Source organism: Alosa pseudoharengus, unplaced genomic scaffold (assembly GCF_046254945.1).
Source record: "Alosa pseudoharengus isolate Yale_2024_CS ecotype anadromous, Long Island Sound unplaced genomic scaffold, YU_APseudo_1.1 YU_APseudo_1.1_scf_22, whole genome shotgun sequence".
In the NCBI taxonomy this organism is placed as follows: Eukaryota; Metazoa; Chordata; class Actinopteri; order Clupeiformes; family Clupeidae; genus Alosa; species Alosa pseudoharengus.
Window position 1 is genome coordinate 27,328,873 of NW_027468680.1, and position 144,179 is coordinate 27,473,051.

The 144,179-nt window shown below is 45.2% G+C and overlaps 2 protein-coding genes across 11 annotated transcripts in view; one reads left to right on the top strand and one right to left on the bottom strand.

The window, feature by feature from the left end:
* The window catches only part of meis2a (Meis homeobox 2a), an 89,558-nt gene extending 85,870 nt beyond the window's left edge, over nucleotides 1-3,688 (top strand). For 5 of the 9 annotated variants that reach the window (XM_076299540.1, XM_076299543.1, XM_076299541.1 and 2 more), the window contains exon 12: nucleotides 1,725-3,688. In XM_076299540.1, coding sequence (XP_076155655.1) covers nucleotides 1,725-2,056 — 332 coding nt within the window. In that variant the 3' untranslated portion in view covers nucleotides 2,057-3,688. The remainder of the gene's footprint in view (nucleotides 1-1,724) is intronic. The other 4 variants (XM_076299545.1, XM_076299547.1, XM_076299546.1 and 1 more) reach the window with 1 other exon arrangement.
* A 13,170-nt stretch (nucleotides 3,689-16,858) lies between these two features.
* On the bottom strand, nucleotides 16,859-76,938 carry cdin1 (CDAN1 interacting nuclease 1). Of its 2 annotated transcripts, XM_076300014.1 has the most exons (12): nucleotides 76,851-76,938; nucleotides 76,302-76,439; nucleotides 64,471-64,516; nucleotides 63,253-63,317; nucleotides 62,373-62,433; nucleotides 57,948-58,020; nucleotides 49,259-49,338; nucleotides 48,756-48,805; nucleotides 46,148-46,215; nucleotides 44,148-44,213; nucleotides 43,574-43,679; nucleotides 16,859-18,037 (listed from the first exon to the last, which is right to left on the bottom strand). In XM_076300014.1, exons 2-12 carry the CDS (start codon nucleotides 76,400-76,402, stop codon nucleotides 17,902-17,904), a joined length of 852 nt encoding a protein of 283 aa, XP_076156129.1. In that variant the 5' UTR covers nucleotides 76,403-76,439; nucleotides 76,851-76,938; the 3' UTR covers nucleotides 16,859-17,901. The 2 variants fall into 2 exon arrangements, with proteins under 2 accessions (XP_076156129.1, XP_076156130.1); XM_076300015.1 differs by lacking the exons at nucleotides 64,471-64,516; nucleotides 76,851-76,938 and having other exon boundaries at nucleotides 76,302-76,392.
* Between the last annotated feature and the right edge of the window lie 67,241 nt (nucleotides 76,939-144,179).

Consider the following 144,179-nt stretch of genomic DNA (forward strand, 5'->3'; position numbering starts at 1 on the left):
ACGCACTCACACTCACCCCTCAGCCGGATTGATTTACCTTTTTTTATGACCCCGATAGTGGGCTTTTAAAAGACCGCTTTAACAAACATGTGCATTCGCAATGAACCTGCGTGGAGGAGCGGGTATTAGAAAATGGCGCGGCTTTCAGCCAATGAGATTGGCCATTAATCTCCACCTTCGCCTGTCCTATTTTTTTCCTTCTCTCTCTCTCCTCTCTCACTCCCTCTTTCTTTCGCTCTCTCCCCTCCTTCTGGGCCCTCCTGTGTAATTTCTTAATTGCGGCGTACCAAGGTAGAGGAATGTCGAGAGTTAGCATGCCTGGTGACCTTGGTGCGACCCCTCTCTCCCCCCATCCCTCCCCACCACCCCCTGTACTGTTGCTAATCCCCAGGGGTTCACATTACAAAGCAGTGAAGCCCAGGCCTCTGCCCTGCTCCTTACCTAGACCTGCAGGAGCCCAGCACAACCTAACCTAGCCTAGCCTAGCCTAGCTTAGCTTAGCCTATAGCCCCAGGCTCATCTGGCCTTGCCCCACTCCCCTTCAGCCTCTCCAGGCTTCACTGTTCACTTCTAGGCCAGGTTGTTCCCTCCATCCCCAGGTCCATCTCACCCACCCACCACCACCCTCCAGTCACCCTCCCTTACCTGCCTGGGTCTGTTTACTGCAAATACAACTCTGAATAACTAAACAGTGACACTACAGAGCAGCCTCTGTCCCCACGGCCGCCACTCACAGCACGGCTCACGCCAGCCTGCCCAGGCCTCCACACATGAAGGAGTCTCAATGCTCTAATCCCAAGGAATCAGCAATCAGCATTTTCCCCTGCCTATCACTGACACCAACCACATACAAACCAACCACACACACACACACACAAACACACACACAGACACACACACACACACACACACACACAGTCTTTGCATCTCTCTCCATTTCCTTGCTGAAGATGCAGTCTTCCTTCCTGACCAACAAGTAGAATTACCATTCGGACCATATCTTTTTTGTTGTTGCTGGACAAACAAGAAGCTTTGCTAATATATTCTTAGAACTAGTGTATTGTTACAGTTAACTGGCTTCCTAAATTATTAAAGAAAACTTATTTGAGAGGGTTTCAAATCAAATATGCTCACTGCAGCCCGTACCTCGTGAGAGATGCTCTGCTTTCCCTGTTACTTAATTCAGCTGGGTAGCAGACGTCTCTCATCTCCCAGCAGTGTGCAATCACATATCACTGCTGAGAACATCAATACAGCTCTTTGCTTCCTTCCCATCCTGCCAGACGTCAGTGTCAGTGGATGCACGCTGGATCGTTTTACAACCTGAACTGACCAGGAATGTATCAGACACTGTATAGCCCACCCTGTCCCTGAAATAGTGCAACGCTTTGTGTGCGTTTGCTAAGTGCTCCTCTGCTAAATTGTGCAGTGCATGCGTTTTGGTGGGGGCTGTGGGGCGTGGGGAGGTGTTATGGGAAGTGGGAAAGGGGAGGTGGGGCAAGATTTGGAGGAAGGGAAGCCGTCCAAAAAGTACCCAGCCAGCAGATGTTTCTGTTTGCTAATGAACAAGTCATTCATGTTGCCTGGCGGTCAGGGCGGACAATTATGTGTGTATCAGGGAGTGTTAGCAGTGGGAGTGCACTGTGTGTGAAACTGACTTCCCCTATCAGTTGGCACTGCCACTAACCAATCTCTCTCTCTCCCTCTCTCTCTCTTTTCCACAGGGGAGTATGTACCTCAGACTGGCCCAGTGGGTATGAGCATGGCCCCACCTGGTTTTGCCCCTCCCCAGATGTCCCCGCACCCCTCCCAGCTCCGACACGCCCCAGCCCTGCACCCGTACCTGCCCGGACACCCGCACCACCCCCACCACCACCACCCGCACCACCACCCACACCACCACCACCCTCACCATGCCCAGCCCCACCCGGCCATGCTGATGCACGGAGGCCCACCTCCTCACCCAGGAATGACCATGTCCGCACAGAGCCCCCCCCTCATCACCCCCCTCGACCACAGCACTGCTGGACAAGACCTGGACATCCACGTTCAATAGGGCAAGGGAACCCGCCTACATGAGCAAGCGACGATAAAAACACAGCTAAGAAAACAATAACCGCAACATCCCCACCCCTCCCTGGCAAAACGTCATTTTGAGACTATTTTTTAAGGAAAAAAGGAAAATCATTTTGACCACAATTAGAGAAACAGAGAAAGAAAGAAAAACAGAGATGGAATTCCATTACGAGCTGTGAGAAGTTTTTTTAAATCTTGTCAATTTTGTTACTTTCACCAACGGAGGACCAAGCTGACAAGAACACTTTGTAAAGTCTTGGGCTTTTGTTAAAGATCAACAGAAGATGTTTCAATTTACAACATGACTCCAAATGCACACTCTCACATACAAACACACACACACACACACACACACACACATGTACACACAGACACATTTTCACACACACTAACCTATACACTTTTAAAAACACTCCTTGAGTGACTGACACCTTAAAACAATTTTAAAGAAAATCACTCTGGAAGGGTTAAAAGAGGAAAAAAACAACACAAAAACAGACTCCAAGAGTTATAACTACTGTAGTATAAAAACGTATAGAAACTAAGTTAAAACTTGTGCATTTTTTTTCGTTGGATCACACAATTTATGTTTCCTGAGCTTAGTTCTAGAGTATGAAAAAAAAGGTTAACCCCCCCTTGCTTTTCACACTGTGTGTGCTGTTCCCTGAAGGAGAGACTGTCTTGTTGCAGCAATAAATAAGGAAAACATCTCAACCAATCTCGGCCCCCTTACAAACACAAACTCTGAAGCTTGCAAGGGCTGCAGCTCTGTGTGTTCCACACCAGGAAAAGAAATCGCACGATGAGAAAGAGAGAAAGAGAGAAAGAGAGAGAGGCTGCCAACCGACTCCCTGTTCTCTCTGGAAGATACAGTTTGAACAGTTTTTTTTTAATCAACTCCCAACTTTTTTTTTTTTTTTTTTTTGGTTCATGAATGAATGTTGCCCCATAGGTAAAGTCCTTAGTTTTGAATTGCCCAAGCACTGGATTGTGTTGGTTTTATACATTTTTATTTTATTATTTTTATTGTTTTTTTTGTTTGTTTGTTTTTTTTTGTATCTGGGACTCTTTGAGAAAGAGCCTATGGAAGGAAACTGACCGGTGGGAAGACCAGCATCCTGCAGTAGTTTTCTTCGCCTCGGGATCGACATAACTTGCCATATGGACAATGCTGACACAATGTTGGATTCTTTGGCACTGAGAAGCTATTGATGGTCGATGCACCAAAAAAACCTAAAGCGTACAAAAAAGAAGACAAAAAAAGAACTTAAATTATGAACTCAAAGCTTGGAGAAAAAAGCTAAGAGAATATTGTAACAAACTTCGTACAGAGTTCAGTCTATTAATTGTTTCATGTTAGATATTCTATGTGTTTACCTCAATTGAAAAAGAATGTTTTTTGCTAGTTTCAGATCTGCTGTGGCATTGATATTGTATGTCCATGAATTCCTTCCTTTTTCAGCACGTGTTCCTCACTAGATGAAAAAAAAATGCTGTCTCCCTTAAGCTTTGTCAAAATACATTAAATACTTGTATGAGGACTGTGACGTAATGTTTAAAAGGTGTTCAGTCACAAATGCTGTAATAAATATTTCATTTTTTGATTTTGTTAGATTTTGTGTTAAGTGTGTGTTGCCAAAAAAAAAATCATGCAAGACAGTGTAAACCATTCCCCATCAAAGGCTGCAGTTATTGAGAAAGTAAGCGTCATTGCTTATGTCAGACGCAGTGAGTAGGCCTAGTGAATAGAGTTCTGTGACATATTCAGGGCCAACAAGTAACTATCTTAGATGACAGGCCATGACCTAAGTCATATTTGATGCAGTGCATATTCTTACTAAGAGCGTCCCTGAAAGTGTATTTACGTTTTAGTGTGAGTTAAGAATGACTAATCGATTATCATAAAACAGTCGCTCTGTTTTAATCACACGCTACTGCATTAGGCTCAAACAATGGATTAAGCAGTCGGCCTCTACCGTTCAAACGCAAAAGGCTCAGAGCGGAAATTTGTCTTGCTCTGACGCGACCCCTGCTGGTGAAATCCGAAAGGCCCTTGGGCAGCCCGTCACTCTTCTCATATATGCGTTGCTGGTATTTTCCCGCGGCCATCGACACACAGCCTTAAAACAGAAATGACAATCTACTGTCACCCTAATTGAAATCTCGTCTCTCCTGTCAAAAGGAACCCAGACAGTAATATGATGTAACGCCAGGCTTATCAGAGGTCGTATCATCGCCACTCTAAAACAAAGCTTGTTTTTAAAGCAGGCTTACAAATAAATGCCGATATAGCCTACATGGTAACAAGATAGATGACTATTTTGTAGGTAAAAAATATGCCTGCTGTATCATTGGATGTTGATCGCCTGCATGAATAGTCTATGGGGTGCATAGGCCTAGGCCTACTATAAATAGGCGTCAACACTTCAGCCTATAGACGGCAACATTAAACCTACAATTCTTAGGGTAGGTTTGTAGCCTACACATGCGCCTAAAATGTAACATATTACCTGCAACCTGTGTTTAACTTAACATATTTAACTGCAATATATTAACTTATTAAATTAAATTGCATTTAATTATATCACTTAAAATAGCCCACAACATTATTTAAAAAATAGTGTAAATGTGGCTTAATTGTTTCACTTTTAATGCAACAGCCTAGGTTAATATCTACTGTGGTAGTTTGTGTAGACAAGCATAAAGGCAGATTTATTTTAGTCGGGTTACGACCAGCCTTGCCCCAAGGATTCTACAAGAGTCTTGATAATATAGGCTATCTCTGAATTTACTAATACTGCATTTACTGTTTAATGTCGTGAAATCATTAGATAAGAAATTGGCATGATGGTTGGATAGTTTTCTGCTCACCTCGAAAGACAAATCGAAAATCACGACAAATGATGCAGGGTCGATAAAGAAAATAATATAGACCTATGTAGGCTACTAGCATGCAGCCTATATTTTTAATTCCGGTATACTTCTCGGTGGTAGGTCAACTAAAATCACACACAAATCCAGTGATAAGTCTTGAAAAAATGAAGAGAGGGTTACAATAATTTTACCAAGAATGGAAGCAATTACAACCCACCACTATAGTGACAAAATGAAAGTTGCCTGTGGCATGCCTTTCCGTCTTTAATCCATAAATAGATAAAATATTCTAACACATGCACGTACAATTTTACTCAGTAATCAAGAGATCAGGAATGAATAAAATATGTATTATTTGATTTTGGAAGGTTATACCGTTGCCTGCAATAGTCCTCATGCAAGCAATTCGCAATGATGTAGTAGCCTATCCTCAGAATTGGATATGTTAAGTTTTATCAATCTTGGAGATACTGAAAACAGAACGAAGAACTGTGTGAGAAGGGATTATCAGGAGAGAGATTCCTGCATTATTGTGAAGGAGGGAGACTCTAATATTAATAGTTTTTCATCCTTCGTCTCTTTCTCTCTTTTCTCTCCTCTCTCTTTTTTTGAAGAGACAGAAGGTAGATTGCCTTTGCTGCTTCTCTTTCCCGATTCGGGGTGACAGGGATGATGGATGATCCAGCCGAGCTAAACAACCCCTCCCCTTCATCTCCTCTCTGTCAAAGCTACTTCGGGTACCGCTGCAGGAATAAAATACGGAACATTCCCGCTGCACAATACCCGAGCCAAAGCCTTTCCCTGCTCCTGCATGCGTCGTTCGCATCCAACGATATTAAATGTCCACAATAAACATGCGCAAAACCATGAGCACTCTTGCGCACAAAGGCAACATGTTAATAAACCCTTAACCCGTTGATAATATCTGATCCTTACCAAAGGTCCTCACAATATTTGGTTCCGCAGTGCCCACTCAATGTTGAGATTTAATAATTGCTTTACATTTTGAATAAAGAATACAACATGCACTAATATTAAGCGGAATATGGGGATTCAAGAAAATGTGCAGCCTTATATGCGTCAAATGCAGTCACACTCACTATCCCCCTTAATAAGTTTCAGCAACTATCATTTTTTAAAACATAACAGGCAACTGATGTTGTATTTTATTTTATCTATGTGTATGTACATTTAGCCTATCTCTGTATTATCTTTTATTTTGTTATTATTCCCCTGCTGCTATTAATTTCGGAGCCGAGGGAACTAGATAATCTAGCCTACTTGCACGTCAGATGGAGAATTGTTTGTATTTCTCATTTTTAAACTCAGCCTTTGTTAGCTTTCTTTTTGTAGCGGTTTCCATTTTGGGTTGCCCTCTTCTTTTACATTTCAGCAGTTTTCCCCTTCTTTTGCCATAAGGTGTTTCTATGACTACGTTATATATGTGAGAGGGTCAGAAGCGGGGGTTCCTGGGAGAAAAGGGCCGCATTTCGGTGATCATTTATCACTGTCAGCCGCATAATGATTCTCCCTGCAGTCCTCTATTGATGAGGATAATTACATTAGCTCAGAGTGACTGATCAATAAAGCACAGGGAAAATGTTTTATTATAGCTAACCAAAAGGGTTTCTGGAGGGAATGCTTGTGTTTTTATATACTCATATATAGGCTAACTGGTTTCAGATTCAAACCGTTCCACAAAAAGTTCTACTGTTTCGTGTTTGGAAATTGGAAAAACCGACGTGATTTGTTTATAGCAAAAAAAAAAAAAAAAAAAAAAAACAGCTCGATGGATTTGCGTTCCTTCATGCAGATAGCTGTTGCTGTCCGGTCTCATCTCGTTTCATTTCATTAGAACAACAAGGCCATTTAAGATGGATCCTCTGCATGATCTCCATTGCCTCATTACAAGACAAGAAACGCACACAGCTTATATTGTTGTTTATCAAGTTCAGAATGTAGTAGCCTAACTACAAGGTGGCATTAAGACATATCTGGTTTGTGTGCCATTAAAAAAATACAGGACAGTGCAACTGCATTAATGCATATGCCTGTTGAAGATTTTAAAGTTAAACTTCTCGACCAATGCTTACACAGTTATTTCAATTACAGGTTGACACCGACACTTCTGTCTTTATGCTTTGGTTTGTTGTCAGGGTAAAGGCCGTCGAGAGAGAGAGAGAGAGAGAGAGAGAGAGAGAGAGAGAGAGAGAGAGAGAATGTGTGTATGTGTGTGTGTGTGTGTGTGTGTGTGTGTGTGTGCTAATTGTCAACAACTTATTCCCTGCAGGAATGTTGCTAACTCCTTCGCCCAATCCTCTGTAGTGCTAGATGCCAACTTGCATTTACTCTTCATGAACGTGCCTCCGGGAGACAGTCAATAACTTATTATGTAGGCCTATATCCTATTTTTTTATTTTATATAATCTAACTGTAATATATTCTATTGTAATAACCTACTTAAAATGTTAATATTATACGCTCATTTATAATTATTAGTATTATTATTATTATGTTAGTAGTAGGCTAGTAGCCTAGTAGCCTACTAGTAGGTCTAGTCTAGAAGTAGTAACCTATGAATTATATGACAAAATTGTTCCTTTATAGCAGTGCCATATTCATACGGCTAATAAGAATGAGATAAACATCAAATGCAAAATAAAACACAAAAGGGTTTCTCTGTTTTTTCCCCCACCAAATTGTTGAAATAGTTGCCACTTAAACACATCTTAACAAGGGGAAGAATAAGAGGTGTCTTATGAAAAGAGATAAACCCGAAAGCAGTCTCTGTTCTGAAAGGAAGATCACATTAATAACTGGCAGGGTAATGTTGAGGACTTTTCTCGCATGGTCGCTTTTTTGAATTAGAGCCGATTTCTTCACACTCCACGGGTGCTTGTCTTCTTAAAAATGAGTGACAGATTTTGCTCTCCCTCCTCCCCCTCTCCTTTAAACTCGATGATGTAAAATTTCTAATTAGTTAAATCGCATTGCTAAAGGGTGCAGAATTGGCAATAGAAAATTGAAATGGTCAGTCGGAGGTTAGAAAAATAAGAAAGGACATATGACTGAAAAATAAGTGAAGTGCAATAGAATAAAATAGCTTAGAGTTTAGTCAAGCCTAAGGACCCAGAGCCTTTATTTTTCAATCAGTTAAGATTTAATTAGCGACCCTGGGGCTGGACGATCTGATATTTTCTCATTAGATTCCCTTTGCTAATGTTGGGTGTTAGATTGGCTTAAAGGTTGTCAACATTTGACCGGTCTTCGACTGAAATAATCACGGTTCATAGCTTGAGGACTAGATTCTGCAAATAAATACCATCTTGATCGGCGGAACTAACAGGCGCAAAAATGTTAATGATTTATCGCGTTTCCTAACTTGCATTAGTGCATACATTTTTCGGCTATTTGAACAAAAAAAAGGTTAGAAATGTCTTGCGGGAAGCCCAGGGCAGCAAAGTGAGACATTTCACGAGAACTGTAAATAACAGAAAACGTTGGCCATTGGCTCAGGAGGAGAGTAAACAGTAAGAATGGAGACAGGGCTAGGGGGAGAGAGAGCTTCTCCCCCGCCCAAACGCACCCCTGGGCACAATGCTACAACGTCATGGCGACCCCTTCTGGATGATAAAATAAAAGTAATCTATGTGCATAACACATTGTCCATACTTAGTTATTTCTAAAACTTAAGGAAGAGAAAACCAACTTTTCAACGGTTCGCTACAATTTTTGCTTCCGTATCAATTAATATTTCATTGATGATGAGTGAGTTTTTGGTCAGGGTTCATCAACATGTGCGCAGCAGCTTAGCCCTTACAGTCAGCGAGGTGTAGCCTATATAATGACAGTGATAGGCTTGTCCATATTCAGAGTCTAATGAAATCTGACTGCTTAGGCCATTTTCTGTTTGATCATAGGCTGCAGTAATCATTAAAATTACTTGTTGAATTTTCGGGTTTGCATATCATTGCAATCGCAACGCTGAAGTCGGATACATTATTATATGTAGGCTATCTGTGGCATTATGTTTCTATTTCAGCCACGATCATGCATAGGCCACTTGGTTTCGGGTAAAGTAGCCTAGGTAATTGAATAGCGATCATGCTTGCCTAGGCTATATCAGGGACCTGTTGCAAAGCTACCTGGTGTTTAAAATAGCTTTTCATAGTTTTCATGTCATCTCACTTATTCAGTTACACTAACGTCAGTGCAGGGCAAGATGTTGATGGGTAAAATCATAGGCATGAACTAACACACCCAGGATAAAGACGCCCGAACCATTAGTCTTGAACCACTTGAAGATTATGACTGAGAGTGGCATCACTAACCATTATCGTCTCGGGTGGCAGTTAGAAACACTCCTTATTTTTCACAACAAAGTAATGGTGTGTCTGAACAGTAGAGAGAGAAAGAAGAGACGGGAAAGGAACGTCGGTGTCACTCACCATAGCCCCTGCTTGCTGATGGCGACTCACAAACATTGCTTAGTGGGGTAAGATTCATTGAGACGTCGAGGGAGCATGAACGTGAATTCGATACATTTTTATCACAGGCCTACACATTTTTAACAACGAAAATATTTTTTACATAATATTTTCACAATTAATAACCAGTTTTATTGTTGCTATACTGACACGCATTCGTCTGCTAGGCTATCTAATATGATAGGCCTACTTGGCTGATGGGTAGACAAATCTTATTTCTGAGGAACGATAGGGTAGGCTACTAAAATTAGTCTTTTGAAATATAAAACTTAGGTGAGAATCATGCTTTATTCTAATTACCACCAAAGTTCAAACGGTAAACAGTGTAAACGCAGATTACAGAAGATTAGCTTTGAGGGTCTTTGATGTGTCTGGTTTTCCAGCTGCTCAGTGAGAAGGAAAAACGGTTAAAGAGCCAGAAAATGTAAGCTCCGCGGCTTTACAGGCCGATAACGAGATTTAGTCCACATTTTGGAGACAAATCTGGTGATATTAGGAATGGCCACTTAGTTAACAACCTCGCTCAATCCCTATCCCAGTGAAACGAGTTAAGAGGATAATGCTTAAATAATCAAACGTCAAAGAAGAAAGCTTCTAACACAGAACCTCTGTGGTGAAATAATAGAAGGTAGCCTACTGTAGCACATTGCACTTGTTTTGACATAGCCTAGGAAATATGATTAATTGCAATCTGATACAGAAGTAACATTTAGACTTTCTTTGAGATAATTGTTGCAGTAGACTAAATAATTACTGCATTCTGATCTAAATAAAGTAGCCCATTGGTTGCACACCAGCGTTGGTTATGACGGTATTGTTATTATTGGTGCGTCTGTGACCCAGTTAAAGTAAGCTACACTGCGATAGTTCAGTGCAGTGTAGCCTATAGTTCATGGCAAAGCATTTAATTATTTAAGTGTCATGAAGCTTATTTAAAACATGTTGCGGATTTGCCCTTATACAGGTTACATTTTAGTAGCCTATATATAAACAACTAACTGAAAGATTTAAACATCAGTGTAAATACACTGCAAAGATGTTTCCAATTGCATATCTGCAACGTGCAGCATTTAGAGTGACACATGATTTTCCTTCCCCTCTTCACCAGGCAGCAGTGGGATCTGTGGGAAGAGCTGCAGATCCACTACATATGCGTTGCTGGGAATTACATTAAGGTGGTGATGAACACGCACACCTCAGGCCTGACAGGCACCACAGAACCTGGTGGAAGACACTGGGAGAGCACACATGTCCTCCTAGTGTGTGTGTGTGTGAGAGAGAGTGTATCAGTCTGAAGGAGGGGATAGATAGCAGGGGCCCTGTTAGCAGTCGGAAGCTCTGGTGCTGAAAAGCAATAGCTAGTGTCAAGAGCTTTTTTAGTCCATCACTACAGCGGGTGGCAATAAATAGCATCAGGGGATGTCCAAACTATGACATAAGCCAATTTGGGGCTCAGGCCACTGGCATGACAACTTGTTGGAGCTGACCAGACTCTGAGGGGCAAGCGAGACCCAGAGACAAATTAAGCTTGTGGTTTCCCAACAAATGTCAATAGTCAGTGAGGCACCTTCATTCCTGTATCTTAGCGGCTCGTATCTTATCTGGCCATACCCGTAGGCAGGGCAATACTCAGGGGAATAGCCAGTTATAATCAGCCATTCGGGCCAATGGCAAGTCGCTGGAGTTAAAACTGATGACTCATCTGGAGACAGGAAGTCTTCTGACACTGAAGAAGTTCATGGCTTGGCCAAATTGCCCAGTTAGTCTAATCAGTTAAAAGACCCCACGTGTACACACCAACTGTTGATAGGTCATTACTTGTGTCGGACTTAGAATTAATTTCAACAGTGTGTGTGCAGACAGAAAGACATGGTAGGAACATAGTAGTTAATATTACCAAATAGGTCAATGACAAGCAGAATAAAGGTATTCATTTTACAAAAATCTTTGATTATTACAGCAGGCTAAATGTTCAACCATTATGGATTAAGTCTACCATAATATTTCTGAGAAAGTAATTAAATACATAAAGTGTAAAAGCTGGGACATTGAGTTATTTCACCCAGGCCTACTGGTCTATTCATTTTACAACATTACATTATGCTGGGATACTAATCAACAACATTTGAAGGAAGCCTGTATCTTACATTTAGACCTTTTAAAATTCAGTCGTGATTGTTAAGCAGCTATATATTTGCATATGCTCCGCATCCAGCAGAATATTCAATGCACATCTAAACAAATATGTTTGTCAAAGTTAACTATATATTGAAAGAAGCATAGCAACAGCCAAGGCGGGCGGATAAGGATGTGCCCCTACATTTGAGTGTCGGTGCAAATGTGTTGTTAAAGTGACAAAGTGCTTGTGTTTACGCGTTAGGAGAAGACAGGAACGCTTGCAGCAAAACAGTTAATTGCTCACCGCAGCGAGACCCAACAAAATGCTCATATAGCTTGGGTGAAAAATAACCCCCCCTCCCCCTCAGGCCTCCGGCATGCTCAGCCTCCACGGTTCCCCTCGTACACAAAAATATTATGTTGCCAGTGGCAACAATTTAATAAAATAACCAATCACATCTGCCTTTTCAAACACTTCCTAAATGAAGCCAGGGACCGTCAATAACGGGGAAAGCCGTCTCGTCTCGGTGTGAGGCGCTCTCTCAGCAGGATTTATTGCGCCGTGATAGATGATCATTGGCGCTGTTTTGGCAAAAGCGAGGGAGGCTTGTGAATGGGCGTCCGAGAGAGCGTGCGAGGGCCCGCGGTGCAGCGCCGGGTCCTATCAGCGGGATGGGTAGCTTTGATTTTGTTTAGAGCGCGCCCGTCACCGTTTGAGTTCGAAGGCCGTGAACCCTCCGCAGATATTTTGTGTACACATGTGCATGTGTGGGTTTACACACACACACACACACACACACACATTTCCCTCACACTGACACCACCCCCTTCCACGCAAGAACATTTATTTCATAATAACAAGCCAGTGACAGCTCTCATCAGGATATCTCGCTCACAATTGTGAACTTGTGGGAGGGTGCGCCAGGGTTTGTTTTTCCTGTATCAAATTTTCCCCCAGCAACCCCCCTCCAGCAGTAGAACCACATTTTCCTAAGTCATATTTTTAATCACATGTCTCTCAGAATGTCATGCCTGCAGCCCCTCCCATTGACTGGTCGCTGCCACCCCCCCCCCCACCCCCCACGCTGGGCGGGCTCTGTGGAGGACGAGTTGAGCCCACCTCTCTGAACCAGCGGTGACACTGAATCTGGGTCATCTCTGTCAGGGCCCAAATGCCAGTCAGGACCCTGACCTTTACAAGAAGACCATGGCTGCAACCTACGCTCGAGATAGAGCAGACAGTTTAGCTCTTTCTCTGCCTCTCTCCGAGTATGATCAAAAACCTTTCTTTACTCTTTCCTATGTCTATGACTGTTACCATGGAGGGGACTAATCAAAACAGGCAAGCAAATATAACGACTGTTCAAAATGACTGACATTAGGCATATCAGCCTGCCATAGCTCCAAGCCAACGCAATGACACAAAGCACATGAAGACACAACGTCTCAAGTCTCACTCGAAGGAACTCAAAATATGCTCTATGGATTTTTTTTTCTGCCTATGTCTGCTGCCGTGACATCAACTGTTTTTACCAATGTGTGGTGGGGCACAGCAAATGTACATTTAATCCTTCACTTAGCAAGAAGCCCAGTCAACACCTTTCAGCACCACTCACACAAGAGTCATCCAGGATATATGGGTTTCCACAAACTGGCAATCGTTTTTTAAGAAAGGGGCTTGAGTTACAGGCAAGTGTTTGATGACAGTATCATGCATCAAATAGGGGCTGGTTTAATTACTGCGTGTAGATAAATGTGAACTATCAATTTATGAGTTGTCAGAACATGTTATACAATTTTATAAAATTATTTATGTTCTGTTCATTTGGTTCTGCAGACAACTAATGGCAAAAATGAACTGATATGAAATTAAGAGGCAAGCCAAAATAATTGTTAGTCTTATGCCTACTGTGTATTTTGGTGGTTAAAAAATGTAAAAAAAAGAAAAATTACTGAGTAACCAACATGAAATATATATAAAAAATTCATAATTCAACAACTGAATCTCAGATGAACTGAGGGTTCATCAAAGTAGCAGACAGTAGAGAAAGTTTTCTTGTGTTAGCTTTCTATGTCTGCTTTTACTAACTTTCAGAAAGCTGTGTTAATAATTATAACTAACTAAAAGATATCTTTGTAGTGTTTTGCAGAGCAACTACAGAAAGAAATGCTGTTCCCAGACATGGACCTACTGTCTCAATTTAAACACATCTGTATTTTTTTTCATATTCCGATTGACATGTTACTTGGCTGCAGCATTTATGTTGTCTCTGTTGTCAGTTTTACATGTTCACAGTCTGCAGAGAAATGATGGCTTTGCCAAACATTTGCTCAATTGAAATATCCATCCCAGTAGTGGAAGAACATTTCAGAAAGTATAAGCTTCTACTTTCTCTTCATCGACTCCCTTTCAGACCATTCATCACAACACTAAAAACGTTCTTCCAATATCATCTGGCAAGCCAATCTGAAGGCCTCTCCAGAAAAGCGCATATATTTTAATTCAGAAGTCCCCCGGCACTAGGGGGAGGCCAACATAGGCTCCAGTGCAGCGGGTCCGACCGAGACAGGACATCCCTTGACCATAAATAACCAGGAATCTCAAAGCTGGGAGTGCATGAGGTGGTCTGCTGCAGGGAGCCCCAGGCACTTTGTGTTGCTCTCCCTGGGTCTTGGTGGTTTGGGTTGGCCGCTCAGGCTTGCTGGGGGATGAGACAGTTGGGGGGGGGGGGGGGGGCTCAACACGGAGATGCTACTCTGTGGAAAGCGCGAGCGACCTATGGGGATCACGACGACGACGGGAGCAGGCGGAGCATTCTGTGGCCGGCTGCGTCGGAAAACCAAACTGACCTATGGGGGCCTCAAAATATGTCCTTCAAAGAGGCCCACACAGAGACCAGCTTCTGCAGTGGTTTGACCTCCTAAACAACCAACTATATTTCATAGCACATAAGTTGCATTCCGGCCCAGCTGATATGACACAATACAATAGGATGACTTTAAATTTCATGCCTCATGCTCTCCTCTCCCAACCCACCAATGGAACTCTACGGAAACGATTTAACACTATTGAAACTATTGAAACTGTTTCAGTGACCAAACATCCCAAAATATTTGAGTGAATCCTGTCTGCCTGCCTGCGCGTAGCAACACTGCAACCCATCTGAGAGTGTGAGTGAGGCACTTAGTCAGTCAGTCAGTCGCTGGAGGAGGGTGTGAGCTTGGACCCCTGCACCATGTGGGGTCTAGTTCAGTCCTCTCACACCAGATCGCATTGCAGCTGAGCACAAGGAGTGCCGCACTCAGGAAGCACGCACTCCACGTCTGCCTTATTTGGAGAGTAGTCCCAGACTGTTGTCGAGACACGAACAATGAATCTAAAATGGGACAACCGAGGGTGGCTGGTAATTCAACAACGAAAAAATTAAATAAATGTAAGTTGACAGAGAAAACTATAATTGAAGGGATTTTTTTTTTGGAAAGGGTACTTTTTTGTTGGGAAGGGTACTTTTTTTTCTTGCCATGTCATTCTCACATCTGAACCTCTGCCTTTGAAGTGGTGTTAAAAACAGAAGACGGCGAAGGGGGAAAACTGTATTTGGATTGCATTGTGTGCAGAAACTAATTTATTGGGGTTGACCCCAGCTTCTCTTTTGTGACGCGGCCATCTTGGGAAACAATGGCAGGAAGGCTCGAAACCAGAGAGGAACTGAATCTGCTGTTTACAGTTTTTTTTTCTACTCCCTTATTCAATCACTCCATTTAAAAAACTGGTTAGAAAGAAAAAAAACCTGGGAGTCCATGAGGGGCTATAAAGAGTTGTCTGAGCATTCCATGCCAGAGAAATAAGCCCCCTATTTACAGGGCACAGGGGGATAGTTGTTTTATACCACTTGGGATAGAGAGGGGTGCCTGTGCCTGTGTGTTGGGGAGTTTATGTTAGTGTGTGTGTGTGTGTGTGTGTGTTTTAGAGGTGGGGTGGGAGGGGGGTTCTGACTGAGGAAATCACAGACGACCCGCGGCCTCTGTGTGACCCTCGCCTCCTCACGGTGGGATCAAGGCCCTGGATGGAGGGGCTGCTTTCAGGGTTGGAGAGTGTGTGTGTGTGTGTGTGGGTGAGGGGGGACGGGGGTGGGGGGGGTTAGAGGTTTAAGGGCAACAAATCATGCAACACTTTACTGGGATTTAAAAAAGCAGTGCAGTGGCCGTGCACATGAAGGCTACGGAGTGCTCTATGGGAGCAGGGGATGAGAGAGAGAGAGAGAGAGAGAGAGAGAGAGAGAGAGAGGAATGGGTAGACTGGATGAAGTGGAGGGGTCAGGCCTAGGTAAAAAGCTCCTTTACGGTACAAAAAAAATGCCCCAAGGAGAGGGTCAGAGTAGGCCTGGGGCTGATTAGGAGGGTAGAGAGAAGGGCTGGGGGGGTTGGAAAAGAGGAGAGCAGGGGCAGGGGGGAGCGAGGGGAGAAGCGGCTCTTGATCTCGCTCATATCTCACCATGGCTCTCCAACTCCGAGGGCTTGTTCTCGTCTTTCATCGAGACAGGACGCAGGAGGAGTCTTAGGGAATGTCAACCCCTGTGCCCCGCATGCATTCTGGGGGATTACGCACGGCACACTGTGTCTCCCAACCCGCCGGCCCTGAGCTGGTATATAATCTGGCATGCTTAGCCACTTTTCCATATGTTCTGTGGCATGCACACCCAAACTAAAAACATGTCCACTAAAAAATGAACGACAAAATGAGATCTTGATATATTTGATCACATATTGGATACGTTTGATCACGTTCGATTGAAAACTGAGAGTTGTATTGATAGTGTGGATAGTGTGGATTTGTTCAACAGGAGCACAGTGTCGTCTGCTCCTCCAGGCAGTTGGAATGGGCTGGACCCCCTGTTGGGAGGCCATATACTGTACCTCTGAAAATGTCCTTCATCTTTATACTCCCCTCTTGCTGCTACGAGCTCATCTGTGCTTCTTCCATCAAGATCTCCCATAAACGGAACTGTGGTTGTAAACTTGGGCCTGTGAAATGTGCAACAGTTGGATGTCACCCACCCACCCCCCACACATACAAAAAAATCTTTTTAAGCTTACAGTTTTATGAAAATCAGCATCTAAATACACAGATCCTTATTGCATTCACAATGTCTTTGTGTTGTCCATGGGCAACAAGCGGAATGCCAGTGATCATTTATAACTACGCCAGTGAGCATTACTGATGTACAGTCTTAGAGACGGCATATGAAGACCATGTAAGCCCAGCCAGATGCAGAATGCCATTAACAAACCGCTTTCATCGCTCACACTCAATTCATCATTTTATTTCCGTCGAGGCTTTATACACTTGAAACAAATGATACCAATCAAAGACAAGAAAGAGAGGCAGAGAGGAATACATCAAAAAGAAAGAAATGCATTAAAATAAAAGCAGGCACACAGAAAGGCCTCAAAGAAAAAAAAAGAAAAAAAAAGAAAAGGGCAAATAGACAGAACCAGACGGCATTCACAAAGCGGCATTATCTCGATCACTTCAGCCCACTTAAAAGCTGACAAACAAACCTGACAAAAGTTTCTCACCCAGAAATAGGGAAAGGGGCCGACTGGCCAGAGGAGTTAAGACCCACCCCGTTTATGTAAGTTAGAAAGTGTGCGACACCATGAGAGAAAAAAAAAAGGCAGAAAGAGTGAAAAATAGAGGGAGAGGCACTGAGAAAGAGAGAGCGAGAGAGAGAGAAAGATAGATAGAGAGACAGAGAGAGAGAAGGCAGGAAAGCAGCAACATGTGGATAGATGGATGGTTTCCCCCCTGGCCCTGCGGAGCACAGAGAGGGGGTGGTGGCTGGGTGACGAGGGACAGGGCTCTGATAAGAAGCCTCTACCTGCCCTCACGTCCTCTCCTCCGGGGCCCCCCGGCCCTGCGCCGGCCCCCAGTGTGCTTTTAGCACTGAGGTACTACAGCGGCCCGGGCCGGCCGGCCGGAGTTCAGCCAGAGTTCAGAGCAGATGTTTGCCAGTAGTCTCGCACTGCAGGAAAGCGAAATTGCTTCCGGATTCATGTCTCCAATAGCATCCCAACCACCACCTCCTCTTCCACCCACACACACACACACACACTCATACACACCCTCATCCCTGCGTCTCAGCAGACACTTCATCCATCGCATCTGTAGTACATACACACTCACACACAGACATACACACCATCGTCTCGACTTTTGCCTGCACTCCCTACGCACACACATGCATGCACGCACGCACGCACACGCACACGCACACACACGCACACACACTCACACACACACACACACACACACCTCCCTTGCGCCCCCTCCCCTGCAGTGGTGTCAGCTCTGGCTCGTCCTGGGGCAGAGGGTTACAATGTCAGAGGGGAAGCAGTCTTTAAGGAGGATCCCTCTGTCCCGCTGGCAGTCCAATTCCGAGATGAACCCGTACCAGTAGATGACCAGGCCTGGCCCGAACCTGTAACACAGCACAGCGAGAAGCCTGTTAGCATTAGCACACACAAGACAAAACCCAAACAGGACCAGATAACCAAAAATGTCGCTGTTGAAAGTTCATGGCTTTTTCAACACCACTTATTGTGCTCTGTCTTTTGAATTTCTCCGTCGGCTGCTTTGGCTGCGAGGTAGTGTGCGTGACACACTGAGGAATAGACACAATGCACTATACATTGCCCAGGTCTTTTGATCCTTCCTACAGGAAACGTGCCCCACTGCCAAAAACAAAAGCCATCCTTTGATAAGATCGGTGGACGAAGGTGATACTTGCGTAGGTTTCACTTCACAATGGGCCTTAAGCAAAGCTGATCGTTCAAATTGCGTCGTAAAAAAAAAGACACTATGCAAGTTTTATGCCTCTGAGAATTTGAATGAGGAATAATTAGTTGTTTACTGGGAATGTGCGTAGGCTTGCACTGATGGCTTCAACTCCAGCAGTGTCCAGCTGCTACACACACACACACACACACGGCACAGCCACTTTGGTTTGGTTTGGCTCACAATACCTTTCTAGAGCTCCATAAATAATATTACTTGCCATACTGCTAGCAAAACAGCTTAAGTCGGAACTGAATCGGAGTTCACTTCTCATTGGCGGTTTTCACAGATTGCAGCAAGAATGTAAAATGAGGGGAAAGAGAAGTGTTGAGGTAATTTGAAAACAGCCTTCTGCATGGCACAGCTTGACATCATTTCATGACTCCCCTCAATGTCATATAAATCATCTTTGGAGCTATTTATTACAGCCAGACGAGCAGCAGTGCCCCCCTCCTACTGGGGAGACGGGATCGTACCTATTCTTTGAACTTTGGTTGCAGTGCATAAACCTGGGGTCAGGTTTGAGATTCTGGCTTTGTTGAACGACAGTTGGTCTCTCACTCACTCTCTTTCTCTCTCACACACACACACACACAGTCTTAGGCAGGCTGGGAGTAACGCGGCTGTCTGCGGTGACACACACCATCCTCCGACAATAAAACAGGGTTTCGGCACGTTCCCCGAGGACGCAGACAGGAAGCCGCCCCGTGGGCTCACCCGCCCCCTCAGGAAGTTCAGACGCTCAGGAAGAGTTCATAAAGCGCGAGAGCGATCAATCACACCATCGAGAAGAACAACAAAAAAAGAGAGACAGTTGTCATTGACAATGTCACGCGTGCACCCACCGTAGAGACCCTGGGCCGGGGTTTGACCCACGACCCACCTTGCTGACGTCACCCCAAACCACTTCTTTCTCGAACTTGCTCGAATCTGGTCATGTCATGGCAGATACACACACCCTGCGTAAATAACTGCCTGCTTGACCCATGCCTTTGGACATGCCGGGACAGATCGGCCCTTATACATAACTTATTCCTCTGCCAGACAAGGTGAGCCTCCCCGACAAAAAAAAAAAAAAAAAGAGTAGAACGCACACACGCAAAAAAAAAAAAAAGAGCATGTGTGATAGCCAGAACCCGAGCATTCCCTGTTTTACAGTCAGTGATTTACAGTCCTGTATCTCTAGAGTGCACGGGCCAAAACTAACAACGCTAGAGAAAGCCCCGCAGATGCACAGGCAAGTTCACCACAAAGTCACACATAGCTGAGCCTCTATGGGCAGGATTCTGTCCTTTCCCCTCCTATCCTTCCCCCCTCAACCCAAAATGTGAAACATTCCCATCGCACAATCCCAATGCAGTATGGATCGCCATTCTTTTTATGGAAATGTTATGGAAACAAAATCTAAACATTTACATTAGATAACTTTGGACTGGGGGGTGTGGAGAGTGGCTGAGCTTCTCTCTGACTGAGCGCTGGTATTTTGTCAGAGCTTTGAGAGATGTGTGCATGGGATGGAAAGAGAGGGAGAGAAAGGGAAAGAGCAGAAAGTACAATTTTCTGAGAAGGTAGAAGTTTACATCAGTAGATAAGAGGCCAGCCAGCAATTTATCACATTCATGTAGTTCGTCACAAAATGAAAGTTAGGGAAGAAAATGACAAAAACAGTAACAATGTCACAATCTTCGGTGCTGTAAAGTAGAAGATCAGCATTTAAAATTCAGATCGTAAGCATAAAAAAATTCTTAAAAATGTAAAGATTGACGGGTGGATGGGAATGAGGATGTAGAGAGAACAGGATGCATTGAGACTAAAGACAGAAATAAATAGCATTCTAAATGGATACAAAGCTCCAATGTTAATTGCAGGGTTTATTATGGGGTCTCATGCTCCTCACATCCCCACAGCTTCAGGCATCAGCTCCACACAGGGAAGTCAGTGATCTTCCAATAAACATCTGACTGCGTAACGAGGCAGTGAAATTGTTTGTGAAATGAAACTAATTTGGAGCCCTGGCGGCCCCCAGCGGGCTGGAGGGAGGTGTCGGTCATTGCCTGGCTCGACAAGCTGCCATTAGCCGGTAACGAGCGCTCGCCTGGGCCTTTTGATTTTAGAGCAGGTACCATGCTGGTTAAAACGGCAGCTTAATGAGGGTGCAGCACTTACGAAAACGAGAAGAAAAAAAAAACAACACAAAAAAACACAAATGGAGGTGCTGAAAGAGTAAGCTGCCATTAGCTAATGTGCCCCCCTACTCTCACCCTCACCCCAACACACGCACACACTCATGCACAAGTGCGTAATCGCAGTGCAATTAAATTACTAATTGCAGGCCTCTGTGGTGTCGTCTGAAGCTTTTTCCACAGCGGTTTCTGGAAACTTCCACAAGATACCTTTCTTTTCTTTTCTCTGCACAATTCTTGGAATGACAGAGCACACTGTGTCAGACAAAATGTGTCAGCGGATTCAAAGTGGGGCCCAGGCTACAGTTGAGCCCCCTTTATTGTCATTCTCAACATTTAATGACCCATGATTAATTTGAAGGATAAGACAGAACGTTGATTACTGCAGTCAATAAAAACGTATTACCTTTGCACCAGGAGTTGCCAGAAAGCTGAAATTACCTGTCATTTTCCATTTAAATTAGAATTTATACAAATGTAACAGTTATACATAAACTTTTCTATATACATATAATGTTTCACAATATATGTATACAGAACAAACACAAAGAGAGGTCCTCTGCGAGGAAGACACTACCTCTCCTCCCCCTAAAAATCTCTGGAGCTTTCTTTTCTTCTTACACTCCTAGTCTTTATGCCTAGAACCAATTCAACCTTAGATATGACAGAGAAAAGAAAAATAAGGAGGGAAATCGAATATGGTTGAGAGAGAAAGAAAGAAAGAGGGGAGAGGGAAGGCAAAGACTGCTGTCACAGCTCTGGTCAACCCTGGCTCTCAGCTGGTGATTAATTGGTGTTTATTTATAGGGCTTGAACTGGGTGGTGGTGGTGGGGGGGGGAGGTGTGCAACTCAAGGCTGCGAGCGAGGCGATAGTGGCACAGAACCTGCGTCTCGCATGTTTTACTGGGGCAGCCGGAGGCTTTTTTGTCGGAGAGGCCAGAGATAATAATAATAAAAAAAGGCGGCCTGCACACAAACAGGATATTTAAAGAGGGCGAGCAAGCGGCCTCGGCTGGACAGAACACAGCTGACGGTAAACAAGCACAACGTCCTGGACTGGGCCGACACGTCGTAAATAACTGCAGGCCAATTGGACAGGCGGAAGGTTATTAACATCCCTGCCTTCTGCCCAGAATAGTTCCATCACCTCCCTTGCGCTTTCGATGCTTTGTTTTACGGCGCTGGAAATGTTCAATTCCGCTCAGGTACGTCAAACGCAAACGTCTGGAGTTGATGACCGGCGAACGGCCCTCGGTGACCGACTCCAAACAAACACAAATGCTGTAATTAAGGTGGGGCAGACGGCTGTAAAGTGGACAGCATTTTCCACCAGGTGTAATTCTCTGCGACGTTTTTACACCCTCTTTTCTCCACTCTTCTGAGGAAAGGTTTGGAAAAAGGGTCGTGATGTGGTTGTACCCGCCATCCCTGATGGCAGGGCTTGGGGAGGGGGTGGGAGTAGAGGTGTGGGGGGTGGGTGGGAGGAGGAAATTTACGCCCTGCAGCACAGGATGTCAATACGACTGGGGAGATTAACGGAGGATTAAGGTGTTTTATCGGGAAACCTTGGGAACCTCTGTGACCCCGGAGAGAAGGCAGCTGCCCTAGGCCAGGACTCGCATCTCATTCCAGAACATTCTGGCCAGGGCCGCAACCAAGCCCCTGCCATCATGACTGTCTCCCTGCCCCCGCTCACACTGATGACCTCATTATGGCGTGAGGTAAAGACCCTGGTCCTCATCCTGGGCTCACCGGTAATTGCATAAAAGTGCTCCAAGCTCATTACCCTGAACTCAAGTATTAATGACTACCTTCGTATTGGTGAGGTGACATCCAATAAACGCCTGGCCTGCCTGTGATAATGACTAAGAAGATGGCACTTCCAGATTTAGCTACTTAATTTCATCTGAAATGACAAGGTGGGAAGGAAGGTAGGAAATCTATGCAGGAGGGGGGGTTGAGGAGAGGACATAAAGAGCAAAAAAGAAACCAAGAAGATTAGCAACCAGGTGCACATCATGGACAGACATCATCTACTGATGCGATGGAGGGAAGCATTTGGTCTGTGTTAAGGAGGTGACCATGTTTAACATAAACCTTGTGGCCCAGGATCTACAACCTTGGTTTGGACTTGTGTAAACACAGAGACTCTAGTCTTTACCTCACGTCTGCACCGGTGTCCTGGCCTGGTCTTCAGATCTGCAGCGTCACGCTCCGACTCGCTCTGACATGTGCTCGCCTGCTTTTGCTGCACAGCAAAGCCAAACAAGAGTGTGTCCCGGCCCCCAGTCAGTCTGCCTCCAGAACCAGGGCGATTGGTGTGGGGGGCAGGTCTGACGGAGGGGTACCCAAGGGAGCCTGTGACAGAGAGGCCATGCTGTTCTCATAAAGGGCCTTTCAGACCTGGGGTTGAACTGCCTCTGGCTTTGGTTGAGCTCCAATGAAAGGCACTCCGTCTGGTGATGCTTGAAACCATGCACGATTCTGCTCCAAATGGGGACTGGCTCCTGCTCTGGCCTCTCTCTTGCATGTCTGTCAGGGTCAGATGCAGGTTGACCTGGGGTTCAGCTGATGCGATGGATAAGTCTGCTCGATATTGCCCTAAATGGTGCTCTCCATCACCCAAATGAACAAAGCCCTTCATTAAGCCTGGCCAAGAGTGGATTCATTAGCAGATGATGCTCTGGACGACGCTATAGTCAGGGGCCCCATTTCTAATGAATGATCTGAGGCACTACTTTGGCAAGCCAGTCGTGGCCATTTCGAGACACATTTTAACCTCGCATCATTTTTGAGTCACTCACTAGTCTTTTTAAGAGCCAAGCCATTCCCTGTCAACACACAATATGAGGAATGGGAGAGTCTGGAGTATGTCGGAGAAGAAACCTTTTTTAAAAAAACAGCACACTTCAATCAATTAGAATTCCAGGGTGAAGAATAAGGAGAGAAAATGTGCTTTGATGACTCTGTGACCCGGCAGTTTCTAGCAGCTGAGCTGGCTCACACTGGAGAGTGAAACCCTGGCCAGAGACTGGAGACACACTGCCGCAGCCTTTCGGGTGGATGATGAATGGCCACTTGTGTCAGAGCACTGGACCAGGAAGAGGAAGTTACGCCGGTGGTGACGGTCAGTCTCGGCAGGCCAGGCCTGCGCAGGAGCTCTGGTGCCACGGAGTCACTGGGGGATACACGCTCCTTTAACCTGTTGTGAAATCCCACCAGCCTTAGTCAATAATTAGCAATCGTCTCTTGGGGGAACCCGAACAAATCCCCCTCTCTAACCCCACCACCAACACACTCCGTTCAGTATCTTGCTGCCGTCGTTCCTTGCGAGCTGTGCCCTAATCCTGCCCTTAACCCCTCTCCGCTAATGTGTTTCCAATTTGCAATGAGCCCCTCGACGGGCCGCGGCTGTAATCAACAACAGTTTGGGTTGAAACCCAAGCCGAGTCTGGCCGGGCTGGGCCAGGCGCCTAGCCTGATGCTGTGTCCAGCGTCTCTCGCATTGTCCTCATGGGGTAACTTCAGCAGGCAACCAATTCACGGTGCAACAAGAGCGTGTAGAAAAATGTAGGCATGTCATGTGGGTGACTGGCCCCCAAACACGCACAAAAAAGTGAGGCAGAGTTGAGGAAACCACATTAGACATGTAGTGATGTAGATGTGGCTTTTTAAAAAAATCTACTAATGTTATTTCACCCATGACTGAACTATGCTTCTTACCTATTAACTCTGAGGTATGGATATGATAACACAGCCATGAATCCAAATGTAATTCGGATTAAGTACCCTGAGAAGATTGATATGGTGAAACCGCCTCTTGGGGGTAAAAAAGAAAGATAAATCAACACAGCTTATAAATAGGTGTGAATGTTTGTTGTCTAAAGCCTGAGGCCTGCATGCCGCTGTTAAGGCCTCCTTACCACCACCAAAAAAACAGACTGCACTCAAGGGCTCTGGGAAAACATGGCCTGGCTTTCGTCCAAGTTGCCACCTTTGGAAGTGCACAGTCGTGTTACCACCACTAAATCAATGTGTCAGCGCTAGGCCATCTGAACTTTTGTAAAAGTCCGCATTACTTATATGCACTTAGACATAGCAAATGTAACTGTTTGACCATGCCGGCAGTGTAATGGAGTAGAGGAGGGAACTCTGCAAAAGAAGGCAAATTAAGCCTTTCATCCAGTAGAGACAATGGCAAAGAAGGAAAGAATTGGCAGAAAAAAGTTATTAAACAACCCTAGGATCTGTATGGCAGGGTTAGACTTAACAGTTTGATTTTGGGAACCAGGCCTAGAGACTTTGGTGACTACAGCACTCACACTCTAGTCAAGTTTTTTTTATTATTATTAGTGGCTTGATTGGGGCAAGGAGGCGTGAGCAACTGGCTACAGGAGCACTGTGCTTACTCAGCAGTGTGTTTACATTCCTGGGGATAATTTTAGCCTCTGGGTGGGGGCGCAGTGTCATTGGGTCTTTTCACCAGTCAAGCAGCTCGGTGTCAGGTCCTGGACATGTGGGTGGGTGGGCACACAGAGGGCGTACTGATGCACACACACACCACTGGCACCACACTTAAAAGCAAATACTTGACATTAGTGGCTTACCTTAAAACCTGATCCTGACAGCTGCGACGTCTGTTTCATGTGACAGCTTATTTAACTTACTGTAAGTACATTCTAAAATACAACGCGATTAGATGTGTTTACAGCTCATTACAATTATATTACATTGGAATATGTAGACTACCAATATAAGAAGACTTCCACGACCATGTTCTTCAAGCAGTGTTGACTAATCACCAAAGCACTTCAGCCTGTCCAGTCTGCATCTTGCAGGAAGCTAAGCAGTCACATGTAGCAATGGCCTTGGTAATACCACAAGCTCAGCGTGAGATCTCCCTCTATCTACACACATACACGTGTGTGTGTGTGTGTGTGTTGGGGGAGCTCCATTAACCACACTCCCACGCCGGACGCCTACCCAGTGTTGTCTCCAGTGATCAGGGGCGCAAATCGAATTTCATTGTAGTTTTAAAAAATTTGCTAAGCAAACAGAACATGCACGAGCCCCGTGGCCACCTCAGTGGAGAGCAAGGCCAGGGGCAGGAGGGGAGGGGGGACTGGACTGCAGCCTTCCCTTTCTGCAGCCCTGTGGGACTTCAAAGGTTGGAGGCTGGGATGGAGGGTGGGGGAATTGGAGGGAACAGGGGTGTGTGGTCTTCACCGAGTGGGCCGGCCACACTAATTAGCCGCCGGATCAAACTGGAAGTTTAATACTCCGCAGCATGTAATGAACGAGCGAGACTGAGTGACACGCAGGGGTCGGGGCGACGCCAAAACAGCAGTCCTCGGGCAATCTGGTATTGATTTTCACTCGTTTGGGGAAGCGAGCTGAAGGAGGGTGCTAAGGGCTCACTGCTTGTCAATCTGACAGTTTAACCCCTGTCTGAGGCAAGGGAGGGGGAAAAAAATCCAAAGAAAACAAACAGGGGATTCTCCTGGGTTGACAGTGCTGATCTGGGCTGGTGGTGACACTCCAAACAATACTATCCACACAGGGAGAGGCAGAGCGCAAAGGAAAAGAGGGAGGGGGGGCTACAGAAAGGCCCGCTGTGTACATATCCTGAAGGGTCTGCATTGACCAACAGCCTTAGACTACATACTGACAGGTGGTTCACTGGCCAAAGAGGATGTGTCTTAAAGACGTATAATAGCTGTTTTAAGTTTCAGAAGATGCATTTGAAAATGTCAAAAATACCTTTACAATGAACGTTTACTGGTAAATGGTCAAATAATGTACCAAAAAAAGCAGAATTGTGCTTGCTAACATTAAAGGCCATCAATCCATGCAAACCTTTATTACAAAAGGGCCGCCTTATCCCTTTGTCTGTTGAGCTGTCAGTGGAGTGAGATTCAGCCCCAAAGCGCTTCCTCTGTTTCATATTTCCAAACCACTCGAGAGAGCCAAGGACTCTTTCCACTCCCCATTCAGACTGCTTGGTTGTCTCTGTCAGGATGCCAAGCGTGACTCCAGCGGGGGCCGCACTGAGGTGGCTCACTTCCTCTTCTCCCCTCTCCCCAACGTCTGTGGCCCACCGGCAGAGGATTTACCAATGGCTGTCCGCATCAAATTAGAGCCAACCCCATTGTCCTTATTATGGCTTTGGGAAAACGGCATCATGGGCAATGCTACGGGGGTCCGCGCTTGTCACTAGCTGTCAGCCAGATGCGGAGTTTGGATACACGCTGCTGACAGGTAATCTTAACGTCTTCAATTATCTCAATTAGTGCTGTCATAAACAATTCGATGAGTGCTCGGCCAACACAAACAGATAAACACACACACAAACACACACTCAGTCACATGGAACGCACGGGTATTAATGAGAAGAGTAATGGGTTTATCAGTGGCTGAGCGGCATGGCTTTCCTTTTGTCTCCGGGTGTCCCCAGCATGCTCAGCTGTGCTCTTTGTGCACTGCTACCTGGTCAGTTCCAATTGCGCCATCTCCTTTCATTAGCACATCTCTGGGCGAGAATCTGAAAGGCCATGACAAAATTCATTTAGGAGGAGTGGGAGCAGATTGCCTGGAGCAGGTGCTATAAGGGAGATAAAGCAAACGTGTGAGGGTGTGTGTGTGTGTGTGAGAGAGAGAGAGATAGAGAGTGTGTGTATGGTAGTAAGATCCGTGGATGTGTGAGCATTTCAAATAGCTTTTTACTTTTTTCATTTGAGATGGAAAGGACCAGAAGTTCTGCCTCAAAGAATCTGTGGCTTTATTAGGAACACAGTTGCTGGACAAAAAGGTAACGCCAAGCATACATTCTTCTTTGACCACTTCCATCAGGGTAAGGTGACATCAACAAATATTATCTCTGGCACGACTTAACTGACTAACACCTGCTTTCAGAGAAAGTCCAATATCTGCCCATGTTTGATTTAGTCTCTCCTTGTCATGATTCCTTATCATTACACAATGTCAACACCCACAACAGATTGAAATCATTTATTTGTGTGCGTTATCGCCTCTTTTGTGTGACGTGTTGCACAGAAAAAGGCACCACATTGCTACTCAAAGCAGGTTCCACAGGTTTCAAAAGCCTCTTCTAAAAAGAAAAGAACATCCACATCCATTGACAACACCTTGATCAAGCATAAAGTAAAGCACTTCATGGAAAGTATTAAGTGTTGTGTCACTGTGACATAGACAAAGGGAATGTGGTGGGTGTGAATGAGAGGGAACGAGGTGGACAGACGGAGAAAGATCCTCCTTAGAAGGAGGCACTCGCTAAACACTGGACTCCGGCAGTCCGAAAGCTCCAGCATCAGCCGGGCCAAGAAACAGAACCCTGTCTCCAAAACTGTCAAAGCCAATATAATGGGAACGATGCAGATTCGGGGCGCGCCCCTGTCTCTGCACTTGACCCCTGGTCATGTGCGATGACTGAGACGGCATAGGGGAAAAAAGATAGAGAGAGAGAGGGAGCATTACAGAAAGAAAGCAAAAAGACAGAGAACGCCTGTGACAGGGAAGTTGTAATAGGAAATTGGTCTTGGCAACTATTTGTTCAAGCACCAGATTTTTTTTTTTGTGCGTGTGTGAGTGTGTGTGTGTGTGTGTGCCACAACAAGGCCCATTGGAAAACAGGGCAGGTCTCCCTAATGAGTAATCTATTTCAAAGCAGTCTTGTCTGGGCATGACAGTTTACTGAGAGGCTTGAAGAACTGGTAATTACCAGTGTTACGGGGCAATTAATGCATATTACACTGCGGCACTCATGGCGGAGACTGTCAGCTCCCCAATAAAAATGAGCACTCTTCAGCACAGAGGGTGACATTAATTGGGCCCTTAATGACTATGCAGGGGAACCAAGCCAAATAGGAACAAAACAAAAGACTCTGTCTGACTTCAGGAGTGGGGTGGAAATTGTACTAAAAATGAGATTAATTGCTGTTGAGGAGAAAAAAAATAAGAAGGGGGGAAGAATAAAAGGGGGGGAAAAGAGGAGAAAAATTATAGGGTTGTGAGAGCAAGGGCTTCTTGTAGCGATGACAATTCCATTAATTAGTCTATTTTATATATTCTTGCCATTTTGGAGGCTTGCCGTGTACAGCAATTTATATACGTGGACAGCAAAGTGGTGGATTGAATGAGAAGGAGATGACATGTAGTGCACTTAGGAATTACTGGCTGTTTGCATGACATTTTTCTAGAATCATCCGTACAGGAAACAAAAATCTAACTTTGCGGCCGCCACAAAATGCTCTAATATGAAGGGTAATCATCAGTGCTCTCAAATGTCTGCCATTCCTGACCACAAGTGCTGAACGTCTATGGAAGACAGTGTGTGTGCCTGTATTAGTGTGTATGTGTGCCTGCCTGTATCTATACATGTATGTGTGAGTGCATGTACATGTATGCACCAATTTGTTTGATGTGTGTTTATGTGAAATAGCTTCAACTTTTACAGGGAGCAAGCGAGTGCAAAGAAGGTCTATTGTCTGAAGAGGAGCCATTTCTGCCGAGTGGGATCATTTCATGTCGACATGGATGGAGAGGGCTTGAGCTTCCTAATGAAAAGGCTCAGGGGGCCTGAAGTGTTTCCTGCTCTACTTAAGGCCCAAACCTGCATTAACCCACCCTTTCATCACATAGGGCCTCGCAGGCTTCACTCTTTTGCTAGGTTACTGGCATCACGGTTTTACACCAAATGCATTACTCCTTACACTGAATGATTACCACTCCTCATAGTTTCTGTGGCAGAAGGCCTTACCTGAATGGGTGAAAGTTAGAACATTTTATATATATGCACAAATAAACATACAAATTTGAGCATGCAAAACATGGCATCATTTGCATGCATTTTTTATTTCTCCACTCGCACTCTGCTTAAGTATGCAGCCGGGAGAAAGGGAGAGGGTGTGGAGCACTGCCTGGCTCGCCGTCACGCTGCACACTCACACTGTCATTGGTGATGATAGAACTTCCCCCGGCTTCAAAGCCGCTTTGCGTCGGAAAAGGGAGAGCGAGCAAATATTTGAATTGCAAAAACACATCATCTTTTCGAAGTATGTGCGTGGCGTATGTGTGTGTGTGTGTGTGTGTGTGTGTGTGCATCGGGCTGGGGGGTAGGGGTGTGTGTAAGGGGCAGGGGGAGAGGGTACTCAAGACAACTCCAAAGAGTTAAAGACCTACATTTCCTGCTGCATGGGCAAACAGTAAAGGAAATAAATAGAGAGGAGAGTGAGGTGTTGGGGTATGGAGGGAGGGAGGGAGGATGGGAAGGGGAGGAAAGGGACTGTAACGTATTCAGCCTAAGCACCCTCCTCGGTAATTTAGCATATCCAAATTTGTGTAATGGGATGTGACACATTTTCGAGGGGGGCTTCAGAGAGGGAAAGAAGAACATATAATGCGAGGAGAGAACCATAAAAGTGTTTTAAGCGGCCCTCGCATTTAGCTGAAATCCACCGTACTAAATCTGCAGGGTCTCAAGCCACCTGACACGGTTTTGATTACGAACTGAGGTGTAATTACTTAAGCCATCCCTTCACCAAAGGCTGTAAGCAGGGAGCGGCAGCACACGACACTCGACCCAACGAGCCGTTTTTGTTGAGATGAGGCACAAATGCGGCCTTAACCGCATATGCTGTTTTTTTCGCAAGCAGTTTGGACTCTTGTGGAGCTATTCTGTTCCGTTCTCATCCCGAAGCCATTCGGAAGCTTCACAAAGGCTGTGGAAAAAATGTCTCCTTGCCTGAAGACTTTAAAACTGCTCCAAGAGAAGTGGAAACGGCCGGTAATAAATAACCACTGAAAGACAAACATTGTTATTAATCATGGCATATTTGAAAGTGAGATGTCGTCATTTTCACGCCAGAAAAAACATGACATTTAAGTCGGGGAGATAGTCTTGCCGCAAAACAACACTCATCTTCAGACTACTGAAATAATACTTTTTTTCGTCTCCAAAAAAAGAAAAGAGAAAAAAGAATAAAACACTGACATGTTGAAATATGGCATGAGTACTTCTCAGGGATTGAATATTAACATCGCTTAGTATTTCCAGAAAGTCAGAAAGCCCCAGAAATATTTGCAGCGTGATTCACATGGGAAATAAAATTAATTCTGACATTTAAAATGACAGATGAGAAATTTTCATTACTGTACAAAAATAAAAAAAGAAAAGTACAGCTGCCCTTTTCAGTTTCAAATGCAAGGCCACGACAGACAGGCAGTCTGTCATTTATTAGTGGCATTTTAACGTACAAGCGACTTCTATCTTAAGTACCCACTATTTGTTCTGATAAGGGCTTTTTCCAGCCTTGAGCTAATCCAACTAAACAAACATCTCTGAAGAAATGGTCAGGTAATATACAGTCATATGAATCCCGCATACAAATATTCCACAGGCGAACACACGTTATTTCATATCAATAAATGTCATGTTATTGGGCAGTAACAGCAGACATACAACGTCTCTGGGGTTCCCGCTCTGCCACAACTGACACCACATCCTTCAGTCCGACAGCACCCCCCTCCGCTCTCTTCCATCCACAGGCCCCACCCTTTGGCTCCCCGCCTGTATGCAGACACGCTGGAGACAGCCATGGACAGGAATCAAAAAGAGCGGATGATGGATAACTTAAGAACACAATGACCTCTGTCACAGGGGGTTTGCCCTAAATCAATCTGTGTGATAAGAAGCACGCCCGCTCCTAAGACGTGCACCTTGGAATGTGCGAGCCGAGCCGAAGTCTTATCTGCGGCAAGAGGAAGTCTGAGTAATAAGCATAGACAAGCTACGACAAAACCACTAAAACCATGTTGTCAAACACAATTTACAATGTATATTCTCTCCTCCTCTTGTGCTGTTAAAACAGTCATTATAAGAAGGCCCGAGTGATAGGAGCTTGTGTTTATGGCTTGGGCTTTTCGGAGGCCTGCACGGATATTCTGACCAGCAAGGGTCACATGGTACTAACTGGAGAGAGTGAGCACCTTGGGGCTCTCTGGGAGCGCCGTGTCAAAGCAGATTGGGCCGGGTTCATCAGCAGTGATACATGCAGGCCAGGGTTGGAGGTTGAAGTTGAGACGAGGGCCGACAGGAAAAGGGGACCAAGCACTTTGGAAGATTACAGCATTTAACATGTTAAGACCTTCCAGTAGTTTTTCATTTAGTCCCCCTTTCTGCCCATGATCCTTGCTCTCTCTCTCTCTCTCTCTCTTTCTCCCTCTCCCTCTTCTTTAGGGGCTTGACTTTCGATGCGGTGGCATCAAAACGGAAAAGCGAGACCAAACATGACATCAAACGTGGCAATTACGTGACCCCTTCTGCCGGAGTCAACGGTTTAAAAAGTCCGGCTTTTAGAGCACTGATTAAAATATGTTTGCTTTCTCATTCGAGATGACATTTGACAAGGTTGGTAATATTTCAGCATACTGCAAAAACATTCTCGTGGCCATGACCATTTTTTTCCAGGCTCTGGAGCGGCGCAGGTAACCTCCAGTGAAAGTTTCCCATGAACTCAGTGATATAATCGCAAACAAAACAAAAAAAAGAACACAAGTCCTGAGAAAAGAAACGGTTTAAGGTTTTAAGCCAGCGTGTTCAATTTCCCTCCTAATGTAGCTCCAGCAAAATGTTTTGCAATCATTATTCAAAGAATTTATCCCCTTTCTAATTCAAACCACAACGATTACTCAAAACAGAGGCGGTAGTCTTTTCTCTGACCGCGGCCCACTCCTTAGTGGGTACTCAGGGGGCTGTGGACTGTCAGCAGCTCCAGGGATTGAGTTCCACAGACTGCTAAACCCCCTCATTGCCAAATTAAGGGAGGTGTAGTAGACAGCCCTCTAAGTTGCACACAGTAATCAAGAGACCTACCTTCACATGTGATTTAAAGCAAGCAAGCGAGTCTCAAACGAACAGCAGTACCGAGCCAGCGAATGTCATACTTTTCAAGGATCATTTTCATTGCTGTTTCGCATTTGAAATGGAAGGGTCTGGCTTGTTCTGTTGGAAAGCGTTGGTTAATCTTTCAGGCTCTGAAATACAAACTGTCTGCCCTGACAGGAGCACCACAATATGGCAGAGTGTAGCAGGGCTGCTTGGACCCAAATAGGACAGAGAGGGAAAAACTGGGTCTGAGGTTAATAGTTTTCACATTCGTTAGCCATGACGCAGGATGGGAATGCGATCCGTCACTCTGGACAGTGCACTAGGATAAGCCAGCTGCAGCTGCGGTCAAACTGAAGTGGCATATTCTATCAGGCGGCTTTCACCAAACAGCTCCACTTTCTTATTGTCTGACTGACATTCTAGCTCATAAAAATATATAAAGAACAGCGGCCACTTGAAATACAAAACATGACAGATGACAGAGTTGGAGAGGTCCAAATGTGGCGATGGGTAGAGCAGCACGTTTGGTGACGGCCGCGCAAGTGATAAAGATATTCTTCAAACAGAGGGATGGATTACCCTAATGTCTCCGTCCACATCACTCAAAGGAGAGGGCAGAGTACTCACTCCAGAGGAGTTTTTGTTTCACTGATTAAAAAAAAACCTTGTCCTGCTATCTCGCTTTAGTGCGGACGGGAGGATATGGTAAGGGGTCTAGAGGTATCACTCGCTCTCGACCTCCCTGCTGGTGATGAAAACGTCGCGTTTTGACAGCATGCAGAACAGGAATGCTCCTGCGCCTTAACCCCTTCCTCTTTACTGTACGAGACAAAAAGGCTGGCAACCGAAGCCCCATGTTTATGACGTGGAGACAGAACAAAGGGCACTTCTGAGCCCATCCTGGCAGTCTCGCTCTGTTCAAGCCAAAGCGGCATTCATCAGAAAGCTTTTCAGATTAAGACCAGAGAGCTTTAAACTAATTATTTATACACCGCCCGTGTGCAGACGAGCACAGGGAAAGAATCAGATGACCTGAGAGATATCGTACATTAGTCAGAATTGATGAACGAAATCAAAGGTCAGGGTTAGAGATGCAGAAAGCCCTCATATGTCTCTGATTACGCCAGATCCCCCCCTCCCTTTCTCTCCCTTCCTTCCCTAACACACGACCAGGAGACCAGTAATGTTTCTGCTATCAGGGCAATCAAGAAGGCAACGAAGAACATGAAACTCAAAACTCAAAGCCGAGATGTGAGGCAACAGCATATAGGAGCATCTGAGATTTTACCACTTAATGTCTCAAGCCAATGCCCAGATAAAAAAAAAAAGAAACAGTATATTTTTTAATTGACTCAGTACATAGGTTACCATTGTGGAAGCAGATATGTATAAACCTATGCCTACTTGCTGTGAGGTATGTGTGACAGGGAATCCTATGTCAAACACCTAATGAAAGAGAAGCCAAGACTCCTGACCATTCCAAGCTCATATTGATTATCCATTACTTATGTGCATTACTAGCGACCTTTACATAAATCCTGGTAGATGGTCAAATCATTGACAAGTAATTGAAAGAATTCAGAATAGTTGTCCATCAATACATATTTAAAAATGCTTTTTCCAGCCTTGAGCTAATCCAACTAAACAAACCTCTCCAAAGAAAATTGGATTAATAATGGCAAACATCAAAATGAATGGTGGAGCTGAGATTTTTTTTTTTTCTGTTGACAAATCTCAACAGTTGAGTTTACTATTAAAAGCTTTTGTTTATAGATATTTATTTTGTGAAGTCTAGTCAGCACATTGCTAATTGTAATTTATACAATGGGGACCTTTGGCTACAGCAGTGTTTGGTTTAAACCTCCCTCTGATCACACTCTTCAAGGGCCCCCCTCTAGGTAAAGGAGAAAAAAAAAACATCAACCAGTCGGCCCATCACACTAGGTCTTAGCCCAAAGAGGTCAACACGAAAAGGGAAAAAAAGAAAGAAAAAAACAGGCAGACAAGGGCCTTTACAGATGCCGCGAAGCAAAACCATTCCAGGGTAACCTCCTGATGAGGTCTGCCTTGGCCAGCCAACATCTGGTCCTCAGTTTGCATGACATGATGGTCAAACCGGGTAATTGATGGTGGCCAAGAGGGAGAGAAAGGGGGAGAGAGAGAGAGAGAGAGAGAGAGAGGGAGAGAGAGAGAGAGAGACTAACATTTGGGTGTCAAGCAGTGAAAGGACAAGGTTGCACAGAGGACAATGACTTTAAGTCTAGGTTATTTATATACTCACATATCCCACATAAGAGCCACTGAGAGCAAGTAATTTCCAGCAGCCAAAATACTGAAAGTCGCACCAAGACGATATATTGGTGTCCCTTCATTTCAATTCATTTCTGAACGGAGAATATGACTAAACTGAGAACAAAACACACAAAAACATAATGGCTAGGCTTTCTTGCCATGAAGAACTCTATTTGGAACAAAACCTTGCAATCCAAATGCAGTAGAACCCTACTACAGCCTTGATAAACCAAATTCAAAGCTGCTTTCTTGTATTTTTTTCCTTAAGCAGACAGAAAAGACAGTGGCAGAGATGCTTTCTGGATACCAAGCTTCTCTCAAGCCAACTGTCATGACTGCAACCCAATCGCCTGGAGAACAAAAGCCGTGATTGTTTCAGATTAATTTGGTCTGGTCGGGATGGGGGAAGCTCCGTTCGCCTGTCATTCACAACTGCCTCCAACTCATGGTCCAGTGCCCTTTTGTGGTCTCAAGTCTCCAAAGAGGGATCTCGGCAGTTTTCTGCGGCCTGCGCTCGTCGGGAGTCTTCCATCTCCCGGCCCTCTCTGGGCGAGGGAAGCAGCCGAGTGGAGTTCTCATCTGGCAGTGCCATTAAAGCGCGGCGGGAAGTGGATGAGAGGAGACACTTCATAATGGGAATGCTGAGGCAGAGTTGAGGGGACTGGATGGTGTTATCTGTTCAGTGTTAAGAGTGGCTGAGGGGAGGAAATGAGAGGAACTCGGAGGGTCTTCTATTTCGGTTCCTCCTGCTACTTTTAGGCATTCATTATAAAGATATAATATCGTCACTCCATACATTCTTCACGCTTGTCGTGTTTGCGTCACTCTTGCAAAGTTCGACAGAACTGTGTCAAGGTACACCAACACCCTCCAGCTCCCCACACAATCAACACACACTGTGATACAGTGATGGAAATGAAGGAGTTTCTACCATCTCGATAGCTCTTGGCAGTTTTCAGGGAGCCCGTGATGAGAGCCTGGGGACACAGAGGGCCCTTATCACACACGAGCCGCCTGTGTTTCCTTTGCGGGCCGGCGCTTTTGTGGTAAACAGCTCGGCCGACAATACGAGCGGACTGATAAGAGAGGCGGCCAGGGGACCGCGACGCAGTGGCGGCAGAGATAGTGACGGAGCACTGACCGCAGACGGGACTTTGGTGGGCGGGGTACGTGTCCCGTCAAATGAAATGGTGCCTTATTGAACTCTCTAATCGGAAAAAAGCTAAATTTACCCTTCCTGGGAATTTACTGCATGGCTGTGCTGCTGTTATGATTGTTGTATGTACGCAACAGGTAAACATTGACCCAGTAATATTGCTAATAATGAGTAGTAAAATCTCATATCAATAATGACACTGTAAACTGTGGTTGATCATTCACAAATATCACCCTCTATCACAATGCATTTTGATAGTTAATAGACATTATGACAGGAAAATTAAAAAGATTAACATTTAATTTTTGGCACGAAGTAGCATGCATTGAAACCAGTGTAAGGCTACAAACATGTACATTTTATTTCAACATTATTTAATATTTATAACTATGGTCAAGGTTTGCATGTTTCACTCACACTCAACAATGTTGTGATTACAGCTGAGTTATGGCATACAAAAGAATAAGGTGGCCAGAAAGCCAGACTTCTAAATTACAGAGATAGTCCTATAAAGAAAGAAAATCATTCACAATCATAAAAAAGGAACCTTTAAACCATATATTTACAAAGAATACTTTAACCAACATTACCACAATCTCTTTTACATATTTGTAAAATATGTTGACAATCACACAATGAACACACTAGAACAGATAAATGTGTGCATTGTCTGCAAAACGGATCCTATTGCTTCACACTTCTAGATGTGGGCAGACGTGCCCGACAGCTATATGTGTGATCTACAGTATGCGTCCTGTTTGTGGCGCCGGCTCTATTTGTCACGAGGCTATCTGTGTGTGTGTCACAGAAAATAACGCTTGTGCGTCTGCAGTCACGTTCGCCACTCCGCAGCCTGCCAAAAACATCTCTGGGGTCAGAGGCGCTGCGCTGCGCGGCTCAGACCCACTGCGGCCGTGAGAGGTCCCCCGTTAGATTGGGTTTTACAAAGAGCCATTTTAATAAAGTCCCTCCACTCGCCTTCGCCCCCGAGACAACATCTCACCAGGATGACAAATGTTGCTGACTTCTGCCTGCAACCAAACCCGGAAGGTCAAAGAGAGGGAAAAAGCGATGGAGGGAGGCAGGGAGAGGGGGACTGGGGGAGGGAGGAGTGTGTCTCTACACGTCTGACGGCATACATTTTAAAATATGACAAAAAAAAGTACGTTAATTTTCCACCAAAAAAAAGAGAAGGAGGGAGGAAAAAGAAGGAAGGGAAAAAATGGTAACAAAGTGGGAATTCATTGGAAAGGCATGCCCCGCTGCGGTTCCGACCTCAGTTTGTCTTCGGGCTTCCATTTTTTCCGTCTCCATGTCATGTCACACTGAGGCTTTGGGGAAATATTGGCGAGGTGTCCCTTCTCTCTTTCTCTCCTCTCTGCACTCCCATTCCTTGCCTTTTACAGCAGAACAGCCATGTCAAAGCTGCTCACAGCCTCAATGCTAAAGGCGCAAATTTGTATAATGTGAAGATATGCTCATACGTTCTCTCTCTCACACTCACACACAAACAGATAGGAAATAACTCCAAAATGTAAGTGAAATAAATCTTTCCAAGGGTGCAGTGGGAGCAGAGGCATGCAGATTAAATGCCGCAGCATTAAACAATGCGCCTAAATGTGCATCGCAATCCTCAAAGCATGAACATGGGGTGTCATTCTGCCATTAGGGCTTAAAGATGCATGTGTCACACGTTGGGATTCAGTGGTGGCAAATGCCATGTGCCAAAGGCTCTGGGAGCAAGAAGCTTTGGTGAAGCCCTGTCAGGTTTAGGAGCCAAGCTCCTTAGGAAATTAAAACTTTTCAGTCTAGCACTTTCCAAGCACCACGCAGGAAGCTCAGTCGATTCTAAGACTATTACTGTTGACAAGTTCACAGATTCTGATTCTTGTGCTGCTTCTTTTTTTTTAAGTTATAGGTTCTTGAGAATGGAGAAACGCTGGTTTCAAATCCATTAGAGGAAGGTGAGCGTATATGGTGTTAAAAATATTTTGCCACTGTCTGTGTGTGTATGTGTCTGTGTGTGTGTGTATGTGTGAGAGAGAGAAAGCCAGGCTGTGAGTGTGTCACCCCACTGGCACGGGGACAGTCCCTCAGGTTAGCCCTGTAATGTCCGGCCTCATCGGATCATCAGAGACACTGCCCTGGGCTCCCTCTTCCAGGTGACACGCTCCATCGGTCCAGGCCTGCCTGATGGCCCACATCCTGCTCGCCTCCAAATGAAGCCCCTTCCCTCCCTCCCGCCCTCACGCTCACTCACGTTCACACACAAAGGCACAGACTGACAGCCATACAGGCAGACACAAAGACGCGCGCACGAATGATGAACTACACCTCGCTTTGGTGTGAAAGCCAAGGGCTATGGAATCCAGTAAAACTTATGTCTCTAGACACTGACAAAGACAAAGAGACAAATGGGCGAACACTCTCCAACACAAAGACATGCACACAGACAGACACCCACACCCTTTTGCTTGAGTGTGCCTGAGAAAACTCAGTAAAGCTTGTCCACAAAGGAAGAAGTCATTACCAGCATATTTATTAATTAGACGAATCTGGCCGCACTAGGTGAAGATGAGCTCGGGCATGATGGACACATCCATTAAAACGGAATACATTATACAATATCTCGTATCAAAAAATTCTAATTTAGTGTCGGGGCTATCTGATTGACCAGCCTAAAACTATAACAGGATTATCATCACAGCATTTCTCTCGCTGGCCCTGACACCAGGAGCCAAATTAATTGGAAAGTTCCGAGGGCTCGTCAGACATCTGATTGAGGTTATGTCAACGAATTCCTGATGAAACAACACCCTTTATGCATGCAGAACAGTAGACTCCAATTTTCAAAGTTCATTTTGTGACAAAGGGAAACAAAACCATGAAAAATTAGAAAGCTTGGGTGTTTTCATTAAAAGCCTATCCTTCATTCAATAAATAACATGCTATCAATATGACATTACATACAATGAAGTAAATTGAAGCTGAAAATAGGTTCATTTGATGCATCTCAGAAAAAGCATAGAAAAAATCTCGCGAGGCAAGTTTTATGTTCATAATCAGTGTAACTTTAAAGCAAACACCATGAAAAAGGCATCCACCAAAACATAAACAAATATATGAAGGCGAGCGATAACATCAAATATTTCTGAAAAGTCTAGCCAGTGTATGACAGCCTCCAAAATGCACAGAGCCCTTTCATAGGGGGGACAAATTAGCCGTGTAGTCCTATTATGCTGTCGTAAATCATCTTTGTCAACCTTTGACAGCTTTTTATCAGATGTAACCTTTTCAAAGCCTCTATTAGGAACGCTAACATTTTCAACTCTGACACATTTGTGGTTTACGAATTGTACAGCTGATTAACTTTGGGCTGAATGAAGCAGCGAGAAATGCTCATTTTCCACAAAGCTCTTACACCAACTGACAGGGGGACAACATGGACCTATTCTGGCTTTTGAAATGACCTTTAATCCCTGAATTATAAAACATGCCATTGAGGAGGATTAGTTTGTTTCAGAGGAAAAAGACTGCTTGTGTCAAATAATTTTGGAGTTTAACCAAAATGTCACTACACTGAACTCTGAAAAAACTCTCTTCACAGTCGCTGCCAGTAAATATTTATGCATAGTTAAATGGGATTTCCGAGCAAATAAATATATGGAAGGAAGATGCATCCCCTTTATCTCTTAGGTGGAAAGATGCACATGTTTCTGTTCTGTAAGCAGAGTGGCCATGTGGAGTAGGAACTGAGGCGGACAGTGGATCTGGGGCACAGAGCTGCATGTCAGCAGTACTCTGCTTCTCTCTCTCGGACCGGGATCCAACTTTCCAGGAACGTCTGGTCGTCTGGGGACACCAAACTCACGCACCGGACCCACAGAGAGCTGGCCTGCACCACAATTCTCCGCTGTTCCTATAGGGCAATCAACATTTCTGACTGCATCAGCAATAAAGCTAAATCCTCCATATAAACTACACGCTAAGCCTCCCAATATACAACAAAGCCACCATGAAAGAATATGGAAGTAATAATTTTAACACTGAGCCATCAATACACTTTTTATCTCAATCTTTATAAAGACAGTCCCGCTCACAGCCACCCTCGGTTAAATAAACTTACAAGCATGGGGGAGTTCCTTTCCTCTGGGGTCGTTTCTCACTCCATCCAGTGTTTAACCTTGTTCGCTCCCTCCCAAAACACATGCAAGGCTTATTATGTGCTTAATATTCAGAATCAGGTGAATAATTTTTATGCAACTCTGATGTTAGGAGAGGAGATGGATAACTCAATTACCGGTACATCCGTCACTATGCTCCCTGGCACCCAAGAGCCACCAGCCAAGATTGATGGGAGGACCTAACCGTTGGCTTTGTCGCCAACGCATCCAGGCACTGGGCCTGAACATCCTTCCCCCCCATTCTCTGTCTCTCCTCTTTTCTGTAGCCTTCATAGGCGAAGCGTCATTACCCCTCACTCCACTGAAGAGAGTTTATTATGAGGTTAGTGTTTTGGCAAGACTATTGTTCGGATGATGAATGTTGTTGGTGAGGGGCTTTGGAGGGAAAATTAGTTGTGTCATTTTGAGAAAAATACACCGCCATTCCTCACCCTTTTTTGCTGGAGGGCACACAAAGAACAATTAACGGCGGTTACAAGCGTTGGCACTTGTTTAAAGTGCTTTGTTGAAAGCAAAAGCGGTTGAAAAATAAGCAAATCACGGCAAACGTCAGTCAGTAGTGCCGGGTGATTAAAACCGGGATTGCTGCGGCACAAGGTCAAATACTGGAGAACCCCGAGCACACAGCAGCCATTTTTTTTAGAAAGGGGAAGAAGAATGAAGCCATGTCGAAAAACTAAGGTCCACATCCTGCACAGGAAACAATCACCCACATGAAACGCCGAGGTAGTGGTGATGTCAGCCAATCATTCTATTTCTTTCTCTTTCAGTTTTTCCCTCGCTTGCAATCATTCTCTGTCTTAGTCGCTCGGGTTATGGATGTTATAACGAATGCTCCAGCCTCTATCTGCTAGTGTGTGGGTAGCTCTGACCGCTCAGTTCGAGACGTTGGCCTAACAATGGGAGAGCGCATCCAAAATGTCAGACGTAAATGTCAATTAAAAATTACAAGGGAGCACGTAAAGGTGGGCTTTGAAGGGACTGACATTTTTGCCTTTGACATGGATGAGTTTATCAGGGCAGACAGTCGGCAAACATGCCCGGCATCCAGCGCTGTCAGATCTTAATGTGCACGGCCAAGACAGAAGGGGGCCCACTTTGTTAAATGCCGACGTCAAGGTCCCCAGCCATCAACTTCAGGATCCCACTTCTGACTCCATCCATCCATGACTGCAACCCACCCCCTCTTTCTCCATCTTGTCTAGGTGATAACAGGGGCATGGAGCTCAGAGGATGCCTGCGTCTCCAGGCTGAGAAACATGGGGCATCTGATGGCTGTTGAGGCCTAAAGAGGTCTGTGGAGCAGCCTGCGACTCTCATCACAGGGACGTAATGGGAATAAAAGAGACGTATCTCCATAAGCTCCAGTCACACGACACGTCATTTTTGATTGACTGGGACGTTTTGAGCTCCGAGTGTTTTTGCTCGTGAAATGCCACATCGCTCATGGTCTAGGAATGTTCTCCGTCGCAGGCCAATATTTTCTGGTCAACAACTTTTCAAGGGTTTTAATGAGGCCCCACTTCAAAAAAAGTGCAGATCACACTCCAGTGATTTCCGACTTCCAGAGATTCCCCCTCCACTCAAAGTGTCAGACAGCAGAACCAGAGGTCTGAACACATGCGATTTCCAAATAAAACAGCACAGCACTGAGAAAATAAAACACATAGTTGATTATGACCTTGGCATCTATGGGCAGTTATATTTCGTCTCATTGCTCAGTACTTCGTGAATCATCTTCTCTCGGTCACAGATGTTCCGTTAAGTGGCATCTGTGAAGCTAATCAGTAGGGTCTTTTGTCTATAAACTGGCACTTCACTGTCCCTGAAATCTACTCAGTCACTGGCAACAGATTTCCAAACACAACTAAGGAACACAAGTATGTCAACCCGTGAAATTCACTGATAATACTGATGCCCTTAAAAGACTGATATTATTAATTATAGTGGGTTGAATAAATAATAATAATAATAAAAACACATGATTTGTTAACATAAATACTGTATACATAAAATCCTTGCCCAAAAATCAACACAACCATACCTTGATCCTGAAGCAAACTAATCCGAGATTTCAGAACAAGGCAATTGGAAGGAAAGGTTCATCATGCTGAACATATCTCCTAAGGAGGTATACAATACATGTGTGTGCTCTAAAAAAAACCTACTCAGCAGGTGGGTAGTACTAAGCAGCGGTGTGCTACTCTGTGCTGAGGTCGTTCCGCAGAGTGGGCGAGCTCGCCGCTGCACAGGTCTCGCTGGACGCCGCACTGAGGTCAGAGCCCTCCGGCGCTCCAGCAGCATGTCACAGTGTGTCAGCCGGCCGTCAGAGCAGAGAGGGGGCTGCTGAGGGTGACCTTTCAGCTCCACGCACGAGGGCCGTGTATAAGCAACCCCCCACCCCAGACACACTCACATATACACACTCTCTCTTTCTCTCTCTCTCCCTCTCTCACACACACACACTCTCTCATACTTGGTTACTAAACCTGTAAGGTTAAGTCAGCAGAGTGGTAACCAGCTCCATGGTGAATGAGCTCGGGTGGCTCCTCTAAGATTGAAGTGAAGACGCTCTAAACCCAAACTCAAAGGGTACTAACCCAGGAAACACAAGTACGTCCAGGATTTACGACACAAATACTATCACCATTGATTGTCATGAGTCCCCTCTTGCGAGACTTGGTAAGGCTTTAATTAACATGCAGTGACAAGACTCATACTGTAGTTTCATATGGAACAACTCTCAGAGCAATGCATACGGGCACTATAATGGAGGGGCTTCATCTTGTAGACCATCAAAGCTATGTCAAAAACCAAAAGCACACTTTATTTCCCTCAGAACACACTAGTATAAATGTAAACACAGTCAACTTGTAAAGACAAGAAGTGTAGATGTGGCTGTGTGTTTGTGAGGACAGTGTGCCATTATCCCTGTGCTGTCTGTAGAAGCATCACTTCTCTTTGCCAGGAACCTGCAGGCTTACCCCCATCTCTGACAACAGACGTATGGACTTAATCAGACACTGCCCCTTCCCAAACAATCCCACCACTCTGGAAACATTCTAACTGACAAGCCGGTCCCCAAGTCACCCCAGGACCAGAAGCATCACAGACCAATGGAGGTGGGCAGCGTAATGCCCTACCACAACATGTGTGAGCTACTTCACTGGTGGGTGATCTACTTCTCAGCTTTTTTGCACGTCAATTTTGTCATTCAACAGGACCATTAAAAAGAGTGAAATAGCGACGCATAAAGATGGCTCATAACTTGATTTTCACAGCTGTGTTTTTGAAGAGCAAGGATACTTGGGAGTGACTGACGCGTAGCATTGGTGTGTTCCAGAATGAACACATAAAGCCCAACAGTAAAAAACAGACACGCATGCAACCAAAACTGCACTGTCATAATTCCAAGGAACAGGAAGGACAAAACAACCACTGTGGCCGGAGTATGAGTACCTGTTCCAGTAGCTCCAGAACTGCTCGTTTAGGTAGGTGCGGTGACTGTGGTCATCTCCAAATGAGGCTTTGCTCTCGATCCAGTGGACCATGTGTCCCTCCACAGCTGTTAGGGGAGAGGGAGGACGAGAGATGCGTGAGGCACATGGTCAGACGGAAAACACTGGGCATCAGCACTGGGCAGCGGATCTGCTATGGCGTGGCCTTTTGAGATGGGTCCATGCCTTCCTCAAAGCTAACAAAGTTAGTGTGGGTGCCATGAGCAAAAAAAAGCCCACACACACACTCATCCATCTGACCTAGCAACTGTGTCAGTCGGTTGTGTTTTATAATAGGGGAGCCAGCCATGGCCTCTTTTTAGGGGACATGCGGCATTTTCCTGGAGAACATGTGTGAAGTGTTCCTGATGTGTGATGTTGAATTCTGTAACTTCAGTAGACAATGTCCTGTGTCATGGGGTGAGAGACTTCATCGCTGCACCAAACAGACCTGCAGGTTACTGGCAGTCATACATGGCAGACCTTACAAGTCCAAAAGCAACTATAAAGTGATAAAGCACATGGTAAATACCCACCTATTGGCACCTCTAGAATAATGTCAGGCGTCTTGTCGTAGCCTTTGGCCCGTAGCTGGTTTTCATCTGAAAGAAAAAACACAACACAACGTCACACAAGCTTCCAAAAGAAAATCTACCGGGGACAGAGCATGACAGACAAGAGGAGCCAAATGAGGACATGAGACATGTTAACAAAGTGTAGTCCCTGTGTCTGTTCATCTGGAATGCAAGAGAAGGGTTTCTGGGTAGACATTTCAGGAGCTGTAAGGGACACTTGGGAGTGGACATCGAGAAGCAGCGTGCACTGTGCAGACATGGATGTTCTGGCTGGTAAAGGTTAAAGAAGCCCATTGTTGCTCAGTCTGGCTTGTTTCACTGCTTGCTGCTACAGCAAAAAAACTTCATAAAGTCCGGCGGCTGTGACTGCAGCCAGCGGAGTCCATAAAGAATGATGTGGGGGTGGGGTGGGGGGTGGGGGTTGCAGGCGGCCACGGCAGGGGAGGCAGCATTACGGCAGCCGTAAGCGTGACCCCTGCTCGCGCCAGGCCCAGCCATTGTCCTTGACTCCTGGCGTGGTTTGGCCATTATCCTCGGAACACCTGATTTCTCCATTAAATCTCAGGCTGACCAGGTCATTCAATTCCGGGGGCTCGTCGCTCTGTCTTCAGCCAAGCTCGACTAATGGGGCATGAGGGGCTTTGGTGGTGGTGGCGTGGAGGGTTGGGGGTGAAGCGGGGGGTTGTGGTGGCAGAGGCGAAGGTCTGTGGCAGACGAGGGGGGTCTGGGGCTGTGCGCTCTCTCGCCTCACACCTCCCGGGCTGTTGACATTGTCATGCGGCGCCGATCGTCTTTTTACATCACCTTTGATTAAAATTAATGGCCCGTCCCCACTGTTGGGGAGCTTATTTCCCATCCATTTATCAGCCGGACCATCGCCAGAGCTGCAACCGCCGCTGCCACTGCCCGGACCCACCGGCCCCCGCCTGCCCCAAACTCTGACAGTTTTAGAACATCGCTGCCCCACTGCCCCCCTCTAGTAAGGTCAGCACTGTGGGGCCAAATAAATGATATCTTCTTAATGACACAAAGAATGATCCCTTCCCCTCCACTCCTCTCCACGCTCCCCTTGTTCTTTATCTGACGCGAGGGGAGGGGAGGTGTGGTGGGGCGTAGGAAAGGGAATTTCCCCGTGAACAATTTCACACCTGGTCACTCGCCACCTTGACCTAGTGTATCTGGACAAGATGATGTGTTCAAAATAAATAAATAAAAGGAAACACAATAACACACAAAGGAGGGGGCAGGGGGGCATCTTACACACAGAACTGAAGAGACAGTTAAATAACAAAGAACAGACTGTTTATAAGTCACTAAGCAAACATTTAGTAACGTCATAGAGCGTTAATTGCAACAGCCATTAATGTGCCATTCTGTTTGGTTGGAAATACTAGCTAAAGAGCTCAATGATCTATTTGATCAATTTGCCTTTCCAACAATCTATGAAAAACAGATTTAACTTACTAGGAGAAATAAATGCTACCTAAAACTAGTTCATTTAAATGATATATAGATTTACATGATTCATTTATTTGCTGCTGTCAGCAGACATGTATCAATTGCAGTAACAATTAGGCAAAAATGGAATTGTAGAATTCCAAGGGAAAAAAAATCTTCAAACATATTTCATAACTACTCCATACTTCAGAATTTTAATCTCTATCTCTACAGTTTGTGATTATTTTCCTTAGCCTCAGTCCATTCCTGGATGACTGTCTCTTTTGTGTTTAGCTGCTACTTTTTAAGCCCTCCATGAAATATTAATTGCAGGCAACTGCATAAATTAAACATATGGGGTATTAGATAACGCAGTGCTTCTTTGTTTGCAAATCAATAAAAGATAACATGCCTAGGATCAATCGCAACAGGGTGTCTGAGCACTTGCCTGCCACATACCACCAGGGGTAAAATGGAGACGGAGAGAAAAGTACTGATTTAAGACAGGCTGTGGGTGGGCTTACCTAAAAAGGACAGGTTCTTCTCGCTCAGTTTGTCTCGGAGCAGAACCTCGTGCTCCTGTCCAATGGCACTGAGGGGTGGGTGGTTAAAGATGGTCACATGACCGGTGACATTAACACACATGGGACAAGAGGACAGCGTGATCGTGCAAAGCCAATGACGTGTACCTGATGTGAGTTTCCTTCGTTTATTTCCAAATCAATGTCCACCATTAAACACAAAATAGATTTTAAAACATACTGGGAACATTTGCTTATCTTCGATATCTTTCAGATGGGATTCAACGATTTAAAACAGGACATCTACCTTTGCACAATGTTGCTATGGAAACAATAAGACTGCTAAGAAGAGTTGCTGTGGCAACGCCTAGGGAGTGCAAGATTGTTTGTGTATTTTGATGCATTTAAGAGGGGTGGGAATAAGAAAGTTGGAGAGTTCCTGTCATTCTGTTTTACCTCTCTCATATCAGGGTAAGAGCTTGGAAGTTTCCCCCATCAAAGTGCCCACATTAGCTTCTGGCCCAAACAACCAGACTGGCTTACTCCTCAACCCTCATTACAACCATACCACTATTGTTAAGTATATGTAGTTCAACACATTCATATTTACTATAATTTACATAACATAAGTAAATATGAACATATAGAACAATGTTGGTTCAATGTAATGCACAAGGTCTACCTAGGCCACAAATACAGGATCCCATTAAAAATAGAAATATATGACTTGACTACTTAGAAAGCATCAATATAGCATATTTCACTCATTTCAGCTCCCAAATGTTGAGATGTTGAGATGCTGACATCTGGTCTCACATAATATGCCTATATAGAGTGCAGTGACAAATCTGAAGGCAGTACTACTTGTAAGCTCCATACTGCAGGTTAAACAAGCAAGCAGCTCTAAGAGCCACAGACCATTTAAACAGCAATTAATGCATGTGCCTCAGACACACAGGGTTTTCTCCCTGCCCACAGCAGCGGGGCGGGTTTATGAAGTGCGGGCCGGAGACGCTGAATGCGCCAGGACACGGGGCGCGGCGAGTGTGACAGGAGCCAAGGAGGGGGAATGAGGACGGAGGGCGGGGTGGGACAGGGTTGACTGGCCATGAACACAGGGGCCCCAGTGTGGTCCCCAGCTGCCGCCTCCTAAACAGCTTGTAGACGTCCCTCCTTTACACAGAGACAGACAGACGCATGCACGGATACACACACACACACACACACACACACACACACACACACACACACACACACACACACAAACTCACTCAAGTCCACTGGCTTGGGGTAGCCAGTGATGACCTGGTTTTGACAGGCCATGACTGCCCATCTCTTGCTCTCTGATGACTGCCAATGGCCCATTGCTCTGTTTTGAAGGGGAGTGCATGGAGAGGGGGGTGGTTTGTCTATGTGTGTGTGTGTGTGTGTGTGTGTGTGTGCATCAGTGAGTAAGTGAGGCACAGAAGCTGAGAGAAGTGAAAGGGGATGTATAAAAGGTCATCCGCGAGAGAAGATACAATGAAAGAGAAAGGGTCGAGCTTCATCAGTTGGACTGAGACAGAAAAAGATACAGCCAGACAGAGAGAAAGACAGAGTCAGAGACAGCAGTGAGGAAGAATGTGTTGAGGAAGTGAGTGTATTGTGTATGTGTGAGTGGGGACTAGGGTAAAGACAGGGGGGTGGGGAGCTCACAAACAACCCCTCCTATAGCTCACCATCTCACTGACATGCCAAGAACTCTCCAAGGTGCTGATCATTCTTATTCTTCACTGCCTCTCCTTTGCAGTCATGGAACCACAAACAAACAAACAAACAAACAAACACACACACACACACACACACCCACACCCACACCCACACACACACACACACACACACACAAACTCATAAGGCCAGAGTCTGATCTGTGGCATTCACAGCATACAGCACATCCCAAACACCAGAGGAGGAGGTGGAGGAGGAGGTCTTTTCTTCTCCCACTCACTTGGCGTTGGGAGTGCGCCGCTGCACTGGAGCCCGTCCGCCGCCGCCCGTCAGCGCGCCCACTCCTCACTGCTGACAGCCGCGCGCTGGGGCTGCGGTTACGTGCCGGCGCTCCGTCTGGCTTTCTAAGGGGGCTGCCGCGTGCTCTAGGCTTCTGACGTGGTTGTGAGGGGTGGGGGCAGGGAGGTGTAGAGCCGGAGGAGGGGATGGGGGGGGGGGCAGCCTCCTGGAGAGGAGGAAATAAAACGTGGCGGCGGCGGCGTAATAGAGGAGGCTTTGGGGATGGGAGCCGCCATGGATGCTCGCCTCGCCGCGCTACACTTACGTTGGGGCCCCGCTGCAGCGCACTGGAGTTGACAGACGCATATAGATCAGGCCTCCTCCTCCCTCCTCTGCTTACTACCCTCCCTTCTGCCAAACACACACACACACACACACACATGTATGCAGACACCCCCCCACCCCCATCCTCTCCCAGTGATGGGGAACGCTGAGGCGCAGACAGGATGAAAACACCTTCCCCTCTCAAGCAGAACTTTTATGTCAGGTGAGGCTCGACACATCTCATCCCCCCTCCGACGGCTCCTCGTCAATTTGGGGCTTAAAATTTTATGGGAAAGGATACTGTTTGATGCAGTCAACCAGCGGTCCATAACAGCAGTCATTTATTGTGCACTGAAAAAGAGGCGGAAGAAATATTACGGCGCAGCAGGGCTGGGGGGTGGGATGTGTGTGTGTGTGTGTGTGTGTGTGTGCCATTAAACAGCAACGGCAAGGAGAGAATACAGTCGAAACGACGGCTCGGCGTCACGGGCGGCTAAACGCTGGCGCTGGTCACGTGACTTTATTAGCACAAGATCCTGAGGTCTATCAACACTCTTCTTTCCTGCTCTGTGAGGGCTGCGTACTGAACATTTACTGGCAACATGGCTGTTATTTACAGCTGGGACATAAGGGAAGGTCAATCTGTACTCACACAAACTACTGCCTTCAAAAACAATTCAAGGCTAAAGCCAAAAACAAAGACTTCCTTGAATTACATTTTCTTGACCTCTACAATAAGTGAAAAAATATGGGACTGTAGAATTGTTTGAGTTCTGACAAGCAGTGGGGTTGTTTACACCTTACCTGAGCCACATGATTAGCTAAAGGGAGATCTGGGATCAAAGATGGCTCTCTCAGCATGTTGTTAAGGACTTGCTTCGAAACTGTGGAGAACAAAAGGAGGAAAACAAGTAATGAGCAGACATGTACCATATATAGAAACATCTAAATATATACCTTTCCCAGGTCTATGTTCCTGTATTGTGTGTGTGTGTGTGTGTGTCCATGTGTTATCATTGCCCCCCCCCCCTTTTTTCTGATGCTAAATTGGGTGAGGAGGTAGATTCAGTGTCATCCGTGGCGAAGCTGACGCAAATGACATATTTAACATCAAATATGCTGAGGAGCGTCGTCTGTCTCCTGCGCTCAATTGCGCAAGTGCTCGGAGCCTATTGAGATCTTCCCTAGATAAATGTTTCCCTCTCCGGAGCTAGCGCCCTGTGCAGTTTATCTATGTTATGAAGGATGAATATTTTGCATGTTTCATCCCATTCCAGCACCGCTAACAGCATAAATCAGGGCACAAGCCAGCCGGATTGATTCTCCATTACTGAAGAGCCCAAGGAGTCAGAGAGAGAGAGAAAAAAAATCCCTAAATCATTTTTAACAGATTCGGATTAAATGGATTGTATCATTGTGTGACGAAATGGTTGAGAAACACCGTTTTAATGATATATACATATGGCCATGACAGAGCTGCTGTTCAGGCTGACAATTTCAGGAATGTTTCTATCCATGGGGTGAGAGTTACAGAGTGGAATGCCTCCTCCTCCCCTTCCCTTTTCATGGATCTGATGCACCTGGCATATACAGTGTGCAACCCAACCCAAATGCTTTGGCAATACAGTACAACATTATGGTCATGCTAATAAAGATTCTTTTGAATTTGAATATAGTAACGAAGAGAGAGCGAGAGTGAGAGAGAGTGAAAGAGAGTGAGAGAGAGTGAGTGAGAGAGAGAGAGAGAGAGAGAGAGAGGGAAATCATCCGTCTGCAAGCGAAAAGGAGTTCAACCAGGAGACAGGACTAATTAGGGCCTGTTAATATGAGCCCAATGAAATAGCATCAACCTACAGTTTGGCTATTTTTACAAGACCTGCTTCTGAGGTTCTCCTCCCGTATAAGCCTCTAATGGCTATAAAGCCTCGTTACAATACCATCACCATGCTAAAACACATAAAAATGATCTGCCCCTCCCTACACACCTCACACTCCCTCCCTCCCTCGCTCTATCTCTCCAAGGTGCTGCTCCTCGCATCTCATATCAAACCCCTGGAAGAGGAATAACAAATATGCTACTGTGATCCATTCTGTGGTCTATTCTTCCTGGTGTTAAAGAGAGTCAGAGAAAGAAAGGGAGCCAGCGAGAGAGAGCGAGAGAGAGAGAGAAAAAGGAGATGAGGAGAAGAGGAGGGGGAAAAAGAGGGCAGAGAGAGAGAACAAAGCTCAGTCAGCACTCCTCCTCTGGGGCTCTGAGAGGAGAGAGAGAGAGAGAGAGAGAGAGAGAGAGAGAGAGAGAGGGAGAGAGAGAGAGGAGCAGGGAGGAAGCGGCAGGGCCTGGATGCTTTATTTTCGCCACTCATTTTTCTCCCGGATTGGTGCCTTCACACACGGATCCATACGGTGTGTGTGCCCCTGTGCCGGCTGGCCAATGAAGGCAAGCAGGGTTATATTTTCCCCTTGAGTTAGGACACCTCATGACAAATGATAATGGATAATCAATAAAGAGGGGGGGGGGGGCTGGGGCTGGTGGTGGGGGGTTGGAATATGAGGCAGCAAACTTTATGAAGCCAGGAGACATATTACTCCCCAACAACACTCGTTTCCCTTAACAAAGTCACTACTCGACTGTGCCTAATAATCTGAAGGAAAATCAAAGGACCCGCAACCACATCAGCAATATTGGCAACTTATTCCACTTTAATGGCATTTTGATTGATTTTTTTCCCCACCTAATGGTACTTTTATAGATTTGACGCTGCTCCTGCAAAACAGTGGCGTGTAATAAACCTCCCTGAAGGCAAGCAGCAGCCATTAAAGCTCTTGTCTTACTAGCACTCATAATTGGAGGTTGACCACCATCACATCTTGGTGGTTCAAACCCACCACATACGCTTGAAGGCTGGGGTCAGATTGTGTTCCATCTTTCCCCTCCACTTGTCTGTCTGTGTGTTTGTGTGTCTGTGTTTGTGTGTGTGTGTGTGTGTGTGTGTGTTGCTGATGTGGTGGTTCTCCAATGGGACATGATAAGGAATGAGGAGGTTCTTCCTCAAACTCGCCACCACCACCTCGGCCCCAACCTGCTTTTTTTTTTTTTTTGAAGGATGGGGTTAAAAATCATCGTAAAAGGGCCGACCTTGGAGCTGACATTGTGGGGTTTCAGCAGCGCGCTGACCTGCTGAAAATGGAAGGCAGGCGGCTCGTAAATCAGGCGGCTTTTAAAATGAGTTTACCCTAATGCCCATTCATCACACGCCGTAATGCCATTTGCAGGCTGGGATTCGCCCGAGCCTGAAGCCTCCGTGGCTGTTGCTGCTGTCGTGCACAAACGCTGCAGTAAATAACAACAGGGCCCAACATCCGCGCATGGCTGACGCCTCCGACATCAGCATGCATTTATTAAAGACACCCCCGCCTCGCAAACACACGTATACACACACACACAGACAGTGACACACACACGCACGCACGCACACACAAAGGCTATACAAACACACATCAACTCATATATACACTTGCACTGTAAACACACACACACACACTCTCACCACCACGACACACCAACCTGCATTAATCAACATACACATATTGACACACATTAATGTTCACACATACAATACACACATACGCAGAATAGTCAGGCACACACACACAACAAGTCTCTCCGCACACACGCCACCACCCTTTCACACACAGAAGATTCACACAGATTGCACTCACACTCACACATGCACAAATTACCGTCCCCTACAGACAAACACACACAAACACAAGCACACAAGCACACACACACACTCACTCGCCACAGCACACATCACCCACCCTCGCCCTCCCTTGCTACCCCTTCCGTACATATTACACCTACGCACAAAGCCCTGCAGCGGCACATAACACACAACAGCAAACTGTAAAGATTCGGCAAATTTATTGTAATTGTCCCGCGTCGGCATAAATTGTGATGGAGGTATCCCCCCTGCAGAAGAGTGCAGAGGCAGACAGAGCGAAGGGGATGGGAAAAGGGGCCCAAGCTTCTCCAGGGACAGGGACAGCAACACTTAAAGTGCTGTTTGCCAAACAGAAAAGCAATAAAGAAATAAATAAAACCCCACCTTCATCACCGGCGCAAGCCTCAGACCACGCTCTAATAAAATGATGAATGGTGGAAAACATACAAATGCTGCCTCGCCTTATTTCTTTTCTCTTGAAGTCGTTTTCTATGCTTTTTTGTATTTTTATATGTGTGTGTGTGTGTATCTTTTTTCCCCTCTCCTCACCTCCTTTTCCACTAGGGTGAAAAAGTCATTATCTAAATCAGAAAAATGGAGAGAAAGCTCATTAGAAGGCAACATTTGTTGAGGGAGGACCATGATAAACAATAACGAATGATGCTCGTTATTGGCCTTGACACTGATGAGCTCCTCGGCAAGTTTGTTTATTAATTAAAAAACCCACTTTTACACCCCCCCCTCTCTCCCTTAGACACCCCCCACTCCCCCCATCCTCACTCCCTCTTGTTCCTGTGCACAAGCCATTGAGCTGCGAAGGGGCGTCGTACATCAAACTTCATGGCGCGGAGGAGAGACGGGACCTGATAATGCGCGCCGCTAAAGCTGATTTTCCATGATGAATCTCGGAGCATATAAATTGGCTAATATCTGAAAACATTTACAGATACTAGAGGAATTGACTACTTGTGGGACGTGATGGATGGCCCCGCTCCACGCTGGCGGACAGCTCCGCAAATCTCTGCAGCTGCCTAAAGCCCCTCATTTGATTTTCCAATTTACTTTTTTTTAATCTATCCTCCTGTACAGAGCAAGAGAGCAAGAGAGGGAGGGAAAGAGAGGGAGAGACAGAATGAGAAGGAGAGAGAGAGATAAAGAAAGAGAGAGGGAGAAGGGGAAATAGGCTGCTGTTCTTTCTCTGTCCTGTACACTCTGGTGGGGTGGTGGTGCTAGCTGGAGATGCACTTTAGCAGAAGAAAGAAAAGGAACTGAGATAAAAGAGAGAGAGAGGTGAAAAACAAGGAATGAAAAACGTAGAAATTAGCAATACAGAGTGAGGAGAAAAGGGAATACTAGGAAAAGAGAGGAATGGGAAGGATTGAAAAAACCATGCCTGAAAAATAGAGGGGGGAAAGAAAGCAAGAGAAAGAGAGAGAGCTAGCGAGCGAGAGAGAAAGAGAGAGAGAGAAGGAGAGAGAGAGAGAGAGAGAGAGAAGGAGGAAAGGGAAAAGAGGCACTGGTCCCAGTAGGGTTAGTGGGGCAGAACTGATCTGCTTCCTCTTGATTCTCCCTGATAGCGGTGAGCAGTGTGGGCCTGGCAGCCAGGTTCTGCTGGGTCACAGCATTAGGTAGCGCTGCGGCTGACTTTAGCTCCACCACTGGACAGCCGTAATTAGTATACTTGTCAAGCCAAGAGGTAGCACTCGCCTGCTTACCTCATGCCACCTCTCTTCTGCCCTCCTCTTCACTCCTCCCGCTCCCCGTCGCTAATGACGTGCTCCCTGTGCTCATTACTCAAATCCGCGTTCACCCTTTCCTGGGCTGTGTACTCTGACTCCGATCACCGGTTGTACACACGAGCTGCAGGACTGATAGTGCTATAAACAGGCTCTACTATATCAATCTCCCCATTTCTCCCCAAACAGCCCACCACTAGCCCCAAACCCCACCCATCATTCAGGCCAGGAGAATAAGCGTGTGGGTTCCGTTTCCCCCAAGAACCACATCCATTCGAGTCATTCAGTTTTATTTCTATGATGTCTCCACACACCAAATGAGACAGAAAATAGCGTATCTATTTATCATATTGAGCATTTATCATAACAGAAAAATTTTTAGCCAAAAGTAAAATGCATGTACAAGCCTTTGTAGAACCTACACAGGGACAGACACAGCTATGGACACACAAACCCAGAGACAAGGACACTCCCTCTGAAGATGAGGATAAATCTTACAGAGGCTTAAATCACAGTGTTCAAACTCATGTGGTAGGAATCTAGTTTCATCTATAACCCTGGGAAAATGGGAAAAGGCCAAATAGCCAGCTCCTTGTCAAAAAAAACTTAAAGCTAAATCTACCTTACCTTAAAACCAAACAAATAAAAGTGGGAGCAGAACAACAAGGGAAGAGGGGAGGGAAGAATAAAAGACAGATGACAAAGAGGGAAAAAAAGAAAGAGAGAGAAAGGAGGGAGACTGCCATCTGTTCTGTTGACAATGAACTGTGGACCTAAACACCCACAGACACCAAGGAGGGGAAATAACATGGCACCTAGAGTTCTACTACTTACAACATAATTGTCGCCATCACTTGCAACCATTAGGAAAGGTAACAATTAAAACCATTTGCCATGGTCACTGTCCTTAAAGAGATGTTTAGAGGCATTTTGTAGTTTATTCTGGGTAGAGAAATGGAGACAACTGACTTTAAAAATGTATGCTCTCCCTGTAGTTCCACTGCACGTCCATTGTACTGGCTAAAAATCTACATGCATGAGACTGGCCAAATTTGTACATTTTTGTTTTTATGAAAGGTGAAAGCTTCTAAAACATCAAGTAATAATAATAATAAAAACAATATGTAAAATAATTAAGGGCATTCAATGTGTAATACTGCACATAGTGAACATGTTTCAAAAATTAAATAAAATGTCATCTTACGGAACAAATGATTTTTGCAAAACATCATGATATTCAACTGAATCAATATTCCCTTCTTCCCTTGTCTGCATCACAAATAGGGGAGTTTTTTTTAGTGTGATGAGGCTGCTTTAAATATACTAATTTAATTGAATGAGTCTGCTAAACATTATGTGTGTACATGCATGTGTATGTGACTGAGGTAAAGGGGCGCATGCACACAAACACACACACACACACACAAAATCAGCCCACTGAAACCAGGGAAAAGAGCTGAAGCAATTTATAACTACATATTGATCTGGCACCAGCGATTGTATGTACATTCTGCAGTCCCACAGGCACAATTTACTGTGTCTCTTTAATGCAAAGGAGAAAACAGGGGAATAAGAAAATGGTGCTGGCTGGGGCTAAAGTCACTCCCCAAGTCTGGAGCAATGTCCCTTATATAGAAGTCTATTGATCCATGCAGTCTGTCAGGCATACACACACACACACAAATACACATAAACACACACAGACCAACACACACACACACACACACACACTCACAAACTGAGGTTGTAGGGCTTTGGGGGAGGGGAATGATGGATGTTTCTGCCAATAGCCCTGAACAAACCTGTTAGCTAATTGCCAACAAAGACAATTATCCCTGCATTGTTTCATAATGGAAACACATTACAAAACTCTAATATACACACAGGGAGATTCAATGGTTTGACCGCGGAGACCATGTGCACAGAATTTCATTGCCAAAGGCCAGGCAGGTCACCGCTGAGATGGAAGAGGAGAGAGCGTGTCAGAATAGAAGTCACTCGGACTGAATGGCCAGCTAGCAGCTTCCGGCATCGGGGAGCCTAATGCTAAGAGTCTGATGACGAAGAAAGAAATCCAGCAACATGAGAGGCATGCTCAGCTGTTGCACAATAGAATTGAACTTGGACAATACATTGGAAATATTGTGCTATTCAAATCAAGGACACCGTCATACTGTCTGGTGTTGAAATACTGACTGTAATGTAATGGAAAAATAAAATAAAATATGGTCTTCAGATAAATGATATGGTTGACAAAAAATATGTAATTTAACACAATTTAGTTGCTTAAATGGGAGAGGCATACACAAAAAAATATCATAAAAACAATTTAACCAAATTTATGATGCATGGTAACGACAGCTAATTCTGTACAGATGCCTGGCTACGTTAGCACTAGCTTCCCAGAGAGGGTTCCCCTGACAGACACAATACAGACTAGCAGTCCAGAGGCTCCCTAGTATTCCCTGGAACACAGCCCCGCATCAGAGGCTGCTCGGACTACTATTTTGACAAGCGCTGGATAACGGTGGGTCCAAAGCAATCACAGGCTTGACGTTGACAAATGGCTGTGCTGTGGTGAAGTTGAAAATAACACACATCCACTTTAATCTCTTTCTTGATTAAATCGAAGGCGTACAGTTTTGACATCATGTGATTCACTCATAAAGCACCTACTGACGCTTTTTCTTGCCAGGATGTGTCCATTGAAATGATATTGAAGCCGTGTGCGAGCATTGGGAGAGTGGGCTGATACATGTGTGTGTGTGTGTGTGTGTGTGTGTGTATGTGTGTGTGTGTGTGTGTGTGTGTGTGTGTGTGTGAGAGAGAGAGAGAGAGAGAGAGAGAGAGAGAGAGAGAGAGAGTTGAGGATGAAAGGGAAACGAGATACACAAGTCCAGCGCTTACAAAAAGGAATCTCAAAACCTACAGGCTATGACATGGGGTTAGGATGAAAAAAGGGTACCACAGGGGGAGACAAGGAAAAATAGCAGCTCAGACAAACAATTATGTTTCTTTTTGTCTGTCTTCCAAAGGGAGCTACAAGAGGACATGTCCTTTCCTGCCATACGAGTACACCACCAAAGCTGTTATTTACATGCAACATACAGATGAGAGAGCGATGAAAGGTGTATATATGATTTTCTATCTCTGTCAACATGTCGAGATCCATCAGATGTGCTGAACGTGGCGTATCAGGCTTCACTTCACACAGGCAAAGTGCGTTAGACAGTACACAATTACAGAGCTGCTCCACGGTCACTTTGAATATCACTCATATATCATTACAACTACAAGCCTGGCCTTAGAGCACGTACAATGGTAAATAGACTCCTAGTCATCAGGAAAAATCAGTGACAACTCTATTGTATTTTGCACCCCACATAGCAACTGATATAAAACCTAAACCTGTTATATGAATGTTTTCCAGCCATTAACATTCTAAAGATTGTGCACAGAAACACATAATTGTCAAAAGACATGAGTCAAATAAATGAGTGACATTTTTGTGTGCATCACATGTATTTAGTAGCTAATGTGTATTTATATAAAATATTTATGTAAACATGTTTTACTGCTAGTAGTAGATAGTTCACTGTGCGTCAGAAAGGAGTTCCCAGAAAGCCACTGTTTGCTCCCCCTAACTTTTATCACAGTTGAATTTTGTAAGCACAACTGACACAAAGGAGCAGAGAGGGGGAAAGTGTGTGTGAGTGAGCATGTGTGTGATAGAGAGAAAGGCAGGGAGTGAGAGAACGAGAAAGAGCGAGAAACAGAGAGGGGGGGAGGGTTATAAATAACGTTGATGAACTGAAGTAGCATTGATCTAAACAGCAGTTAAGTGGTGGGTGGTCTGCCCAATGCTTAATTGTCAGTCATCTGCCCCAGGTACTACTGGTGGTGGGGGCCTGGCACTCATTAAGAGCTGTGTGGGTTGAAGTAGCAGCAGGGTGACTGGGAGAAGGAGGAGGAGGAGGGTGGGTGGGTGTGGGGTGGAGGGTGGGGTGTGGTGGACAGGGTGACTCTACTCACATGCCGTGCCCTCCTGCTCCTGTAAGAAGCGCTCCACCACGAGGCGAGCCAGCAGGGCGGGCGACAGGTCCACCTGAGAGCAGAGGGGAGAGGACAAGGACTAAACAGCAGTACAATAACCACGACAGCCACAACAACGACAAGAAGAACAGGAACAAGACAAAGAGGGGGAAAGGGGGGCGAGAGGTGGCAGCCATCAGCCTTCTGCCCCAATCACTGATGGGCTCGCTCACGCCGCCAATGGCAAAGGGAGGGGGAGAGGGGGTAAGAGGGGTGGGATGGGGTGCTCTTGACGGTTTCTTCACTCTGCAACCACAAAGCGAGAAAAGAGGGGGAATTATCACTTTAAGTCGCGCCCACTCAAGACGATTCTTACGAGCATTATGTGGAAGTGGTTACACACAGCATGAATGCCGTAGCCAGTTCCTGTAATCCCGTTTGCATTTGTTAAAGGGGCCCCGGCTCTTCAGTTGAGCCTCTTCAATGGAACGATCCTCTCTTGTTTCAGATGTCACTCTGACTTTCAACGGAGCTCACATTAATTGGCAACCGAAAAAATGTTGTTTTGTTCAATGTTTCACTATGGCTGGTAGACGAATGTTTAAATGATGTGCTTTTAAATGTTTTTAAGTGCTTTGCTTGAGCAGTATTTCTGCGTTGTTTTGGCAAATCTTCCTGGTCCAGGTGGAAACAGTTGATAGTGAGGCGTAGCCAGCAGCAGATAGGGAAGGTAAGACCAGGCTGAATTACAAGGAATAAAATGGGTTTTCCAGGAAACGGTAACAGTCAGACACAAACACTGCATTACTCACTATGTTAAATACCCACATAAGACGTATGATATTTAATGTATCTATGTGTTAAAAGTCGTCATATTTTACCCAGGAAATCTTGAAAACAGGTCACTCATTCTCCAGTCAAAGATAGGACAGGTCTGCAAGATAGTGAAACCGTCATGCCTGAAGCTGCCATCATACGAAGAGTTCGGGGGGCTCTCTTACGGAGAGCCAGAGGACCTGTAACTGCAGCGCACCTTTGAAGCTAAAACACCTTGAAAAGCTGCGAGGGGCAGGCGAGGAGATCAAGGCTGAGTTTGACGTGCGGCGCGGCCCTCGCGTCTGATTTCACCGTCTGATTGCAAAGGCGATGCTTGACAGAGACAAGGAGGCAGGCCTACCCCTCAACACCCCTCTACACCTCTCGGCTTCTTCTGTCGTGTTCCACCGCATATAACCCACCTCACCGTGATGGAACAATAGAGGCTAATTATCGAAATATCATTCACTGAGAAGCCGAGAGGTGTAGAGGGGTGTTGAGGGGTAGGCCTGCCTCCTTGTCTCTGTCAAGCATCAGACCTTTGCAATCAGGGAGAGAGAAAAATGAACAAAGGCGTAGCGGAAGCACAAAAAGGGAAAAAAAGATCTTATTACCCCTCCTGCCTCTTTAGTATATTAAACACGGCCGGCCTGCTTAAGCCAGATCCCTGCTGCAATGAAACAGGGCGTCATTATAGCCGGGAAACATTTTTTCCTCTTGTTAGCATAATTGGGGCCTAAAAGTGAATCCTCGGCTGGCTCATGGCTCGATTGTAGCGTTTTATCTCTCCTGTGATCCTTCCGGTTGCTGCTAGAAGCACTCAGCGCTACGCACAAAGAGATTTACCGGTGGTGTTATTTGTTAACATCGCCATAATTCTGCATAGAGAGTACAGCCGCACGCAAGACCAAACATGTCTATAATTATTACGGCGAGCAGCAGCAATGGCATTCGTCTTCATTAAGGATCCTGGAGGATTCTCTTTTTTCCAAGTGAGAGCTCTCTTGCCTCCTTTAGCCTGCAGGTCTATCTCTTTACCGCAGTGTGAGACTCTTGCTTTTTTTGCCTTTTCTGAAATTCTCTCATGTTTTTCTCTCTGCATCTCTCATTGTCTATAATTGTCTTCCTTTCAGTGCCCCCCCCCCCCACCCTCTGCCTCCCTCTCTCCCCCCACCCTCTCATTTGAAATCTCTGGATAACAATTGCACACCAGCTCCAGTAACCCACATCAAGGCTGACACATGAGAAATGGCGGCATTACCCAAGGTGGGCCGGTCTGAATATGGACCAGCTGATTAGTTCAGGTACTTGCATCCAGCTAATTTTCATATTAATCATGGGGCTATTCCCCTCCAAAAGTCAGACACCTCCACTTGAGCCTGAACATGAACTGTAAGTAAGGCTTACAGCCTCCCGCTTACAGGCACGACGTCAGAAAAACCATTTCAGCCACCAGGAGTTAGATTTATTAGGGACAAAACACTCTTCGTATAAACTGGAATTTTAATGTTAGACCTCATGATCCTGAAAACAGGAAATAAAAAGGGAGAGAAGGAACACATGTGTCCGCACATATACACACATAGTTTCACACACACACACAAACTCTGTCTTATACACACACACTACAAAAGACAGGAAGGAAATTATTGAAGTTTTCCTCCATTTTAATAGTTACCACTTACTGGAGATAAACTGTCTCATAAAAGGGCTTTGACTACATGAATTAGCAGTCTGAGGGATCATACATGGCTTTGCGTAAATGTTAAGAAGCCTATTTATAATAACATTTTAACTCTGTTAAATGGCTCGTACCATTATCTCAAGAGTTGATGTTAATTTACTAAAAAAAAAGAAAAGAAAAAAAAACGTACTGATAGTGAGCTTTTATCTGACAACGAATACCACAATTTCTAGACTAAATGCTGACCTGTGTGTAGGTCATACACCTACTAGTGCTAACCCCATGAACTGATTGTGATGACTGTGTACTGTATCTCATTATGATCATTGTAAGTCTCAAGACAGAAAGATCTAGTGCTCTAGACTTGAGAATTGTGTGGATAAAACGGGTCCTCTTTTTCCATGTAAGTGATGTTTAACTCACAGATATGAAATGGTGTTTTCAAAACTGTGGGTAAATCAAATATATCAATCTGTCAACAGTTCAAAATTAGCAACAGTATGTACCATAATTTATAAGACACTAACTCATGTGATGTTATTTCCTTCACTTGTTTTAAGGTTTTAGTTTATGGTTGAGAAGAATTACAAACAGAAACCATATTATCACCAACATTCTGTTTGTTGCTCATCTAGACAGGCTACTGTATAAAACTTTTACTGTACTATATTTTACTGTTTTACTGTAACACTAAGATGCTTAAATGGCTTTACATATTGCATATCAAGTTTACATTTTTAATTGAGCATTTCTGCATACGGTATGTTTGACATTTTAATTCCGTGTCTCAAACCTGTCACTTGATTATGAATTCACTAATACGACTTGTGGGTATGTGGGTACTTGAGGATAGCATCTTTACCTGAGCAACGAGCCCCAGGAGGGAAGGCCATCTGATTAAAGGTCTGAGTATTAACCCACTTTATCTTTATTATCATCTGAGTAAACAGTGAGTCTGTGGCTTTATGTGATGCATTTAAAGCAATCCCGGGGCTACCCACAGACCAGCCAGCCACCCTACTAAATGCAAGACACCTTAGGCCCACCAGACCTCTTTTCACTAGCCATTAAACCTTGAGTGTAACCCAATGTTAATTGTTAATTTGCTGACTGGCTGCAATGCACAGGAGACACTGCTAGCAGTGGGGGGAGAGCCCCATTCCTTCTTATTAATGTGATATGTAGGAACTTGCCCGTGTGTAACACTTTAATGGCCACAGCGTCAAGTCATTTTTTAATACAAACACTCGGTCAGGCTCCACTCCTACAAGGTCCAGCCGCCTCCTCTGACCGCCCACTCAGGAGAACCACTGCAGGGCAATCCCATTGTCTTCACTTTGCCCTCCTAGTCAATTTAGCCGTGTTTGATACATACAATGCTACGATCGTTAATATCACTTTTATTGCCAGCAGTAGAAACATATTTTAGGGAGTTTGCTGATCAGGCTCTAGCCAGAGACCTGATGTTGCAAAATAAACAATAGAAATGATTTGGGTTAATTATTTAATAACGTAAATGGATTTTATTTGTCAATCATGCCTTTTTGCTAATTGCTGTATTTATGAACGTCAATTATTATAATGACGCAAACAGTATTTTTACATCTGCCTTGAAGAGAGTGAGGACTAATTACATTAAATAATTGGTTAATAAGGGTGGAACCATTTGCTCAATTTTCATAAGTACTAACAGACAGGGCAAAAATTTTAAACGCCACACAGGGCTTTGAAATGAGGGGGTGTTTGGGGATAATTATGTTTGTTTCAAAAATTTGCTGCAGACTTGCTCGAGCCCTTCAGAAAGAAAATAAAGAGTGTATGACAGCAGAATAAGAGTGAGGCTACGAAGATTGGAAAGACGGAAACAAAGAGAGAGGGAGGGAAAGAGAAACCAAAAGATAGTGAGAGGGAGGTCAGACCATTACCTCATTAGCCATCTCCAGTAGGACAGGGGACGAGGGACGCTTCTTGGCTTCAGTCAGGTACCTTCATTAGGACACAGAACGACAGAAGTGAACAGGGGAAGAGAGGAGGAGAAGGAGGAGGAGAGCAACAAAAGAGGAGAGGAGCAGGCCAGCCAAGACATGCTCAGGTCCCTGATGGCCTCGGCCTCCATGGCATATGGCAGACTCGCTGTGGTTGAAACGGCAACCCTCAGACGTGTCTGATTCGCTCGCTCTCTCTCTCTCGGAAAAAAGGCAACAACATCGTTAACCAAAATTTTTTTTGTTTTGTTTTTTGTTTTGTTCACCTCCAACCTCACCTTCCCCCCGCCCCTACCCGTGTCCTCTAAAGCCCCCCAGAAGCTCTCAGAGATCAAGAGCAGATCATCTCGGAGGTTTCTGTTGTTATGTTAAGTGGATTACCAGAACATTATCTGCCTCTATTCCACTAAACAACGGGCTTAATAGGCTACACGCGGGCTAATTGTGATATGCAAAGAGGCTTTGCCGTCGTCAGTCTGTTTTGTTTTTTCTCTCATTTCTCAAAGAAATTGCAGATAGCCTGCCATACGTTGGAGCAGGGCAAATATCCAAGAGCACATTTTGTTTTCTGTTTCAGCAAATCTGTGTTGCTTGTGAGAACTCAGCAGGTGCAGGGTGTGAGTGAGTGAGTGGGTGTGTGTGTGTGTGTGTGTGTGCGTGAGGGTGAGGGTGGGGTGGTGGTCTGGACTAAGCAGTGATTTGTTTGGAAGAGATTATATCTGTCAGTGGGGCCCACCCACTCACAACCTAATCCCACTCCATTTTGGCCATGATCAGGTGAGTGGACTGGGCCAGGAAGTCAAGACAGGACATGACCTACCTCTGGTAGTAGGCTTCAATGACGTCAGGGGCGTGGTGTTTGGATATGGTTCTTTTCATCCTTTTCTGAAAGGACCACATTGTCAACATTAGCCATTTTGTTCTTTTCCATAGTTCTTGTACATAGTATTACCAAAAAAGATTGCTTCAAATAAATTGTATCCCAAATGCTAATTCTATTATACTGCCCAACAAAGAAAAAAAGCTTTCTTTCAGACCAGGTATAGTATGGCCTGCTGTTGAGTATGCCATTGTGTATATACATATAAGCAAGGGGGTCATAGTAATTGAATCGCAATAAGTTCCGGTGAGGGTCAAAGTGAGTCACAGCAACCTTGCTCGCCTATCCCCCTCACAAACCTTGTATTAATTTCCTTCTCAATTCAAAAAGAGAGTACTGCCCCTCCTCCTCGTCCACTTCAACCCTTTCTTTTTCTCTCTCTTTTTTTTTAAATGCATTCAATTGCCATCCCGTCCAGGGGGTGGGGAAGGAAAAGAAAGAGCATTGCTTAAAAAACAACTTATTTAAAAACTACACAAAAAAGAAAGAGAGAAAGAGACAGAGGGAGAAAGAGAATGTAATTCCACCGAGACACACCACATGACTGACACCTGTCAGCCGGATGATAAATGACTCCATTTTCTGCCTCTGCAGCCTTCTGCCACTCCCGGCAGTGCTCATTCATCATCGTCCGCTGTCAGCCGCCCAAAGCAGCAGTGACAGTGCGAGTCAGCAAACATTTAGCACGCCGGGCCGCTCTACACCGGGAAATTATTATTGTCAGAATAATAATGGTTTAGCATAATTTATTACAGGTCCACCAAATAAGCAGGGGCTAGATGTTATTAGACAGATGGATGGGAAAGGCTTGGCAGCAATCCACAGAGACTGGGGCGGGCCCACGACGTGAAAGAGCGAATGGAGAAAGAGGTGGGGGGAGGAGTGAGGGTTGGTGTGTGTGTGTGTGTGTGTGTGTGTGTGTGTGTGTATGTGTGTGTGTGTGTGTGTGTATGTGTGTGTGTATGTGTAAGGGGGGGGTCGGTTGGGGGGGAATGGGAGAGGAGGTTAGGTGGAGGAGTGCGTGTGGAGGAAGGGAGAAAGGGGGGTACATCCTCCAAACCAATCAGAGAGCTGGCAGTTCAATTACAAAGAAATAAAGGGACATTCATCATTCAATTAGGCACCTGTCAGGCCTCACAAAGGAAGAAAACTTCTAACCTGGTACTCCAGGGAGAAGATGCTCAGAAGAGTGGACTGCGAGTGACTGCAACAAATAAAAGAAGGACAAAGTTAATTACCAGAGAGCACTGCACAGAGACAAAGGCGTCGAGGAGCTTCAAAGCCGAGGCCGGCTGCCCTGTAATCTAAAAGAACATGAAAACAAGTGTGGCAAAGTTGTTCCAGATGAACACCTCGGACAAAGGAATCCCGCCACGCTGCTCAGGGAAAGGTGGGAGGTTTTGCTGTGTGAGATGAGATGAGAAAATACCATATTACACTAACCCTACGCGCTACAGCAGAGGGCCAGAGTGGCGCTATTAGCTTGTACGGCAGCATAAAAAGGTCCCGCCATCTTGTCATGAAATATTGAAATCCACCGTGATCTGTACACCGTGAAGTCCAAGTATACGCAGGGCCGAGACAAAACAGAACAAGCTCATGTTAATGTCTGATTGGGTTTGAATCTGTTAGCAGCTAGGGAACGCCTTGGTCATTGGCAACATATTGAAATATATTTTGTTAGCGGTGAGGGAGTCTCGGCTGGGGAATGCCTCATTCCTGTGTGGGGAGGAAGGGGAGCTGTTCAGGGTGGTGGAGGGGGTGGAGAAAGTTTGCCTCACTGTCAGCACTGGCATATGGGACATTCTGGAACATTCCCACTGCAGCTGATGGGCTTTGAAAATGGAAACTTTCACGGCAGGAAGCTGGGACTCCCAGGAGTCGGTCAATTCCATGGGTTGCCATGAGCTGCATTCATCTCCAGCTCCACTCAATGTCAAACACCTGGCTGTGTGTGTGTGTGTTTGTATGTGTGTGTGTGTGTGTGTGTGTGTGTGTTCAGGGTGGCAGGCTGATGGTGAAGGGGATTCAAAGTGTGTGTGTGTGTGTGTGTGTGTGTTCAGGGTGGCAGGCTGATGGTGAAGGGGATTCAAAGCCCCCACAACACAGCCTCCCAGTCTCCCAAACCCCCTCTATGGATCAAACATTTTGAAAGCGGCGACAGATTTTTTTCTAATTGGACGCAACAAACAGCCACACGGCTAGTGCAACGGTTGTCTCCAGTGGATAAGTGTTTCCATGGAGTGCTCTCAGTACATCGGATTGTTAAATTTAATGGACTTTTCCTTACAAGTCACCAGAGAATGGTATGTAAATACCAAGCAGAAGCCCTAGTTTCCTATCTGCATTGAAATATTGCCTCTGTATATGCCTTGCCCATCAATCAGTGCTAAAAAAATAGAGTTTGAAGAGCGACCAAAGACTTTTTTTTAGATTTACTGATGGAGCAGTTTTTACTACACAATTTAAAGACACATTTTGGTTGATACAGTGGATACATTATGAAACACATTATTTGTGTTTACATATACAGCAAACAAAGGGTTAACCACTGACAAGTGTACATTAAACTGAGGTTGTGGGGGTAAAGAAAGAACAACATCAGGCACCTCTGAGAACATACCCCCACAAGTAAACATGGCTGCCACCACTGTTAATTTACTGTGATATCTCTGGGCCAAAGGGTGACTGCAATTAAGTGAGCCATTAAATGGTCAACTGTCAACATGTGGACACTTAAAGGAGGTGAATAACAACAGAAAAAAACCTTCCTGACAACCTTGCACCTGAGCAGCTTAAGAATATTACCATGCTTTTCTTGGTTCTGGCTGGTCCGCTTCTCTGAATCAAACATCTGTTAGGTTTTAAATGGATTACCCTGCATAATGATCATGATTACCGCCTAATTGCTAAATCTTTACCCTGTTAAGTTTAAAGGGACGTAAACTGCCCTTAATATCTGTGAAAACATATCTGTTTCAAACTGCGGGGGATGACATGCGTTTTTTCCCTCTGTGTATGTTGCATGTTTTGTATGTGTGTGTTTGTGTGTTTGTGTGTGTGTGTGTGTGTGTGTGTGTGTGTGTGTGTATGTGTGTGTTTGAATTTTTCTTCCATCTCCTACGAAGTCTACACATTTTCCGTGAGATAAATATATGACATAAAAGATACAACAGGGTACAAATCAAGTCAAATCAGGTGAAACCGAACTTACACCAAGAAACCTAAACCCGAAAGACCTTCATTTCTGGATGACTTGGTTCCAGCAATGGGTGGTGTGCCTGTTATATGGCCTGTCGTGTGTTTGTACCCAGGCAATATTGTGCGATGCTCCCCTTTCCACTGAACAGACATTAGCAGTAAGTTATTGCAAGTTCAGCATTAATGTATATTCAACCTGTGCTCTCACGGGTGCTCTGCACTCAATTCATGCTAAAATATGGGCCGATGCACAGCGCTTTACAATCAGTGCCTGGCCTCCAGTGAGAACTCGGAACAGTAGCGTTACAAAGCCGGCATGTTTACTCCCGACGCCCCTTGCAAAGCTAACTACAGGGTTTTTTAAGCCTTTGTTGTCCACAATTATGGACAAATAGATGAAAAAAACACGACCCATCTTTAAAGCTCTACAGAGACAAAAGAAGGCAATTCAAATTGATGCATGGAACAAGTGCACACCCATATCATCCCACATAAAGCGGGAGGGGGGGTTCATGCCCATTACTTTTCCATACTGTTTAATATTTCATGACTTCAATTTCAGACAACGGGGAAAAACCACTGATTTGCTTATTGATATAAAATGTATTAGAGTACTACATCAATTCGCTAAAGCACATGAGAACGAGAGGAACTGGAATGATAGGGTTGAATTGAGGCATCCTCTGACCAAGGGAATTGCTTTATCTGTGGATCAGATTCCTTCTCACGCCAGGGCCCAGTCAATGACATTGTCCAGGGTCTGTGGTGACCTGACCCCCTGATTACATCTGCAAATACTCCACCAGATAAAGGCTGGTCATTTCACACCTTCCTGAGTACACGGACGGGGACTAATCTTCACACCCTCTTCTCCCTCCTCCTCACACACCCCCACCAAACCTAACCAGGCTTGGGACTTATCACAGCCCACAGAGGCTCTAGAGTAAATAGATACCTCTCATGACACCCCTGCAGCCCACACACACACACACACACACACACACACACACACACACACACACACACACACACACACACACACACACACACACACACACACACACACACACACACACACACACACACACACACACACACACACACACACACACACACACACACACACACACACACACACACACAAATACAGTTTTCCTAAATGCAACATAATAACCCATGGAATTCCTCTCTGGTCTCTGAGAGGTCTCAGGTACCCCAAGTCTGAACTAGAAGGCACATTCATATGCAGGCAAACCTGAGAGGAACTTCGCCAATGTTCCAACTACCGAATGCAAACACCTCAGTGTGCAATAAGTTTTTGCGTTACTCGTTTTACTCTTTTGCTCTAAAATTCCTCTTTATAATATACTATGTTTCAAAGCTACATAAATGCTATAGTCTTTTACTTAAAACCGTGAAAAACGTACACGTAAGTGTATGCAACACATTTCAGGTGGCGTACGGTTCTCCATCTAAAAGCCATTAGGGCATCATCACAGAGCCATGCTGAGCCTCTAGCCTGTAATTTGAAGCTCGGAAAACAGAAGGTTAGGAACAAGAGCAGCGCTTAGAAAATCATTCACTATGAGCATAATTATCCCCCTCAGCAACCTACCACGTTCAATTAATATGCATGGGGACCGAAACGATATGGAGGGAAATTTGATAAAAATAATCTCCTCTCCCCGACTGAAATGTGGCCGTCTGCTTACCTTTGCTGTGATTTACGCCATATCATTCTTATGGAGCTAAATTGTCTGAAATCATAGGTTGTGTGAGATTCGGTATTGTAAAATTGTACCTTTTTTTCTTTCCTAGTCAGCCCTTGCAGTTATGTTACACTAAAAAGGAGAGGTATAACTCCCTTTCCCATGTAAAATAGCCTATTCTATTTCCGTCCACCCATCATTCCTGTGTTAACAGATCCCTGAAGGGAGCACAACTCCATTCACATCTCAGGCTTTGGCCAAATTAAGAGATCATATTCAGGCATAGCAACCACCACACCCCTGGATCACCTCCATCAGCTTCGCACAGTAAATAAACCAGCATGGATGGAGCACAACAAATAGGGGATAGCGATAGATTGCATCTCAACCTAATTAAAATGATATCCTTCCAGCTATTCATTATTTTCAAAAAATCTCTCCCCACTTACAAATAATTAATAATAATAAATGGCAGTAATTTAGCTAATGAAAGCCACCTGGCTAATGACATGCGAATCATATGTTGCGACAGTACTTAGCATTTGGACGATCCATACTCGAAGAGCGGTGCATATCTGGGCTCTTTAGGGCAGAAACCTAACTGAGGCATAGCTAATTTTTTACTAATGACTCTGAACAGGGGCTCAAGATGTTTTGTGGAAAGAGAGGCGGGGGAAAAAAGCTTCAAAGCATTCTGACATCATAGCTGATTTTCAATGGTTAACATTAACAATGTCTTGAATTTGCAAAAAAAATAAGCTGAAATTTGAAGATATTGGGTGATGTTAACATGGCGATAATGCAACTGTGTAAATTTAGGGGGAAACTGAAAAGAAAAAAGTTCAATCACCCCTTACGAGAACATGATGGGCTTAGAAACTGTTATGACAGTTTGAGTAGGAGGTTGTGTTTTTTTCCATGTATGTTCTTGGTGCCTGAATCAATATTTTGCAAGGGGAAAAACATACTTTGCTGGATGTGTTTTGCTTAAATGCATATGTAAATGGAACTAATTATACATGCTGATAAGAGAAGCTGAACATCTGCTTCCCCCAAATTTGATCCCCATGAACGAAGCACACAAGTATGATCAATCTGACAAACCAAAACTACACAAACTCCATGGTCCTAGTTGCATGGCTTTTATCTTTCAATAAAATAGAATATGAAAACTAGCAGCCAACAGTTTGGGGTAACTCTGAAACCACACACTTTTAAAAATCACTAACAATGTAGCTACTATTCACCACACTAACACTAAACTATGCCAATCAACAGCAATTATAAACATTAAAACATACGTATATCTTTATACATATATAACATACTTACACAGCATAGTTTAATATAGAGATAAGCTACACTTGCTCTTGAAAAGGGGTGGAACTCTAAAGCAGGATTCCCAATGAGAGAGGAATCTTCGGCGGAGGATGTCACAACAGCCCTGCGTGGACACTTTGGTTTAACAGCAATATACTGCTGCTTTGCTACAGGAGGATGGGAGGAGGATGATGATGATGATGATGATGATGATGATGAAATCAGTGCCTTGGAGGCAACAGCGCCGTCACAGGCTTCATCTCACCACAGTGGAAACGGTGCTGTGCAAGACCACATGTCTGACTTTAATTATGATACAACCTGAAAGGTGGGGCTCTTTAGTCTTATTTGTGACAAAACAGGTTAAGTTTTATGAAGCTGTAGCAAAGAGTATGCCATAATTGTCATCACACTACCTCCTCTCAAGCTCAAAACAAAAAGAGAGAGAGAGAAAAGACAAGAGAAAACAAGGCTTCTGTTACCCATGGTGTGATGAGCGTCCTCTAGTCGAGCGCAAAAACATATCAGACTAACTGACCAACTGTCTCCTTCCCTACAGCTTGGCTCCAGCACTTGTATCATTCTGGGCAATTTGTTCCATTCTCCTTTCTGCAATTGATCCCAGTATGCAAACGATACCTGGGGCTAGAGCCACACACACGCACACACACACACACGCACACGCACAGTGCTCCATGTGATTTCATTCCATATGTGTGTGATTCTTTTGCGATGTACTATTTTTAAAACATGCCGTTCTGTTTCCAAGGGTTGGGGTAGTTCTAGGACAACAGGGTGGCCACTACAATGGTGTCTGTTTAGTATGGTTATGACATGATATTAAATACCAAACAACACTCATTTCCTCAGCTTTTAAAAAGTCATCTTTTGCCAGATTTGCTGGTATTTGTGGCCACTCACTCCGCGTTGCTCCCCGTACGTTTTCATAAGGTTCTGACTGAAGTTTTCAGTGCTTGTGTCTGCTCGACATCTCCAATATAGATTCCTGGTTTCAAGAAACCATCAGCTTTCAGCACGTGCTTTACAGTCAACACAGGATCTGCGGAGAAAATGGTAGGTTTGGTGCCGGAGGAGGAAGCGTTTTATTCTTGTGCTGCCAAAGTCGCGTAAGCACAAACCCGCTTTCACTCACAGAAACCCCAGCGAAAGGCTCCTCTCACAGAATCTCTCTCTCTCTCTCTCTCTCTCTCTCTCTCTCGTCGCCACTCGGCTTCCTCCCTGCCAAAGCCCTGACCACATAAACAATTCCAGTCCTGTCATTAGTCCTCCCGTATCCCAGGCTGCACAGCTCTCCGCTGGTTGCAGCGCGCCCACAAGCCCGACCTGCCAACTCCAGTTTCTGCTGCAGCCGTGAGCCAGGGATGTGTGGTCTGGAGGGTGGAGGTCTGGGCTGGGTTGGGGAGGAGAGGAGAGGAGAGGAGAGAAGAGGAGAGAGGCTGCGGCAGTGGGCGGCCATGTTAGCTGCTCCAGGAGCCTGGCTAGTGGCTGGCGAATGTCATCGCTACACTCTCACAGCTCTGACTAAGCAAGAAAACACCATTTAAAATGGTGGGGGGAAAAAAACACTAAGAGAGCAAGGCCTCAGGAAAATGAATATTGCACGAAAAATGCTAACAGATGCAGGCAGATCCTGCAGAACTGTAGTTTGGATGACTGGCTTTGGCTAACTCTTAACTTGGATAAGTGACTCATAATATTTTAGACCTGCTTCACAAAGCTTTAAAGGTCCAGTATGTAGGAAATAATGGAAAATAAACTGTAACCATTCCAAAAATGATCACCATATGTTGTCAGAGAGTAAGGAAACATGATGAATTGAAGTAATGGCTTATTTGACAACATTACTCTAACCCGTAAAACCCATGAAAAAAAATGAGTTACGGGGCGGAATCTCTTGGAATCTTCGTTTATGTTTTGAACGATTAATTCTAGAATAGCGTATTAATAATGGGCTAGCGCGTCCTCCTATCTGGGTTGCCAAATTAGCAAAGGCCAACTGTCAACAGCTGTCAGTTGTAGTCATGAACGACAGGCAAATTTCCAAAATTAAAACAAGAAACAAATTAAGTGGACATCGGAGGAGCTTCCTGAGATGGTGACGTCTTCGTCAAACGAAGAATTCGCAGAGCTGGCCATATTTCTCCACAACAGGTAGCCTAGGCTAAACTTCATCTGCATCGCTAACTTCAGCTAAATATGTTACGTTGGTTAGAGAGGTATTTTTTGTTTTCACTGTTTCCGTAATGTGTAGCTGGGTCATGGTTGGAGAAACGTTAAAGCAGTTGCAGGTCAACTAACGTTAGCTAAAGTCTTCATTACATCTGGCAACCCAGAAGAGGCTCGCGTCTGGTAGTCTTGAGAACGTTCACCAGTGTTTTGATTTTGGCCTACAGAACGTTCGGTAACAATCCTACAAATCGCACCTTTAAGCATCATTGTAAGAAAACATGTGCTTATTAAAAAAAAAGCAAGCAAAGACATATGGAGATATAGAGTAGCACGGACCCCTCAATCCAATCCTTTCCACTACACAGTTCCAGTAACATTTACAAATCCTCCTCCAAGTATGTTCACCTTGGTTAAAATGGCTGTGCATGCTCACCCAAGTGAGTTAAGGCATAATTCAGCCTCTTTTGTACAAACCAAAGTGCTCTGGAGAGAGATAAACACTGTAACAGTGATAAATAATCGATGAGCAAAGGCCTTTTGCTTCAAAACACCATCAGCTCCAACATTACCATCAAAAACAAAAAGTATGTGCCCGGCCCGCCAAGGAAAAAAAAAAAAAATCAGCATATCAATGGCACATGCCATAACAAGGCTGGCCTGGACTTCCCTCCACAGATCACGCTAGATAAACCCCCAATAACAGAGAAATTAACAAATGCTTGACATTTGCTCAACATCCATTATTCTGACACTTCTTCAGAATTTCAAAAGGCTGAGCGCATGCTTAATCAACATTCATATTCCCCGAGCGGGCCAGCGGCACCATATTGTGGCCCGCCTCAGTGCTGATGAAAACGGCACATTAGGGCCCGCTTTCGAAAACGGTCGGGGACTTTGTGCCAGCGATCTGAACGCACGCATGCATGTGTGTAAGTGTGTGTGTATGTGTGTGTGTGTGAGAACAGACCAGGGAGGAGACTTCATACTTTCCTTTTAAATGCATCCAAACACAGAAGCATCTGCCCTTTATGCCCGCCCTCCACACCATACACACAGACACACGCACAATCAGTCTCCAGACTTCAGCCAAGCCCCTCCGTCTCAGCTCACGAGACATATGCAAAACGAGCCTGAATGGCATTTTAAAGAGGGAGTAATCATTACATCCAAATTCATTCATTGGGGCTTTGCAGAGGGCCAGAGAAGGCGTTTCTCCCTCTCTCCCCCCCCCCCCTCTTTCTCTCTTCAGCGAGCCGGCATGGGGGGTGGGCTGAAGGAGGGAGGGGTGTTGACAGTGGTCCCCGGTGTGCTGCAGGAGGAATCAGGCCAGGCCTTGGAGAGCAGACGATCATTTCCAATTCTAATATTATACATGGAGGTGAGAGAGAAAGGAGGCATGGAGGGGGGCCTGATGTCACATCCCGCCAGTGGCCCATCACGCCCCTCCTCTCCTCCCTCATTGTGGCTGAAGAGAGTGTGGGGGGTGGGGGGGCACAAGGGGTTAGACACTAGGCAGGACAGGCCGAGCCAGCCGGGAGGTGGGCTGCATTTGCATGCCACTCCATTGTGGGGTGGGGTGTGTGGGGGGACAGAGTGACAGCACCGTGTCCAATTCTTTTCCCCTCAGACCGGCCGGGCCGTGGAGGGAGAGGCCAGGCTGACAGATGACTCTCAACATCTGTGTTACGTGAGCGATACAGATGAGGAACTCTGAGTCTCCAATGAGATCCCCACACCATCCACCAACCCTCTCTCTCTCATACACACACACACACTTTCTCTCTGCTTGATAGACTGCAGACGCCCCCGTGTAAATTAGCTTTAAATAGCCAATAACATTATCATGTGGAAACGTCCACTTTGCTTACCCATTCCAAAATGAGCCCGACCGCAAAAAAAGCTATGACAAGTGCCGCCCTGCTAAATACAAATAGCACACATGACTGAAGTTTAAATTTACATTCAAAGCCTTTTTACCCTCATTTAATAATTCAGTAAGCCACACACTTACTTTTCAGGTGTGAAATTATTTTTGTCTGGTGCTACTCAAATGTAACTGAGTTATTGACAGTGCATTATCATAATAACTCTTCACTTCTGAGTTATCCAGACAGCAATGACAGTGGACTGAAATGCCTAAGGGTGGCTTTCCCCTGAAAAACGTGGTCCATACAGGTTATAATGTAATGTAGCTCAGATGAATTCAGAGTACAAAGAGGCAAAGCTAACTGTACACATTAACTCCAGAGTTTTATGGACCTGCTCTTTAGTGCTTTTTGAGATTATTAAATCAAATCTTTCATAATCATCACAGCACTTTCATACTTGCAGTGCACATTTGCTGACTAATCATTAGGAGGAGAGTTATGGCAGAAATTGTGTAAGTTTAATAAGGAAACAAACATATGGAAGGACGCAGCATTTTCTTGCATTTACTCTGGTAGGGGATGAGTCAAAGTCAGCCTCACCACACATTCAGTGTGGAGGGTGTGATGATGACAAGGGTGAAGTGACGGTTGTGGCTTCCCTGTGAAGTGCTGTGGTTTCAGCCCTCCAAATGGGACCATCCAGGCACAGGGACTGCTGAAAGACAGGCGGCTACCCATCCACTGGTCCCTCTCTCTTTCTCTCGTTACACACACACACACACACACGGAGGAGGGTGCTCTTGGGGAGAGCAGTGGTGGTGGTGACGGGGAGGGGATGTGCATATGCGTATTTGTGTGTGTGCATGTGTATGTGTGTGTGCGTGTGGTGGGGGGAGGTTGACTGCCGTGCCTCAGCGCGTGCTAAGAGATGATGGATGGCCTAGTCGATATGTTATGTCTTAAGAGCCTGATTTCCTGCCAGTCCAATCACTAACCCTCCAGAGCCCGGCTCAGCTGATTGGACAAGCAGAATAATTTCGCAGGCTGTGAAAACACGGCTGCCGTGCCGGTCTGTCAGGCCACTTTTTGACGACATTCAGGTTTTTTAAAAAGCAGAGGCCCTTGCAGGGATCCCTTTGCACGCAGGAAATATGGACAATGACATGCAGGTAAAAACAAAGCCTATCACACCACATGCACTAATAACCATATAGCCATTATCGGAGTGAGAAATCTCCAGGCGTGCAGTTTTGCTTCAATTATGCCCAATACTAGTTATTTGAAATGATATGGCTAATTGAAGAGTGGACTACAAAGGGGTACAATCTAGCCACATGGCAGCGAGATATTATTTCATAAATCTCTCTATATATATTAAAAAAAGTCCATGTGGACTGTGAGACATAAAAATGCATCAGGGGGAAGTAGGAAGTAGATTGGCGGGGGCTAAGATATTCGATAAAATGCTGACACCAATAACAAAGCCATGCTCAAGGTAGGCCGCGCGGCCCCCTGGGAGTCCCGCACCGTACTCTAGCAGTGATTACAGCACAATGGAAGCGGGAGAAGCTCCAAATTCATGCGACTTCTTAAGTGACCTCTAAAGGATCAGGGCTGTCCTAGTGGCCTTGGGGGATTACATGTGTAACATTCAATAAAGACCCTGGCCTCATTGTAAAGGAGAGAGACGCAAACACAGCCATTAACCCCCAGAGCGAGCATGCTGTGGACCAGAAGTAATGCAATAAAAATGGGTGTAAATGAATAAATAAAATAACAGTATAAAAGACTGTTAAGGTAGTGCTAAACTGTTTGTAATGTTGTTGTGTTTATTGGAAGTAAATATGAGACTTGAAAATGCATACCGGTAATGAACACTCACTGAAATAAAATCAAAACAAACCAAAGACACTCTTCAGTCACTATATAATGGTTGTATAAACAAAGTATGGAAACAAGTCACTGTACATAACATGACAATGTACCTAAATGGGCTGCAACTAATAATGAATTTCATAATTGATTAATCTGATTATTTTCTTGAGTAATCGATTAGTTGTTTGGTCTATAAAATATCAGAAAATTATAAACCAGTGTTTCACAAAGCCCTACATGACGTTATTATTTTGTCCGCAGACCAGATGTTCAGTTTGTGAAGATAGAGGGATACAGCAAATATTCACATTTATGAAGCAAATATAGTTTGTTTAGAATTTGTTTTGTTTTCCCTTAAAAATATTCAATTACCAAAACACAACTGATTGATTAATCAATTAATTGTTGCAGGTATAATGAACAGTGTGCCCTTTATAACAGACATTTCCACGAATTACCAGTATATTTCCATAGGCTACTACTGATCAACTACATAGATTAACAGTTGTGTCGCAGAGATTACAATACATGTGGAAAAATTGAGGTCCAGTCCTACTTTAAAACAGACAGGGTAGCATAAGGTAATTTCAAATGTTGACTGGGCCTTTTGACCAAACCTGTTTAAAATACCTGAATTTAAAGGAAAGATTAACAATCCACTGAAACATGTATTCAGTGGCTCAAACTAATTAATTATGTGTGCATAAAGGGTGTTATACTAACTTTAGTATGTAGTAAATTTAGGGGGAAAACAGGTGTAAATGCCATTAGCAGGTCACAGGTCAATCAATAATAGTAGCCCATGTCTGAAAAAGCAGACACTTACTTTGGAAATTTCTCCTTGAGCATTTTCATACACTGTCTTGTTGGTCGAAGTTGCTCTGTGTATCTCGCAATGGTTTTATATTCCGCCCGACAAATCCTCATTTTGATGGATATGGTGATACGTTTTTGATGTCATCAACTAAAAAGGAGAAAGATGTTGCCTCATCATTTCTTGGATACACCAACAGGCAGGCACACACACAATATAGGTGTTTATTTAATTCGGGATAACGAATGTGTGTAATGTGTCAACATGCTAATGAGACTATCCAGTCAAATTGTCCTTTGTTAACAGGAGCAAGCATACATGGTCTATTACTAAGTGTTTAACACAGCTTAAACGTTCCCTGTAGATGCCTGTTGCTTTGGCTACGAATGCCACTCTACCACCTTTGCTATGCGTTCAATGTTGGTAACCTAGCCAGCTAACGTTCACCGCTTAGCCAACCAGCTAATATCAATATTTTTATTTGCGTCACGAGAAACAGTTGCTCTGTGTATACAGCCGGAGAAGCATGCGACAAAAACGAACTTTACAAACAGTATTTACTTGTCACTGCAGCACAAAGTCATCTTTGTCGTCACTTCACGGCAATTTCTCTGGAAAGAGTTTGGTATCTGCTGCTCGGTAGTGAGAGCAGCTGCAGCTGTAACTTCCTGGAAGCTTCCCGCGGAATACTTCAAACAGTGACGTTTTTAAGAACTCAAAGCGGATTGGTTTAAATGTCAGGGGTTAAGTATGATGGGCTGCAATAGGTGCAGGGCTTACTCACACTTGGAAGTCTGTGAAATTGATGTGAACATAAATATGCCAGCCATGAGATGAGATATTAAGACAGTATATTTAATGGAATTCATCTGTTGCAGTAGTAACCGGACAAGTAAGCAGCATTATACGTTATTGTATAGAGCACCTGAGTCCAGTCTACTGCAGTGCAGTGACACAGGGGTAGGCTAACTTGAAGCCTTTTTGCTCGAGAGTAACCTACTTGTTAGAAGCCCACCATATGAATTTAATTCCAGTTGGAATAATGACAAGATTGAACACTGATGATTATTTATTTTTTTATAAATGTAGCCTTTAGTTCTATTTAATTATTGTTAATATAGGCTAAATAGTAAAAATGTGTAGCCTTAGCATTGTATCATCCTATATTAGGGTGACTAACAAGTGCATGTGGCCTGAACAGTTGGACATTTCCATAGACTACTTCTTTGATAGAGTTATGTTATATATATATATATATATATGATTTACATTTAATATCACAGGAGGGGTAGGATCTCTCAGTTCTTCATTTATGCATTTCCAAACTGCCATTATAATATTATTCCATTCATTTTATTTTACAGTGTTACTCATGATGGGGAAAGGGTGATATACAAGCAGCATTTTCCTCTCGTTATCTATTTGTATAGGTTGAAGATTTAGGAATGCTTCACATCAAACTGAAAATATTGTACTTTCCAATCTCTAGGTAGGTTTGAGTTAATGTACTGAGTATACATACATAAGACTAGTTTGTCATAAATCATGTCAATGATCAATAGCTTTTTTACTGTGGTGCTATTCTGTAACTGCTCTCTAACCAGTGTTAAATCTCCCTGTGTTAATTGATTTTTTTCTTCTCCACACAGCAACCATTTTGTGCAGCTATGCAGAGAAGTATCCACACCACCACTCAGAGAAGGTTGATTTGCAGTATATGATTGGTGGTTAAAGGTCAGTTTAAGTGCAGCTAAGGTAAGAATTGAGTCAGGATTATTGTGATCTGATGAGCACAGTAAAGCTGTATACGACTGTGTGAGACGATAGAGAGGGGATTGCTGATTTCATATTCAAAGGAATTTGTGACCAGGACTTGTGAGGGTTAACGTTCAATATACTGCTGACTTTCCTTCAAGCTATGTTGGGATAGTCATTCTGGTGCCTTTCGGGGAGGGAAACGCTTGTGTATGTGTGTATGTGCATGTGTGTGTGTGTGTGTTTGTATGCAGTTACTGAATCGAAAGAGATTCAGCAACCATAAAAGACCAGCGTATTTGTATTGCTATTGCTATGAGACAGATAAAAATCAGGTGTCTGGAGGCTGTGTGTTCTCTGATTGGTATAAAAGGCCGAGGTCAGGCAGGATGGAGCCATTTACCCTCGCAGGTATCAAAGGATCAGGGTTTGGGGAGCGGCGTGTGTAATAGGTCTAAAAGGATCAGTGTACTGCGCTGGGTATAAAAAGATAAGAATCAGCGGCTGGGGAGGCAGCGGCACACTGTAATGGGTGTAAAAAGGCAGGGATCAGAGGTTGGTGAGGCCGGAGCAGTGTGACGGCAGGGGAAAGCCGCGGCGGTGTGTGCCGTTGTAATGGGGGACTGGGGAGGGAGAGAGAGAGAGAGAGAGAGAGGGAAGGAAGGAAGGAAGGGAGAGAGGGAGAGAGCACGCGCGTGCGAGGCTAGAGAGGAGAGGAGAGGAGAGGAGAGGAGAGGAGGGCTTCTTCTGGGGCCGCCGTGTAAACAGGGCCACGGCGCACGCAGTGCCATTAACCAGCTGTGAAGCCTGCGCACAGTGGGAGATGAATTTGCAAGGGATGTTTCCTCTCTGATATCGCAGAGATGCAGCGCAGATCTCCGCTCTAGAGCTCTCGGCTGCGCCATTGTAGTGCTAAGCACCGTGCTTGTAATGGAACGTATATGCGCTAATGGCCGCGAAGCGTTTACATTTATGTGTGTGTGTGCATACTGTGTGTATGTATATATCATTTTACCTGTGTGTGTGTATGTGTGCAGTACTGTAGACGCAGTTGCCTCATCCTTTTGTTCTCTTAACTGGGACAATGTGCTGTGATCACCATTGTGCACTACACTGACTTATTTTTTGGTGTGATGTTGAGGAATAAATGTTGACATGTAACATAGTCCTTTCAGACTGATCATATTTTTCTGAGCAATATAAAATGTTAATGCCATTTAATAACAGAGTTAAAATGCTTAAATGCTTCTTGAAATGATATATGGTCACTGATCACTCTTGTTCTAATTGAAATTTTCTTAGCTGTCAGGGCGTTCCATATTCTGTGCTGAAAAGTCAAAGGCCTGACATGAGGTGAGACATAGCTCAGGAAATGCCTGCAGTATTAGCTAGGTATCAGTTTCATGCTTTCGGAAAATGTCTCACAAGCGACATGCCCGCACCGTTAGAAAATACCTACAATCATATTTTACATCAAGGAAGACCAGACACATGCTTTTTTTCTGAGCCTTTAAAGCTGCTTCTCTCGTTCATTTTATTAGCCTTTAATGAATGTAATTAGAGGACAAGTAATTAAATGTAATTGTAATCACTGTGTCCTCCTCCCTCGTTGTAAATTACTCCAAACAACATGTGTGGTGTGACCAAATTTACTGGATTAATCGCGGATAGATAATATTTTTTTGGATAGTATTTCACAGCGAACGGCCGCGTGCAGAAACAAAGGTTGCAGCGCGGGCTCATTAATCATTGTCAAAGTGGGGCTCTGGTGCAATTTGCATGACTGAGGCGGCGGCACATGCTGCAGTTCGGCCCAGGCTGCTGCTGCTGGATCTCTCTGATTTCCCCAAACCGTTAACGTCGCGTCAATCAGGGATAACCCCGTAATGCCCTGTCTGACGCGCAGAAAGGGCAACACCCCCCCCCCCCCCCCGCGCACACACACACACGGACACATACGCATACACACGGACACACACGCATACACACAGACACACACGCATACACACAGACACACACTCCAGCTCCCTCTGGCCCTGAAAAAAGCACTGATTTCAGGCTAAGCACTAATTACTCTGACATAAGGAAGTTTAAAGACAAGCCCAGGATGATGTGCCAAATTATTAAGAAAGACGTGACGCAATCCAGGAACTTAAATGTGCTGAGCTAGAACTATGTCTCGCCTCTGTTGGGAGGGGAGGTGTTCTTTATTATATTGTTTGGAGTAGAGAGTAGCCTGCGTATGGCGAGCTTTCGATCTGTAGGAGGGTGAAAAACTGACTTATCGTGGAGATTAAGCTAAATCAAATCTACTTGTACCTGTATGTGTGAAAAATAAACTTTTATCTCGCCAGGCTTTTCAGCACACCATTGTGCCGGCCCTCAGAAAGGCAATTTCGACTGATAATTGGGTTCAATTGTGAAGCAGTGTGGTTCAAAACGGGGCATATTTCTCAAAGCTCTAATCTCTCCAGCAGCTCCATATGCTGCATCCTAATTATCTCATATCAACGTTTGAAAAAGAGAACCCCTTTCCCTACTTCTTACCTTTATTTTTTAAAAGCCACAAAAAAGTGAGAAAAAAAAATAGGCTGCGTTTTGTGTGTGTGTGTGTGTGTGTGTGTGTGGTTGAGGGGTAGTGCTGGTGGTGGTGTGTGTGGTGTGTGTGTGTGTGTGGTGTGTGTGTGTGTGTGAGGGGGGGGGTGCTGTTTGTGGATGTGTGACTGTGCATGGTGTCTGGGCCGCCGCTACCTCTGCTGCCCCAGCTCATGCTGGGCTCTCTCTCCCCATTCCTAATATCCTCCAGGCATTTTTTCTCATTATCAAATATTGTTTGATGTCTTTGTTTCTTGATGATTAACGGTGGTCACCAAACACTGGTCTGGATTGTTTAAAATTTAATTTTCATTCTGTGAAGTACCCGGAGAGTGCCTTGCTGGTTGGGGATGCACATATTTTATGCATGCTATTTTTCAAGCTAAAATGTAAGCAGATGCCTTTGAAAAAAGGAAAATGCTTGGTAAATTTCCAGGAGTGTCTTTAAAATACCCCTAACGCTATTGTGGATAGCGTTTTGAAATTGAATAAAATTATAGATTGTGACAGGGCATGTGACAGTTATGATAGAAACATGGATAATCTCAGTATTTCTGTTGAATATTTAAAAATTGTATTGCTCTGAATAGGTTTTTTAATAAATGCAATTTACTGTATTTGATAGTGGAATTATCACCAAGCCATTGCTGTTGTTTACCAAAATTATAATCCTTTAAATTCTAAATGGTTTATAGCTTTCCGGTTAAACATATGACTGTGGCAGAAATGCTAGAAGGATGAATGGTTTACCCGAGAAATACGATTCATGATCTTCTTGACATTGTAAGCAAACAAATAGCAAACCAACACTCTGCAGTAATGTCACCATGTCAAAACTATATTGAATACTTGAAATATCTCAGTATCCAGGGTTGAATAGCCACCATTGTATCTCTCTAATGACATTATCTTGTGAAATTTGGGGAGAAAGAGAAATGGCAGAAATGAACAGTACCATTGTCTGCTGTCTTATTTAAACAAATCGTGAGAGTAGACAGAAAGGCAGAAAGAGAGAGCCAGAGAGATAGAGAGAGGGAGAAACAGAGAGAGTGAGAGACAGAGAGAGGGAGAAAGAAGGGAGACGGCTGCGTAAATGAAAGGTTATGCGTTGCCCTGTGTGTTTGTATTGTCAATAACTGGAGAAGGCTGTCAAGAAAGTGAGGAGATAAAGGTCAATAACTCTGACAAATGTGTTTGTGTTTGTACACTCTTGCCGATAGCACCCTGACGTTCGAGGCAGCGCCTGACACTCCACAACAATAACACAAATACTTGTGCTAATAATAGAATAGTAATTATTTAAACTGGAAATGAGGGAGGGCCCCGTAGACACGGTTCAAGCGACAAGCCAAATGTCACTCAAGTGTATAACCCAGGAGTGAGGCACAACGGATATTTGCAAAGGTGACAATGAAGTGCAAACAGCAAAAGATTGTGTTGCCAGATCATTTATATATTTTTATTCCCACAGCCGCCTGAATAAATAGCGCCACTAATGTGTTGTTTTAACTGATCTTGGCTAGGGCTGGAAAAACTGTGCCAGTGATCAAGATTGTCAGCCCCTTCAGCGAGGCATACATACATGCATAAATTGACAAGAGATACCTGAGTGCAAAAGAATTGCCAGTGTTGAAGCTTCCACATATTTGCGTTGTATTAACATTATTTTTTAGTCACGTATCATTTGGAAATTAGAACTGTGAACATTTTATTTGCGTGCACAGTTCTATTCGAAGAGAGCAATACCAAGTTTTTAATTTATTTATAAGTTTCTCATTAGCACACAGCACTTTGTAGTTTTCAGCGCAGCTAAATTTTTTAAATATGTCTTTTCTTCCCCCTTGGGTGTATAATGTACCAAAACAAACGCAGCTAATCCACAAGAGATGCTATGAGACAAACAAGGGACATAACTGTGTTTTGCTTTTAATTGTTTGAGAGGAAGAGGGGGAGAGAGGCATGTTTAGTGTATGGGCTTAGTTGCTATAGTGACACAGAAACACTGGACCTTTCTTGACAGTTTTATCTGGTGTTTGAATTAAACGGAGGTGTTAACTCACCCAGTTAACCCACATACTCTAGAACTTTCCTTTTCCATAGTTACAGAGAGCACAATTGCAGTGGATTTACTTATTTGTTGGCACTCCAGAGTAAGTGTATGGTGCTTGCAAGGTGTTCTTCACTGACAAATACACTGTAACACAAGAATGTGTGAGTGGTGTATATTTAGTGCAACACCAGCTGCTTCGAAGATAACTATTTTCTTTTTTGTTTCTTTCCGAAAGGGGCATATGCAAATGTACAATTTGTGGAATATATATCACTGTAGTTGTTACTGACATATTTTTCTTTCAATTTGTTTTAATTTCAGGACATGTCTCCAGTGCGGTGTGTAGCATGAGGGTTGGTGTGTACTTTACTGAAAGCTGAGAGGCTCTTTTCTCTAGAGAGACGCTCAGTGGAAAAATCGAAAAATTTGAAAATGCTTGTTTACCTGATGTTGTGAGCAAGTGCATAATGTGAAATGCACTTTTAGCAGATATATTAATTCCATGGGGAAAAGTGACTACACCCCCCCACCACCATCCTCAGTACTCCACCATCACCCCCACCTACCCCCACACTCTCATCTGTTTGTTTTTGTCCATATTACCTTGTGGTTTACATTTTTTGTGATTATGTAAATTCCAGGGCTGTTTCTATGCATTACGGGCCGGCGCATTGTCAAGATCTTTTGTAAGGCAGTCAAGGAGCTATTTCTGCATTCTTTTATTATCTGAGAGTGCAACAAAGAAAGTCTTTTGTTCGGCTCTCTCCCCCGCATGCACCTCCGCTCCATGACTTACTACTGTCCCCTAGTGGCTGTTCTCTCCACTCCTCTTCCCCCAGTTTTGCGGTGAGGGTGTCAGGCTCTCCTCCTCCCCTGCACTGCTGCCTGTTCCTCTGCGTACTTTTCCCTTCACTGGTTATCATAGGCACACAGGTTTGTGTGTGTGTGTGTGTGTGTGTGTGTGTGTGTGTGTGTGTGTGTGTGTGTGTGTGTGTGTGTGTGTGTGTGTGTGTGTGTGTGTTAGCAGTGGCTTTCTTTTCAGTGGGCAGCTTAAAGAGAGTCAACAAAAACAGGAACCCCACGTCTTTGTGCCCATTGTGAGGCCCTAACTCATGTCAATAAGGGCATTGTTTCCTTGGAGTGACACACCGAAACTGTGACAAGAATGTTATCAGACCTGTGGAATAGGGTGTGCAGATAATTGTGCTAAAATGTAAGTATGATTATTTGGACAAGCCCTATGCAAACGTGCTCAAGGAAAGGCATTCCGCCCACCATTTCCTAATGGGTTTGCCAGGAACACAGCAGTGTTTGCTGTTTGGAAATAAGACTAAAATTTGCGTCGTAACTCTTATTCTGCAAAAATAGCAAAAATAGATGTTTTATTTTATTTACTAATTTATTTATTTTGTGTGACAAGCAAGGATCACTCAAGTGTGTCTGTTTGGCTTGTTTCCCTTTTTGTCACAGGCAATTGGATTTTTTTTTAACTCCTGTGATTTCCTAGGACTCTCGTAATAATTGCGAGGGTTAAAGGGTTGCTCCTCACAGACACTTCATGGACACCAAGTCAAGTCACTCATGTCAAATGACCAATTAAACGGGGTATAGAGGCTGGCAAGGAAGTCTCTAGTGCCCTCAGCCCCATGGGAGACCAATCAAACGCGAGCTCTATCACTCAAACGTAAACCCCATTCATTCATTAGCCATTTAAAGTCCCTATCATTATTCATTACAGTGCTGTTCACTGAATTATTTTGGTAAGCTTTTGCTATTAGTATCATTGTGTAGTTAAAAAAGACACTATCCTCATGTGAATTGGAGGACTTTAAAATGCGAAGAGAAAAAATGTTTAATTACTTAATAGTGATTGTTGTCTACACCACCTAGGAGCTGCCGAGGTTTGTAATATCTTAGTATTGGTATCTTAGTATGTTACATTTTGTTTCATGAGTTATGTGAATAATGTGCATTAATTTATAAAAACAGTGAATCTACAGGCATTGTATGCAATGTATCTTACCCATATGACTACATTACTGCCCTTCACCTATCATTGCTGTTGATATGATTCAAATATGTTGGTAATTTTTAACTATTTAAGATTTGTGTAAAATCTGCATAGGGTACTCAGATGTTTTGCTATCCCAGGGCAGTCAGCAGTAAGTTGCAACTAAGGCATAGTTAGCACAGAGTCGTTGAAGGACAGTAGTGATGTGATTACTATGAAGTCATCCGTTTCCTACCGGATCACCAGTGTCCTTGGAAACCCTACACCAGATTTGGTCACACTGCTTATTAAGCAGACAGGTCCGAGTGGGAGCAAAATATTTTGGATGTTCAGTTAGAGCTTTGACTTCTTTCTCTGAGTCTTTAATAGATACAAAATAAAATATATTTTGTAAATGTATTTTTTATTTGTAGGTTTGTATATTTGTCGGGGATATGTATTACGTACATAAAAACACATCTGAACTATGTTTGTTGTTTCTCTCCTGCATACAGTAGTTATAGCACCCGTCTAATTCTAGTAATCATTTGCTAAATATTGTCCCCCTCTCCTCCACACCAGTACCTGAGAGGCCATTAATGCATGTGCTGGAACTTAAGGTATACATTAGCTCTCATCGATCGCATGTCGTGGGGATTAGCATCCCATTTCCACACACAAAGCTGGCTCCTTTCCGTGTTTGCTAGATCGTTGGCTTTCAGGGCTCACCTTTGACCCCTCTCCGAGGTGCTTAAAGACACAGATAGCATTCATTTGGAGAGATAGGCTACGTAAATACATCCTGTAAACAACGAACAGGAGGAGTGGGTTTTTTGTTGTTGTTGTCTTGTGGTCTTGTGTCTGACAGTTTTGAAATACTGATACTCATTGTCGTGTTATTATTGACTAGGCACCGAAGCAAAGCTGCCGAGCATATAAATGTAGCTCACCTGACAGTTTGTCAGGGGACCACAGCTGTTTGTTTTCTATGTACATTTATTTTTGTTTCAATTGCCCAGGTCCCTGAGCAATTGCTTTTATCTATATATAGTCCTTCCCTGTTTAAAAGTTTGTGTCCTTGGCAGGGAGGTGCTCTGTTACATACCGCCAAACGCGACTGAGGGCAGACCAGGGTGAGACAGTGCAAGGAGTCTTAGTTATGGAGCCAACTGTTAGATCTGCCCTTAACCTAAACTAACACACGCAGGTGCAAGAGTGACTGGCAATAGCTATATTCTCTCATAATGTCACCAGTTCATCGGTGATAGGATTTCATTGAAAATATTGGCGTACTTAAGAGGTTTTTTTTCTGAAGTCGTATCAAAAGATAAATATTTTGACGGGGTGACAGAGTCCAGGCCTTGCACTCGAACGTCGGGTTGAGCAAATGCAGGCACTGCCACAGAAACACAGCACTGAGGCCTAAGACATGTAAAGAGAAATAACAATTTTTGCTTTTATAAGGAGCCATTCATAATAATGTGTTTGTACTTCAGAAATGTATTTATGTGTGAAGCACACATGTGTTTTTAAACAAAGTAGGGATTTCGTCAAGAACGTCACCCCCCCCCCCCCATACACACACACACACACACACACACACAAGTGCCACCCTGTGTCTTGGCATTTACAGTGTCGCTTATGGACCTTGTTAATTTTTACGGCCGGAGTTAATTTTCTCTTTCACCCCTCTGGTTTTCTCAGGTGTGTACAGCTTTCGCAAAGTGATTCTGAGAGAGAGCTTGAAAAAAAAAATGCCTGCTTAATTTATTAGAGTAAGTGCTAGATTTATAACTGCTCTAGTTATGGAGAAGTATTACTGGTCCCCAGGGAGGCCAAATTACTGTTTACGGTCGGTCTGAGAATGGCTAAGCAGATGATGAAGCACCTGCCAGACTTTCCCTCCATCAGCTCTGTCTGTCTGCTCTCCTCTCCTCTCCTCTTTTTTCTCCCCACCGCATGCTGTCACTCCACGCTCCCTTGCGGGGTCTACGCAGAGATCTGTCTAGAATTTAACAGCCTCTCCAACACCTCTCTCCCTCCCCCTATATGCACAGCATCACTTCCTCTCAGAAGATTAATGCCAGATTGTTTTTTTTTTTTTTGCACTTAATGCAGTGCAGAGTTGTCTCTCGGTGAAGATTTATACTTTAGCAATTCATGAATTTTAGTAAAATTGTTAGCCGAACTGGAAAATATGTGTTTGGTTAATTGTTTAAATGGCTGTTCATATTTCAATTTAAACCAATTTAGAATTTGATGAGGTTTTAAATTAATTTGTTGTAGTAGTCTTGTGTGAAAAGATATCAGGTCACAAACGGGACACGCTCTGTTGAATTGTTTTGAAGCCACTTGATGATGAAGATGCTGAAAACTGGTTTTCCCAAAATGGTTGACCTTGAAACGGAAAAACACCTGTGTTTGCACCTGGCTGCTGAACCTTCAAGCATTTGATAAAATATCTATTCCACAAGGAAGTGTGATATTTCAGGCACTCCATTTGTTGTTCACTCCCAAGACCTGATTCTGCATTTTGAAATTTAGGTTTCTTCCTTCATTTTTTTCTTTCCTCTGTTTTTTTCCTTCTTCTGTATTTCTCCTTTCTTTCTTTCTTTTTTTTAGTTTTCTTTCTTTCACTCTTTCTTTTCTGTAACCCTCCCTTTTTGTGCCTGTTGTATTGTGCTGCACACTATAAACTGCATCCTTTACACACACACTGCTCCTGACCTCAGTTCCTGTATTTCAGCTTTCAAAAGCAGCTATTTAATTTATCTGCGCAATGGGAAACACATCTAATTTTGAGGTCTCATAATTTATTTTTCCTTCTGAAAAAATCTCATAAATCTCACCAGACATTGTTTTTTCCCGTCTCTCTTGTCATTCCAGACTTAAATCAAATTGTAAATTATTTTTGTCTTCCTTTTTTGTCCTTTTTAAAATTCATGTTAAGTCCCCCCTCCTCTGCTCCATGCTCTGAGCGAACTATTTATACTACTGTCGCTATTTTTATATGTTTGCATATCTAATTACTTTTGTGGAATCCAAACAACATTGTGGGCTAATCGAGATGTTATGGCTGAACTTCATCTTGGCAGTGGCCCATTCATCACTGCTCCTAACAAGCCAACGTGCGCTGACGTCTCAGTCAGGGCGACCATACAACACTGTCACCTTCCCTCTGCATGCAGTGTTAACTGAGCTGAGATCATAGCTGCATGGAGAGATCGTGCAGAGGCTTGCAGTGTGTGTGTGTGTGTGTGTGTGTGTGTGTGTGTGTGTGTGTGTGTGTGTGTGTGTGCGTGTGTGTGTGTGCGTGCGTCCATTTGAGGAAGTGAGTTTATTTGTTTATTTATTTGCTTGTTTGTGTAATATCATAGGTTGGCTTGTTGTGAATCAACGTGTGATATTATAATTGAGAGATGTTGAAAATGGTTGAAAAATCAGTTTGAAAGCCACATTTTAGGTCTATCTATTCTACAGCCTAAAGATGCGCCCTTCATCAAAATTTTTTAATGTCATAATATGACCTGTAGATATTTCTAGTGTATTTATTGTTTTATTTTTGGTGTTTGTTTAAAGGCAAATTACCTTTAGATTGAATGATTTTTTTTAATAGTATTTTGGGATATATCTGATATCAAAGGGACAGCACATACACCGGACAGTCCAAAATGCATTAAACCTGAAGAGTTTATGGAGAATATAGGCTAACATTAACTGAAATACAAGTTAACCTATAAGTATGCTGTGAATGCTTCAAGGTGGATGATTCCAATAATACCTGGCCAGACTTAGAAAGAGTAGCATGGAATACAGGACATTATCTTAAAAACACCAAAACAACAGAGTCAGGTCACAGACATAATCAAGTGATGGAGTGTAAGTGCTCCCTCTCTGTCCTTCTCTCTTCTCTCTCGTTCTCTGTGTCCCCCCTTCACCTCTGTGCAGTAGGCTTCGTTATTTTACACGCTGTCCTGGCCCTGTAATGATCGGGCCCTGAAACCCACGGGGCTTTTGAGTAAGTAATCCTCTCCATGCTGTAATTATGGATTATCCCCTCTCTTAGGACACTGGTAGCCAGGGTGGGCTCCTGCTCTCTCTCTCCCCTCTGCACTGGAGGATCTGGAGCAAGCGAAGGAGGGAGGGAGGGAGGGAGGGATGGAGCGCTGTGTGTGGAGGGTACGGGAGATTGAGGGAAGCCGTGGATTTGCCCAGCTGTCAGATTGATCTACGGTTTCAGAAGTGGGTTGCCCGGCACTGTGGGACAGATTTCATGCTCAGGACCGGTGTCTCGCTTTGGATGAGGCAGATTTTGGACCGGGTTCGAACTCCCGGGTTGCCAGAGAGGGTTGTTTCTGTCGGTGAGGCGTTGCTGGTGACATGGGGAATGCCGCTGACATGTTTGAGTGATTAATAAAAGTAATGCAGATCCCCTTGTGACAGAGAAAGACCCTGGCCAGGTCTCTCTACCATGACATGGCATGTCAGATAGCTGCAAATGGCATAGTTGCACTGGTGTTTTCTGTGAACAGGGCCAAATAAATCCTCTGAGGATGACACTGGCAAACTAGTTTTTATCTCATCATTTAGATTTCCCATCCCAACTCATCTCTCACCCACTCCCTTCCTGCCACGCTTCACTGTCTTGTGTGAATAAAGGCACAAAGCCCCAAAAATACACTTTATAAATAATAATAACAATAATAATAATAACAATAATATGTTGCATTTAATTCAAGCTATTGTTAAATGTGGTGTGTAAATCTACTTTATTCCGGATTTGAGCATCAGATCAAAGTTGAGTGAGATGTTGAGATCAAATGTTTCAGCGCACACACCTTCCCTCAACTTTGATTCTGTCTCTGCCACTTAAACACCGACACACGCGCGTCCTTTCTGCACCTAGGACTTCCCAGCCTCGCCCGACCTAGTGCAGCTGGGTCGCTTCTACTTTCCATTACTGACAAAATGTCCGTTCCCCATGATTTACAGAGTCTGTTATTATGTCTGGAGACTTGGCTGCGTTTATTTGTTTTGCCATATGAAGCCTGCTAATGTGTTCGTTTTATGGTAGATTGGTTGTGTTGTTAGAAATATTCTGAGTATTTAGTTTAAAAAATGTTGTTCTGGGGTTCCAGCTAGCAGCACTGATGAAAGATGGACACCCCTGGGCCAAAGTACAGTAACATATCCAGTACAATCAATCGGTCACATAACAAAATTGTATTTGAGTGCCAAACCTTGTATCCATATTTCAACAATGTAAATTACATGTCTTGAAATTGACTGTTGACTTTATTTGGTGATTTGATTCAGTGTAAGACTGAAATCCATGATATTTTGTGTTAAGATCCAAGTTTTTTTATGCTGCTGATGGCAAAGCTGGATGAGACAATCAGAATATTTCACTCTGTAAACAGCTTGCAGAGGTCAAAGAGGCAGCATTAAATCCTGCTTTAATTATGGCCATCTTAGTCACAGCACGTAACTGACAAAACCAAAATGGTACCTTTTCCAGTTCTGAGGGTTACATTGTAGCTATAATAGCAAACATTTACTATTTCTCAAAACATTACAGAATAATATTTTTTTTCGCCTTTTGGACTTGTATCAAGAGGTTGAACTCTCCAGAACTGTGACTGCAACTTTGTTCCTCAGAACAAAGAAAAAATATATAATTTTACATAAGTACCCCCTCAATGCATTCTGCCACATTTAGCGCTTGTCAGTTTGCAAGGTTGGGAGGGGCGGGGGGGGGCAACTTTATGAGACCCATTTGAATTGGAGACAGGCTCAGTCGTGTTTTTCAGCATCAAAATAGCAGCCATCAGGGCATAATGGGGGAGTCAGCGCTGCTGTGACGTCCGTCCGTGAGAGCGGCGGGGGTCGCCTTCACCCTGCCACTAATGGAAGAGGGGGGAGAAAATGGCCGTGTCACTTCTGTCAGCGTCTCACGTCTTCAGCCCCAGACAGTCGGTGCTTTTTTTCCGTGCCCGGGGCCGTAATTCGGTGCCATTAAATGTGCCGGAGGAGGTGGGCCCCCGACCAAAACGGAGGGCTTTGCGCGGGCATCATCAAGACGCTCTCGTCTGCCACCTCAGCCCCTTACCCCACCCCCACTTCGTCTAATTCCCCATCGCCTTTTCTCACAGGAAACTTTTGGCACGGCTTGAAAGCGTAACGACCGGTTGCGCCACTAAAACGATCATAAAGTCAATCATGTGGCTAGAATTACCGAGCAAGCTCAGTCAGCCGCTCTGCGTTCCACTGCCGTGCCAGAGGCGCCCCCCCACTCCGGGCTGTGTGAGTGTGCGCTTCAGAGATGGACAGCCCGAATCGCTGCCGGACACCCACAGCAGACCACTGCTGGCACTGGCAGCAGCACTGGGCAGGCCTTTCACATTTGTATTCTTAGTCTGAGGTCCGGGTCAAAGGGCCATCAAGTGATCCAGGGATACAGGGATGAAGAGAAGATCGGTTCTCAACGTTAGACAAATACACTATACACACTGAGTGTTAATAAAATTAGCAAAACCATAACCGCAAAAACGTGGCTTCTTACAAAGGCACACATGCATGACGTTTATTTCTCATTTACCACAAGTTCTATGAAATGATTTGCCCTACATCTTTAAACAGTTAAATAGATTTAGTTGGTGCTTTTGTATCAAACTGAATAGAGAGCTGCATAAAATGTAAATATTGCATTACCCTGTGTTTTGACAAAATAAAGAATTTGGATAATGATAAAAAGCTCATTTGAAATATGCCTGTTGCCGAGATACCATCACATAACCACACTTTTGTTATTTCTTATTAGGAGGTATGGGAGTTTCCCCAAAGAAAGAGGTAAAGAAAAGAGTGAACAATGAATAATTTCTGACCAAAAAAATCTAATACTTCTTGAATACAGCAATAAATACACTGTGATTCTGACCCATGGTCAGAAGCTTCCAGAAGTCTCACACTTAGTACCACACACTAGTAGAAAGTCTGCCTTCCTCTGATGAACCTGAGGTGGAACCCTAGCATGAACTTTACTGTTCCTGTTCACTAGAGCACTGTATACATAGATACCCATCCCTCCAATATTTCTCATTTTGTTCATTATTCGTCGGAGGGCCTCAAGAGTCCACCTCTCAGTCTCTCTCTCTCTCTCTTACCCTCTCTCTCTCAGTGTCTGATGTTAAAACCATGTGCTGTCCCTAGTGGCTATGTGCATAGATGCTGGAGCAAGGCAGCTTTCTGCATACAGTTAAACACAGCTTCACAGGGCCTGCTGTCAGAAGATTCTGCTGGGCGCCCTGCTGGCTCCTCACACTAAAAAAACAATGCCGCTCTTTGGTGAATGAGACTTCTGTGAGATGAAAATAGGCCAGAGCTGAGTGGCAAAGCAAGGTGTGGCCTGGCACGGCGTGTGGCGCAGCATGGCGCGTGGTGTAACATGGCGTGGTCCTGTAAGCATTCTCATCGGGGGCTGTCACTGCCCGCCCAGAAGTGTGAGGAGAGCAGAGTGAAGTATTTGCTCTCAGCTCTGTCTCATCTGTGATTTCTCAGGGCATTGAGTTTGTTAGCAATATTCACAAAATGAGTTTCATCAGGGAGGCACGAGTCAGAGAACGTCACTGTGGGATACCAGTGCTTTCCTCATGAGTTTTTCTATTAAGTTCTCTTATCCAACCTCACCATCGGAGCGAATAACAGTCAAGGCTATGACGGGACTCTAATAGAACACAGTCTATATCTACATGTCCATCAGCAGGTGGGGAATAAAAACAACATCCAGATTGCTAAGATTATTGAAACAGCATTTTTCTGCATATGATAGCAATATCAATATTTTAGGCAATTGCAGAAAGTCAAGGAAATGTCCTGGCCTGCAGCGTATGTGTACTCTAGGATGTTGGAGTGAGAGACTTGTGTGGCTTGATGATGTTTTGATTAAAAACATTCATAGTCTGCAGGCCCCCCCAGCTTCAAAGTGCTTAGTGTCTTTTGATATGGGAAAAAAGAAGCTTTCTTTTTCTATTCCTCTGTTAGCTTTCAGTGGTGATCTTCAGGCCTTTCCAGTAGGTTGGAGAATAACTTCATAATCTGGGCTGCGTGTCACTATGTTGTCCCAGTGCAGGCACCACACCAGAAGCCTGACACAATTTGTGCGTTATATCAATACATCCCGGGCACTTTGAGGGTACACATACTGTGTGATGTCATGTATAATCACGTATCGCGAAATGACTCGTGTCTACCATTGTTGAATGAAAGCTGGCAAAGACGCCAGCTGTACATAATAGCAAAGGTGTTTGACGACAATTTCTTTCCCGAGAGCTTCCTAAATCAAGGTGTTTGACAGCAAGCAGCCGAAGTGTTCCTTGCATCAACGGTGAAATTGGTTTTACACAGTTCACTAACTTGAAAATTGTCTTCTCTTCTGCTCAGGCACAATTCATTTACAACTCGTCTTTGTTTTTATGGCATGCCTCATGATTTCATGTCTCTATATAGACCTGCGTTAACACATTCAATTCCGAGGTGTGGACCATCAATTAGCATGAAGTTTTTACTCTTTAAAGCTCACCAGCTTTATTAGCATGAGAATCACATATCATTTTGATTCAAAATATTTATGTTTTTATAAATAGCTTGTCTCAGTGGCAAATTTTGCACATAATGTACAATAAGGTAGATGTTATACACACTTCAAAGGAGTAGCTGAATCAAATAAAATCTTACTAAGTTAACCACATTATTTTTCAATATGTCAGTGTCTCAAAAATACATTTGTTGGTGATTTTAATCTTTTCAAACTGTGCATTAGAAGTCTTGCTCAGTGGTCAAAGTTCAATATAAGTAGAACCTTGAGCACTGTCAGGGGAACTATCCCATCACAGAGCATTAAAGGAGCTCTTTGGCTATCACTCTTTTTTCCACCATGATGTGGCATCAGCATAGTGGCTTATGCATATCTGAGGTGCACTCATGTTATGGGTGTATTTCCAGTGCTGGGGCCCATCTGTTTGAGGCCCCACTCTCAATCTTGTTTCTGTGGATCCTGTCAGTGTTGAGATCTCAAAGCCTCCGCTGCTCCTCCCCTCCTTTGACACAAACGTAATTTGAAAATCATTCCGAATCAGACGTTTGCAAGGATCGCACCAAACTTTTCTGACAGAGTAATAACTGTCCATTTCTTTCCCAGCCTGTTTTTAAACCCAATACTGAAGGCCCCCCACGTGTTCCCGTCCCCCCATTTCGCCCCTCGCTGTCTCTCCCTTTCTGCAGCAAAATTAATTACTGTATGTTTTATTTTATGAACGTGTCAAGAAGAAATGATGAATGGCTAGTAATATCAAGATATTATAGACGTAGTCCAAGACAGTGGATTACATTGTGAAACCCCCACCCCCTTACACACACGCACATAGCCATTCTTTGTCACACACACAGTCACACACACACACAGTCACACACCACACACAGTCACACACCACACACATACACATGTACAGCATCACATATGCGAACCAGCCACAAGAGACATTAATCTATGGCTTCATATTTTGTTATTAACTTACTGAAGGACCAGTCCAATCCGCAATGTCACTGGCAGTGCTACAGAGCCGTAATGGAAGTGATCTTTAAACCGGTCTTCATAATGGCCATCTGAGGCTCCTTGATAAGATTGCGGTATTGGTTTGTACGGCGAAGCCCTCATTACAGTTCAGAATGAGAACAGAGCATATCAGCTTTCAGTAATGAGCGACGGCAGTGTGAAGGTCATCTTAATGGGATTTAACGGGTTGGAGAGACCAAAAGGTAACATCATTAATGAGGACACCAGACCATCCTCCCAACTCGGAGGTTATTAATTGCATCCGCCATGTCCCCTCCTGTGATTTTTTTTCTCTTTAATGCACTCGACCACTGTCTTAGATTCCTTAAAGCGGAAACGCAGGAAACAAGGGCACAAGGCAGAGACAGAGAGAGAGAGAAAGAAAAGTGTCGAGCCGGGTTCTCGTTGTGCCGACGCTCTTGAAGATGTTTCGTTGATGTTTTATTCTTTCTGCCTCTGTGGCCTCAGACCAATTTGAGATGCATGCATGACCACACACACACAGATGCACACATGGTTACACTCATACAAACACACGCACACATACACATATACATACATACAGAGGGAGAGAGAGGTTTGGAGATGCATGTCATTACCATAATTCTGCCTCACTTCCTCTGCTGGGAAGCATTTATTGGAGGCTACAGTTTTATTCATTGCTCACTTATGGGTGGGGGGACATCAGAACCAGCTAGCAAAAACAATGAACGTTAGGCATCCCAGGCATTAGAGCAGCAGTCAGGCACATCTAGCGTCTGTGTGTCCTGGAGGTTTACATGCATGAGATATTCAAGAAAGGAAAATAGCCTTTCAGTCGCCTGCATTTGACTAGATGGTGCCGTGACTAAATCTGCCTTTATTGAAACTGTGATTACGGTGACAGTGTTCTCTTCCCATACAGAGAAGTCATGACAAGCTGAGGGAATTGAGTAGGTCATTTTATGTGTTTGCTGTTGTGGTAATACTTTCCTTTTCATGACCTTAGAATACCCTTGCCAAATACTTGGTATGCCTGGTGTGTGTGTGTGTGTGTGTGTGTGTTTGTGTGTGTGTGTGTGTGTGGGCATAACTAAGCAGTGCACGTGGCAGCCACCTGTGTAGCCAAGGAAGGCTTCACCTACAACAATTACATTAACCTCAACATTGATCGGAAACACAGGCAAATCATAGCCAGAGGTTTAGACATGCAAATATAGAAACCAGTCCACATTGCTTCCTGAATTGGGATAATTGCACTTGGGCTTCTGTAACATTTATTCAGGTCATTGGTTGGTTGGTTTTGTAATTAATGGTGGTGATGTGAACACTGATACAAACCTGCCTGATTGTGTTGTTGACATTAGAAAATGTCAAAAATGTGTTTGCATTACATTACATATTCTCAGCGATAGCAGGCATATTTTCTCAGATATTTCAACAAATGTTACAGTAGTTGAGGTTAGAGCATAAATTGCTCTCTTTCGTCTGTGACATTTCTACTCTCGCACCCTCATCTCTTCTTCTTCTTCTTCTTCTTCTTCTTCTTCTTCTTCTTCTTCTTCTTCTTCTTCTACTTCTACTTCTAGTGCTATAGCTACTATTTATTTTATACAGCTGATATTATAAACTTTTTCCACCACTCTTCCCTTTAATTCTGCCGGGTGCTTTATTCATGTTTTGCAGCAGTTTCCCTGTTTTGTCTATGGAGGTTGAAGTCTTCACAGGATCTTGGTTGAGAATATTTTCCCTGTGACTATCTGCCACGTGGGACATGCACTGCAGGGCATGGGTTCACAGGTGAAGGCTCCATTTTGAGTCTATGATCCATCATCCTCCACACATACAACCCCCCAAGCCATTGACATGAAGTGGTCAAAGACGAAGATGAATAGCAGAGTTGGAAAAGGAAATTTGGGTAAGGTAGTAAGGACAAGGATGGGGGAAGGGTTCGACTGTTGGAGGCATATTTCTCAAAAAGTAAAACATTTATAGAAGAACATTTTAAAGAAATGCAAAACTTTCTTAAAAAAATATGTGGGGCATAATTTTTTAGACTAAGGAGGGGGTGGGGGTGAAACACATGCCAACTGCTCTGACTGAGTGGAAACGGCAGCAGACGAGGAAAAGGGAAAAGCGAGAGGTGTTCCGCCTCGGCTCGGCTCGGTGTAATTCACTGCACTGCATTAAAGCGCAAGGGGGTTTTAGAGGTGATAAAAAGGCACGGCGAAAGAATATCGCTCCGTAGATAAGCCAGTCACCCTCCTTCCACAGGCTACATCCTTTTTATTGCATCTGGCAGCAAATTAAGGCAGAGAAAAGAGAGAGGGAAGAGAGAGAGAGGAAAAAAATAAACCCGAGGCTAAGCCTGAGTCTGGTGCCTGCCTCACTGCGCTGGCTTGCCCTGCGCAGACATTATTCTTTGATTTTTAGATGAGATCCTTCTGATGATGATTATGAACCATAAAAAAGATATAGTCCAATAAAAGGACCAAAAAAAGGCGGGAGTTCACGGCGCGGACCTGGGGGCCGTGTTAAGTTAGCTCCGAGCCTCCGATGTTTTCTCCTTCATTGATTTTCAGAGATGATTACCTTTCTTATTTATGGTGGGAAACAGGCTGATTTGGGGCTGTAATCTACCACAGAGGCCCCCAGAGGCGAGGTCTAACGTCTCGCCCTGTCAGGTCCTCTCAGGGCGGGACAGCGGGGGCCTGGCGGTGACGACCATGTCCGGCGAAAGCCAGATATTACAGAATGTCTCCTCTTGTGCGGAGGAAGCGAAGTACAACTCAGCAGAGCCCTAATGTCTGTGTGACAGCAAACCCACTACAAAGGGCCCAGATGAAAATCCGGAACAGATGACACTGGCCATGTTGATATCTATAATAAGCTGCTCTTTCTCTTTTGTTTCCTTTGTCCCCCCCCCCCCCCCTTTTCAAAATAATCTTAGTACTGGGGTGGAAATGTGTCTGTCGCATGGTTTTTGTCCTGCATTGTGGCTGGCCTACCTCGAGGGTCCACCCTGAGGGCTCATGCATAAGCTGCCCTCCCGTGGCCGGTGTTTTCTGCTTGCATTTGCACTTGTTTTAGCTCTTTGTCCACACAGAGACCTCTCCGGGCCCTTCAGATCATCAGTTGCTGAATAAGAGGTTTTTTGGTGTAAAGTAGCGCGAGCGTGACCCTACGGGCCGGTTGTTGGAAGAGAAGAGAGAGGCCAGCCGAGGGGAGAGATAGATAGAAAGAAAGAAAGAAAGACAGACAGAGGAAGAGAGGGAGAGAGAGAGGGGGAGAGAGAGAAAGAGAGTGGAAGGCCCTGTGGCCAGGCAGCCAACGCTCTCCTCTCCTCCCATCTCTCCTCTCCAGCACTCTGTCAGACAGACAGCAGGCTCCAGCGCAGCCCATTCAACGGCACTGTAGGCAGCCTCTCTGATGTGACACGCGCTGTGTGATCTCCAGATGAGACGAGCCAGGGAATAAAAAGACCAACAGCCACGAGAAGAAGAAAAAACTCCTGATGCACACAGGAAATAATCAGGGCAACGCAGGCAGTGTTCAGAGGAATGCAAATATTTTCCAAGCTGTGGAGAAAAACAACACATGCATCACACAAACACACACACTCACACAAACAGAGTGCATACTAGACAACATCCATGCACACTAGCCCCAGTGCATTTGCATAAAACATTAAGCCGAACAAAATGATTACACCTGACAAGTTGAGTTGGAGGGAGAACATCGCTGGTGGCAGGCGGTTAGTTGCAGATCGCACAATCATTTCCTCGTCAAGCGACTGTTCCACGAGCCGATTACTATGTGCCGTCACAGCGGCTCGGCGTGATTAATCTCCACCCTTTTGTTTTGCGTCTCCACACCACCCTTTTCTCCATCACCTCCCACGAATCCGATAACTTCGCCTTAAACCAAGTTGCCTCTGCACCTTGCAGATAGGGCATTGTGATGGATATGCCGACAGTGATGTGCGGCGCTGGCTTTTTGTTTCCGAGCCGCTGTAAAAAATCGTGCCTGTGCAGCTTTGTATTGTGTCGTCCCGTGTTTGTCTTGTAATGCAATTAAAGCGCGTGTGTTGATCCACCCCCACGTTCGAGTGCAATTGTTTCGAACACACTGGCAACTCTCTTCCATTCTTTTGTGACATTCCCGTTTAACCCGAGATGAAAAAAAAAGTGGGGGGATCGTTTTGAGAAATATTAAAGTGCGGCTTGTCGGCGAGTGTGTGCACTGCTGGTTTATATTTCGAGAGATGAGCATCAAACAGCAATATCCTTCTTTTTCATTTGAGTGACTGATGAAAAATCTGAATGCTGTGCTCTTGGCTGAAGGATAGCTCCTAGATAGAGAAGAAAGGAGGGAGGGAGGGAGGGAGAGAGGGAGGAGGTGGGAGATTATTACACACTTTCATGCTTCTCACCAGACAACCCTTCGGTATGTTAATATTTTTCCTGAATATTTTTTCATGCGCAAAAACTTAAGAAATGAGTGCTGATAAGGGATGACAGCAGCGGAGGCAGGCGTGATCTTCAGTGTGACAGACAGTGTCAAAAAGCCGGGTGATGCTGTCACACTGACAAACTTTTCAAACGGAAAAAAAAGAAAAGGGGAAAAAATTTATTGACGTGGAGCTGTGAGCTTCCTTCTCTTCAGCATTGGCCCTGCAGATTAGAAATGGTAACAGTGCTTAATTATGCATTCGCCCTGTTCTCTTCCTACATATGCCAACAAACTTTAAACATGTGTCAATATATGGCACGGTATATCTGGCAAATGCCTCAAAAAAGAAATGTTATGTAAAAAAAAGACAAAGAAGACTAGGCTGTGAAGTTGTGCCTCTGCTTTGAATAGCAACATGGTAGGTTGTCGATTTCAGAATCAGCTTTGATATGTTAATGCTGATGAAAATGGATTTCATTCATGTGCTGCTGTGTCTATTCTAAGCTATGGAAGAGAATGGTTTCAAATGGGGATGAGACAAATCTGAAGCTTAGCGTTGGCTAATTAGAATAATTTCTGTTGCCGAGCCCCCCACTGGGAAAATGCTCCTCATTTAGAGGAATTCATGCATTATCACATTTTAACAAATCGGAGGACGAGCTCTCACAATTACTTAACCATGTTGTCATTTACAAATGCAGATACCTCCCTGAACAATTCTCTTCTCTTGAGAGTTAGTTTCTTCAAGAGATGAACTAAGTTCATTTCTGTGACGCTTCATGGAAAATAGATTTCTAGAGATTTGCTGGAACATGTAGCATCTGACATGGAGAATACCGCTGACTTCAAGCAGCGGGGGTCAGTACTCGAGACTTCTGGCGTGGGCTATTTCTTTGCAAAAGCAGGTGTTGCCTTGACATCTGCGTCTATTATTGAATTTTTCTCTTCTCTTTTAATCTTCCCTGTACTTTTATTAGAGCAGTAACTCTGCTGACCTCGTCAAGTCTGTTAGGATCAGAGGGCCATTACCCACAAGAAGAAACAGCTGGCCGCCCATTGTTTGGAACCTACCAGCTGTGTCTATTTTCATAACCCATTTTCCTTTTGTTCCAGTACACCTCTCCATACAAGTACCCAAGTTGTATTTCACCATTCGTGAACTCTTGATCCCCCCCACTGGTCTGGTGATGGAGAGGGGAAAGAGGGGTCAGGTGGGTGAGGGGGTGGGGGGGGTGGGGGACGCTGGTCTCAGGGCTGGACTAGAGGGAGATGGGAGGTCGGATCTGTAATCACCTAATCCAAACATTCACTCAAGCAATCTCATTACTCCACCGCAACCGTTTCATTTTATCCTTATCTGGTTTCAATCAGTCCCTTTCTCATTATAGCTTGTCTCGGAAATGTGATTCCTTTTGTCTAGATATCTCCCTGAAAACCCCCTGCATATTCACACAGGCCAGCCAGCTATCAGTAGCTCACTGTTTGACCTGTCCATCAGATTCTCGAAAAAGAAGCAGAAGAACGAGAAGAGCTTGAAAGTTGTTATGCGTCGGTCGTCGGAGGCAAAAAATAAATAAATAAACAGCCAGGCATGGGAGACATGCTGCTGCTTCTCGTCACTGGACAGCCGACCAGCGCCGGGGCCTGTTTGGCACATCAGCCCGCGTCTGTAAAACGGATGGCTAGTAAAGGGGAACTCCCCCTATTCCCCTGTCTGCCCCAGCCGCCCCCCGCCCTCATGTAAACGGACATTAAAACGAAACCTGACCCTGGCCCTGGAATCTGTAAGGTGCCCCTTTTTTTTTTTTTTTTTTTTGGGAGGAGACAGGGAGAGGGGGGACATGTTGGGGGGAGAGAGGAGGCTGGTGGTGTTGGGGGGGGGGGGGGGGTGAGGGGTGGAGGTGGTCGGGTCAGGGAAAGGTGAGCGACTAACAGAGGCAGCACCCTGGGTGAACTGTCGGAGGAATCTGAGATTAAAAAACTCCAGAAGTTGAGTCAGAGATAATCACAGGATCTGGAATTCACAATAACAAACTGGCCATATATCTACCTGTCTCCGGCCTCCGAGAGAGCCACAAGGTCAGAAAAATGGCTGCGTTCCATCAACAGCTCTTTTCTCTCTCTCTCTCTCTCTCTCTTTCTTACTCTCTCACTCACTCTCTCATTCTCCTGTAGGGCCATGGATGCAATATTTTGAAATTTAAGAAGAAAAACTCTGAAGAAAAACTTGTGCTATTTTATATTTACACATATCAGCTGACCAACACCAGACTGATGACAAAACTGGCCAGCACTTTTCATTTCTTTGCATTCACATCTGTGTTGATGTGGCCCCTCTATCAGTCAGCAGGGCTCTGTCTTATCTCCCTCCCTGTCCTCCATCTCTGGGGGGCAGAGATACTGTCCACCCTGCTGGGTTTCCTCGGAGCTGGGTACGAGGCCGGCGGTGGCCGGTGATTTACATAGTCCACTCCCCCCGGCAGCCTCATCACACTCATCCCCTGGGGAGCCCTAATAATGCGATAATTCTCTGATTTACGAGAGTTTCCTTCCCACCCACCCCCCACACCCACCAAACCTCATTCCCCCAACTCAACTCCTAACACGCACACACACACACACCAACCAATACAACACCCCCGCCCCCCCAACCTCCACCCCTGCTCCTCTCCATCTATCTGAGATGTGACAGCTTCATTATTTATTTTTGTTTGTTTAGGTTTATTCACTCGGGTTAGGGGACGGGAACGGTCAAGTCTCGTGCGAAACCCGCCCGCTAGCTGAAACGTGCCGGTTCACGGGCTCATCTCTGAAGCCGAGCCGAGCTGCTTGTTTGGAAAATAATTTGTCCCTCCGCATCACTCTCGAATCGGGAAATTGACCGACACTGGGGCGCGAGCGTCCGTCTGAGATGTTTGTAAACAGCCTCGGGGCATGCTGGGAACGAATGACTGCTGTGATCTCATTCACTGCCATCTTGAGGGACAAGAGGCTTCATGCTCCTCGTCACTGAGTGACTTATCTGCACACTGTCTGTTGACAAGTTGATGACACAGTAATACACGCGTGATAATAATGGTGAATGATTCCTAAATATCTTGCTGTCCAGCAGGATGAGCTCTTGTCTTCAGAGCTCTGTGCTCCAGTGCAGAGAAGATCCAGTGCAGCCTACTGTACCCCAGCAACAGCACACAGACTCTCACTTACCTACCAAGCATATTTTAAGCAGTGAGGGAGAGACAGATAAAAGTAGATAAAAATAAAGAGAGAAATATAGGGAAAGAGAGAATGAAAAAGAATAGAGTAGATATGGAGGGAAATGGAAAGTGTGAGAGAGTGATTGAGTGAATGAGTGAGTGAGTGAAAGAGAGTTTCCTCATACTCTGTAATCTTCCCCTCATGGCCGCATTCAAATCATTTGCTCCTTCAGTCGAAGATAGAATTGCGGTAAAAATTGACTTCCTGTTCCGAGGCACATATAAATTTCATTCATATTGACAGATGCCAAACATAGAGGCTATTGCGCAGCATTTAATTATTAAGAACATTGATCAATGGAGTGATTTATTTCTTGTATTTCTACAAAACAGCTTACTTCAGACAGTCTGCTGAATTCAGTCCATTTTCTGCTTCGTTAAAGGGAAGTTAATATGACCATCAAAACCAGCGGTACTTCTTTATCTCTCCTTCCCTCTCTCCTTTTGTTGTTGTTTTGTTCTCTTTCAGGAGAATGAAACATGATCACATAAACACTCTCCCTTCAGCAGATGGACTGTCAGATTGCAGGACGCGTTTCACAGTATTTAAATGTTACGGTTGTTTGGGGCAGGATGCGGCTGCCGCTGCTATCTGTTAGCGCATCACGGGGTCTGCACAAGCAGGCCTGGCAGCAGCGCAGCCACAGCGCACTGAGCCTGATGATGAATGGCTCCTTTTGGCAGCGTGCGGCGTGCGCACACAGACACACAGACACTCACAGACACTCACAGCGTCCCAGGGCATGGCGGAGTGGGTGGAAGTGGAGATGAAGACGTCAGAGGTGGACATTTACAGTCGCGGCCAGTACTTTTGTGCCCCCAGCCCGCTCGTCTCGTCTCCTCTCTTCTCCCTTCTCTTCTCCTGCTTTTTTCGCTCTCTCCATTCCTAACCCCCCCCCCCCCCCTCAAAAAAGCAGGGGGAAAAAAGAATCCGTACACAATCAACTATCCACAGAAAATCATTCGCATCTGTCCCACAGACAGAGGATGACGAAAGCTGGGTGAGGCAGAGGGCCGTTTTACGGTGGGGTGGGACTTTAAGGAGACATCACTCTCTCTCTTTTTTCTTCATTTCAATCCCCTCCAACACACACACACACACACACACACGCACTTCCTCTCTCTTCAGTGGTTCAAAGTAATCTTGCTGTCAGTCACACCCAGCAGCCCCTCCTACCCCATCCGCTTACACTCACACACATGTATACACAAATTCGCAATCTCTCTCTCTCCTTCTCTCACTCTCTCTCTCTGTCTGTCTCTCTGTCTCATTTTCTCACGCACAGCCTTTTCTTTCCTTTCTTCAGGCTCCAGCATGCACACATGAGATAATCCCATTCTGTATGTCCAAAACACAGACTGGCCTCTCGCAGCCAGTTGGCTCTGCACAAGGCACAGTCTGAGGCTCCTTTCTGGGGGCGCATGACGCATGATACCTCAGGCATCAGATTCATCAGTAGTGTTGGAGACCAGGCAGCGGTGGAGGAGTCTGGCACTGGCCCGGTAACCTTGCACGAGATTCAGCGCGCTGCACTCCCAGGGCGAGTGTGCCGTTGGAGCCTGAGAGGGAGTTCTCCGCCGCGCTTGCAGAGGTTTGGTCAGCGGGTTCTCGGCCAGCGGCGGGTGTTGGGTTGCACGTGACGCAACAGGGCTCCGTCTCAGGTCTGTGTAGCGCCAGAAACACAGTGGGAAGTGGAGGAGAGAAAGAAAAGAATACCCCCCCCCCCCCCCCCATCTCCCTTATCCTCCATCTTAGATTCAGCCCACCTTCAGAAGCGTATGGAAAAGGACAAGTTTGGGTTGGCCGAGCACCCCCTCCAGCTTCATGTGTTGGGGGCGGAGGTGGGGGGAGTGGGGTGGTGGAGGAGGAGGGGGGGGGGGGGGTTAGGCGGGAATCTTTTCCTCTGTTCTGCACAGGGATCTGATGATCTCACTCGGTCGGGGATGGGAAAGAGGGGGATTACTGGCGTTCCGAGCGGAAGGCTGAGGCTCCGGGTTAGCGTCCCAGGCACAGTTTGAGACAGACACCAGGAATGGAAGAAATTAGCCAGCGGAGGGGAGTGGGAACGCGGGCAGCTCGGCCGTGCCAGAGAAACAGTGGATTCGGGACTCGACGGGGGAAAAATAGCACAGGGCAAGAGGAGAGGGAGTCGGGGGGGGGGAACAGAGCTTCATTCCTGGGCAGACGCAACTGGTGGAAGGGAATCAGGAGTGGTATAAAACACTGCTTCTGACTAGACTTTGTTGAGTGAGTGCATGTGTGCACACAAGCATACTGGTGTCAGTGTCTTCAAAAGCTAACTCCCCAGTCCTGCTATTGAGCCACATGTCTCACCACAAATAGAGTGTGTGAGGCTTGAAAGAGATGTCTAAAAGGGGGGAATAAAACCCCACTGTTGGAATTGGTGCTTCAGATAGTATCTGCATGAGGGATACCTTCACTACCAGCTGTTGCTGGGAAATTACGATATTGTAATAGACGATTAAAATGTGACCTGTATTAAGTAATACATTTTGAGTTTGAGATGGTTGATTGAGATTGTGTGGGAGGTTCAGCTACATGGTCTCTCCAAGGCCAATAAGCCAAGATTAATGGGAGACCCACCTCACCTGGCCAAGTCCCTGTTTTTGTGTGTTGATTAATTAGTGTGAGACATGCATCAGGAGAATGTGTCCAAGGAGCGCTGCATAACCGCAGAGCTGTGGGTCAGTAGAACAGAACACATCCATCTGTACATTACAGCAGTCTTACCACAAATCATGGCTGTTGGTACTCACACTGAAGCTGCACACACACACACACACACACACACACACACACACACACACACACACACACACACACACACACACACACACACACACACACACACACACACACACACACTCACACACACACAGATGGAGGGCTGTAAAGGGTGAGGCCTGGCAGTAACTCCAGCTGCAGGCCTGGATGAGTCCACTGGCTGTTTCTGCTGCTTTCTGCTCTCCTGGTTTGATATGGGGATATCATGTTTAGCTGGCCCTGGAGCCTTTCAGTTATTTAAGCAGTGCAAGGATTTGGCTTACCTCCAGCTTACCTGTGTGTGTGTGTGTGTGTGTGTGTGTGTGTGTCTGAATGTGTGTGTGTGTGTGTGTGTGTGTGTGTGTGTGTGTGTGTGTGTGTGTGTGTGTGTGTGTGTGCATGAATTGATGTGAAAGAGAGAATGCAAGCTCTTTTTATTACTGCAAAGCAACCATGTCATCTGCAAGTCACCAGGGGCAAAACTCCCATGTGCTGTCAATCATGACTCATTTAACCCCATTGGATGCGCCTTTTTGCTAACAGCGCGCCCGATCCACTGGCTCATTCAAAACACTCAAAGCCTCTCATCACATCATGGCTTATCTCACATCACTAATAGTCAACCACGCATACCTCCTCCTCTGTGGGTAGACGTCATTGTGTAGGATACCACATAGCATTCCATGCCTTACCGACAGATGCGTCTCGCATCGCACACAATTTCACATTTCAGCTAGCGAATATAAAACCACTAATACAATTGTTCACTGTAACAAAATACGAGGGGCGCAGCTGCAGAGGAGACGAGACTAGCAGCCTCAGACGCGCGGAGGTTCGCTTTCTTTTTTTTATTTTTTATTATTACATACTCTCCAGGCCGCTGGACTTAGTACAAACTGCATGTGGTGTTTACTCACACCGATAGCGCTCAAGAGCTGTATATCTTTGGGAGTGAAGGTTGCTGGTGATGGGGCGTGTTTGGAAACAGTAGCCGCCGCGCTGCAGAGCAACAGACCGAGGCTGCAGACACAGGGCCTGGCTGTGATAATACGTTAGCAGAGAGAGAGAGAGAGAGAAGGAGAGAGAGAGAGAGAGAGAGAGAAGGAGAGAGAGAGGGGGGGGCCCTCCACCCCCCGGGTGTGCGGTAGTGCCGCAGTGCTCAGGCCCCCTGAACAGCGGCCCCATGCTGGGCCTGTCTGTGGACCAGAGTTTATGGAGACGGCGAAGATAGACTGGCGAGGCAGTTTTGAAGTCCGCTTTGGGGAATACGCTCGGTTTCCTACGGCATGCTGCCCTGGGACCTGAAGACCTTTCGAAAGGAAACACTCTGAAACAGAGAGGGAGGGAGAGAGAGAGATGCAGGGAGAGAGGGAAAGAGTCCATTTGCTGTGTCTCAGACCCCTGTTTCTCTGTTCACTAAATATGGACGAGAGGGGAAAACCCGCCTTCCCGTGGGATTGTCCCCCCCCCCCCCACACTCCTCCTCCTCCTCCTCCAAAAAGAGAGACAGAAAAGAAAAGAAAAGAAAAAAAACACCAGGGATTTTTTTTGTGGCGCGCGGAACTCAAACAATGACATCCAGAAAGGCCAGGGGCGATATTTTTAGTGTCGGGGCCACATCCAGGCCTAGGCCGTAACTCAGACTCACGCACACACACACACACACACACACACACACACACACACACACAGAGTCATGCATGTACACATACACATGCAGGCCCCGGGTTTGCTTACAAGAGGTGGAGGGCAGCGAAAATAAGCATTGCGCCACTCGTCTTTTTCCAGCCTCACACCATTTCCTTTGCCCCCATGATCCGTCTCTCTCTGTTATCCCTCTCCTCCTCTTCCTGGTCTTCCTCCCCCTCTCTTTTTCCTCCCGAGCGTGGAGTGTTAATGATTCTTTCAGCTAAATGTTGATAGACGTGTATTTATTATCCGGGTAGATAAGCTAAGGGAGTGTTTCTTCACATAGTGTACCTAGACATATACATTAAACACCCAAAGTCCATTGGACCCATCAGAATGACAGGGGTAACCCCAGGCTGTAAAGTGTGTTAAAGTTTCAAATCACTCCCTACATACACACACACACACAAGCACAAACACACACACAGACACAGACAGACACGCACACACATACACCCACATGGGGCGCACACAGGCACATAGGCCTGGATTCAATCTGTTCGCCGTAGTTTGTCCACACCTCTAGCCTGGATTCAGTCCACCTCCTGGAAATGTGCGCCTTCGATTTTTGACTCGCATATTTACCCGAGTCTAGACCACCCCCCCCTCCCCTACTTCTCATGACAAGTCACACATTCGGTGTTTGGAAAAACAAACAAAAGCGGGGCTCGGAGTCAGTCATTTTCAGAAATACAGCCGCCCGACCAAAACCAGACCAGTGACCCGAGTCTATCACTCACTCTCTCCGCTCCACTCATGGCACCGTGGAAAAAGAAATCATAATAATAAAGCAAAACGAGGGAGGAGAAAAAAAAACAAATGCAACAACGAAGTTTAAATGTTTCCAACTGTGAAGCGTCGGACTCAAGTGGCTGCCCAGCTGTTTGCTTCCCTTTCCAAATGAACTTCAAAGTGTGCACGTTGCCGTGCGCTGGCTCGCTACCATGGAGACGGGCAGGTCGCTGGAGAGGAACGGAGTGGAGAGGAGGGCAAGAGACTGAGTCTTGTGTTTTGTTTTTTTTGTGTTTGGTGTTTTTTTTTTTTTAACGGGAGATAAATTCATCTCTCTGCGCATGAGGTCATCAATTCAACATTTCCTCCCCTTCTTTGATGAGTGGAGGCGGGCCTATCCAAACACACTCGCTCTCCCTGCATGGCTGGAGACTGAAACTACTCTCTCTCTCTCTCTTTTTCTCCCTCTTTCTCTCTCTCTCTCTCTCTCCTGTCTGACCATGCTTGGGCTTGTGCCATAGACTTCTGACACAGCCAGAGGAGCATATTGAAACCTGCAAGTGCAACAGAGGGCTTTTGTCCGTCACTGCACAGCAGGCTTGCTTTGCTTTTCCCGCTCTCACTTTCTCTCTTTCACCCTCCCTCTCTCTTTCTCTCTCACCCTCTCCTCTCCCCATTCTCTGTCTCTCCATCCATTCATTACCTTATCCTGACCCTCATGGTATGCATGGCCAGGAGAATGTCTCCTCTTGGTTGAGTGCCAAACACTTAGTTTAAAGGAGAAATTAGATATGGTTATTATTATCCATGCATCATGGTCATGCTCCAACCATGACTTAGGAAGTGCACTCCTGTGACCAAGTCTGTCCTCCTGTCTGCCTGCCCTCTCTCTTTCTCTCTCTCTCTCTCTCTCTCTCTCTCTCTCCCTCCTCTTTTCCTCCTGAGCCTATTTTATCCCTCTTTTACAGCAGCTGTACATCTCATTCAGTGGAATCAATAGTAGCATTATGCGGCGTGTTTTGATAAGTGCGCCTTTTTTTCTCCCTGTAGCGGCGGCACATGCTTGCGACAGGAATGGCTAACCTCAAATCACATTGTTTTTACGGTTCCTCAGCTACGCCCAAACACCTCTCGGATCAGGAATGCCTCACATTCTGCGGCCCGGCTGGAAAAACACCAGTGGCGTGTTGACATAAGATACATGGGATTGCCCCTGGAGGTGGTGGGGGGGAGGGGAGGGTTGGTCTGGATGGTCTTTGGGGAGACATTTCCTGGGAGTCGCGGGGGGATTTGTGCCGGAACACGCAGGACTAATCACAGCACCTGTGTTTCTTTCGACATAGCCACAGGCGTCACGTGACCTGGCGTAACGGCACAAACACACACACACACGTACACACGCACACACACACACACACACACACACGCACACACACACGTACATACACACACACACACACACACACACACACACACAGCAAGCGCTCACTCACAGCAGCTCGCTCACGGCAGCCCTCTCTATGAGCGTCCCTCCGGCCAATCAACACCTCCGACCGACCCCGCATTAACCCGCCGAACAGAGGATCCATCTTCTCCCTGATCTATTACTGACAGGGGATCATTACGGAAAAGGTCACACCGCCGAAAAAGGTGCCCGCACTCCCAAAAGGTCCTTAATGATTATACACTGTCCAGAGAGATGGGCTGGGGGGGGGGGGGGGGGGGGGTACAAAGAAAGAAAAACCTGGCAATGCACTCAGAGAGGACTGTGGCTGATGATATGGGACGAGCCGCTTTGCCACGGCCCAGAGTGATACCACATGGCCCCGGCCGGGGTCGCGTATCTGGTAAATATTATTCCGCAGCGAGGGCTCGCGTCCACCCCGCGTCCACCCCGCGAGCAGGGCCACGCAGCTCCTTGGAGGAGCCTAATGTGGAACAGAAGGGCCAGCGCTTCGCTCATTGTCCGGTGCATTAACCCCAATCAGCTTAGGAGTCGTCCTGACATCAGGGAGAAGGGGGGGGGGGGGGGAGAGAGGAGATAGAATGAGAGAGATGGTGTGAGAGAGAGAAAGAGAAATTCTTCTCAACATGCCACAGATTCTTGTCACTCTCCAGTGATTTGCTTCTGATTATCTGATCTCTTTAAGATGCTCTTCTCAGTTCTGGTATGCTGTGGGACAGAATTTGTTCAAATGTTCCACAGTCTCCTTCAACTTTTTGCCTCTCAAGGCCACTCACCCCAGTGTCCTGCACGACCCCCCCTTGTGATCGCCACATCTGGAACATTCCCTCAGCACCCCCCCCCCCCCCTCCACCTTCTCCACTCTCTCTTCCTCTCTCCCCGAGAGGCTTCATCACAGTGGGCATTTTTTGGCAAAGCCAGGGTGCGTTAATGGACCACAGTCTTAATGACACATAAATTTTGCATTAAGAGGAACATGTGGAAGAGAGGCCGCCCAGCTTTTCCTTATTAGCCCATTTCTCCACTTTATGAATGGCCTTTTTTGGGGGGGGAGGTGGGCGGGCCATTATTACAGGGGTCACTGCAACAAGACACATCAAACGAGGCAAATCCCTAGGTGCTCTGATCTTTCACAAGCTATTTTAAAATGCAACGATACTTTCCACCTTACGCAGGGCAAATAGCCTCAAAACAAAATAATTATACTCTTCTTCCATCTTTTATATGGAGAATAAATAAGACATAAACTTACCTTACTTGTGCAGTTTTATTATGTTCATGAGGAACTTTTACAGTACATTTTTTGTAGTAGTATAGAAAAGTGTTGCCTGATCCCTCCTCCCTCAGAAAAAAAAAAACCTGATGCCACAGACAGTCTTCACATCCTGGCAGAGCGACTGTCACTAATCAGGCCCTGGAGGCCCATGTCTTCCCAAACGTGGCTCCCTCTCCATCACTGCAGGCCTGTTCCCGGCATGTCACGGCCCATGACAGGTAAGTGGCCCCAGAAAGTAAGACAGAGACAGAGAGCGAAAGGGAGAGAGAGGGAGTAGGCGCTGTCACACTCTTGATGAGAGATGCCCCATCCGCTTTTTAGCACCATGCATATTCATTGGGGCGCACAGCTCCAGGAGAAACACTGCTGTTTTTTTAAGGGCCCCTGTTGGCTGATTTTTATTCCTAATTATGCCCCGCATCCTGCAAAGACCGGAGCGCTGGGTGGCACAGACGAGGGGTTGAGGGGCCGTCAAAGCTGATGCCAGGCCTCGTCACTGTTGTCAGCCTGATGCCTCTAAGAGCTCAAAAACGGCCCCACTTGGTTGTGGCTCCCCAGGGCTTCGCTTGCCAAATGGGCCCCGTGACCAAAACAGTGGCCCCCTCCGTGTGACAGGAAGAGGAAGGGATGATGAGGAGCGTTCCGCACGCACCTGACTCCCTGATTTGCTGCTGCTGCAGTTATTGGCTGTTCTGAAAGTTTTTTGCACAGCTCAGTGGATTTGCCCTTGCACCTTGTTTAAGAGAAGTGCACCGCCATGACATTGGCCAGATAACTTTTGCTGCTCGTTTTTATTGGACTAAAGATATTGGACCAGAAGCCGGCCAAGTAAAAGTGCTGCTGACTGACCAACTGTCAGAATCACATTATTTGCTGTCTGACCATGGGCTAGTCAAATAATTACTTTTTGACTAGCTTCGAGTGAAATAATTGCTTTCGTGTTAATGGAGGCCAAGGTCAAAATGAGATTATTTTATATTCATTTATACTCATTATTTTACAGTTTGTTAACAATATTACTTTTAGTAGTTGTGATTCCATAGCCTGAAGTTGAAGTCTAAGAGAGTCCATGATGTCCCATGATTAAAACATTAGTTTCTGTTTCAGTGTCGGAAGCAAAGAATATGGATATTTGGAGTGGTGAACTTGACATACCGCAATTTTGCTGACAACTGTTTAGACCTTGTCTACTCAAAGGACAAAGTTAGTGACCACAGAAAATGGAAGAGTCCTTCCCAAAACGACTTTATGCTGAATTGCTTTGAATCTGCTCTCGCAGTGAGGGCTGGTGTGTGGGAGGCCTCCTTGTCTGGCTTTTTGCTGACACACGGCAGAATGCGGGGGATATTCCCCCTGGTCCCTGGTGGGGTGTTGCGACCACTGCCCTTGCTCACCTCAGCTTCCACTGTCCCAGCAAGCACACTTCCTGTTTGTCGGACATCCACAGCTGGGAACGCCGGGAAGAACACGCTCCTCTCCTTCAGTGAGCGTGTGAATTGTCCTTTACAACCCAATTTTTTTTATCATTATGAATGTCACATTTAAGCATTTGAGCATTTAATCACCACGTAAAGCCTTAAGATGCAAAAGTTATGTCTTCACCTTGCAATGGCATTCAGTACTTTGAGTTGTAGCCTCAGCACTTTAGACCACATAGAAATAAAGCCATTGTGCTGGCACAGAGAATGGAGACACCTGATATTGAGCTTGCTTCTTTTTCTGCTTGTGTAATCTATCCATCGCTCCACTTATCTGTTCGAGACTGACCACATTGCTGTACCAAGGTATCATCTGACATAAGATTTAATGCCACGCTGTGTCACCACAACTCTCTCTGTTGCTGTCTTTCTTTCTATCTGTCCGTCTGTCTCCTTCTCCATCCCCCTCTCCCAGTTACAACTCTCTCTCCCCTCTCTCTTTCCCTTCTCTCTCTCTCACTCTGCTGCCAAAACATGAACGACACGGGAGAATGATTAAAGTTTTACGAAAGGCAGTGCACCCTGACCCACGCCCTTCCTTAGTGCTCGTACCCTACCTTGAACGTTTTGTGAAATTTGAACGACCCCGACTCAGAGGTTAACTAATAACGGAGACATTTGTGAAAGATGCTTCCCGAAATATAATGTATTGAAAAATCTGTTTCCTGGCTTCGCTGTGGTTCACATAACCTCTCGGCTGACTTGTTAATGACACTCTGAAAGAAGAAAAAAAACAAACACGCACACACACACGCGCACATACACGTGTGTGTGTTTGTATGTGTGTGTATGGGGGGGGGTTACGGGGACTTTTTTTGTCTGTGTCGGAATTAAGGCATGACAGAGGCCCCAGAAGAGATTGAGGATCCACCTGTGCTGATTTTAATGAAGAGAAAGTACAAACAGAGCATCCCGTGCTGTGCCGAGGCAGGCATGCACATCCGATTCAGCTGGACATGGCTGTTAAGCATGACTCCCTCTCAAGGACTCTTTTGGAGGAATATCCCTTTACACAGAGAGCAAGAGGCAGGAAACACTGAAATGTCTGTCTACCCTCCCAGCGCTCCAGCCCAGATTTATGCCCCTGCCCCACACTCACAACCTATGGGGGAATTGAGAGGGGTAGTGCTGATGGCAGGGGGGGGGGGGGTGGAGGGGGCTCAAGGAGTTTGCAGCAATTTTTGCTCGTCAGTGAGAAACTAATTTACAGCCCACGCTCGCTCTGTAGCATGTTTATATCTTCTTTTTGGGTATAAATTACATTTTCGAAGGGTCTGTGAAAAGAGGAGGATGACCCCCTTTTCCTTTTTCTCTCCCTCCGCTTTTTTTCTGTTGTTTAATATAACTGGAAAAGCAGGTTGCTTCCAGGATTAATTCTCTCTTGAGCTGCACCCCTGGTACATCAATAATTGTCTGTCAGAATCAGAGTGCTTTGACAGACAGCTCGTTTGGAATGTGGCGTGAAACTATTTCACAGTTCAGTGTCAAGGTTGCGGTGTATCATCCAAATCCTGGCTAATCGGAGAGTCAGTCAACCCCACCTGACAGACAGGGACTCTTTGGCAAATGAATTGTTGATGTGTTTTCAGAAACCCGTACGCCCATAGAGGTTTTATTTTGGTTGGAGCCCTTTCAGACGGATGCGGGGTGCTGAAAGGATTTTGATTGCCTGCGAAAGTATTTAATGCCCAGCAAATATTTGCGATACTGTCCATGGCGCGGAAACAATACATGCATTTGCAAGCATTCTCGGTTAATCAAGCATCGCAAAACAAACGAGTGGAAAGGCAAGGGGGCGGTGGAAAAAAAGTACCTTCAGGACCGGACTCGTGGAAAAGAAGGAGAGTTGTCCTGAATTTGCTCTCCTTGGAAGTCTTGAGACAACAGCCAGGTGTTTGTGATAAGTGAGCCAGGCGGTTTTCCCCTAACAGTTTTATCACCTGCATGCCTATTGTGTACATGGATGTTTATAAGGACAATTAGGTTCGGAAGACCAGGCTGAACTCAAAGCCTTTGTCCTGTGAAGACTCCAAGAGGTACACTGGAAAAATACAATATCTTCTATGTCAGCACTTAAGGTCTATATTATTCTGCCTCAGGATATCCCTTTCCTGAAAGGAAGCATTCTCTCTCTCTCTCTCTCTCTCTCTCTCTCTCTCACTCTCTCTCATTGCTCTCTCTCTCACTCTGTGTATGTGTGTCCTAATGGAGCTATTCAATTACAAAAATGTAAACCTGTATGAAGTGTTTAATACCTTGTCTGTCAGGCTATACACATTTAAAAATCGAACGTCTTGAAAAAAAAAAACTTAATAGCAGTATAATATTGTAACAGGTTGGAAAGACAATGCAACCTTCCCCTTTCACTAAAGACCCATCACGCTGGTGTAATCGGCCTACACGACTCAGTGGTTTAATGCAGAAGCAGTCCACTTTCCTCCTCGTATCAAGGGATTTCCTTTGGGTCAGAATGAATGAAACGCGAGTGATCCTCACATTTTAAGCACTGTGCCCTGAGGACTCTTCTGTATCGTCTGACAACGGAGGCGAGTCCTGCGCTCTGTGTTCTGCCCCCACTCTCCTGCTTTGTGAAATGAGGGGGGGGGGGGGGTCCACATGTTCCTCGCCTTTCTCTCCATCTGCCAAGCGCTCTGCTATGCAAAATCAATAGCGGGTCCATTTGGCGTATCATTGGCGCTTCCCCACCGAACCCGGATGGCGATGATGCTAAGATAACCCACGGGTGAGATGCGTAAGGGAGATTTTCAGGCTGATCAATAAAGCCAGGGTGCATTATGCATTTAATTCTGGCAGTATGCACTAAGCAGTCCCCAGTTCACTTGGCCCACTCTGTGCGATGGTGCATTCAAGAGAGGGCTTCTCTTTTTGTGAATCAGTCACGTCTCGACTTGAAATTGTAGGCTTAAGTTAACTTAAGTCATCCCAGATGCCCTGAACTGCACTGTTCGAATTCCACGGAACAGTCGAAGGGCCAAAAAAAAAAAGTCTGAGAAAAAGAAAAAGTCAGAAAGAAACGAAAACAGCTCAATGCTGTCATGCGAGAGTGGCGTATGGTTTTGTCCTGCACGCTACTGACCACATAACATGCTCGCGTGTCCGTTTCGCATTTCTGGCTGCGTGCCTGCGTGTGCATTTGTGTGTGTATATGTTTTCACTGCTTGCTGTGTCCATGTGTGGATCGTTTGTGCGTCCCCATCGTTTTTGGGGGGGCTGGGGGGGGGGGGATGATTGGAGGCCTGTCCTTGGATGGCAGCAGACAGGAGTGATGTGAGCTTGTATGACATCACCCACTAATGGCTTCTCCCTAAATCATGGCCCTCACCTTGGGGAGGTTTTAAGCGCGGGGTCCTCGGCGCTAGGAGCTGCTCTGACAAACACCACTTAAGCCTCAGCCTTGTGCTTCCTAAACAAGTATTTAATCCCCTCATTAAAGATATATGAAACTGGAAATCAATGAAGGCTATGGGTTAGACCCTGGTGCTCCACGCGAAGGCTCTAATGGCTACATGCTGTTCGACATTACACAGTCTCCTCTTGCGTCTATATACATTACAGGATGGAGGAGAAACCCTGCCATTATCTCATTAGTGACCAGGCCCTTTGCATATTCACACTTTGGTCTCACTGTATGCTTCCACTCACAGCATCCATTTTTTCCTCATGCAGCTCCGTGGTTGCCCTTAGTAATTTCATGACTACCTGGCTCTCAGTAACCCTCTATTACAATTTGTGTGGTTAAAAAGGAGTTCTCAATGCCGTGTTGAAAAATTAATTGATATGAATTTCAGTGAATAGGCTTCATTCAGAACTGGGTTGGTGTGTAGGTGTTTGAGAATGAGGCTGTGGAAAATGAATCACCAGGCGCAGCGTGGCGAAATGTTGTTCAATCTGACGACCTGGTAACAAGGGTACCCCCAAGGTTATGAAGCCCCCACTCACTTCCAAGGCAGCAGACCCTTATTTCAATTGTCCACAACTGCAGGAGTAATAATAACAAAGGGTGTTGGTCAAACTTATTAGCTGACTTCAGCTAACACTGTGCCCAGGCGCGTTGGAACCCATTTCATGTTGCGGGTAACTGTTAAACACTTTATTTTGTTATTAAATTGCTCCCTCAGAATTCCATTTTTATCTCCCAAGATATGGCCAGTGAATCACCATTAAAGAGCCCATCAAGCTGTCAGGGAATGTGGACTGCAGGTGCGGCGGCGCACGGGCTCACTGTAAACAAGCAACCGAGGCGCCCCTGCATAATGGAGGCTGGGTCTGTTTTATGTGCTTCAGGCTGACTTAAAGAGATCCATCCCCCGCTGCTTCGCACCAAATTTGATTCTTAACTCGGGCCCGGGGTTTGCTGAGCGTTACAAACGCCCCCCGTCTGGTGGGAGGTGGGGGTCTCGTCTTTTGGATGTGAGAGAGAGAGAGAGAGGGGTGGAGCATGGAGGAGGGTTTGGTGAGACTGGCGTTTGAAATGAAAATGGAAAGACCCAACCCCACCCTTCCCACACACACACACACACACACACACACACACACATCCCCGTTATTCCCCGACACGGGTCATTACATGGGGAGAGCAGGCATGGATGTGCCTGTCTCGTCTGAAGCTGCGAGTGAAAAGCTCACCTGGTCAGCCTCGTAGAGCTCTCGTAAGGGATTGGACATAAAATAGGTTTTAATTGTAATGTGGTAGTATAGCTGTGGAGTGGCCTTACACGGTGCCGCAGGGATCATAAAGCAATAAAGCATGGCTGTAGTGCAGGGTCAATGTCAGGGGAAATGTGTCCACGTCTGAAAAGACTGCGCAATCTGAGGACACTGTGATAGACCCTCGAAATAAAGAACTTGTTCATTAGAACATCTAAAAAAGAATTTGTTCAAAGCACAGATGTTCTACTATCACCAGGGTGCATTGGCTGTCTCTATTGTATGTTTAAAGATTGTGGTATTAGTTACATCTGAATTCTATTACTGAGCTGAGAGTTTAGAAAATACATGAACAAAATAGGTGGTATTGATTACATGACCTTTTCATTTCCTCTCTCCAAACTGTGATTTCTCATAACTGAAGTTTTCCTCCACTGGAAACTCTGAGCTAGTTCTACATTTACCCCACGTGTTGTGGGTAGCACCCTGGGCCTAATTTGGTCTGTGTGTGTGTGTGTGTGTGTGTGTGTGTGTGTGTGTGTGTGTGTGTGTGTGTGTGTGTGTGGCGTATCTGTTAGTGATTTGGGCTGGACGGGGGGTAGCCCAGGAGCCAGGTGTGACTCTGCACACTCTCGGCCCCACTGACAGCTCGGCGAAACTGTAAAAGATGCTATCTGAGGGCAACGAAAACAGCACTCAGCGGGTCTGTCAGGGAAGATGGACAAGTTAAAACAGATGATGCAAGCCGGGGCGTCCCCCCGGCCCACAGCCCCCCCACCACCCCAAAAACCCCTTCCAAGCGAGGCCTTGCGTGCAGCGCTGGTGTTCCTGGGTCGCCACATCTGGACGGCCTCACCTGGTGGCTGACAGCCAGGCGGGGGGAAGGGGCACTGAAGACAGTAGGAGACTTGTCACTCCAGTGCGCCACAGGATCCCTCTGCTTCAGATGGGATATACACATACCTCTGGTACTGGTGTGTAAATCCTTGGCAACGAGCTGCAAATGGGTTCCGAAACAAAGGCCTAAGCCTCGTAAACCCTTAAATCAAAGTTGTTCGACCTGTCAGCTTGACAGCCTTTTTTCCTAAAAAGAACACCCTGTGTTTTTAAGAAGTCCAAACTCAACCCTTTACCCCACTGTCACTGAATAGGAAAGTCAAACAGTAGAGATTTTAAACAAAGTTTTGTTTGGCTGCAGAGAAATTGGTTTATTCAATGTGGTGAAAGGTATCATGACAACATTGCAAATGAGGCCTAGAATCTGGCTGAGGCCTCCACCCTTATGCACGATGAGTTTGGAAGTACTGGATATTATACATATGAGAGGACAAGAGGGCCTGAGGTGTGTGTGTGTGAGGTGGGGGGTGTGTGTATGTGTGTGTGTGGAGGGGGGGGGGGTCACATTGGTGCTCTTCCTGCTCTGCTGGGGCGGCGTGTGGTGCTCTGGAGGCCCGTGCTGATTACCACGTGGGGACCGGGCCACAGAGCGTTTTCATTAGGGAGAGGTCCAAGATCATACAGGAAGGTTCCGGACCATTAATACATTTGAAACGGCAAATGAAAGGAGGAGGGGGCTGCCGGGCTTGAAGGAAGAAGGGAAGAGGGGGTTCGGGTGGTGGGGAACTGGTTATTTTGAAAAGGGAGAACCCTGCGGAACAGGCATGAGAGCCTTAGTGAATAAATACTGGGATCATCTTAACCCAAAGTTTCCCCCCTTTCCCCCTTTTTTTTGGCCTTAAGATCTGCAGCCAATTTTCCTGCAATTTACAATAAATTGTTTGTGAAATCCTCGTCGATCTCCCCCACTGGGAATCTATTCCCAAAAGCAGAAGCAGTGAGAAGCTGCCGCCGCTGCTGCAGGGAAACTGGATAATTTGAAGTTTACTGTTTGTTTTTGTAATATCTGCAGTTGAGTCGTTCACACCAGTAGATAAATAACATGCTTTTCTGATTGACAAATCACAGCTGAACACCAGCCAATGACGTGAATGTCATGGTGCAACTGGACGTATAGGATTCATACACACTTGAGATTAATTCAATTAAAGTCAACATTGCTTTTTTATTCAGGTGTCTTTTTCCTATTTCAAAAGGAATAAAATATAATGAACTCTGTTGTAATGTTAAGCTATAAGGAAAGGAAACAGAGCCAGCTGTGTAGAATCTGGGCCATTAGAGATCAACGTTCTCTCTTTTGTTTGGCCTGTGTAATATTTCCCTCTCTGTGGCCACACTCTAGGTATACATTACCGACCAGCAGGACCACTGCATGTCCACTGAACAAAAGGAATCTTCAGGTCATTTTCAAAACTTGTTAATATTTCATCTTGCATACAGTATTGGTCTAATGACCTGTATTGATTTCTCATTTCTTATTCATGCGGTCTGGTGCCACAGTAAAATGCTAATCACATATGACATCTCAGTAAAGAGTTTGGATTTCTCTGCCTAATGTTTATAAATGGGCAAACAAGTCTCTCTTCTGCTGCATTTAATCATCATAATGGATTCAGGATATTTGGTCTTGTGATTTATTTGTAGTTTCTGGAATTATGAATTGGAATTTTAGTGATTCATATTTTATTGCTTTATGTTTTCAGAATTACAATGGGTGTGTGGTAGGGGTGTGAATCTCTCATGTAAAAGACGATACGATTCGCATCTAGATACATGGGCACGATTCGATACAAGAAAAGATACATGTTCATAAAAAACGATTCAGTACGATTCGATGCTATGCGATTTGATGCAATTCGATGCAGTTCAAGAATGGAAAGCATTCTGAAAGATTTTTTATCATTTGCTCAAGGTGCACATTAATTTTATATTATCAGTTATCATGGTCATGGTTGTCAATTAGGCAAAAAAATGTGTGAATATGATTATCTAAACTGAGGTTTGTTTCATATACTGTATTGAAATGAAAAAATAATAGTCTACATTTCAGTCAAACACAGCAGCCAAATACAACATATTTTTTTTATAGACTTTATAGATTTTATAGAGTTATATCTGATTGTTTTCATGGAGCTGTAGCCTTGTTGAGGTAAGACAATACCGAAATAAAATAAAACAGTGCTTAAGACACTCTTGGCCTTTTCTCATATAGCCTACAAGAATAAAATAGGCCTACATATCAATGAACTCTCTGGGTTTATTTTGTTCCAACGGTAGACCTAATGCAGAAACCTATAATGCCACAAGTCTGAGTGAATATCAACAAAATAATTGGCTAATACTGTAATTTGTGCATCGTTTTAGCAAGGGCCAAATTATTATTTAACATTAAGGAAATCCCTTCATCAAACGTAAGGCTCTACAGACTATCGTTGCTGTTTAGTGTTTAATTTCGCGCTGGATTTTGAAAAACAAAAGAGTAAAAACTGTAAAACAAACGACCGAGTGCGAGTTGTCACATGCTTAAGTTGCAGTAGATGTATGGGTAATGAGGTCATTTGACAACTTTGGGCAATGAATGTAGCCAAAAACGAACTGCATTACCCACAATTCCGTGCCACGTATAGTTTCAAAACCGGATGTGGGATGAACGCGCTGCTTGGAACGTAAATGAGAGTCTGAGCGAGCAGAAAAGGTTGTGAACCGATTCGTAACAAGTAAATCGATATAACGACCGGTTCATTTCAGTTTTATTCCGATACGGGGCTTCACGTATCGATGTAGCCGTATCTTACACGTTAAAAACGGATACCGATATGTATCGGTTAATCTTTACACCCCTAGTGTGTGGTATTTAATGTCTGAAGTGTCCTCCAAGACTTTGTGTCATGAAAGGCTGCCGTAATTAGTCATGCAATCATCACCTGCACTACATCTGTTGAGAAGGTGAAATAATTAGCATATTTTGGGATAAAATCTCACTCAGGTTTCATCACAACCACAATGCACAGGAAACCCAACAGCATGTTATTCTAGCTGATTGCCGGTAATTAAGTTCCCCTTGTGTTTTTTGTTGCCTCGGCGAACTCTGCAGATTGGCTTGGCAGGGTGGAAACTCCAACCGAGCATCAACCGCCAAACAGCAATGTCCAACACAGACACAAAAAAACTCCATTTCGCACATCGATCCTCAAGATTAGCAACTTAGCACGCACGGAGCAGAACTTTCGCTGCGCTTTCAAAGTTCTACCATGTGAGCAGCAGCAGCAGCAGCCGACATTTTAATTGATGTCTTTGTGGGCACTCCTGAGCGATTTCACCTCATTAACACAGACTCTTCGGACGAGACGAGACGAGAGGAGTAAAGTGGAGAGAGATGCTCTGCATGCTGTGCTCCACCACTGGAGCGTGTCATGCGGGGGGTGTTTCTCGTTTCGCCCCCCTGCATAAAGGGCCAGCATCTCGGGTAGAGTGGACAGCAGGACATGTCAACACAGCTGTCCAGCTGACAGGTGTCTCCGAGGCACTCCCACTGCCATGGACACGCCGTGGGATGCCGAGGTGTTAATGATGGAAGAAGGAAGACTTTAATGTGGACCAAAGACAATTAGGGTCTCTTGCACAGAAGTTAGTGTGTCACAGGCATTGCACTTGTGAAAGCGTTTAATTATTTGACTCGTGACAAGTTGCTGAAAAGGAAGGAAGGTGGGCTGACTTTGTAGGAGTTGCAAGTTCTGGACTACTCCTTGGTCTGTTGCCTCCTTAGCTAGCCAGCAATAAGCTGAGGTAAACAAAGAGTGTATCTTGATTCAATCAAAGCTGCCTCAGTGCACTAATAGACCTCTGCAGATGTTCTACAGCCACAAAACAGCACCCCACACCTCGACTCGACCTCGACCATGACTGTTAATTTAGGTGGCTCTTGCTTTGCATTCGAGAGATGGCCTAGCGCTCCTTTCATCTCAACCGCACGTTGTCAGACTGACATGAAAGGAGAGGAGCCACCTCTCAGTCAGCAGTGGCTCTCCATTCGCCCTCTCTGCCAGGCGTCTTTTGAAAATAATCGGACCCATTCGTGTTTTGAACAAAATCATTTGGTCAACAATTTATAACTCTTCTTGGCTGACGCTGGCAGACGGTCAGACGGAGATCTGTTTTGTGAGGGAGACGTCTGGATGTGGTGTAGAGTGATGCTCTGGGGGGTGTAGTTTTTTTTTTTTATGAGAGGCTGTTTCTAGCGCGCCAGGTTTTTGTTTACACTTTCATTATATCTCCACTACATTATCTGATGCCTCCATCCCGTTTTCAATCTCGGCTCGGGGGTTTTAATCTGGCAACGCGCTCCGAGCACTCGCCTTGCCACGCGGGGGGATCCGAGAGAGGTTATATTACGGCACATGAATCAACGCAAAATGAAATGCACTCCAGTCGCTTTCAGATGGTTTTAATTTATGGCCGGACAGACTGTAGATAGAGAAAATGCATTTAATGTAATCTGATCACTTGATGCAATGCCAGATTTATGATCCATCTGATATGAGGCCTCCAACTTTTTTAAAAAGGAGCCAGTAGCAATAGTAATAATAACAATAATAATAATAATAATAATAATAATAATAAACATATATTTCGATAACAATGATAAAGGAGAATATTTGGTGGTTGGTGGTGTCCATTGACGTGGGCATCCCACACCCCAGTGGTAAGCCCAAGTCAGTATCCCAAAGGCCCAAGCTGTATTGACATCCCAATTATACATTTCTCTCTCCTCGTCGTTCATCGGAGAATAAATCAATCTGTGAGCGCTTCATATCGGCTGTTTTACTTGTCCATTATTATCAGTCCAGACTCTACTGGGCTTTTGGTTAGCACTATTAAGAGATCCACAGGCATCTCCCTATGGAAATGAAAGCCATGGTCCAGTTGTAGTGTTCCAAGCCACAGAAACCATTGGTCATTCATCTGAAGCACATTCCGTTTCTGTTCTGACTGTAATAGTTTAAAGATGACAGTGTTTTCATAATCGTATTCTTTCTTCATCATGCAGGCACTCAAGAACACATACATTATTTGGCTCTGCTGAAAAAAAACCCTCTTTTTTTCAAAGGAACACTTCTTTTGGGCATCCCCACATAACTTGTTTCACTAAAGTATAAATTTAAAGAAGGAACTGAAGCTGTTCATCCACAAATGACCACACCGCTGTCAAAATGTCCCTTCTTTTTATATTTTTTTATGTCCACAAATTGCAATAGTCTTTGACAGATCTACAAACATTAAAAGAATGTACATAAACCAAAGAAGAGGACCACTAAGTAGCAAAAGCAGACACGCATAAGATCTTCAGCTGCAAGAAAAGTACTTTGTCCTACCAGACACTGGGATTGTGTTCCACACACTGTATTTCTCAACCAGGGGTTTGTTTCATCTTATTGGCCCACTTTAACCATAATATGGACTCTGAATCTCTTGGTGTAGTTTGATCCTACTGTACATAACACATCACTGTGTCATAGTAAGGTCTAAAAATGAGTTTGGCAAGACCTTTTGGATGTTGGCATAATCCCGCCAGAAGGCTCAAGTTCAGCAAAAGAGTAATGTTTTCTTTCCTTTGATGCCATTGTGTAGGAAATCTGAGGGAAATATTTCTCCTCTGGACTTCACAAAGCCTGTGGCTATGACACACTGAGCAGGAAAGTTGCTTCACCCAGTGACCATTAATCCCCGAAACTGTGGGCTTTACATCACTGGAAGATAAAACCAGTTTAGAGTCGATGACAGTTGTTTGTATGTCAAAGGAGTCCAATGCAACAGATATTCTGAATTCACAGCTTGCTTTGTTATGTTAGGTTCAGTCTTTGTTGAAGTAGCAGGCAAACAAGCACTAAAACAACATTGAAATTTCCCCTCCATCCCATTTTTCAGTGCTTTTTATTTGGCATTGGCTAGTCTGGATCTGCAGTTTTGATTCTCTTGTAATTTAACTTGAATGGGTTTCAGCAGTTCTGTATAAGAGGCATACTAATCACAATTAACATCCGAAAGGAATAAATACAGTAAATGCTTTTACCCTTTTACGAGCATAAGAGGAGTTAATGTGTATGGGAGTGCGCACAAAGAAATTTATTGTTTGCTGCCTGTTTATTGTTAATCCATGAATCAAGCTCAGAGACCATTGCTTTCATTAAAATAATTGAACCCATGACGACAGTGTTCCTCGCTACATTGTGCACTACTTCCCTAAGTGATGATAAACCCGGAGCCAAGCCCACTTGTATATATTTTTTTATGCCAACACATAGTAAAACTCTCCAAAATGGGATCCTGTAAAGGCTTTGATGACGGTAAGATGAAGTCTACAGTCTGCAGCACAAAAGCGACTCTTTCATAATACATTCGGCCAGCAGGGTCTCCCCACCCCCCCTTTTTTATTCGAGAGCTGTTAAAGGACTGACGCTCGGAGGTGTAAGAGGGGGGACAATGTTGCGACACTCTTTAGGAAAGACATCAGAGGACAGGCAACCGGGCCTTCTCGCCTTTACCCCCTTAACGACCTCACCCCTTCTTTCGCTCTACCACTCGTTGCCAGATATGCGGCAGGGCTCATAATGCCCCCTTTGTACCTTTCCTATTATCTGTCCCTGCCGAGCCCTCCAGCCATCGAGGGAGGCAAGGGTGTCGCCAGAGCGCTCGCCCCCTAGACAAAGCCCCCTCAGCCTCCCTCTCTCCCTCCTCCTCGTCAGGCAAGTGCAAGGAGGTTCAAATGAAGGCTGGCCGCCTTCAATTATTGAAAGCGGGCAGTAGCCCGAAGGGCTGAGTAAATTAGCCCTAGTCACCGTGTACATATGCACGGGGCTAACACCCCGCCGGCTGCATGAAGGAGGATCTGTGTGTGCCCCCACGCCTGCTGCACCAGCACCATGATCAATGAGACAACAATGAGATGACCGAGATCTGAGGCTGCTGTGTTTTTGCGGAGTGCTGCACACATAGCTTGACAGGAGAGAGGGAGAGACACTCTACCGCCCTGGAATCAAAGACGTGGACCATCTCTCGGCCAGTTCAGCGGTAGCTGATAACTTTTCCCCCCCCCGTTTCTTTTTTTTTTCCCCTTTCTTTTTTCTCTGTTTTCGAAGCATGGCCCTCCTCTGAAAAGGCTGATGCAATGTTTTGTAGTTTTGTGTATTGTTAATGCTTTGTGGGCTCGCCCCTTTTTTCTCCTCTTTTTCCCAATATCTCCCAAACACCATTTAAAATGATCACACTCTTCACAAAAGTTTCATGCGTTCCCCATAAGACTCGTGGTGAATACAGAATAACATCTACCGCCCTCTCCTTCTGCTTCTTCTTTTTACACTTCCAGACAGACAACACCTTGAGGTGTACTAGCTGCAGGAGGCACCATGATAGCCATGTTTAGGCGGCAAACTATCCCTGATATCCCGTCCTCCACCCCCTCGGCCCCAGCCCCGGCTTCCTGCTTTCACCTGGAGGAGATCTATTCCTGTCTGGGGCTCCTTCGCGCCCCTTTGAAAGCCAGGTTTTAGTGTCTCACCATAGGTGATTATTGATCTGTTGGAGGGGGCTGCAGGAGTCAGCCTTCCAGCCGACCGGGGCTACATGGTGTTTGTTGCACCTGCTGTGATGGGGCAGACAAGAGCAGGGGAGATCGCTTACACCGGGCAGCCGGAGAGAGGGCGGCTCACCCTTGACGGCGCGTCGGGATGGGGGGTGGGGGCGATGTGGTGTGCGTCAGTCATGAAGGGGAAGATGGAGGTGAGGTGGGGAAAGATGGCGATCAATTAGCTGCTCAAGGGGAAAGGGGAAAGGTCCGCAACGTGTTTGGGGTATCATTAGTTGGTGTCAGTTTTCAGCAAACAATGGATTGTTGTTGTTGTTGTTGGTTAGCTGAGGGATTGCAATGCAGACTCCATGTCTTTGATCCTGTGAACCATGCTTTTTTCTTTATCGGGTTGTTTTCAAATGGACGTCTGCATTTATGTCCAGTAGAAAACATATTTGTGCTACACGTTATATCGCCTTTTTTCTACTGTGTTCTCTGCTCAGTCTTTATGATACTTTAACAGTATTTGTATGTGTATGGCAGATTCATTATATCCCCTTATATACAGTCAAACTGTCTCAGCTTTACGTTATCTATATTGCTAGAATTTTGATCACATCTGTGACACATTATTCACCTCACAAGATAATCAGACACACAAGCACACACACGTACACACAAACACAATATGAGTGACTACCATAGTCTCTCACATTGCAATGGCAGTATATGTACTGGTTACTCTGGAGGCATTGAGATATTGTCCATGGAGTCAGTGGTCAGCACCTCCTCTGTAGACAGAGCCCTCCCGTTGCTAATGCCTTGCATCAGAACTGCTAATCTACAGCAGTGCAGACAGACAGCACGGAACTCTTATTGATGGAGTCAGAAAACACTGCAAAATGGGTCGATCTTGAAGTTTATGTTTTCAAACAAAGCCACAAGCTTCATTTGAGCGTAATATCAGCAAAATGGAATATGGGACTAGATTAGAATGTATGTAGTGTATAGAATATGGGACTAGCATAGAATGTGTAGTGTATAGAATATGGACTAGAAAGAATCTGAAATATTAGAAAAACTTGGAAGGAAGTGCAGCCGCACTTACTTTACCAATTGTATTCCAAATTATTATAAACAAATCTATTTTTTTCTATTTCTTATTTTGTTTTGAAAACTTGTAACCATCTGCATTCATGCAGATAGGCCTACAAGGTACAATGTAACAACATGTAATTACAACACTATTACATTGTATTAATCTATTTTTGTCCAAATTTGGCCACAATTGAATGTTTAAGCTGGAAAACACATTGAAATTGTACATACAAATGACACAATGGACAAATAAATTGAATGAATAATGTTTGTCTCAACATCTGTTGAGACAAATATTTATCTATCACCTCCTAATGACCAAGAAAGTAAAAAGTGTTTCTCATAGTGGGTTAGCTGACAGTGATTCCATCAGTGAGGGTGGTTACATTCCCTCTCACTGGCATCCCAAAGCAGGGCAGGGATGAACCTGCAGACCTTGAAATGCAGATCAGAGAGGCGCAGAGAAGCGATGACAGCTGTCATACTGCCGTGATAAACTGCTGCGGAAGAAAGATGAGAGGAAGAGAGAGAGAGAGAGAGAGAAAAAAAACAGAGCAAAAAAAATAAGCAGCAGCAACTTTAATACTTTTGTGCTGAAGAGGCCGTGGATTACAGTGGGCTGAATCACCCTGCCTGCTCAGCATTCACAAAAAAAGAGCCGAGAGATGGAGAAATAAATGAGAAGCGCAAGTGACCACTTGTAAGGCTGCGTGTGCTTCGGGGCAGACTAGCACCTTTTGTTTCCATGCTAATGCGCTGCTGTGGTGGCAGAAGCCCAGGTCAGGTCCTGTTTGCCTTTGATGCGTATTACTCCGGCATCTTTTTAACTTTGGGAGTCGTCGGAGCGTGGTGCGAACAAGGCCCAACACCCGGAGAGAGTAAAGACATGCTTTCCATAAAGCCTCACCTCAAGGCATGTGTTTGTACAATAGCCAAAGCATGAGCTGTATGTAAAAATGTACATGCGTCAGCCTTTGAGGAATAGCTGCTATTGTTGTTCCAAAACTAATGAGAATAGCAGAAACATACTAGGGTGGAACTGTCCTCTTTTTGACATAGCAGGTCTAAACCGTCCTCATTTTGACATAGCAGGTCTGAACCGTCCTCATTTTGAATGGTAGCACTTTACGTAAACCCCTTGGTTTGATAGTTTGTTACAATTTTAGGTTTTCCTCATTTTTCACGCCACACTTTTTTTTGAGATTACATTTTCATCACAACACACTACTCTGTGTGTAGTTGATATGAACACATTTCAGGGGGGTCAGATCTACCATTGTCAGGAAACTGGACGTCTCTTGTGATTGTGCTGCTTTGTAAGTACCCTATGGCTTCAGGCTATGAAAACACGTTGAGCTCCTCTTTTGGACAGTGAGGTCTATAGAGGCAGTCCATTAAGTGGGTGTGTTATCCTCTGACGTCAAGTAGCCATCACACTCATTTCCTCGCAGCTCACTAGTCAGAGCCAAGAATGCTCCCTAAAACACACATAGAGTATCTCCTACCACCCATCCATACGCCTAACGCAAGTTTGGGAGGGTGTGGGCAGTTGGGGAGAGGGTGGCAGAGGGTCACTTTTTCAGCAGGGGTGGGAGTAGCTCAGGAAATGAGCAGGAGTGTATGTCACGAGAGTGAAGGGAGTGAGAAAAAAGAAACCTCTCTCTCTCTCCCCCTCAGAAAACACAAAGGCCTGAGCAGTGAGACGCACTCTCGGGTTTCATTTTAATAGCGCAAGGCTGATTTTTCTCCCCTCGCACCCGACATCGCGACAGCCCATTAAGGCCTCTCTGCAGAATGTGTAAACCCCCGCTATTAAAAACACAATTTGCACTGTCAGCTCTTATGAGCCAAATCTATGGCGGGCCCAGTAACCCCACCACCCCACCCCAACACACACACACACACACAAAGTGAGACACACATACACTAACTCCTCATACACACACACACACACATACACACATTAACCCCCCACCTGCCCCCTCCAGCTCACATCTCTCTCTCTCTTTTCTTCCCCTCATTTTGGAGCAACTTTGAGGCCACAATAACCATCATCAGTTAGAGGCGGCAGATCCATTACACTTCCGCTGCCTCGGCAGCCCTGCATTAAGCTAATATTATCTATTCCCCGAGTGCCCTGGCCCTTCACACACCCCATCAATTATTAATATCCCAGCTCACAGCTAATGTTTGGCTTGAATTATTTAAACGCATCTTCATTTATCAATAAACATAAATGTTAAACAAAGAATGGTGATGAAGAGCATTTATAATACTGTACAACTTCACGAGATCGTCTGGAGTGTTGTGGACTGTCATGGGTGTTGGTTGTGGTATTAGTGGGTGTTTTTGCCACTCTTTTGTTGTTGGTGAGAACTGTGCAGCAAGGCATTGTGCCAGCACAGACTTGCCAGGTTTTGAAATATGACCACTTTACATCATCATAAACATTACGCCTGGGCTTCGGTTTTTAACGGTTCACATTTCGCCAAAATGGCAGTGAAGAAATGTGTATTCGACAAAACTATTTGAACTATTTGTTCTGCATAGTAGATCTATGAAAACAATAACTTCGCATTATTCCATTACACCCTGGGGCTTGGCATTCCCTGGGGCGTCATTACCGGTCAATACACTCATAGTGAGAGGAAAATGAAACCATGTCTCCGAGATGTCCAACCTGTTGAGAGAAGTAATGAACAGGGCCCAGACTACTGGCGGCTGAAAGGGAGACTTATCCCACCATGGCCCTTTGACAAATGGGGGAAAACATGCTAACGTCATGGCTGTCCCTTGTACAAACACGTTTTAGACATTATGGATGACCTATGTGCGCAGGAATAATACCGGCCCTGGAGGTCCTTATGAATCTCAGCTGGGTGCTGACGGTCAGTCACTGGCTCCGCCTGGCTATATCCCCGCAGAGGCACGCAGGGAATTCCTTGATCCCGACATCACTGAAGGCTACCTGAAAGACATGGAGAAAAATGATCCCACCCTGGTGGATTGTTGCAGGTTTGGCAGACAGAGAGGGCCAAGAGGAATGCAAAGGGGAGGATGTGGTTCCACCACCTTTATGACCATCCCTGTGTGTTCTAGCTAGCCCGTCCTCCACAGACTGAGAGGAAAATTCTTCACATACATGTGCTGTCGAAATGCAATCCTTCCAGAGTGATCATCACCATCCCTCTCCACACGTACCACGCCATGACCACTGACAGAGTGTCTTTTAATAGTGTGTGTCATGCCCAGGTGTGTTTGGCCAGGTGGGGGGATCCTTCAGCGCTGGCCCCGGTGCCCACCCCTGTGCCCGCGCCGTCTCTGCCGTAGATGTTTTGTAAACAAGGCGGGGGGACCCCTGAGGTGGACGAACGGGAGCGGGGTGGGCGGGGAGACGAGCGCACCCTGGACCCGCGGGGCCTCGTGACTAGAGCCGAGCGCTGAAGGACTGATTTCAGGTTTTGAGCGCGCGGCTTTCACAGCTAATTACCCTGCTGATGGCTGAGCACGGCTGCGGTGTTTGGGGGAAGGAAGCGTTTGACAGGCCTGTTGCAAAACATGCCCAGCGATGCCATCATATCTCGCACAGACAGCAGGAGTGAGTGAGCGAGTGAGCAGGAGATCAGGGAAGCATCCCCTACCCACGTGGGCACACCTCCATGTGCTTCTGCGGTGGAGCGCAGTTCCACAGGTACGACTCATCACTCTCTCTCTCCCTCTCTCTCTCTCTGCCTCCCCTCTCTCTCTCTTTACCGTCATGTCTTCCTGTCTCTCTTGGCTACTGCTCTCAAACCACATCAACATGTAGCCCCTTTTTTGCCATGCGTGGGCGTGCATTACAAAAACAAATAACAGGAGAAAAAGTACACGAGGACCAACGGGCGACCTCATCAGGGCTCATGACTCAATCTCCTGTTCAAGTGCATCACTCTCACGGGGGCACAGGAGGGAATGGGTTTGCGGTTAGTCACTGCTGCCAGAAAAAAAAAATCTTTGAACATGCTGAGGTTGAAGCTGTCAGCTCAATTCTTGTACTCATTCATGTTTTTTTTTTTCTTCAGTGAGGGGAGAGGAGTTCCATTGTTAGAGTAATAATTATGGGCCCTGTTGAGCAACATGCCCAGGGAGATGATGGGTCCCCCCTCCCCAAAAAACCCAAAGCACTCCCGGGCTGGGCTCAGCCGTGAAAATTCTCAGGAAGCTGGCTGTGAAGCAGCATTTAAATATGAGCTAATCATTCCTGCCGTAAATTTCCCAGACACTCAGAGCTCCTGCTGGGAGGTTAGGGACCGGCGGGGGTAGTGGTGGTGGTGGTGGTGGGGGGGGGGGCAGTTTGGGGGGGATTGATGTGGCTGATTCACTCTAAAACCCTGAACGATCACAGCACGCTTACAAAGCATGCCATTAACAGCCATCAATGGCCTCTTTTCCCTGCGCTCTTACGGAAACCTGATCTCCACCACACTGAAATCCAGGGCCTCCACTTGTTAGACTTTGGGTCGGTCTTGATGTTTTTGTTCCCCTCCCCTGCTCTTTTGGTTCGCCACCCACACTAGGGTGCATGCCTCGCTAATGATTGTTTTGATGGAGTTCAGATAGTTGTTGTGCGCCGGGGTCCCTGATGCAGACAACTGCCAGCACAGTCACAGGAATAAGTTGTCATTCCTTTGGCATGACACAAAAGTCACAGGAAAAAAGACAGACTGTCATCGACTGGCCCAGATCCACATCCAGTAGGCAATTGCTTGAGCTGAATCTACCCAACGAAGGTGTTTGAAATGTTTTATTTGTTCGTTGGTCTCTTCATGTCAGAGGTTATATTCATAACCATACATTTGGCACATCTATTAGTCACAAGCCTGTTCTCCCTTGTTCTTGGCTTGCTAAGAGTTAATATGCGAGCCACATTGAATAAATCCTTTGCTAATTCCTATCCACCTGGAGGCTATGGAGCTGGATAAATTCCACAGAGAGGAAAACCATTTTGTGAGACCAAATAAGAACACACGTTTCGTAATTGACTCTCGACATTTTTAATCATTAATGTCAGAGAGCTGAAATAGTCTGATCTATGTGCAATGTTACCTCCAGTTGTTGAGGATGCCTTCACTTAATTAGCTCCTGTGATAGTGCTGTCATGGTTGTGCATACATATGCAAAGTATTTCATTTGAGTAGATAAGGGCCGCTTTTTTGATGATTTATTGCTTTTCTAAAATGACAATATTTACATGATAACAACATATAAAGGCAGCCGTGTGGACATTAAAAACGTAATTGTAAAATAATTGGTAATAAAATAGCATGCCCGAAGCGTTTCAACTCAGAGGAAGTTGAAGATTCCATTCATCATCTTTTTAAGGCCCATTTGCACAGGCTCAATCCACCCACTCTAAGTTGCAGCCTGAAGAACAATAGGATGCTTTGAACAATTTGATGCTTTCACTGCTTTATCAAATAAAAGCTTTCTGCCGTGTTGCACTGTACTATAATAATAACGTTACTCTATATGGACGACATTAGAGAACAAGGTTTTATGTTATTACAGATGGAAAATAATTGTCTATAGAGCAAATGAATTTAAAATACTTCCAGTTATTATAACAAAGCATAGTGAAAGAAAACATCAAGCTGACACCAAGCTGTTCACGTCGGGGGGAAAGTCTACAAGAGACATGGATCACTACCTGCCGCAGACCACTCTGATCTATGAGACTCAATGATGCAGGCATCTCCCCAAGCCCCCAATTCGCTGAAGACATGCGCAGGCAAAACAATGGCCGGCATAATACGACGAAAGATAAATCTACCTCATTAATCCTTTATTCTCAGCGGCCGGGAGGCTCATCCAAGGGAACAAGAGCACTGTCGTCGTCATGGATATTTCACACAGAGATGCGCGCACACACATACACACACACACACACACACACACACACACACACAAGGGGCAAAGAGGAAGACAGAAGGGGGGGTAGGGGGCTTGCAGATCAGTGTCAATGTGTGCATCATTAGACAGCACTGAAACTACGACAGGAAGAGAAGGATTAGGATGATGATGCCTTCACTAGCGGATGATCAATGACGTCTTTGTGTTCAGGAGAGACGCCCTTCTTACTTCTCCCCTTTGGAGGGCTTTTGCTGGGGCTCTCCATATGGAGTGCTGCTGAAACTGAAGATGTTGCCGTGTGCGTGAGCTGTGACCGTGACACGTAGCACCAGCCATATGTAATATTTCTATTCAAAAATATATTTCTGCGCACATATTTTCCAAGTTACCAGCTAGTTCATTACAGTAAACTTAAAAAGTGCTACGCAGTAGCAATCTCAGAAGTACCCAGTTTAAGATGTAGTTCATAGTTTTTTACAATGTTGTTTGAAATTCCTGCAATTTCTTCCTGCAAGTTCAGATTAGGACCAATAAATTCAATTCGTCAAGATTCTTCAAAATAGGCTACTGACTTTGACCATGTGAGATGCTGGAAAAATCTATAAAGCTCCATAACACTCTGGATATAAACATTTTATCAGCCAGTGGAGATTTTTTATGGCACTGATAGTTGGAACCAGAGAAAATGGGTGATTTTAAAGCTCTCTCTGTGGGTTGTGTATGCTTCTTCCTCTCTTTGTACTTTAAGTACACATACGTTTGTTTAAATGTTACTATCAATGAAAAGCACTATTATTCATTCACTTGGTGTTTACAGGGTGCGCGTCTCCTGTCAACAGTTTGTTTGTTGAATCGGTGGCATTGGTGACTGTGGAATCATTGACGGAATTGCTTCATCAAGCAAGCCAGCCTCTACAATCCATTGCTACTGCCAAGGAGACTGAGACTGTTTTTCGAAGGATGTTGTGAGAGAACAAAGTGCAGGGCCTCTAAAGGTCCAAATGGCAGGTGAACGAGCCGCAAACGAGGCCATTCTGAAGAACCAAATGAGACGAGACAGGCCGGAGCAACCTTGTTGATTACAAATTCAATTACAGCATCCCTAAATTCGCTTGAAGGGTGGGTGGACACGCGATACATCCACGACCTCAGAGATCTTTCCGACGGATAAGAGGGCACGATTCAATTGGTCAGCTTTGCGTGCAGGGGAAAAAAAAGCTCGCTTGAGTTTTTCCATAGTGTACAAGCATTAGGGAAATGAAGGCCGACAGCTAAAACACAGGTCTCTCCAAATAAACTCTGAACAGGTCCAAAATGTTTGTTTCCTTGTGTCGCGCTCACCTTGGTGAGCATTGCCCTTTGCTCTGCATACAAAAGAAGAACAGGATCCTCATCTCAAGTCTTTGCTCACTTACACATTTACCTCACTGTCATGGAATGGTCACTTCTCTGTGTCTTGAACATCTTTTTGTAATTTGGTCATGCTATTACAATGGTGCTCGCAAAGAGTGAAATTACGTGATCTGCCCAAGCAGCTTTGGAAAAGAAAGAGCTCTTTGTCTCAGTTCTCCACTCAGCTCTCCTTTTAAAAGGGTCTGTGTCACTTAGAGGTGGATTGGAGTGTTTTTTTTAGCAGATGGGGGTCCAACAATGTATCAAGAGCACAGACAAAAAAATGCGAGCGGAAGACAGTGGGAATGGCAGGGTTGACAGCTAAAGCGCTATTACTAATTTATTTCTCTCTCTCTCTCTCTCGTAGTCTTTGCGAAGAGAGGAGAGGAGGCCGCGTCTCCAAAGTGCGCGCTGTCAACCCTTCATCTCACCTGTCAGCATGGTGACGGACGTACAAGCGCTTGTTTGCCCTTCCTGTGGTCTTCGCCAGCGTGTCATGACAGGCTGCGCGGAGAGGGAGCGGTCCAGGCTTTTGGGGGGATGGAGGTGTATGGTGGGGGGTTGTGGGGGGGGGGGGGGAGGCTCCTCTCAAGGCCTCGCCTTCAGGTCCCTATCGGATACCTCCAGCCCAAGAAACCCACTGCCTCTCAGGAGATGTCATTTACTTCCATAAAACCAAACCAAACATTGCAGAGAGGGGTGAAAAAGCTTCCAGACAAAAGCTGTGGCTGGACCGGATGTTTGTTGAGAGTATCTGACGGGCAGCAGGCATGGTGATTGATTTGTGAGTGTTGAATGATGGGAAGGGTGGGGTGGGGTGGGGTGGGGTGGAGGGAGACAGCAGGGGCTGCTACCATTTGATGTCATGATAGTGTTTGAGTAGTGAGGAGAGGAGGCATGACTGACACGCATCACGTAGAAAACTTTTGGCACCATGAAGTTTTTTATAAGAAGTCGGCACATGGGTTGCAGATGAGATTTTGGGGGATTTTTGTCCGTTGTTTTTTTTTTTTTTGCGAACACCAAGAAGTAAGAATGGTTTTCGACAGGATTTAGGCTGTTTTTGCTCTCAAAAATTCACAAAGCAATCACTTCCTGTGCCAACATATTAGTGCTGCAGGTCTCCATGGTTCTCCAGAGTTAAATTGTTCACTCTGTACAATGCTTGACATTGCGGATGTGTATTATGATGTAGCAAATTACTTACACCATTGAAATATTTGCCCTAACAATCACCTCAGCCTACTTCATTCTTTCTCAATTAAAATGGTCACATTGGAGTTGGGGAGCACTTGCCAGATTCATGCACAGGGAATCGGAGTGGGGTGAGGGGGGTGAAATCTGGGATTTCCTGCACTGCCTTAATTACATGCATTTCACTTCAGAGCAGAGACTCTGTGTTGAAGTAATACAGGCCTTCCTCTTTTGGCCTTTGAAAATTATGAAACCCATAGTTGCAGATTCCGTCCCCACTCTAGTTCAAAAATTCATAATATGAGATATGTGACCAAGACCAATGCCAGCCGCTTTGCATGATCATCCGCAGTACTATTTTTAACCGTAATAGAGGATAGAGAGTGAGATCGGTTTAGCGATGTGGTTTCCAGTGTCTGACGGTGTGATTGAATGCTGGCTCGGGCTACTGGGGAGGAGGTTCCAGGGTCCTCTGAAGAGGATATCTCATCACAAGGAAGCCTTTGTTTTGGCAGGGGTTTCTTTCCTTTGGCATCCCTGACATCCTTTGATCACGGCTCGGCCCCTGCGCGCTGCTTCTGACGGACGACAGCACCCCACCTACCCCTGGAATCCAGGTGACAGCAGGTGAGAAAACACCCCTACACACACCACACACACATTCCCCCCACCACTATGCTAGACGAGATGCTGAGAGTGAACCTACCCACAATGCACCAGCATGCTCCGCCATGCGGGCATAGTGATGCTCAGCTGATAGTCTGGACAGGGATCACCTCAGTTGGAATATTACCGCAAAAACATGTCAAAACATGTCAGTCCTTTTCCCCCCATTTTCTTGTAAAGGAAAAAAAAGAATGACCTAGAATTCACCGCCCCCCTAGAAGAATGTGTCATTGGCTTAGATGAGTTGAGGTGGTAGCATCGACCTTTTGATTGTCAAGGGCCTTCAGCCAATAGCACGTTTCGGTTAATGAGAAATGCTAGCGGGAGGAGTTTGATAGTCTCAAATGAGAGGTGTCTGAACAGCCTGGGAGCCCTCCTCCACACAGCACCAGAGGATTTGATTGCCTATAAACCTACCTGTGCAGAAGAACTCAATGCTCTAATTTGATTTGGGTCCAACCCTTAATTATGTTTGAAAACCTTTATTATCCTTGCCCTCCCTCTTCCTCTTTCTCTATCACCCTCTTTATCTCTCGCTTCTCTCTCTCTCTCCCTTTCTCTCTCTCTGCTGACGTGAATCAGAGAATCTATCAAAGCTCTCTTATTTAACCTCTAGGGTTGCATTTTTCTATGTCTCCGTTGTTTTTTCTTGGCATCTTCTGATATTGATCCAGTGCTTTCACCATCACCCTTCCCCTCCTCGGCGTCTCCAGCCCGTCTCAGGTCTGCTCCCTCGTCCCTGAGACGAGCGTGTGCGTGCAAAAGTGTCCCTCTCGTTCCGACGGGGCGCTGCCACTGCTGGCCAACCTTAAACGCCCCCCAAACTCCTTTGTCGATAATATTGATGTAATGCGCGGGCATTTTTGAGTGATCCGGCTGTCAGTGCGGCTAATGACGGGGGGGCGAGGCCTGATTGGTCCAGCCCGACGCCAGCCGCACGGCACGCGGCCAGAGAGCGGGGGGAGAGTCATTGATAAAGTGTCAGAGACTTCAGCGGTTTGATTAGCCCTTCGACTAATGCCATGCTAAGCAGAAACATTACTCTGCCCCCGCTAGCGATGCAAAGGGGAGGAGGAACGAGAGAGAGAGAAAGAGAGAGAGAATGAGTGAGAGAGAAAGAGAGAGAGAGAGAGAGAGAATGAGTGAGAGGGGCTTGAAAAAAAATATTCTACAGGGAAATTAACCAATGCAGATGAAATGGTGTACCAAGGAAATTCTTGGATAAATTAACAACGCAATTACATTACATGACACGCTGCAAGATGGATGAGGAAAACTTGGCCGGTATTATGTTCTGTTTTCCAAATTGCAATTTATTTGAGGGCTTTAATGGATGCCGTATTAAAACATCTTGGGCCCTGGTCAGGTTTCATTGTGTGTCACCCAGCCATGATTGATGACCCCCTCTTGCCCGCCTCTCTCTCTCTCTCCCTCCCTCGCTCACTCTCCCCCCATCCCTTCTCCCTCTCCCCCTTTCTCTTTCCTCTCTGCATTCTCTGCAGATTTGCGGGGGAATTTTAAACATTAGCTACATTTATATGGATGCAGGAGCAAGCAATTGATTTTCTTATCACTTAATTTCCCTACTTGCTTCTGCAGCGAGCTGATAAATTTTGCACTCCTCCGTTGTGGAGACCCACGCTCTTTGCTCATAGTAAATTTCTATCAATAATGCCATTTGTCTCGAATCTCAGCTGGGCGTTTTTTTCCCCTCTCCCCCTCATTCTCTCAGCTTTCCTCCTCTCAGATCACAAACATCTTTTCATACGCTTTTGTTCCACTTCAACTGATAAAGTCTGCTTTGTTTTTTTTCTCCAAACTGTCGTCTTTTTGCTTGTCTTTAGTTCTTCTTTAATGAAAATATAATTGAAAGTATTTTTATTGCTGTAACAAATCCATTAAGTGAGTTAGCCACATCTGGAAGTCATCCTCCTCAGCAAAGAGTTATGGCAATATCTGAGCGATTGTATTTTACCATTGGTAATTATTCACAGGACAGTCGAAACCACACAGTTCCTGCTTTGAACTGGGAGAAACTAGTTTTGGACAGCATAAGCCCATCAAAACAGAGCAACTCCATCTTGATGCTTTTTTCATTTGCCACTTTTTTCCCCCTCCTCTATGTTGCTGTTTGAAATATGGCGCCTATTCTCCCATGAAAGACAAAAAAAGATTAATGCCATTCACAACAAATGACTGTCCAAAAGATTCACATGGTTACATCATCCAATCCAAAGCCCCTTAAAGAGTGTTGTTTTGTTTTTTTTTGGTTGTTTTGTTTTTTTTCACCCATGTTTATTTGAGATGTGTGCAAACAGATAAATAATGAATGAACCTCCTCTTGACGTGACACGCATTTCACTTTCACTTAACAGGGAACGACTCGGGAACGGTCACAGCGGATTACACTCCCGATAATGGAGCTCGGGGAATGAGCTGGGTGGAGATGGAGTGGGTTTCAAAGCGAGCTCAACACAGGTGAGCTTCCATCGGTCCTGACCCAGTTAGCATGCGAGCGAAGCCGCCGACTCCTGCAGTAAATCCTACTGTGTAGGATACTGCCCTGCGTCGAGTCCTATGGAGGAGACGCAAGGATGAAATGTAGATTACGGTCTATAACAGTGAGTGCTTTGAGGAAACGTTTAAAGTGGGAGTGTGCTATTCCATCATAGCTGAGGAAATACTCCACAGATGAGGGTAATCACTGATATTTGGAAATCGATTTCATTGCCATTCCATTTCCCATATGTGGCCCTTGTGCAAGTTAATGGATGAAAAGGTCTCCCTGAGACATTACTTTAGAACAAAACTATTCCCCGACCGCAAGTGACTCCGCGAACGCATTCCCGAGTAAGAGAACCTTAAGCGATTATTTATTCTTTTTGGAAAAGGACGCGGGCCCCGACTACTTCGTATGCAGACCCATGAAGTTCCTCTGCACGGCCTTAGAGTTTCGGAATGCAAAAACGTGCATGCACAACTTTTCCAATCCAGTATTTATTTACAGTGCATACTTTCCTTCAGGAGGACGGGTGTTCACATGGTTGCTATTGTGGTGGACAGGACCCCCCTTTTTTCCCAGGTTTTTAAAGGTTCGCAAATGAAAAGGAGCGGCAGGTTTTTTTTGGCACCCGGATGGCTTTTAGAGGGTTTGTCTAAACAAAGTTTGGGGTTTGTAAATAGCGGAGGTTATCTGGCCATCGCCGCCTCCAGATGGCTAGTGAGGCGGACCACCTGCTATGGGAATGCTGTCGATGTGAACACAAGAGGGGAAATGCCAGGGTCTTGGTCTCTCTCTTTCTATCGGCCTCTGTCTCTCTCTCTGTCTCTCTCTCTCTCTGTCTCTCTCTCTCTCCTCTCTCATGGTTGAGATTTAAAAGGGAGAGGGAAGATGGGAAGAATCCTTTTGATTCTCCTGCAACAAGACATGCAGCCTGTGAGAAAATGATGAAATTGCACACTACAGTATATCCCCATCTGCCTTGCCATTACCACCACTACCATCCCCAGTTGTAACCTCATAAACACACACACACACACACACACACACACACACACACACACACACACACACACACACACACACACAAACACAAACACGGGCATAAAGCTACCCCTCTGGTAAAAACAGCTGGACAAGCATCAGCTTTGCTGCAGGTCTGACTTCCACGGACAAAAAAGACACAGATCTTTTGAAGGGCGAAAGAGGGGGGTAAAGAACAGTGCAAAATAAAAAGGAAAGAAATAAAGGTGTGTTAAAATGCCGGTTGCCAGTGGCAGGGTGAACCGGGGGGGAATGGCACAAAAGAAACTGCTTACAATACAAACCCCAATGAAACAGCCTGCAGCCTCGAGTTTGAAACATAACCCCGGCCCCTTGAAGATGCTGAACTCACGAGTGTGTGTGTGTGTGTGTGTGTGTGTGTGTGTGTGTGTTTTTCCCCCTCTTTACATGTCTGTCTGACATGAAAGTCCGAGCAAAAAGTTTGATTTTGCATACGGCTCACGCCAACGATTTGCTCTGTCCAAATTTTCCTTCTGTTTCCTAATTTGGCGTTAATCCACTCGTCTTGGCCTATGTGTGAATCGAGGGAAAAGTTTTGGATATCTCCAAAGCGCGGCGGTTTTCTGGGTGGAAATGAAATCCGTCATGCATGTCAAAATGTCCACTCCCATGTGGGGATGTGAGGGGTGGGGGGGGGGGGGGGTGGACGGGCAGAGGCAGTGAGGGTGGAGGGGACGAGGGCCCCTGTCTTGACCCCTTAGCTTCAGACATGCCTGAATGATTATTCAAACGACGATATTATGATCCCTCACCAGCCAATAGTTGGTTTTGACGCGGTGCTTTGATCAATAGCGCCTCTGGATTGCGGTCAAGCCGACACCCGCTCCGCAGAACCATTTAAGAGGTCACTCCGAGATCCCCTCCGTGAATCATATCACACAACGCACCACCGCACCTCATCTTACATGACACGTGTTGGACAACATTGACCACAACAATGGGCATCCCCCCTTTTGATGCGCGGAGATCCCCTAGTGTTTATTTACATCGGCCAGTCTCTTATGGCTGCCTGTCATTTGGGGACCACATTTCCCTTTGAAGCCGGAGTGGAGAGCGATTGCAGCGCGTTGGGCTGGCCTGGAGGGGGAGTGGGGAGTCGAGAGTGGGCTGAGCAGGCAGCCATGTTTGCAGATCTTGAACGGAGCGAGGAGACGCGCTGCTACACAATAACATACGTCTTGGCTTTGATGAGCCGGTGATCTGAGGACAGATCCAGAGACCTCCATCTTGATGCAGTAAAAATGAAAACAAAGCGGGTGAAGGAGGGCATTTTGGACAAGAGACAAGGGTGCTTCGTGCAGTCCTTAACATATACAGTATATTCCAACGGCTTGAATAATTATTAGCCTCCCTCAATTTTTTTCTTCATCCCAATTTTTTTTCTCTCTCTTTGCGGATGGAATCATTTCCCATCGCAGGGGTAATTGTGAGCTGGTTTTGGGGTGGTGGTGGTGGTGGTGGTGGTGGTGTTGGGGGAATGGCCCTCATCAGCTGAGCGCTGCGCGGTGACAGGCCCCAGCGCCGGCTGCTCCCCTGCTGGACCGCAGACAGCGGCTGCCGCCCCCACCAGCCCTCCACCCCCGTCCCACAGCGTTAATTAAACCTGAAAGGTTACAAAAGGTAGGACCAAATAACAAGGCCACATATTACATTTAAGTCGCCTCCTCTCCTTTCACATGCTTAATAATTCATGCTATCAGAGCGCCTACAAGGAAGTGGGAAGTCTCTCTCTCCCCTCTCTCCCTGACCTCCCCTCCTCCTCCCCCTCTCCTGTCCCACCTCACCCCCAGCCACAGACAGGATCGTCTGTCCCCCACATTCTGCTCCAGCGAGGAAGTGTGCACAGCAATGCATTGTAAAGGAGTCTGTGAAATAAATATGATGATAGTTAATGGGGTTTAAGGTTACCCATCTTCTATCCCCCAGTCTCCTCCTGGGGCTGCAGACCTGACATATAAGAGCACAGAGACACAGTGCCCCCTGAGAGAGACTGAACCTGGCATCCACAGTCCTGAACTCTGACACACCCTTTGATACAGGTCTTCATCAGAACCTTCATCATCACCATCGTCATCATCATCATCATCATAATCACCACCACCATCATCATCATGCTTACCCAAGAGAGTGGTGTGAATTTCTTTGATTGTGCTTGACCCTTGGTTAATGGTGCTGGTTTTCATAGATGAAAACATGCTTGATTTTGTTGTGATTTATCAATCCAGTGAGATGTAGATTAATACAATTCTGCCATGCAAAAATGGAGACGCAACGGTCAGTCCCTTCAGGACGTTGCAAAGGATTGTTGTAACTTTTCCAACTAAAAATCACTGAATTGGCTGCAGGAATGGTCAAAAATTGTGATTAGAAATTATGGTTAAAATGTAGGTGATATTGAGGATATTGTTATTTCAATTTCCTGTAGGAATTCCTAAAATTGTGATTCCACCTGGATTTTACAAAGGTTTGTTATTATTGTAACTGAATTCAATTAATGTAAATTAATTTGCTGCAGGAATCCTGGAAAAATCGCAATTCATATTTTTGAGTTGAATTTGAAGTTAAATAAAATCAGTTGCAAATAACGCAGAAATGTTGACGTCTGATGTTTTTTTGCAGAAATACTGATGTATTTTAAGATCTTCCAGAGCACATTTACCATTTTTGAGATGAATCAAACTATTTTGTTTGCATACTCTCACACCTGCACCAATAGAAATAGAGATATTTCATTAGTCTTTCAACCATTACTTCACAGACAGCAGTCTGAGAAAAGGCAGTGTATAGAAAGCGTCAGCCATGTCGTAATTCATTGCTGTTTGCCGAAAAAGTATGCTGCTATTTTAACCAGAGGAGATGGTCAGCTGGCGAGAGTCCACTCATGTGTAAACCATTCACTGAGACTGTTTACTCGAGTTGTACTAAACAAGATAAATTCTGACCACATCTGGTGGTGGTGAGGTGTCTCTGTGATTTTCTCTCATCTTTGAGCCCTTGGTCCTCTGTGAAGCAGACTTCCTGAGTCTCATGGTAGAAGCACTCCAGTTGTTCACATTTTTAAACAAATGAATTTATGCCTGGATTGAAAATCAGATATTCGCTTTCCTCGGGGAAACACACACACGCACACACACACACACACACGCACACACACACAAACACACACTCACACGTACTGTACACAAACACGCACTTTGTCAGGGGTGCTTAAGGCTAACATTTTATGGTAGTACTTTTTTAGTTGTACATAACCACTGTGTGTGTCAATGCATGTGGCTGTGTATGTGTTTAATGTATGTGCCTGTATAGCTCTGTTCATGCATCTGCATGGCTGTAAGCATATACCCCCGCACCAGTGTGTGTGTGTGTGTGTGTTTGCAGCCTAATCATCCTGAGCCGAGCGGCTGGATTGCATGCCTGCATCTCCCCCTCCAGGACAACTGGTATATGGCCTCTCAGAGCAGCACCAGGCAAGCAGGAGAGTGGAGAGGGAGAGAGAGAGAGAGAATGAGAGGAATGAGGAGAAGAAGAAGAAGAAGAAGAAGAAGAAGGGAGCGGGAGGTGGAGCAGAAGAAGAAGAAGGCATTCTGAGCCCAGGCATTCCATTCCACAACCCTGGCTGATAACAAGCCTGCTACCTCTCCCCCGTGATGGATGGGGCCTCTCCATCAGTTTGTCAGGCATGGGTGACAGGCCATATGGAACTGGCATATGGCCCTCATGTATATGATGGCACGAACAGAGGGGAGTGACAGAGATATACATTAAAGACACGCGCTGCTCTTCAAAACGCAAGGTTCATCAGTTTATTGCAGGATATTGCCGGAGAAGTCGTCTGTGCCGCGCCGAGCAGACAAACAAAAAGCAGATGCATGTTTTTGAACCGTCTGTTGCAATATTGGGAGGCGCTTTTTTTCATCACTCTTGGTTCATCCAAATGAATAGAGCAAGCTGGTTGTGTGGCATCTGATTTGAATTAGTCAGGAAATCTGCAGAAAGTTTTTTTTTCTTGCAGTAGGTGGAATGAGTGATATGTGAAGAAAGAGCAATTTACTGTAGAGAGTGGATAAAGCAAAATGTCTATTATACAACACTCCACAATGCACCTACAACTTCTCTGATCTTACTTTTATTGGCTACATATGTCCATATATATTAATATAGGAGATGGAGACCATTGATTTTTCCCTCCTCTGATATGAACAATGTTGTACACTCCAAGTAATAATGACTGAAAGACAATCATTTGATCCTCTCATGAAAGTCCATCCCTATCAGTGGCCAGAGGAAAGGAAGAAAGGAAATGTTTCTTTTAGATGCCGAATGTCTAATGAGGCCGCGTCTCCCCCTTTTGTCTCGCCCGTGGACTGTCTGCCGGGCGCGGGCAGCCGGGGTTCGATCCTTTACAGGCCCTTTTTAATTGGTGCTTTGTCTATGGGTGCCTTAAATGAGCCGGGGACACCCAGGGAGGGGGTCCCCGCGGAGGCAGAGGGCCGCTTGACAGCCCCCACGGTGGGGCCTGTCCCAGAAAACCCTCAAACCGCCAGCCGTGTGACAGCAGCCCCTCCACTCCACCCGGCCCTGGCTCTCTCCCCCACCTCCCTCTCTCTCCCTCTCCCCCTCTCTCTCTCCCCCTCTCTCTCCCTCTCTCCCCCTCTCTCTCTCTCTCCCTCTCTCGCCCTCTCTCCCCCTCTCTCCCCCTCTCTCTCTCTCTCCCCCTCTCTCTCCCTCTCTCCCCCTCTCTCTCTCTCTCCCTCTCTCCCCCTCTCTCTCCCTCTCTCCCTCTCTCTCTCTCTCTCTCTCTCTCTCTCTCTCTCGCGCGCTCTCCACACCCGTCTGCCCAATTAAAACTCAGCTGTCAGGAAGAGATATTATATCACACAGCATGCGCATGTCCGCACGTGTGTGTGTCATGCACACGTGTGTGTGTGTGTGTGTGTGTGTGTGTGTGTGTGTCTGTGCCCATCCTCTTATACTTTTGTCTGTGTAAATGTCTGGCTATGTTCTTGTGTGACTGTGCATGCACTTATATTTTCACATTTATTTATTTTAATATATATTCACATTACTTATATCAGTGTTTCTCAAACTTTTTCAGACCAAGTACCACTTAACCAATAATTTAAAAAAAATCACGGACTACTGTACCTAGCTAAAAAAAAGAAAAACAGCAGACCTACTTCAACAGTATATACAATAGGCCTACTCACTGAACCACCTTGCTTATTGTCTTTGCACCTTGCTTATTGTGTCACAGAATTCATATGATTTAAAGTGGCGTATATAGCTTACATACAGTAGGCAGTGTTGCAGAACTGTTTGGATTTGTATAGAAGTTGGTTCAATATTGCAAACAACTTATCTATATTATATTTTACCATGTCTGCTGATCACGGGATAGCTTGCGGACCGTACACTTTGAGAAACACTGACTTATATGAAAATATACAGTATGTCAATGTGTCTGCACATTATCCTCTGTACGCACTATCCTTTTGATTTTATTTTTCGCATGCTATTCCTGGTGGGTGATGTAGTTGCCGGGGCTTGTGGGTGTTCCGGCGTCCGCCAACGTGTTGATATGCACGTGGACGGCTGAAGAGAGAGGGCGTAGGGGCCATCTGTGTGGCAGGAGCTTGGCACTGCAGTGACCGAGGAGTTGGGGGTGCCAGGAAGACTGGCTGGATTAGGTTACCCGCCGAGTGATTTGTAATTCTGAGTAATCACTTAGGACAAGCCCCTACACCATTTTATCTGTTCATGACTGTAGGCCAAAGTCAATACTCATAGGATAATAATGAGCGGAGACGAACGGAGGCCTTTTATTAAAGCTCAGAGGAACAA

Excerpts from the sequence above, each read along its gene's own strand:
- cdin1 (XM_076300014.1), bottom strand. The coding sequence starts at position 76,402 with ATGAGGATTTGTCGGGCGGAATATAAAACCATTGCGAGATACACAGAG. Across the intron at positions 58,021-62,372 it reads TACTGGAGATGGCTAATGAG|GTGGACCTGTCGCCCGCCCT; the intron begins GTAATGGTCTGA and ends CTCTGCTCTCAG. Across the intron at positions 18,038-43,573 it reads TTCTGGAGCTACTGGAACAG|GTTCGGGCCAGGCCTGGTCA; the intron begins GTACTCATACTC and ends GCTGTGTTACAG.